Source organism: Nymphalis io, chromosome 17, assembly GCF_905147045.1.
Source record: "Nymphalis io chromosome 17, ilAglIoxx1.1, whole genome shotgun sequence".
In the NCBI taxonomy this organism is placed as follows: domain Eukaryota; kingdom Metazoa; phylum Arthropoda; class Insecta; order Lepidoptera; family Nymphalidae; genus Nymphalis; species Nymphalis io.
Window position 1 is genome coordinate 10,144,088 of NC_065904.1, and position 143,762 is coordinate 10,287,849.

The 143,762-nt window shown below is 34.4% G+C and overlaps 5 protein-coding genes and 1 pseudogene across 8 annotated transcripts; 3 read left to right on the top strand and 3 right to left on the bottom strand.

Moving 5' to 3' along the window:
• Positions 1 to 18,179: 18,179 nt before the first annotated feature.
• LOC126774662 (alpha-protein kinase 1-like) lies at positions 18,180 to 22,328 on the top strand. Its single transcript, XM_050496184.1, has 2 exons — positions 18,180 to 21,641; positions 21,872 to 22,328. Exons 1-2 carry the CDS (start codon positions 18,322 to 18,324, stop codon positions 22,200 to 22,202), a joined length of 3,651 nt encoding a protein of 1,216 aa, XP_050352141.1. The 5' UTR covers positions 18,180 to 18,321; the 3' UTR covers positions 22,203 to 22,328.
• A 182-nt stretch (positions 22,329 to 22,510) lies between these two features.
• LOC126774667 (oxysterol-binding protein-related protein 9) lies at positions 22,511 to 117,215 on the top strand. 3 transcript variants are annotated; one of them, XM_050496196.1, is made up of 16 exons: positions 22,511 to 22,738; positions 56,114 to 56,242; positions 58,387 to 58,566; positions 59,379 to 59,456; positions 60,760 to 60,810; positions 62,023 to 62,092; positions 63,255 to 63,347; positions 64,867 to 64,978; positions 110,055 to 110,140; positions 113,113 to 113,219; positions 113,356 to 113,441; positions 113,727 to 113,907; positions 114,227 to 114,486; positions 114,828 to 115,050; positions 115,543 to 115,770; positions 115,993 to 117,215. In XM_050496196.1, the coding sequence occupies exons 1-16, from the start codon at positions 22,637 to 22,639 to the stop codon at positions 116,101 to 116,103; spliced, it is 2,097 nt and encodes a 698-aa protein (XP_050352153.1). In that variant the 5' UTR covers positions 22,511 to 22,636; the 3' UTR covers positions 116,104 to 117,215. The 3 variants fall into 3 exon arrangements, with proteins under 3 accessions (XP_050352153.1, XP_050352152.1, XP_050352154.1); XM_050496195.1 differs by having other exon boundaries at positions 22,512 to 22,738; positions 110,055 to 110,158; XM_050496197.1 differs by lacking the exon at positions 63,255 to 63,347 and having other exon boundaries at positions 22,512 to 22,738; positions 110,055 to 110,158.
• LOC126774684 (elongation of very long chain fatty acids protein AAEL008004-like) lies at positions 23,055 to 54,130 on the bottom strand. The gene is made up of 5 exons (XM_050496220.1): positions 54,042 to 54,130; positions 48,913 to 49,103; positions 44,609 to 44,852; positions 23,636 to 23,778; positions 23,055 to 23,307 (listed from the first exon to the last, which is right to left on the bottom strand). Exons 1-5 carry the CDS (start codon positions 54,088 to 54,090, stop codon positions 23,098 to 23,100), a joined length of 837 nt encoding a protein of 278 aa, XP_050352177.1. The 5' UTR covers positions 54,091 to 54,130; the 3' UTR covers positions 23,055 to 23,097.
• A 4,575-nt stretch (positions 117,216 to 121,790) lies between the features above and the next one.
• On the bottom strand, positions 121,791 to 123,914 carry LOC126774747 (protein yellow-like; annotated as a pseudogene).
• A 347-nt stretch (positions 123,915 to 124,261) lies between these two features.
• Positions 124,262 to 133,997, top strand: LOC126774678 (RING finger and CHY zinc finger domain-containing protein 1). Of its 2 annotated transcripts, XR_007669834.1 has the most exons (8): positions 124,262 to 124,520; positions 125,031 to 125,192; positions 125,693 to 125,851; positions 126,875 to 127,057; positions 127,875 to 127,970; positions 129,170 to 129,255; positions 130,459 to 131,913; positions 132,126 to 133,997. XR_007669834.1 is itself a non-coding variant. In XM_050496213.1 (7 exons), the coding sequence occupies exons 1-7, from the start codon at positions 124,410 to 124,412 to the stop codon at positions 130,601 to 130,603; spliced, it is 942 nt and encodes a 313-aa protein (XP_050352170.1). In that variant the 5' UTR covers positions 124,262 to 124,409; the 3' UTR covers positions 130,604 to 133,997. The 2 variants fall into 2 exon arrangements, 1 of the variants encoding a protein (XP_050352170.1); XM_050496213.1 differs by having other exon boundaries at positions 130,459 to 133,997.
• A 2,336-nt stretch (positions 133,998 to 136,333) lies between these two features.
• On the bottom strand, positions 136,334 to 143,100 carry LOC126774687 (ceramide-1-phosphate transfer protein). Its single transcript, XM_050496222.1, has 4 exons — positions 142,925 to 143,100; positions 142,642 to 142,853; positions 142,371 to 142,546; positions 136,334 to 139,970 (listed from the first exon to the last, which is right to left on the bottom strand). Exons 1-4 carry the CDS (start codon positions 143,041 to 143,043, stop codon positions 139,842 to 139,844), a joined length of 636 nt encoding a protein of 211 aa, XP_050352179.1. The 5' UTR covers positions 143,044 to 143,100; the 3' UTR covers positions 136,334 to 139,841.
• Positions 143,101 to 143,762: the final 662 nt, after the last annotated feature.

Here is a 143,762-nt window from a genome sequence, read left to right on the forward strand (position 1 = left end):
CCGCTCTTTAGAAAGACATATTTTGATTTCGATTCATTACTAAATGCACCTCATTTTTCAGATTTCAGATTTCACAATCCAAAACAAAACAAATTAAATTAAAAAAATCTCTAATATATTATAAAATCGTCAATAACTCATTAGTTAGATCAATACCCGTGAATGTGATTCCAGCTGCGACCGTAAACATTGTATATGGAAAGGCGGTTAATAACATATAATATCATTTGACCGACTTCGTTCTACACGATCGCAATAAAAACTCGATTTCCATATGACGGTTATGCATATCACATTTTTATCGATTAAATATTAGATACAAGATAATTTGTTACTTATACTATGTTTATTCAAATTTAGAAGTGAAACATTAAAATCGCCGTTGTGACTAAAATTTAAAAAAGCAATTTTGTGCAACGTTCTTGTGAAACTATTCTAACGAAAATACGTTTCACTAACTTGTGTTTATCAGAACTTATATTTAACGGCTTTTTTATTATATAATTAATAATTTTTTTTACATATTCGATCAAGTTTCGAAAAACTAAAATAATTTTGTATTATAAAGTTGGAGTGTTGTCAGATAGATTCAAATATTATAGCTTACAGAAGTTATCTAAGTTTTCTTGTTTGGATATGAAGTCTGAAATTAGATTAATAATATCTACGAACTCTTTGTTCTATAATATTTACAACGGTTTTTATATAAAGGATATTCATGCGTTTTGTAATTAAAAATGCATTATCATAATAAATAATAACCATAAATAAACTTGTGATTAGAATAAAATAGTAGCTTCAAATTATTTTGTTTTTTTTTACGTGTTAATTTAAAACTCTTAATAAAAAAAAAAAACATATTTTTAATTTCTCTAATTATTATTTTTACTTGCACTATGGTTATAGATTATTCTGCCATGTAACAGTTTATTAAAAGACACGAAGGTTAAGTGGTGAGGTTTTATATCCATATTCCTTGGTTAAAAATAATAACATTTTAACATAGACATTAAGAAGTACAATATAGTAATTTCTCTAGCGAATGAAGTTATTTTAAAACGCGTCGCGTCCCGCCTCTTCATTACGATTCGAGCTTTCTACGACATTCCGGGCCAACGAGTCCGGTGTTCTTTTGGAGTGAGAGTGAAACGGCGGTTACGCACTCTGTCTACTCCGATATAGACACGAAATATATATTTTTAGACCATATTATACATATATTTCGCTTATAAGCTTTGGCGTTCAAGACTGAAGCATTTAATCAATGTATACAATAAATAACTGACAAGCTTTGTGCTTAATATAAAATAAAAACCCTTCATATAAATATAACAATAAAAAACCGACATATTTCATTATTTTAATGTTGCCGTGTCTATTTTTAAACATTGACCAATAATTTCCCACGTACTTATGAAATAAGGATATATTACGCTCATACTCGACATCCTTGAACGACGACCTAGAAATTGGTGCGAATTGAAAAAGTAAAAGTAATATTGCATTATTACTACAAATTTACGAGTGTAGAGCCTTTTAATGCCTCTGTAGAAATAATTTATTTTTTTATAACACTTAGGATTCATGCATGTATATTATTAACACATAAACGCGCGCTCGGACACACCTTCACTAGCACACACGTGCGTGCGCGTATTTGATGCGTGTGCGTGTGTGTGTGCGTGATCATTCACGCTCAATATCAAATTCACTAACCAAATTCCACCACTGGCTTGTAAAATTGGTAACACAGACCTATGGACAAAATAACTTACCATTTCTAATTGAATTTATAATCTTAATTGCAATCATTTTATTTTCATTCAGTGTTATAAATAATAAATATATAGATATATACTTGTTAGAATTCATTACATAGAATGCGCTGTTTTGATTTCAATGTGATTGCTTATAATGCGAATAAACCGGAATATTCACTAAAAAAAAGTTTTTAGTTATTTACATAATAAATCTTAATGACCATATGTGCTTCGTTTAATTAATTCGCGCAGGTATGTTTTTTTCTGCGTATTTTTTGCTTAACAATTTATTACACGTTACAGAAAAAAATAGATTAAAAAAAATGCCATAAGAGTAAAACTTCTTTTTTTTATAGAACAGATAGGTGGACGAGCATATGGGCCACCTGGTAAGTCACCAACGCCCATAGACATTGGCATTGTAGGAAATGTTAAACATCGCTTACATCGCCAATGCGCCACCAATCTTGTGAACTAATAAGTTATGTCGCTTGTGCCTGTAATTACACTGGCTCAGTCACCCTTCAAACCGTAACACAACAATACCAAGTACTGCTTTAGTATGGAAGGCATGCTTATCGCTTTGAGAATTTTTGATTGATTTGAAATTTTGAGACAAGTAAATAATAGCTAGTCACGTATGTTACAAATTACATATAATACATATTTACTAGAGATTATCCGAGAACACTCGATACAATAATAAATATCGGTATAATCATACATTTGTTATAAACGAAGATCGAACCTGCGACCGCGACGCGAGCAGTCACGTACAGCCAATGTCATGAGTATAATTTTCTCAGCATGAACAGTTTTAGCGTTTGTTCGTCATTAGAAAGCTTACGCGGACCCTTGCTCACGAAGAGCTTGGTTTGCAATACAACATCGTCACACCATGTTATAGAGACGTCATCATTGTATTCGAGGTACGAGCTGTTACTCACGACGTTGTCATATTTCAATTCTGTTTCCTTGTGTCATAACGATTTTAATATCGAATCTCTAAGGATTAATGGTAAGGACCATTGAAGAAACTTTTAGTTACCGCTATTGATTTATTTTGTAGTCAATGAAGAGCACACTGCCCAATTTTCTTACCCAAGTTAAACAAATACAATGTCTGGTTAAAGACGACTAAGACTATTAATTATAAGGTAGGTCACTTTAATATTCTCGCAAGCGTTCAAAGTTCTATCAAAGTTTTCCATACCAAAATAATCGGATTATTCTTTAAAATATCATTTTAAATTAGTAAAAATATTATTATATTACGAAAATGCGATATTTGTGTATATTATTGAATACTGACACCAAAACGTAAACTATTATTATAAATATAACATTCCTATATGTCAATAAAATGCATTCTTTCATTTCTTTTTTGTCAGACCTCAGAAAGGCAAATATTTTAAAAAAATATTCTGTTAATGTCGCATATTGATTTAAAAAACTGCACACAATAAAAGCTGATATTTATTTTCAAAAAAAAACAGCGAAATGCGTAATACTTCTATGAAAGAATTTTAACTTTACTATATAATAAAATAAAACCTTTTAATTGTTATAATAAAACATAACAATAAACAACGCTGCTAACACAATATATTCTCAAATAGAAACCCATATAAATCACTAATGGCTTTCCTCTCACTGTATACCTGTTTATGTTTAAACAAACAAGCTAATGTAACGCCGTACGTGACATAGTCGGAAGTCAATAGAATACATAGCAGCTAATTGTATGGATTGATAAACGAAACCATTGTTTGAGAGAAAGTGTCCTTACTATGAACTTGATCTTAGTGTGATAGCATATAACAAAAAACTGTTCTATAGGCGGATGTTACGTAGTATTGACTTACCGAATGACAAGGCTATTTTTTGTGAGAGAACTTTTAGTGATAAATTTCTCACGGTGTCAAGTGAGCCTGTGAAGCTACCACAGCTCAATTGAAAGTAAAAGACAGGATTTCAAAATTCATAGCAATTAACTTTATTACTTTTAAGGCTATTATAAAACCTTTTGAAAACAAATATAGAGTTCACAAAGGTAGACGCAAGAATAAGCTTTTACAACAGTGAAAAATAACAAAATAAAATTTAAGCTATTCCACTGTTGTTTCGTTAGGAATATTTGTTGTAGTTTTAGTACAATTTTGTATTTAATTTATACTTATATGCTTATTATTATTTTCCGTTTAAAAATTCCCAACAGTCCAGGTATAGAAACTTGACTGTGTTATAATCCTGTGAATTGGAAAGCACGTAAAGTTAGGTCGAAAATTCTACTAACAAATTGTGAGTTTATCGCAATCGAATCGAAGCATGATTGTTGCCGTTTTTCCGTTTTCCTATTCTTTAATTTTATTTTCGACTATTGCCATAAAAGTTAACAATTACGTTTGATTTTGACATAACGGTATATGTTAACATAATATCGGTTCGGTGCTAATTCAAATAAATATAGATGATTCAAAGTTGGATCGGAATTGAATCGGGAACGTATCCCGATTCCCATATGACGCAAAGCTGCCTACAATGCAGGCCGCATTTTTACGCTGTACGGCGATGGAAAACCTCTGTACCAAGTAGGACCCGGAGCGACTGTCAAATCCCCGTGATAAATTAGATTTGATTTCATACAATAATGCAGTCAATTAGTATGTTTTGTGGAAACAAGTATAATAATTGAATTTACATTAACAAACAACTGTTAGGTAATCTAAAATCAATAATGCGTAATTAAACCTTGAAAAGATATTAAGGATTATAAATTTCTTGATTACTGTTTAATTTTTATGACTACTTAAAATGAAACAGTCGAGGTCTCCCTTTCAAATTTGAATGACTGCGAGGTCATTAACTTGATTAAGTTTAAATATATGTTACAACATTTCAAAGTTTTTGCATACTTTTAAATTATATCTCTTATTATTTAATACATTGTATTTTTATAATTGTTTGTTTACTAAATATATTATGTATTCATTAGCAGCTATGTAAATGTATCACGTTATGTAAAGCTTATCTGGGAGATATCCTGGATGATCTCGATAATTCAGCCATTATTTTTATCACTTGTTTGTTTAAGTGACTCTTAAGCAATTAAAGTTATATTTAAATACGATTATTATATTGAAATATATTAATGTTTTTTGGTAATGATTTACACTATAGCTTATTTGCTTTTGTTTGTTTATTACGAGAGTTTATTATTTAGTAAGATACCATTAGTAACAATTTGTAAGTAGAACACTATCTCGTGTTGAATTAAAATAATAATAGTCACAAGTTTTCCGCAATTTAATCTTATTTCAAAGATAATTACTTAACGCTGTGTTGTCATTACAACTAATTTCACTATTATTAGACATAATTTCATCGTCGTATGATAATGTCTATTGTGAAAACATAAATTAAAATTTTACGTTTTATTATTTTTAAAATATATTTAAAATAATATTTCTTAAGATCTTATCTTTTTTTAAATTAAACTCTTTGGTACTCGTTAGTTCTCGCCAAACAACTGATAATATTAGAACTAAAGGGCAATTGCATGTTAAATCTCACGGATGGTAGCGCAATTTCGTACAGTCTCAATTTAAGTGACCACTTACCATCAATTGACCGTCTGTTTTACTATGTCTAAAACATATTACAGTAACATATTACGGTAACAGAAGTGTCGTTAAGTATATGTTACAATGATACGTTTACGGTAATGAATGTTATATATATATACGCGTTCGTCGTATTTGGCGTGACGGTCAGATAACGACCGCTACCATTATCGAGATCGTAGATGACATAAGACGGTACGTTGACACGAAACTGTCGACTTTCTTTACACACTCATTAGTATTTCGTTGTGACTATTTATATATATATATATATATATATATATATTAAAAGTCCTTGAAATTATTTAATCATCATTATCATTCAATTTTAAATTATGTTAGTATTTGTTATTTAGGTTCTATTTGTAATGGGAAATGTTGTCTGTTATATTTCTAAAGTTGGTGCTTTTCACTATTAGAAATTTTCACTATTAGAATTATGTGCCTTTGAGCAAATAATTAAATTAAATTGAATGTATTATCTGTAAAATCAGTCTAATTCGTTGTAATCATAACATGAAGATCATTTGATTAATTTAAATACAAGCGAATTGTTATTTTGTATAAAGTAAATGTCCCACTGCTGGGCTAAGGCAAACTTTTATTTTTAGAAGATTTCGAGCTTACACAACAACGCTGCCCTAAGATACACACATGCGACATATTTTTATATGATACATCCAGATGACCAATTTTAATAATCCTTTACGATTACAATACGCTCCCGGTTCAATCCCAATCTAATTTTGACTACATATAGATATTTATTATATATACATATAGGATATTATTTAGAAACCGAACCGATATGATGTTAACATATACTTTTGTGTCAAAACAAAACTTAATTGTTAATTTTTATACCAATAGTCGATAATTAAATTAAAGAATAGGAAAACGGATACACGGCAACGATTACGCGATTCGATTGCGATAAAGTGACAATTTATTAGTAGAACTGGTAGATTTTATGGTAAAAGATAAAGAATTTTCCTTAAAAATGTTCTTCCAAATTTTGTGATTGAATTTTAAACCAGCTTAAAATTAAGCTGGTTTAAAATTCAATCACAAAATTTGTCCTACACATACCAACAGGTGAACTTGTATAAATTATATAAATAATGGCTAACAGCCATCATCAACATAATAATAATACATGAAAGCAATCGTGTATGTATAAGGATATCATATATATAATGATAAAATGACAATAATCATTTCAAAAATATATATCTATCTTTATATATCATTTATATTGAAATTTATTTACCTAGTCCGAAACATTTGTATACTCCACTTGCGTTTCTCATTTAAATGTCAACGACTTTCGATGCACTCTTCTAATTGCGTACAATCACATACTAGATGTGCTTACAACTATACAATATTATATGAATTACATTCCTGACGCAAATATTATTAGAGCTTTTTATCTTACAAGTTTATCCGGAGCCGTACCGTAATGTACCGTCATATTGTATTCCAATAAAAAGTTACATTAAGCACCCACTCAGTGGTACATCTTACACAATTAAGATACGTTCTAATTCATAATTCTAGTCTCGCCGAGTTGTATAATAATAATCTTCCCTGTGAGAGGGAATGCATAACAGCTGACAACAATTGACAAAGTAATAGCGTGAAGGTGAATACTTTATGACTATCATGATAAATGGTAAAACGTTAATGGGACCCCGGAAGTACTTCTGTTTGAAAAAATATTAATAAGAATAAAGATTGGTAAACACAATAGGTTAATCATCTTCTAATTCAATTCACGCAATATATTTAATAACATAAATAAAATAAGATCAATAGTATTTTTACGTTCTATACTTTTAACTTCGATTTGAATGATTTTAAATGTTAAAATGTTAGTTTAACTTTACTTATCACTCAATACTGTTACAATAAAATAAATGTACATGCCTTTTCTTACCTTCACCTGTTAGTTTTGGTCAAATCTTACAATCAACCTAATTTTAAGCTGAAATTTTGCCTCGACTTTTGATAATGGTGATAAAACAATCTTGTATAGAAGTTTAGGTTTTTGAGTGATGATTTCCTCCTAACCGATATCGGCCACGGCTGCTCTCAAGGGAGACTGGCTAAATTTGCTGGACATATTATATTACTTTCGTGCACCTATATTGCGGATTTTATAAGAGTGAGGAAATAGAGAAGTTAGTGGATGGAACGGCAGTTCGATATGACCGAAAAGGGTTCAAGCGCAGGACCAAAGCCTTTACGTGCGCGTATACTCTCGATACTGAGAATAGCGATACTGATCTTCGACAAACTCATTAACATTTCTCGACCTAGGGTTAGAAACCAGGACCTCGGGATCTGCGAGATTCTAGTCAATAGACCAACAAGTTTTTGCGTAGGAACAATTTAAAAAGTATATTTTTAGTAATTTTAAAAGAAATAATATTAAGTATTTACTGATAACGCTAGTTGACCGTTTCGTATTTTATTTATACCAAGAATTAATCTTGCTATTGCAAATTCCACATAATGTAAAAAACGGACGTTGTTATTTTTTTTGGCATCGCAAAATATAATAAACGAAGATCTAAAGATTGCGTAAAGATGTCAGGTCTCGTTTATTGCGTAATCATTCATACGGAAATAGAAAATAATCTTTACATTTCCTATAAAATGACCCACATTTGTAATGAAGTTATGTTATGTTACGATTATTGTGACGACTGTCATGAATGCCATTTGTTTTCAATCATTTGATATATTACTTGTTCTAATATGGTTATTATACAATTAGAGAGTTCATATATAGCTTCTTTATTATATTGAAAATTGTAAATAATTACAAAATTGAACAAAAAAAGCAATTTCTTTCTGAACCGTTGGTAGTTTTTACTTTTACTATCGTTAAGTTATAAAGGGATCAGTTTTGAATTTCAGTCATTTAACAAGATTACTTATTAAAATATAATATTCAATCAATCAATCAACAGCCAATCGTAGTCCACTGCTGAACATAGACCTTTTCCAAGTTGCGCCAAAGCTCCCGGTCCTCCGCCTCCGCATCCAGTCGGTACCCGACACCTTCTTCTTCTTATTCTTCGGGTCATATTTCAATATTCACTACATTTATATATTTTTTATGAAATTGCAAAATATATAGTACAAGTATTTATGGTTTCCATTAAGTTAAAGCCTTTTAGACAATACCTCAAACCAAATTTAAGCTTTTAAATTACGGATACCGTTTTAATAAGCCATCAGATGAGACCTAGTTCCTTTATACGATAGTAGAAATTTTCAATACAATGCACTAGATCTTATTCCCGACTGTACTGGCCGTCGTCGCGTACCATTATTTTTATAGAAAATAATATATATATTTACTAAATAGGAATGCGTTGCTATATCAACCAATCCTTACATAGTCAAAGCGCCACCAACCATGCGAATGTATGTTGTACGATAACCTCACTCATTCCCCTCATGGTGTCTGGTGACGGCAGTTTTAAGGGCTGTGCCCTTATGACTGTGGTATCCTGTTTCGCCATCCGTTGCTACGGACGGGTCGTTGGGGCAGCAAAATCCCTGGGAAGTCTTGTATTTAAGCTGGCTCACTCACCTTATCTTGCTAGATCACACAGGTGTATTCAATCGCTTAAATTAACTTGCAATTTCATCAATGGAACGTCTTTAAAAATTTTTCATTCTCATCAGAACTACAAAGCAACAAGAAACACTATCTATTATTATCGTGAGAGAAAAAAAAAACAATAGATGTTACCTCACTTTTTCCACACAATTTTATTGCGAGTAAAATACGCCCTTATGACAATGATTATAAAGGGTATTAGGCTATGAAGCGGAAATCATCAAATCCAATAAAAATTTGTTCTGACGGTAAAACAAGTGGAAACAATGATAATAATTAGTTCTAGTAATTTGATATTTACATAAAAGTAATACGGGTTAATTTTACATGAATTGTTTTACAATTACATTTAACTGTGTGGGGAAAATTACATTTCTCATAGAGATGTTATGCAAATAAGAATGATTTAAGCTCTGTAAAAAGATATAAAAGATTCTTAAATAACGAGAGAAATCTAAGCGGATAGATAATACTCAAATTGTAATCATTGGAATAATTTGAATTTTAAACTTTAAGGGTAGATATAAGGTAAGAAGAATACCCAAGATCAAATATATCTACTTCATATACACTGTATATACATTTTTTTTCACGCAGTGGAAACCTTTACAAAGGTACCTAGCTCCCATGGGGGGAGAACTTTTTCCTTTCTTTGTCGCACTTCCAAAAAATGGAATTCCTTACCAGCTCACGTGTTCCCCTCCTCTTACAACCCGGGTTCCTTCAAACGAGGCGTGAAGAGGCATCTTACGGGCCGGCAAGGTGGGGGCTAGTGCAGAACATTCTTCCCGACTGTACTGGCCGTCGTTGTGCTTGGACTCTACTACCACTTTCCATCAGGTGGAGTAGAGTCATTTGCCCTACCGAAAATATAAAAAAAAAAACAAAAACTGGGTTATGTGGGATTCTTACCCACTAAAACCACTGCGATAGCCGTTCTCGGCACGGATCGGAGAGGCTGCGGAATCGTTTTGATGTAACGCATCCACGGCCTCTCCCGTGCTTTGCTCGTAGCTCGGCGGAGCTCTCCTCAGAGGGCAAAGGTATTCTCTAGTGCGTACGGAAGCGCAAGGCCATCCCGGCTGCCGTCGTCCTCAGGGCCGTCTGAAATAAGACACGCGAGGCCCCCACCTCACGCATCCTAAGGCTCAGGGTTACGCCCTATCTTTTAAGCCCCAGGCGTCGATGCTGTGGGAGGGCCGAGCCGACGCCGATGTCGTCTCCCGCTCCGTCGTCTCCTTCTGGACCATGACGGTCTCACAGAATGAGACTACGGCCCTCCACGCTGATTCCCTGCCGAGCATTGCCGACACGACTGCTCGCAGGGACAAGTCTTGTCCGACTTTGCGGACCAGGATCTCCCTCTCCGCATTCCACGCGTGGCACGCCTCCAGCGTATGCTGAGCGGTGACCCAGTCCGCACCGCATTGGTGGCACATCACCGACGATTCGCGTCCGTTCTTACACAGGTATTCTCCAAAACAACCGTGACCGGTCATTACCTGCGTAAGTCGGAAGGTGACTCGTCGCTTTCATCTCATCTTACTGAATATACATACTTCATCCTAACTAACTGCTGTTATTTGCGACTTTCAGCATCTGAATTATAAATGGTTATAATAATGATTTGCAGATTTACAATAATTGATATCTAATCATTTAAAAAAATTAGTAGATAAATAGTATTTACAAAAAAATCGAAAATTAAGAAAGAAATATTGAAACATGATTTAAGCTTATTATATAATAGGTACCTAATAAAAATATTTAACACTAGCGTCCGACCACAGCTTCACCTGCGTGCAAAATTTCATGATGATAGGTTGAGTAGACAAGACGTGAAAGCCTAACAAACCAACAAATACACTTTCGCATTTGTAGTATTAATAAAGATCGTGTATATAAAAATTTTTTAGAATGTTTTTGAATTTCAAAATTCTAAATGACATTTAAAAATTATTTGAAATATCTTAAAAGTCACGTTACACATACGTACTTGAATATATTTACTTAGTGGCCGTGTTTTAAAGTTCATACTTTTACTTTTACACACACCACTAGAAAGATGATAAAATTAGTGTTTTACAAAACACGCTAAGTATACTGATATTATAATAAAAATATGGCAGAATATATTTTTAAATCCCCATAATTTAGTATATCTTATAATTAACAAAGTAAGCTTATGAAGTCGATTTCAATCTACTTCTAATATCTATGGACTCGATTTGAAATTTACAAATAAAGCTTGATGACAATACTATAGTTTGTTGCAATAGTTAGTTTTATCTCGATCTGATGATGAAGCCGAGAAGAACTACCTTCTTGGCTTCGACTACTGCCAAGATTTCCACTAGGAAATCTTCAATAGCTAAGTACTTCAGTAGTTTGTTTTGACGAGTAAAGTATTACGACTCCATACTGACAGAAGGATTATAATATTTTAATATTATTTGTATTCTATTGAACGGAAAAGGCATTAATTTCATTAATTTTTCGTGTAAATGTATACAAGTAATTAAATATTGCGAAAATATAAATTCCAGTGTAAATATAACTTTATTAAGGTTTAATATTAATTATTTACAATGTTAAAAAAAGTAAAGTTTGTATAAATTTTTAAATTTTATCATTATTGTGAATAAAATGGTAACGTCTTGGTAATATAACAATGGTATCCATTAATAATATTTTAATTAAATTACATAAAACATGATGTCATTTTGATTAGAATAATATCTTTAATTTTACAAAATTAAGGTTATTGATTTACTTTTTTTAAGAAAAACTATAAGAAGAGAACTATATGAACATACATTGATAGAAGCCAATATTTAAAAAAAATCTATTATCTTGTATTAATTTGGTTTGGTATGAATGTTGATAAACATTTTATATTAACTTTGTATAACTTAAATAAAATCATTTGAATTTAGAATACCGGGTTACCACCTGCGTTGGAGCATCCGAAATACCTACACGCGTCAGAAAGCTTTACTTTTATTCTTGTTGGAATGTAGTTGGACAGGTTTCTTGCCTTTCCTTTTTTTGGTTTTAATAGTCAGAAAGAGAATTATTATGTTAAACTGTAAGTAGTATCTACCGGTTTCATTTCGAAAAAAATATTTTAGAAATAAACTCAAAGAAATATATTGTAGTGTAGTATATAAGCAGCTGACACATGGTATTGAGGAGCAGTAATAAATTTATCTTCAAACCTTAAACATCTACTTTATTTACCTAGTCCCGTCCTTACATGGCGACCCTGCCATTTAAGGTTTGGTTTCGGGTTCTAACGAAGTGCAGTATAACAATATAATGTCGCTCTGTGTAATATTGGACATTCGTGTATTTAATTGTTCGAACGTTAGTAGCGTCATAATACAAAATGGGCAAAGAACAAAGTAAAGAACAAATTGTGATTGCACAAAATGCCGCAGGAGGCGTGAATTCGGCCGACGTGGAGCTAATACACCAAAATCAGAAAGTGACAAATATAATTTTGGGTATTTTTTTTTTTTTTACTTTTAATTTTGGGGCCAAAGTTTGCCATATATAAATTATATAAACGCTGCCACATAAACTGGATGCGTCAGGAGATGGCCAGGAGCGCTTTCAGACGTTCGAGGCGTGGACCAGAGACTGGAGAAATAAATCAGGAACGTGTCGTTTAGCCTGGAGACGCATCAATAGATGCTTATAAAAAAAATAGGAGTGTAAAAGTGTGAAAAATATATAAAAGGAGAAGTGAAATAGTGTCATCAGCAAAGGTGTTATGGTATTATAGACAATAGATTTATTCATATTTTATCATTATTTTTAAGTGTATATTTTTAAGCCATTTTTTGTTATTTTTCGGTACTAAATATTATATTATGTTTCTTAAAGTTGTTAGAACAGAAATATTTAGAGGCAAAAAGTTTATATGACGAATATATAAAATATCGTGACGAGTTAAACTTTAATGCATCTAAAGGGTATATAAAAAAGGAATAGATAAATTACTTATTAGTTGCTTGCGAAGAAATTGAATCGTTTTATCAAAAAATTCAAACAACTTGTTTAGTTAGTGACCAAGATTTTAGCACCATGACTGACTTTGACATGAAAACTGCTACTTCTCTTCTACCTATTATGACAGGAGATGAAGAAGTTACTAAAAAATTAATAGATTGTATCGAATTCTATAGCCAAACCATTAGGAAAGAACATGAACAGTTACTTATTTCTTTTGTCCTTAAAACGCGTTTAACTAAAAATGCCAAATTACGTTTGTTATCTAACTATGAATCTTCCACAGAACTTATTGCCGACATGAAAAATAATCTGTTGACTAAGCAGTCAGCCACGGCACTACAAATAGAAATGTTAAAATCTAGACAAGGTTCGCAGAGTATTGAGGAATTTGGTAAGAAACTTGAGGATTTATTTGTTGAATTGACTATTTCCCAAGCTAACGGTGACGATAACGCGTTTAAAATATTGAGACCCGTAAACGAAAAATTAGCAATACAGCGATTCACCGAAGGTTTGAGGAACAGTCGATTAAGCACTATTTTAGCGGCCCGCAACTACTCAGAGCTGAAAGATGTTATAAGAGCAGCCAAAGACGAGGAACTGTCGCGTCAAGGCTCTTTTACATCAGCTGGAACGATTTTCACGACTCAACATCGAGGTAAGTACCAACCATCTTGTAGGGGGCATAGTAGAGGTCGAGTATTAAACAACGCACGCCAACATTACACGCCAAATAGTTCATTTAGGCCGATGCCGAATCAAACATCTAGTTTATACCACCGAGGAAACAATAGAGGATCCACAAGTAATTCTCGAGGACGCGGACATAATTTTGAACGTGCAGTATCGCGAGGTAGAAATAATAACGGTAGAAAACAGCATGGGTATCTTATGAATCAATCCCAAAACGATATACAGGTTACTACTTCGGAAAATAACCAAAACTTAGAGTTTTTTCGATCCTAACTTTATTCTAGCATGCAATACATATAATAATTTCGTAGAGTTTACAATATTAGGTACCAAATATAGAATGCTAGTTGACACGGGCGCCTCGATGTCAGTGATTAAATACGATGTAATAAGAGATAGGAATATTCCAATACATCCAAAACGCGTAGCCGTAAATGGTATTGGTGGCACCTCGTACACCGAGGGCTATGTTTACATACCGTTTACCTTATATGGAATAGAATTCAAACATAAGTTTTATGTCTTAAAGAATTTGCCTTGTATTCAAGATGGTTTAATCGGACAAGAATTTTTAACTAATTATAATTGTGTATTAAATTACGAAAATAATACATTTACTTTAAATAGCTTCGACAAACCAATTACGCTCTCCTTAGGTTTAGGAAAATTAGGTAAAAATACATTTATAAAGGTACCTCCGAGGTGTGAAAAGTTTTTTCAAGTTGATTCTTATTTGAATGAATCGTGTGTTATATTTCCCAGAGAATTGTGTGAAGGTGTATTTATCGCTGGAAGTATCTGTCAACCGAAAGAGGGAAAAATATTTATTCAAATTTTAAATACTCGCGAAACAGAAATTAATCTTAGTTATTTTAGGCCTGAAATTGATTTATTATCGAATTATAATATTTGTTCGTTTAACAAAGAAAATTTGGACGGAAAAAGAGTTCGGAAATTATTATCATTAATTAAATTGAATCATTTGAACAAAGAAGAAAGCATTAGTATACAAAGCATTTGTGCGAAATATGCTGACGTATTTTTCTTGCCAGGAGACAAGTTAGGTACGTGTAATCTTTACGAACAAAATATACAACTAAAAGCTAATACGAATCCGGTCTATACTAAACAATATAGATTACCGTTTTCTCAACGTGATGAAATAGAAAAACAAGTTCAAAAAATGTTGGCCAATGATATTATCGAACCCGCTAACAGCGAATGGTCTAGCCCAGTACTATTAGTACCTAAAAAATCAGAAGATAATAATAAAAGCTGGCGTTTAGTGATAGATTTTCGGAAATTAAATGATTGTATAATGCATGACAAATTTCCCCTTCCGAATATAAGTGATATATTAGACTCACTTTCAGGAGCTATTTATTTTTCTCAATTAGATTTAACACAAGCTTATTATCAAACGAAGCTAAATGCTGACAGTAGGAAATATACCGCATTCACAACACCGTCTGGCCAGTATCAAATGACCCGTATGCCTATGGGTTTGAAAACCAGTCCTGGTTCATTTTCACGCTTAATGACAGTAGCAATGTCGGGACTTAATTACGATAAATGTTTTGTATATTTGGATAATTTAATTTGTTTCGGAAGAAATTTAGATAGTCATAATAAAAATTTGTTAGATATTTTAACAAGGCTTAGAAAAGTTAATTTAAAATTAAATCCTGATAAGTGCGATTTTCTTCGAAAAGAAATTTTATACCTCGGACACGTGGTATCAGCGGACGGCATTAAACCAGATCCAGAAAAAATTAAGGCGTTAATTAATTATCCGGTTCCTAAAAACGTAGACGAGCTCAAACGATTTGTAGCCTTTGCGAACTATTATCGAAAGTTTATTCCGAATTTCGCCCAAATCTGTATTCCATTAAATGATTTATGTCGTAAAAATGTAATATTTAATTGGGATAAAAACTGTCAAAAATCATTTAGTACTTTAAAAGAAATGTTAATGAGCCCTCCAATATTACAATATCCTATTTTCGATTATAATAACACATTTATACTACAGACAGACGCCTCAGGGTATGCAATAGGTTCGATTTTATGTAATGCTGATCGTAGACCAATAGCTTACGCCAGTCGTAGTTTAAATAAAGCTGAACGTAGGTATCCAACGATTGAGAAAGAGCTTTTAGCGATTGTTTGGTCTGTTAAATATTTTAGACCGTATCTCTATGGACGAAAGTTCATTATAGAAACGGATCATAGACCCTTAATATTTTTATACAATATGACAGATCCTTCCAGTAGATTGTTAAAATTTCGGCTAATACTTGAAGAGTATGATTTTAAGGTTACTTATGTGAAAGGGTGTGATAATGTAGCTGCAGATGCATTGTCACGCATAGAAATTAGTAGTGAAGAATTAAAGGCGATGAATGATCATATTTTGTCAGTACTTACAAGGGCACAAAAGAAGAAGCTTGATGAAAAACCTTGTAATTCTACTTCGGTTTCTAATATTTCTACTGACGATTGGACTGATCACCCAAGAGTTGTAGAGATGTTAAAACTACCGAAGTATTACACGGAGTTGGTATTTGTGAATGAAGAAGAATGGAGAAAGTTTAAAAAATGCGTATCATTAGAGCGTGGTGATTATGCATACTCGTCGTCAAATCGTACAATTTTTGTGAAACTGTTTACCCAATCCCAGTGTACACGAGCTGTCTCTGTGAGGGAAATGGAATCATTTTGTATCGATTTAAAAATAAATACGTTATATGTAATAAAAGATGAGAATAATTTTCAAATAATTAAAGAGCTAGCTCAGGTTATTAATAAAATGCGTAAGTGGTCCGGACCCCGTTTATGCGTAATTAAAGGAGTTACAAAAATTATAGACGACGATACGAAAAGAGTTATATTAAACGATTATCATATCCTGCCCACTAGCGGACACGCAGGAATAAGACGTATGTTAAATAACATTCGTAAAAAATATTTTTGGCCAGGATTAGAGCATGATGTTAAGCTTTTTGTAAAAAAATGTAGTAAATGTCAACGTTATAAATATTTAAATACCATAAAAGAACCTATGACCATAACGGACTGTGGAAATTCAGCTTTTGATAAGATTTATTTAGATTTGGTAGGTCCATTGACAAGAGATAATAATTATAATTACATTTTAACGCTCCAATGCGACCTCACCAAATATGTCGAGGCATATCCGATAGCAGGTAAGGATGCGCGCACAGTAGCTACAACTCTAGTAAATAATTTTATACTTAGATATGGCATCCCTCGGCAGATCGTGACCGATAGAGGAACTGAATTTATAAATTCTACAATGGAAGAGGTTTGTAAAATTTTAAATATAAGTCAATTACAGTCTACAGCCTTCCACCATCAGACCTTAGGATCACTTGAAAATAGTCATAAACATTTAACATTTTATTTAAGAATGCAAGTTAACAGTCATAGTCAGGAATGGAGTTCATGGATTCCTTACTGGTGTTTTTCGTATAACACTTCTGTACACTCGAGTACAAAATTTACTCCATACGAATTAGTGTTTGGCAAACAATGTAACTTACCAAGTAATCTTAGGTCGACAATAGATCCAATTTACAATTTTGATGATTATGCAATAGAACTAAAATACCGGTTACAAAAGTCACAAAATGATGCTAAAACAAACCTCATAAATTGTAAAACTTTAAGAAAAATAAAATATGATAGAAGTATAAACCCAGTGGAGTATAAACAAGGAGACTTAGTATTGGTTAAAAATGAAAATATTAGCAAACTTGATCCATTATATTTAGGTCCATATACAGTTGTTAAAGATTTATCACCGAATGTTGTAATTTTAGTCAATGGTAAAGAAAAAACTGTTCATAAAAATAGGACAAGACTTTATGTTGAATGATCATTAAACATATTGTTTATTAAGACTTGTGATTATGACTGTACCTATTATGATATTTGATATTAAATTTCAGCACTGCATTATTATACCTTTGTTTACATATTTGTTTTATTTTGTTTAATTATTATTATATTCAATTTTATTTTACTTTTTCATATTGTATTTTGATTAAAAAAAATGTTAATGTATCCAACATTTTTTTTTTGTTTGGTAGGGCATGTAGTGTAGTATATAAGCAGCTGACACATGGTATTGAGGAGCAGTAATAAATTTATCTTCAAACCTTAAACATCTACTTTATTTACCTAGTCCCGTCCTTACAATATAGTTATAGTTTATTGTTACCGTCAAAACGTTTTCCATAAAGAAACGTTTGAATATATAAGTCCTACACAATTCAAAAGGCTTTTTACCTAATAAATATAATATAATAAATATGCAAAAAATATTAATAGAATATTTTCATTGTTCTAGGTCACAGCATTTGCTGTGCTCAGCATATCATGCGCCAAGAATTCGACAGCGAAAACGAAACCGAAACGACAATTAGAAAATATAAGAACGCCGCAGAATCTACAATATTCTTTAGTACTTCCACATTCAAGAGTTGCGCATTTTCGTTCCCTATCCAGTAGTCGCAGAATTTCTAATGTTCAACCCCGTGGAGGTAAATTGCCCCCATATGCTGTGCAAATGGAACCAGTTGTACAATACTCTCAAAAAGATCCGTTGTATGATCCCAGTCATGATCATACAGAAAACACGGGTGTTAATAGAAATGAGATATTTGCCCAACCGAAAATACTTAACGTTCATGATCAAGATCCTGAAAGTTCTTTTGGTCTTCCTTATGGTGCATTGCCCACTGCCCCACTATACAGCGAAGATGTTCACCCACACTACATTGATGGTCCAGAACCTATAATTGAAATTATTATTAAAGAATCCAACGAGTCGTTACCAGCACCACCTCCTGCTCCAATTCAAAAGAAGAAAAAGGAACCAGTTCAAGTATTTTATGTAAAATACAGCAAGGATCCCCATTCTAAGGATAAAGTTGTGTACGAAAAGCCTATACCAGCAATAACACCCCCATCTAATGATGAAGATAACCACCACGAAGAATACGTCACAGTTACTCCTGAACCTTTGTACATTCCCGCGCAAACAACTACATTAAGAGCTATTATAAAGCCAGAGTCGGAAATTTATCACAGTAACAGTAACGTCAAAATTACTTTTGGAAAAGAAAATCATCACTATGGTAATAGACACGAAGATAACTCACAACACGAAGATCGCGAAGAAACGGCACCGAGACCAGCAATCGCTTTGCCTAATCAACGTTTGAGCGAAGGTCCGTCAGAACGATCGGTTTCTCCTAGACCACAATTTAATGATCATGACACAAAACATCCTAGTTCACAAACCTATCAATTTGGACAACAGGCTCAAAATCGCATACAATTCCAACAACCATTTATTAACCATGAACCCCAGCTACCAAGACAAGGACCTTCAGTTGCTCCCTTCAGAGGTCAAATACCACGCCAAAATCCTTTTGGTTCGTCTCCATCACTTAGCCCTCGTCCTGCTTTTTCAAGCGTATCTCCAAGTCCTAACAATCATTTTGCAAATATTGCTCCTACTATCCCCGGACCAGTTGGCCCAGTTTTTCCAACGTTCTCAAGACCAAATAATCAACCTCCATTCCATGTTCGTCCAAGCAATGCACCTCCTTTTGGCACAAGACAACATTTTCCACCTAGAACTAGTTTCCATTCTGGCCCTCAACGACCATTCCATCAATCTCCCCAACCACAACCATACTTCGACGAAGCTAAATATTTACAAGAAAATTATCACACAATAACAACAGATCAAGTGGACCCTCCGAAACTTCAACTACTACCTAACAGACAGACTCAAAACTTCAACCAAAGCCCTAAGCCTAGTGCTAATCCATCTCAAGTTCATTTTTCTGATCATCAATCTCGACCTCAACAGCTAATTCCTTACAATCAGCAGCTACCACAACAAAGACCTGCTCACGTCTTTGATACAAACAAACCCTCGTTCTCGATAACGCCAAGCAGATCACCATTCTTTAATTTAAAACCATCTCCACCCCATATTGAAGAAAACCGGACTCCATTCCAGCGTCAACCAAATACTCATACTTCTCACCAACATGCCAGCTTCCATCTCGGCTCACAGTCATTAAATCAACAATCTCAAGAGAATAGTCATATCCAAAACTCATTTCCAGGAATAAACTCTCCATTGCCATCACCTTCACCCTCTCCATTAACCCCTGGCCACAATCAATTTTTACCACAACCCTCTTCCCCGCCTTTATATAACTTTCATTCACAATCTTCTCCAATTGCCAATCAGCCGAGTTTCCACCAACACACTTCTGTGACAGAACGACCTCAAAACCAACAAAACTTCCCAACGACACCAAATGCAGAACATCAACATAATATTAACCAGTTCGTACCGAACGGTGGGGAATTAGTGGCTGCTATACCAAAATATGAACAACACATAACGGTGAATGGAGCTAATTCTGATTCTGACTTCAAAGGATTAAATATTTTAAGTCAACCAACACCGACGCCTAATGATGCTGCTCATCAACAACAACAACAAGTAACACAAGATCAATCACAATATTTTGATGCAGAGCAACAACAAGTGAGATTGCAACTAGCGCAAAATGTAAGAAAACAACAAGAAGAAATTCAACGCTTGCAAAATCAATTACAATACGCTCAACAACAACATCAACAGCAACAACATCAACAAAAACAACAACACCAACAACAGCAGCAATTACAGCAACAGCAGCAACAACAGGAGCAACAACAACAGCACCAACAGCAGCACCAACAGCAACAACAACAGCAGCAGCAACATCAACAACAACAACAACAGCTACAGAAGCAACATCAACAACAGCAGCACCAACAACAATACCAACAACATCAACAACAACAACAGCAAAATACTCAATACGATCAAAACTACAGTCAATATCAACACCAAGTACAACAAAGTATATCAAATCCTCAATACGTTCAAGAAAGGACAAGACAACAGCCTGCGTATGTTTCAAGTACGGCATCTCCTGCTTACTACCAATCTACAACTAGAACTGTAGAAATAAAACCGACAACACAAAAATACGTTTCATCAACTGTAAATACTATTAGCAGTGCATCAGAAACAAACAAAGACGAAAATAAAAAGAGACCTGCAATTGAACTGCCCGATGAAGTTCCAGATGATTTACGACAACAATTATTGTCATCCGGTATTTTAGATAATGCTGACATTAGTGTTCTTGACTATGACAAAGTAGGTGAAACGCCTCTTGAATCGTTGCCACCGGATCAATTAGCAAACTTCTTTAGTGCTGGGGGTGGTCAACAAATAGCTTCTAGTGAGCATAGACCTATTGTTGTAAAGCAAAACGGTGACAGCATTGAGTCCAGAATAGATGAAAATGCAGATGATGATGACGATCAAGATATAGCTGCTTCAGAAAATATTCCAAGTTATGTAGCTCCAGCACCTACTCAAAAACAAGGCGTAGAAATGAAAGTTGTACATTTTGATCCAAAAACACCAGAAGGACAAAAAATAGCGAACGATTATGTAAAAGAAGATGCTACCCAAGTAGATCCAGTTGCTTTAAATGACAAGAAATATAATAGATATCTGCCCCTTAAAGTTAGCGGCAATCAGTTTCCATTACCCGATGTGTTAAAAGGACGAAAAATAACTTCAGTTGTTGTATTAGCTCCAGTACAAACAGATCCATTAACTGGTGAACATACAAGGGCAGAGCGCGCGACTAGTGACAGTTTAAGAGGAATCAAATTTGTTGCCGGTGATAGCTTACATGATTTATTAAGAAAACCAACAAAAGACAACTTTGAAAAATGGTTAAACATTGAGAAGAAAACTGCTTCAGATGAACAATCTGTTATCCTTCTTGTCACAGGGTGAGTAAATAACAATAAACATGTTTGACATTATAATTTTCTTTCTTTTTAAGATTTTTATAAATATGTCAAATAACATAACTCCATCATTTCACATAAATTGTAATTCTACAAAAATATCATTGCATATTATTATATTTGGTTAAAAAGATAAAGATATAGTAGTAGATAAGATATAATTCAAAACATATTATTGGTGTTGTATTTAATTATTTTTTTTTTTATTACAGAAATGAGGAACCTTCAGAAGAAAGGGAAATATTTATGTATGACGTTGCATCAGGCACTGTTAACAAGCTTAGCGGTGAACTATCTAACGCATTCGTCGAGGCAGCCGAAAATAACTCACTGAGCAAAGATTTTGAAAAGTTAGCTATTGAAGGAGAAGGCACTCCAGAAAATTTTAATAAGGAACCTAAAGATGCGGTTGCAGATGGTTCTGAACATGTGCCATTATTTGTAGATTTATCAGGAGTCAGTGTAGACAATGACAATAATCGAGTATTAATATCATCAGGATATAGTAAAACAAAACGCGGCCGATCTATCCGAAGACATTAATGTACAAACGCCAAATGGCAACAAATCTTGTAAATAGTATATAGTTTTAGTATTACTAAATTAAACAACGTACGTTGTGTACATTCAGTCGTTAATTATTATTGCGCAAGTGATGATCAGGTTGTAATATAAGAAGACTTATTAAAACTACTGCAGTTTTATTTCAATTTTTTACGTCTACATAATAAAGTCAATCTTTTTAATTATACAAAACCCTATTATATATATTTTTAAAAAATAAATAAATCAAATAACATATTATTAAACATTGAAGTATTTTTTATAATGGTAACATTGCATTGAATACTTGATTGGCAGCACTGACGTCTAATGTCAAACGTATGGATTATTTATGGTGGAGTGTATCTGCCGCAGTATAAAATTTTCTGTCTTTATTTTAATGTGTTTTTAAATTATTTACGAGTTTAATAATCATGATGGAAGGTTCATTGAGTAAGTGGACAAATGTGATGAAAGGTTGGCAGTACAGGTGGTTCGTGTTGGATGAGAATGCTGGCTTGCTCTCTTATTATACGGTAAGTGACGTTGATGTATCTTTAACAAAATCACAAGAGTTAAGTTACAAACTAAGTTAAACTTATAAATTATATATTTTAAACTGGAACCACCTATTTAATCAATTTACGGCTTTATATACTCATTAGAGAATCTCTACTATTTGTTTACTTAAAATATTAATGTTAGGAAAATAATAAAAATAACGGCACTGTTTATCTTTCAAATCATAATTTAATTACATGTAAATATACACTATAATAAATATAACAAGTTATTATTTATGTTCTAATATGCAGGCACATATTAGTGGTACACTTACAAAAGTTGGATACGTATAAAAAAAAAGTGTTATAACAATATTTTTTTCCTAATTTTCCTAGTTATGTTTTGGTGTTTTTTTGACTTTATTCACATTTAAATTTCCTTTTTTGTCAACAGAATGTCCATAATTTGCCTTGAAAAACTTATAAAACATATAATAAACAAATATTACATTAGGACAATACATCCATGCAAAGCTAAGAGACATGTTGCAATCTGGTAAAAACACTTGTGAACTATGCACCAATAGCAGTGTAAATTGAACCTGAAAATGAAAAAAATGTTAAAACTCTTGTTTTTGTTAAAATACAATTTATTTCATAGGTTTTAGGACATTTTACTGTTAAGACTGTCATTTGCCATAAACAAAAAAATAACCCATCTTTAAAAAATAACTTATAATTCATTTCAACTTATTTTCTGTGAAATGATTTTTTATATTCATTCTATTGTATACATATTTACCTAGTAGAGTTATATTATCTCTGTATGTTATTATATTAAATGTTTATTGATATTATTAATCAACTATAATATTTTATGACATATAATTTCCAATTAGATGAAAAGAGAATTCACAATATTACACCTACCATTTGCATGATAGTTATCCACTTTTTATACTTATTAAGTAAGCCTTTTATTGTAGGACTTCCTTCTGAAGATAATAGATAGTATGTGTACATAACTACATGTACTGAATTGTTTAACATTGGAGCGAAAGACACCATGCCACCTAAAATAAAAAAAAATATATATATATTTATATTTACAAATAATGTTGTGTTCGTGACATTTGATGAGAATTAATTTTGTTGTGTAGCTCCCTATTAATTGTGAATTTCGACTTTATATACATGTATTTTTGTAACAGCCTGTGAATGTTCCACTGCTGGGCTAAGACCTCCTCTCCCTTTTTGAACAGCATGCTGCTCCAATGCGGGTTGGTGGACACATGTGGCAGTATTTCAATGAAATTAGACACAGGCGGGTTTCCTCACGATGTTTTCCTTCACCGTAAAGCACGAGATGAATTATAATCACCAATTCAGCACATGAAAATTGGGTGCTTGCCCAGGTTTGAACCCACAATCATCGGTTAAGATTCACACGTTCTTACCACTGGGCCATCTCGGCTCATACATGTATATTTCTACATATTATAGAATAACATTCAATGTTATGTAGTTTAAATATTAATATGATCAATACTGATGAATAGTAAATATGTGTTTGTTATATTAAAGGTAATAATAATAATATCCTGGGACATTTTTCACACACGGCCATCTGATCCCAAATTAAGCTTGTACAAAGCTTGTGCTATGGAAACCAGGCAACTGATATACTACATATACTACTTTTCTTTTATAAATACATACTTACATAGATAATTACACCCAGACTAAGGACAAACAGACATGTTCATGCACACAAATGTCTGTCCTGGATGGGAATCGAACCCACAACCTTCGGCGTGAAAGGCAAGTATTTACCAACCACGCCAACCGGCTCATCATTATAAATTATAAATAAAATTTTATATTGTAATGTATTGGTTTACATTATCAAATATGAATATAGACATAGCAACAATAGTGTATTTAATATATAGCAAGATTCACTTTGTTCCTTAAAGTAGTAATAAATTACTGATAAAGGTCTAATTAAGTAATTAACTTCTCAAATTATAGAATAATAAAGAGTTAAATAATTGATGTTATATTTCTAGCACTGATGCAATTGAAAGTTCTATTAGAAAATATATGTACAAAAAATATATATTTAATAAATTATGCCATTATGGCTTTTTTTTGATGAATTCTTTCTTTCAAAAGAAGCCTCAGAGGAGGTGGACCTGGCGAAGCCCCGATAACGTGACAAGGAACGAGATAGACTTTATCATTTCGAATAAAAGGCACATATTTAGAGATGTTTCAGTGATCAACAGGTTTAATACCGGAAGTGATCACCGCTTGGTTCGAGGCACTCTAAATATCAACTTAAAAGCCGAAAGATCGAGAATGATGAGGTCTACTCTCCGACCTACCATGCTCCAAGCTGCTCAAGGCTCCGAAAAGTTCCAAATGGAACTTCAAAATCAATTCACCGCGTTGGAAACCATAAGCAGCATTGATGAGAGAACCGACACGCTGGTCAAAATACTGCAAAACACATCCCGCAAGTGTTTTCCGCCACAGAGAAGAGACAACGCACCAAAACTCTCTGCTGAGACACTCGAGCTCATGAGAAAACGACGAGAACTACCATCGTTTTTGTCAGATAAGGCCTTAAACCGAACAATAAAAACGCTGACGCGACGCGATCTCCGACGCTCCAATACCCGTGCCATCAAGGCTGCGATTGAGCAAAATCGGGGATCGAAAGTGTTCGCTCGCAAGTTTGGGAGGCCGCGTCTGACAAAACTTAAAACTGAAAATGGTGGGGTCGTTACCTCTAGGCCTGAGATTATCGGAGAAGTAGAGAGGTTTTATGGGCAGTTGTTCTCTTCAAGATCGGATAAACCCGTGGGAATCAGTATTGATGACCAGCGCGCCCCTCTTATGCGCCATTACTCCGAGGAGCTCCCGGTCGTTGACCAAGGAGAGATTAGGGCGGCTCTAGAACAGCTTAAAAACAACAAAGCTCCGGGAGATGACGGAATCACAACAGAGTTGCTTAAGGCAGGCGGGACTCCGGTCCTGAAAGAGCTAGTAAGCCTCTTTAATTCCGTCATCCAACATGGCAAGACCCCGGAAACGTGGAGCGGGAGTGAGGTGGTACTGTTTTTCAAGAAAGGTGATAAAACCCTCTTGAAAAACTACAGACCAATCTCCCTCCTGAGTCACGTGTATAAGCTGTTCTCAAGAGTCGTCACGAACCGTCTCGCCAGACGACTTGACGAGTTCCAGCCCCCAGAGCAAGCCGGCTTTCGATCAGGCTACAGCACCGTGGACCACATCCATACTGTTCGGCAGATTGTGCAGAAGACCGAAGAGTACAATCAGCCGCTGTGTATGGCATTTGTGGACTACGAGAAAGCCTTCGACTCCATCGAAACCTGGGCAGTGCTCGACTCATTGCAGAGATGTCATATCGATTGGAGATATATCGAGGTACTGAGATGTCTGTACAACGCCGCTACAATGACTGTCCACATCCAGGACTGTAAGACGAAGGCGATCCAACTGCGCAGAGGGGTGAGACAGGGGGATGTAATATCCCCGAAACTGTTCACCAACGCGTTGGAAGACGTTTTCAAAACGCTGGATTGGACTAGGTATGGAGTCAATGTAAACGGCGAGTACATCTCACACCTTCGATTTGCCGACGATATCGTCATCATAGCAGAGTCGCTGGAACAACTCACCGAAATGCTGCGTAGCCTAGGCGAGTCTTCCCGGTGTGTCGGTCTCGGTATGAACTTGGACAAGACCAAGGTCATGTTCAATAGGCATGTCGTGCCGGGACCGATATACGTCGAGGGGAAACCTCTCGAAGTTGTTAGTGAATATACCTACCTAGGACAGATAATACAAGTCGGTAGGAACAACTTCGAGAAGGAAGCCGATCGAAGAATTCGCTTGGGATGGGCAGCATTTGGCAACCTTCGTCAAGTCCTCAAGTCGTCTATACCGCAATGTTTGAAGACGAAAGTCTTCAACCAATGCGTCTTACCTGCCATGACATACGGTGCCGAAACGTGGACACTAACTGCGGGACTAGTCCACAAATTCAAAGTCGCTCAGCGTGCTATGGAGCGAGCTATGCTCGGAGTATCTTTGAAGGATAAGATCAGAAATGAGATTATCCGGAAAAGAACCGGAGTCACCGACATAGCTTGCAAAATTAGCAGGCTGAAGTGGCAGTGGGCTGGTCACGTATGTCGTAGGACCGATGGCCGTTGGAGCAGACGAGTCCTAGAGTGGAGACCGCGAATCGGCAAGCGCAGCGTAGGGCGCCCTCCAGCCAGGTGGACCGACGACCTTAAGAAGGTGGCGGGCACCAACTGGATGCGGAAGGCGGAGGACAGGGAGCTTTGGCGCACCTTGGGAGAGGCCTATGTTCAGCAGTGGACAACGATTGGCTGTTGATTGATTGCCATTATATATTATACTTAGTTGGATGTTTGATTATAATAGATAGGTTTATTTAATAAATTTATTTTTGATCTTTTTATTATTCTGTAATTTGAGAGGTTCATTTTAAAATCATTGTATTTTATTATATGTATAATATTTTTACACACCTTGAATGTGTGTGATTGTACAGCATATTATATTAATTTGATCTTCATTTCATATCTACTAGTATTTTAAATTATTTTTCTCAATAAATCTAAAATTTGAAGTCCCAATAGTTAAATGGTAATGATATGCAAATATTTCTAGTTCGATTCTGCCTCAATCTTATTACACTTTGTGTCGTATTCATGTCTAGCATAAGGTATATTTCTCAATGTCTTATAAAAAGGCAATGAATAAACATGCGTTTAAATACCTACTTTATATATTTTTTATTTAATAAAGATGATGCTTTCGATTTTACCAGGTGGTAAAACGTTGTCCAGGCCGTAAACGCTATCAGCATTACTTTATACTGCTATTCCGGTTTGAAAAGTCAGTGAGGTAGTTAAGGGTCATAGATATTAGCTTAGATCATGTAGTTGGCGACGCATTTGGAGAATTTTAAGAAATTTATATTTTAAACGGTGTCAGTAACTGGAGGAAATAGAGACCATATACCATCGAATTGTATTAAAAAAAAAACTTTGGTATCGTGTTTTTTTTTTATTGAAATAATATGTCATAATGAATTATTAATAAATATTCCTTATGATCGTTTTATTTTAATATATACTGCACAATCGAAATTTTCTGATGAACAATACATTTTTCTCCTACTGAACGAATTTAATGAAGTAAAATGTATATGGTTTTTTTTTTAAACTTTAGACCGCGTATAAGATTTTACCTTTTCTGTTCCAACACTCACTAATGCAAAAAAAATATTATATACACTCTTCGTACATATACCAATACAACGCCCAGTCATACAATGTCCCCAAACATGATATGACTGTGTCAATATTATTCTCAACACTTGTCGAATGATGGTCAACTCTATTTTCATGATGTTTAAGTTGAATATGTCTTTATCATAACAATCACTTTCACAGAAACAGCGGACAAATAGTAACATGATTTGTATTCATTGTGAATATTTTATACTAATTCCGTTTAACACCGAGCGATATTTGAATAATTGTTTCATATGTAATGTTCTGAATAAAATCTATTAGCAAAAATCCGACTAAACATGTGACGCATAAAAGTTTTTAACACGCGGACAATTGCACTAAGACGAAAATGTAAAAGGCCGATATGGTCCACTGGTCTAATCCGACAAAAACAAAAGTAACTAAGTTTTCATATGCTTTTATTTCATCTATTGACGATTTTGTAGACGAGCTTTAGTGTTACATTATGTTGTATTGCTTACATTATCACAGTCCAACGTCTGGTTTTTTTTTACACTATCCAATTGTATTAAATTATAACTAAACATTTATATGATATTCATCAACTTCAAAAGTCTCAAAAAAAAGGAGAGGATGTCTTAGGCCAGCGGTGGGTCATTCTCAGGCTGTTACTATATATCAACTAGCTGATATACACAGGTTCTTTTGTAGTTTTATAAATTTAGCTTGTTGTATAAATCGCGCAATGGTTAACAAACCTGAACTCACAAACGTTTGGAAATATTTTGCAAAATTATTTCGCAGTATCATTATTTATGAAACGTCAATAGCACAATGGTTTACAGGCCGCCTAGTTATGTAAAAGTCGCAGGTTCCTGACCCTTTGGCTATTGTCGTCCCACAATATAGTTATGCAGTTTGTACGCTTAATTTTGGAGATAAATATGAATTCTATTTAAAAAAATGTAATATTGTAGTGAAGATAATCTGAGGTTTTCAGTTTCACCTATTCAATGCCATTTCTTAATGATTCCAATATATTTATTTTTACATATATACATAACTATTCAAATTAACTACTTATATCCATATCAAAACTTCCAAAGTTCACACAACAACATCGCCGACTTTCAAATTGCCATTTTTCGAATTTCGAATCCATAATGCACATAATAGATTATTCAACATTTCGACCAATGATATCGCGATAATTCAATGTCAAAGTTCTTTATTTGTTTTTACTCATCTTTCTTCTTCTTCTCTCGTCAAATTTATTTTTACCGTAAATGTAGCACTTGTTATGCATATGTCTGCTTATAACCGTGACAGCCTGTGAATGTCCCACTGCTGGGCTAAAGGCCTCCTCTCCCCATTTGAGGAGGTTTGGAGCTTATTCCACCATGCTGATTCAATGCGGGTTGGTGGAATACACATGTGGCAGAATTTCAGTGAAATTAGACACATGCAGGTTTCCTCACGATGTTTTCCTTCACCGTAAAGCACGAGATGAATTATAATCACAAATTAAGCACATGAAAATTCAGTGGTGCTTGCCCGGGTTTGATCCCACGATCATCAGTTAAGATTCACGTGTTCTTCAACTGGGCCATCTCGGCTCATGTCTACTTATAAAGGCTACTTCTATTTTCAATTTAATTACGAACGCTTCGGTGGTTTTATCGCGAAGAGGTTAAAACAGATGAGAGGTTTATATTTAGTTTCGTGTTTTTAATATTAGTCCGATTGCTTTTAAGTATAGCAAACTGTTGAAAGTAGTCAATGGTGAGGTTCCTAACAAAAAAACATATAATTAATTCGTGTCGAGTCTACTTATTGTAAATTATAATAATAAATAGTTGTACTTAGAGTAAATTACACACTTTACTGCTGGTAGGGCTTTGTGCAAGCTCGTCTGGGTAGGTACCACTCACTCATCAGATATTCTACCGCAAAACAGCAGTACTTGATATTGTTGTGTTCCGGTTTGAAGGGTGAGTGAGCCAGTGTAATTAGAGGCACAAGGGACATAAAATCTTAGTTCCCAAGGTTGGTGGCGCATTGGCTATATAAGCGATGGTTGACATTTCTTACAATGCCAATGTCTAAGGGCGTTGGTGACCACTTACCATCAGGTGACCCATATGCTCGTCCGCCTTCCTACTCTAAAATATATATATATATATAGCCTTAGAGCCAGCCTTCGGTTAGACAGCGGACTGGGCGTGACGACGACGCGACGCTGTCATGTCGGAGGCGCATTGTGTTCTTTGTGTATTTATATTGGCATACACTAATAATATTATGATAGTATACTAATTACGCCCCGTCGCCTTCCCGTCCCGCCCACCGACTAACCAAACCATCAGAGTCCATCAGACGGCCTTTAGCTCTTCAAAGCGCATTTAACCACACAAACTCAATTTAAAAATTAAGTATAATTTACTAAATTTTATATATTATTTATTAATTATATAGTATTTATCAACCTTAAAATCTTAAACCTTCTCCTCAAAAAGGGAGAGGAGGCCTTAGCCCAGCAGTGGTACATTAACAGGCTGTTACTATTATAGTATTTATCAAAATTAAGTAAGAATTGTTTATTAATCTACATATAAATACTTATATTATGTACCTACTTTTAATTATCTTTTAATTTTTCGTACACTTTAGTACTAAGTAATATCTGTACAACTTTTATTGTAACGCTGTTAATTAAAAGTGAATAAATGACAACAATAAAATAAAAGCTCAGCCTTTAAATTAAATTATAAATTGGTTACAAAGTTAAAATTTTGTAAAATCTTATATTTTTAATTTAATTTTTAACCTTATATTTTTCTATGGTAAAAAGTAAATCTGAAAGGTACTTTTGTACGTCCATTTCTGCAATATACTGTTATTGTTACAATGTTTTCATTTTCAAAGTTATAATATAGTGTGTATAACAATATCATCATTGACATAGCTTTGAATAAATATTTATTCACGAAAACAGGTAACTTAATATATCAGCGACTGGATTTAAGATTTGATATCTTGTGCCTGTAATCACACTGGTTCGAAATTGTTCGAAACGGAACAAAACAGTACAAAGTACACACACAGATACAGGCCTTTATAAAGCCTACCAGCTGTTTATAATTGACCTAAATCTGCAATAAATCTAGTCTTAAATAATCTTTATAATGTAATACAGCTGCGCAAAACTTAAGCCTTATCAAAGAAAAGTGCAGGTGTTATTTCTCTCTCTTCATAAATGTGAAGTATTACCTTAATTACGGCTTGGATTATTTTTAGAACGCTATGAAAACTAAATGTCATCGTTAGCGTCGTAATGAAGAAACACAGATTATTTATGAATGAATGGTCTAATAAAAAATAATGAGTTTTACATTACTTTGATGATGAGATATAATGATTAATGTTGATACTAAGATATTTGCAGGATTGTCCGCAATAAATTATGTAATAATTGAAATTTTATTGGATCATAATAAAAACTCGCTTTGCTAGCCTGTAATTCAGTTTGTGGCGAAAATCCTTCAAAATTTACTATTTCAACGCTTTTTTGTATTATACACAAGATACTTCAATGGCCGTATTAACTTAAAATGGGGCAATTAATTTGAAATCACTGCCAGACAGACAAACACTTCATTTTTTCTTATTTGTATAGATTAAAAGCTCTATCGAATTGCCAATTAGTATATGTTATTTAAATAAGTAGGTATTAAGTTTCTACGCACGTTATTATTAAATATTTCTTAAAGATTTTTAGTAACATTTTATCGCCAGTTTGGTCTATTCACACTCATAACTTCGTACCTGCAAACTGACTTTGTAAAATTTAAAAATTCATATATACTGGTAGTAAATGGCTTCTGCGAGATTTGCGAGATCGGTGTATTTACCTTTGTTGCATGAACAATGTACATTATGTATATATATTTTATATATTTCTTTGTGCAAAGTTGTGAAACGATTTTACTAAAACTTAAATATTTTTACTCATTAAATTAGAAAAAAATATCCACCAAAAGATGGAAACCTATGTTAGCTACTTTTAACGACGACGCTGTCTAGATTCGATATTCGATAGATTATAGTGTAAGGGTAATCCTATTTTATATCTAAAATAATAACGATTGAAGTAAAAAACGGTCGAAAAGATGTTTATTATTTATATTTAACACACGCGTAAAAAGACCTGCGTAACGCATCTTCGACTTTAAACTTTTATATATATGCAATTTATTTTTCTATTTCCTGTAATCTTTTTAATTTCCGGTATAACTTTTTTATCTCTCTTTTCGCTTTCAAGACTAAACCACTGAATCAATTTTGATGAAATTTGGTATGAAGCCAGTTTGAAGCCCAAGGTAACACATAGACTACCTAACACCTGATACCTGACACCCCTCCTCATACACGCGGGCGAAACAGCGGTAGTAGTTCACGCTATTTTATGACAATGAAATATGTCATAAATGTATGTATTTTATAAAAGAAGGAAAACGTCACATATAATGAGTTGATTCAATTTCATCCAAATTTATTTTGTAAGAAAATAAAATTGTATGTACAAATTGTACACTGAGGTTGTGAATATTAAAATATTTTTTTTTAGGTTGGTGGTAGTTTAATAATAATGTCCTCCAGACCGTTTTCGGCCACGGCGGTCAATCTCAAGTGAGATTAGCCAATTCGCAGGAGATATTATAGTGCAAACACAGGTGCACTCTCTTCCCTCACTCTCATAATCTAATGGGTCGGCAATCCGACACGACCAGAAAGAATTCAGGCGCAGGACCAACGGCTTTACGTGCTTTCCGATGCAGGGGAGTGTACACACTTCCAGCTTCCAGACTCCGGGATGCTACTGAAAATTTTCTGACAGAAAAACCCAATAACTTTTTATTGGCCTGACCTTGCAATTGAACCCACTATCTCCGGGTCTGCATCACGCGACTAGACCAACGAGGCAGTCAGTAGTAGTTTAGTAGATGTAGTATCATGCCGGCAATTATTTTAAGCTATATTTCATCTTTTTATAATAAATAAAGCGTAATGATTTTTATACAACATGAAATGAGACAGCTCTGAAGATTAATATATAATGTTTTCACCGTTCATGCATGTACGTAAGTTTATTTATTCCACGATAACTTTCAAATATCTGAACAAATTTGGATGTGCGGAATCGTTAAAATCATAACCTAGTAATCGCAGGGATACTACTTTTATTTCGTGTATTGGCAAGATAGTGGCATTACTTAGTTTTGTTGGCATCGTCGTATTTAATTTCTACTAATTGACGCAATGCAAGCATAATTTTTTTAATTAATTAAATAAATCCATTACAATCAATTTACAAACGGCGAGACCGAGTAATAAGTAACGAATCCCATAACTCTCCACACTCCAAATTTAAACATAATTATACTTTCCTTGCACTTTCCTTGCATTTTGGACAAATCTCAACGTATAATCTATTGAAAAAGATAAGAATTATCAAAATCAGTTTGCAATCAGAGAAGTTATCGAGAAACATGCGCTTAAAATGGCCGAAACGATAATCACATTATTCTTACAACGACTCGATCAAAACTAATCGATATGATATTTAATTTTTTATTGTTTTTTTAAGTTTCACAATCCGCAGAAGAGAATGGTCTTTTCGTTCTATAATGTCAGTGGTGTTCATTACTCGAAAACTTATCGTGTTCCGAGTCGCTCGATTAACCTATAGTAAAACGATTATTATCGATTTATTAATACATTATATAGAAATGGCATGAACGCTGACGAAATGCAAACGATCACACCGAACGAGCCAACTTCAACGTTCACTTTTGATAGAAACATACAGTTTTACGACTGTTTTCTGAGAACTTAATTAATATTTGCAATATCCTATCCAGTAACGCGTAATGAAAGCAAAGACAAAGGCAAGTAAACGATTTGTGGGGTTCGTTGGTTATAAACACGATACGATATCGTTTTAAATGAACTCGTATGAATACGTTAACAGTCTGTGTGCTTTTTTCATAAGAATCGGTCGATCCAATCGCCCGTGCACTCAAAATACACGTATCAATAATAGTTGTATATAATTACCTGACTACGGGGAAATCCAAGGGAGGGAACAATATATAACATATTTACATAACACTACTGTATTATAGCCATTTCATACCACAACAGTTAAAGCCGGTACCGTCCACCAAGCCCGCCTGTAACCATTACTGGCGTCACATTCGAGTGACAACAGAACTTAATACCCGATCGGCTCCTTTCGGAATGTCATTCGTTTTTGTACAAAAAATGTTGATATGGCAACCAAAATAACGGATGAGATGATGTGGCCATGACAACGGAAGATAACATCTGGGATTTGGAAAAGTATTTAGATACAAATATACATTCGATTATTGATATATTGATGTTATCATTATTCCCTCCCCTTTTCATATAGTTCGTTATTCAGTAAATTCTGCGTTTGTTGTTTGTTGCAAAGACACAATAAATACTTTTTATAAATATATTTTTATTTTATGTACATTTCCCTGCGGCAATAAGTTCATATAACAGTTTTTCCCAGCGCATAAACCTGTAGCCGTGTATAATGTGAAACAGCATTAACCTAATGGATATTTTTTCCCGCTAACATTAATTTTAACCCAGTTAATACGACGAAGTATTGTGTGCGATGTAAAACAAAAGCGTAACGATAGCGTTCAAAACAAATAATGATATATTATAGTTTTCGAAATTGATTTTATTTTTAAATGGCTACATTTTGGTTTATGTTTTTCTGACTGATTTGACGGTCATTCTCAACATAGGCTAGCCAACTGCTAAAAAAATGGTAGGACTTTGTGCAAGCTCGTCTGGGTAGGTATCACCCACTCATCAGATAATCTACCGCAAAACAGCAGTACTTGTATGTTGTGGTCCGGTTTTAAGGGTGAATGAGCCAGTGTAATTAAAAGCACAAGAAACATAACATCTTAGTTCCTAAGGTTGGTGGCGCATTGGTGATGTAAACGATAGTTAACATTTCTTACAATGGGTCTATGGGCGTTGGTGACCACTTATTATCAGGTGGCCCATATGCTCGTCCGCCAACCTATATAAAAGAAAAAGATATTAAAGTGCATAAGAGATGCGCACCCTAAAACAGATTCTACAAGATAGTAAACCCTCGCATTCTTTCGACTAGCATCGCTAGGAAAATAATACATAGAGAAATCGTCAAATTTGACATTGCGTCATCGCACCGTTTTTATTTGTGTAATCTTTGATGAACTAGTCATAATATACTCATCCTGTAATTTTTCTACGTTGTTTTATAATACACGTCTTTATGTGCGTAAATGCGGTCTAAAAGTGAGGAAAATCCTAGAGCATACTAAAATAACAAATTTTATAGCCGATAAATTCGACATCCAGACGGGAACACGAAGACATTAAAAATTTTATGTTGGTATTTTAAATGGAAGCTATATATTACAACAATCAAATATTTTTTTCCTACCGAATAGGTGCTTATCTAAATATCTTTTGACTGTGAATGTTATACATTTAATGTTTTAGTATCTCATATTTTATACCGTGTGTTGTCTAGTGCTGTTGTTTTTTTTTATTATTCTATATTTTCATATCCAAAATGGTGACACTTACAGATTGTGAATGCGTATGTACGTTTGTATATTTGTAAATGTTTCTAAAATGACAAATAATTGAATTCCACCCTGGCAAAGCCGCAGGTGTTGCTAGTAGTTACTTTTTATATTTTATGATAGGTAGAATAGCAATGATCAATACGGCTGCAATATCATAAATTAAAGAAGATAATGTTTAAGATACTTTTTTTGTATAGATATGCCCCAAAATCAACCAAAAGGTTATCTGCTGGGTTTATGGGCGGATCTTGGGCACCCATATGCCCCTAACGCAAAATTTCATGATGATCGATTGAATAATTAAGAAATGAAAGCTTAACAAAGTATTAAAATAACCAAACGCACTTTCGCATTTAAAATGTAAGGTTTAGAACGTATGAAAAAAGTGTAATACAAGTGTAAACTTGACTGGTATGTGTGCTAACATTAATATTATAGTTTTAAGAATGAATGTACTGTTTGTTTCCCAAATAAATAAATAAAAAAAGATATTACATAAGGGTTCAAATTAAGTAGCATTTATTGATGTTATCAATGTAGGTAAATCTGTAGAGTACATAACATTATGCCTTCCAGTCCCATCACTGTCAAGTCCATGCCATACAATAACCTAGCTGTCAGTTAAATGTATGATCGTTATCGATTATACGAAGCTCATACATACATATAACGTGTCAGTATATTAGTACCTATGCTTTTGAAAAGTTATTACGTTTCCAGTCAACGTATACTCAGTGGCTTAATGTTTTAAGGATTTTTCCCCGGCATAGAAATAGGTAGCGTTGTTTTCGTGCGTCAATATTGTTAGGTTTTAATATTTTTTATTATTCCATGTATAGATGTGTATTACAAAAATGCGTGTTAGTCTGCGGAGCTACACATAATACTTGTGATATTTTTTGAATACCCTTACAATATTATTACCTCTTGCGCACGTCTGCTTATGAGTTCAACGGCAAGCGTAATACAACGCTTGATAGATGTTGCCATATTTGTAAATCTAATTTATTTATCTGACTTTTAACCTACAGCGTGTTTCAGCTCGTTATAGTTTGCACAATATTGTGAAATGTGAACGTCTCGGTACGTTCGTTAGTAACTGTATATGGAGAGCTTTTCTTCTTAAATAATAATAAATGATATATATGACAAGGTTATATTACCTGAGTTTACGTTAGTTTAAATGATTTATAGAAAATTATAAGCTAATGAACTTGTATTACACGTAAAAACGTATTTAATTGGTGGAAAGGCTTTGATCTGGGTAGGTACCATCCACTCATCACATATTCCACCGCTAAACAGCACTACTTAGTACCGTTGCGTTCCGATTTGAATGGTGAGCGAGCCCGCGTAGCTAGAGGTACACGATACATAATTCCTTTATAGATTTGGTGGTGCATTGGCAATTGTATGGTGAGCGAGCCCGCGTAGCTAGAGGTACACGATACATAATTCCTTTATAGATTTGGTGGTGCATTGGCAATTGTATGGTGAGCGAGCCCGCGTAGCTAGAGGTACACGATACATAATTCCTTTATAGATTTGGTGGTGCATTGGCAATTGTATGGTGAGCGAGCCCGCGTAGCTAGAGGTACACGATACATAATTCCTTTATAGATTTGGTGGTGCATTGGCAATTTAAGGAATGTTTGATATTTCTTACAGGGTCAGTCTCTATGGATGGTGGTGACCGCTTACCATCAAGTGGCACATTGCCAGTGCGCCTATTTTTTATAACTGACTGACTAACTCGTTGGTCTAGTGGCTTGATGTAAGGCCGCAGACCCGGAGGTCCTGGGTTCAATTCCCAAGTCGGGCCAATAAAAAGTTATTGGGTTTTTCTTTCAGAAAATTTTCAGTAGCAGCCCGGAGTCTGAAAGTTGGAAATGTGTACACTCCCGTGCCTCGGAAAACACGTGAAGCCGTTGGTCCTGCGCCTGAACTCTTTCCAGTTGTGTCGGATTGACGTCCCATCGGATTATGAGATTTAGGGAATAGAGAGTGCACCTGTGTTTGCGCACACACTTGTGCACTATAATCTCCTGCGTAGTTGGCTAATCTCTCTTGAGATTGGCCGTCGTGGCCGAAATAGATCTGGAAGACATTATGATTATTATTATTTATTATTAATAAATAAAAAAGTTAATGCTACGATCGTTTATTTCAGCTTATTGTATTGACTTTGACATATACATATGCGTATATACTTTGACACTAATTGCAACTTAGCATACGCTACATAAAATGCTGAAATACGTCAGAAACGTTTGAAATATTGCAATCAAATTTGGCCTTGAAAAATTTCTCTCGTTGCGCTCAAAGAAGTTTCAATTAAAAAATAATTCGTGTATTTAAAACTATTGAAATAAAAGGTTTTCAAAGTTAAAATATTATAAATTGCTGGCGTACTATTAAAATCATGATGGACAAATTTTAATGCATAGAGTGATACTTTTCAACTTTTCACTTTAATAATTAAAAGGTAATGAAAGGCCGACTACGAAATCAATATGGCGGCAACGGTGCGCCATTTTTAATCACGTATATGGAACTTCCGTAAAAACCAAATGATCCGATTTTGAAATAAAAATTTCTTTATTCAATAAAGAAGCATTACACGTATTGATAGTGTATTCTTGAAATCTTATAATTATTATGGTCAATATCGCATATCACTTTTACGAATTTCACGACGTTTTCTGTTGCGAATTTTCAGGTTGTTCTTACAGAATAGTCTTACTGTTCGCAACAGAAATTTCTCAGAACCTATAAGATCCGCAAAATTATTTTTGTCACATTTTACAAATATCGTTTCCTTCCTCCTGGGAAGGAAACATTTCATAGATATGAAATTACAAATTATCAAAATCAGTCAATTTTTTTTTATATAATGACAGTAATGATCTAAATATATAACACTACATATATACTCACATTTTCATCTCTAATAATAGGAATATTTTGTCCAGAGGGTGGATCTACCAGTTATCTGTCCGATAGCTGGTTGGAATCACTACGGGTACGCGACACCGGACTGCTCTAGCTACTAGTATCACATTCCTGTATCTTCCGTGATCACAGTATCCTCACCCCTCTCCTTGATACGCTGTTTCCCAAAATTATCCCAGCGTCACGCCAAAGAAGAAGGAAAACTAATATCAAACCCGGAGCGGTGCCTCCGTTTAGGCGTAAGCCAGTCACCTGCGGCCAAACCAGCACCACACGTATTGACTCGTCATTCCTGCGGATCCTGCTGGAGAGGAGGAGAGGGTGGCATGGGTACTGGGCAAGCCCGTGTTGCCATAAAGTCGCCTGGCCCAGGCGTAGCAGCATCCACGGAGAGGACACTTCGCTCACCTGTCTTACAGGTGGAAAACAACACGGAGAGTGGCAGTCACCGGTTATAAGTCAGCACGAATAGGCGTAAGTGCGGACGCCAGGGGCCACTCTTGACAGTAGGAGGATCCATCGTAAATCCATTGATCAGTTACCGCCTGCTTTAAGTCGGGCAGCCCGCGATCAATAAGGTACTGATCCGCCTCAGCGTTAACTTGTTCCGCCTGGGTGAACGGATCACAAGCCTTACAGCTAGACGTTGACGCTGTGACATTAATCACCTGCTCAAAGAAACAAAAATCTCAAAACCCACACCAACGCTGCTTACATGCGCTTTGCGACATGGAATGTCCGAACGATGAGGACAGGCTTTCCGAACACCTACGGAAGCTCCGATTGCGCCCAAGAACTGCGCAAAACTTACAGTATCAACGTGAAGCTTAAAAGGCTCAATATCGATATTGTAGCCTTACAAGAGACCAGAACTGAAGACGAAGGGTCTTTGCGTGAAGCTAACTAAACTTTTTACTGGAAGGGCAAGAGTTCCTTGGAAACACGAGAGCATAGTTCGAAACCATCTCATCAACGCCATAGAGACACCTGTAGGCGTTTCCGAGCGGATTATGGTCTTGCGTCTAAACACAAAAAGCGGCTTTGTCACGCTAATTTCCGCTTACGCACCGACGCTTAGTTCAAAACCTGAGACCAAGGATCAATTCTACGGCCAGCTCGATGACACAGTGCGCAGGGTGAATCCAACTGACAGACTGCATATTTTGGGTGACTTTAATGCCCGCGTCGGTCAGGGCACATCAGCCTGGCCTGAATGCCTCGGTGCACACGGCATAGGCAAGCTTAACGACAACGGACAAGACTGTTGGAGTTTTGCTCAAGTCATCAGCTGTGTGTTACCAACACCTTTTTTAAAGGCAAAATGATGCGGAAAGTCTCGTGGATGCACCCTCGATCTAAACACTGACACCAATTAGACCTTGATCTTACAAGAAGGAGGGATCTACGGGAAACGCTCCACACGCGGGCGTTTCACAGTGCCGATTGCGACACCGATCACAGCCTCGTTGCTACTAAAGTCCGACTTGTCCCTAGGAGAGTCCATTCTTCCAAGCCACTCGGTCGAAAAAAGATAAATCTTTTCAAGACTCGTGACATGGAAGTAGTGAAGTCATTTGGGGAACTCGTCCGCGAAGAAGTTGCAACTTGGGACAGTACGGCATCAGCGCGAGTCGAATGGGAAAAAGGCAAGTCTCTTCTCACTGACACTGCAGGCAAGGTTTTTGGCTATCAAAAGGCAAAATCTTACGACTAGTTTCAAGAAAACGAGGAGCACTTACTTCCCTTGATTGACTCAAAACGCCAAGCCGCTTTAAATTTTCGCCTTAACCCTTGCAATGCGACGCGTAAAGATCTCACAAAGGCAAAAGCCTCACTCCAGCGTAGGACGCGCTTCTTTGCAAATGCGTATTGGACAGAGCTTTGCCAAAGCATCCAAGCGTGCGCAAACGCGGGGGATATTGGCGGGGTGTACGCGGGCATCAAAAGAGCTCTTGGACCTACTCCAAAAAAGACGGCACCTCTCAAGGAAACCGACGGTTCTGTTATAACAGACAGCACCCGTCAGATGGCAAGATGGGTAGAATACTACAAGGGGCTCTACTCGTGCCCAGTGGATATTCAGCCAGAAGCAGTGGAGCTTGTCCCGAATCTGGCAACTTGGCACGAGCTAGACGTTGCACCCACAGTAGAGGAACTTTATCTGGCCGTCAAGAAGCTCAAATGTGGAAAGAGCCCCGGAAAAGACGATGTTGCCACCGAAGTCGTCAAGCTTGAGTGCCTCTTGCCCATCCTTCATAACCACCTGGCTAAGTGCTGGGAAGAAAACAACGTCCCTCAGGATATGCGAGATGCTAACATCGTCACTCTTTATAAAGGCAACGGCGATCGTGGCGACTGCAACTGTTACCGCGGAATATCTCTTCTTAGCATCGTCGGTAAAGCCTTTGCCAGGTCCATTTTAGGCAAACTACAAAAGCTCGCCGACCGCGTATACCCTGAGGCACAATGTGTCCAATTTTAGGTCCCAACGGTCAACTGTCGACATGATATTTTCACTCAGACAGCTACAAGAAAAGTGTAGGGAGCAACATACCCACCTAGTCATTGCATTTGTAGACCTAAACAAGGCTTTTGACTCCGTGAGCAGAGAGGTTCTTGTCAGAATTGGATGCCCCCCAAAACTCCTAAGGATAGTGCAATCGTTCCACGAAGATATGGAAGTCACCGTCCTGCACAATGGCAACACATCCACGCCATTCGACGTACGCCGTGGTGTTCGTCAAGGTTGTGCACTGGCCCCCACCTTGTTCGGAATATTCTTCTCGGTGCTTCTGAAGGTTGCTTTTGGAGATGAACAGCAAGGCGTCCACTTACACACGCGAACCGATGGTAGGCTGTACAACATCTCAATGCTCAAGTCCAAACGCCACAGGGAGGACCTATTTGTAGACAGTCTCCTCTTCGCTGACGACGCTACCTTCGTTTCTCATGACCAAGCTCAACTCCAGAGTCTAATGGACAAATTTGCCAGAGCGTGCGACCTCTTTTCAATGTCCATAAACTGCAAGAAGACCGTTATTTTAGCGCAAGGATGTTTAGAACAACCAGTCATCTTGCTTAATGGCGCACCTTTACAGGTGGTTAACAAATTTTGCTACCTTGGGTCGCATTTGTCGAGCAATCTCTCGCTTGATGAAGAGATCGACTTCCACATCGGCAAAGCAGCCTCTACGTTCGGGAGGCTCTGTACAAGGGCTTGGGATAATAGACACCTTACGGTAAAAACGAAAATGCTTGTTTACCAATCATGTGTCCTAAGCACACTCTTGTATGGAGCAGAAACGTGGACAACGTACGCAAAACAAGAACGCCGACTAAACACATTTCACTTGCGCTGTCTTCGGAACATTCTGAGCTCAAGGCGGGATCGCGTGACAAACGAGTCCGTTCTAGGCGAGGCACAGCTGCCTAGCATCATGGCCATTCTCAAAAAAAAAAACGGTTACGGTGGCTGGGACACGTGCATCGAATGGAGCAGACTCGTCTTCCAAGGCAAATACTACTGGAGAGAGGTTGTGGATGCAAAGAGGTCTGTTGGGCGGCCTATGCTCCGTTACAAAGATTGCGCTAAGCGTGATGTGGTTGCGTTTAACATCCCTAGCAATCGATGGGAGGAACTGGCAGAGGACCGTGCCAAGTGGCGACGCCTTATTCACGAAGGTCAATCAAAGCATGGCAATGACTGGTTTAAATTACTAAAAGAAAAACGCACTAGGCGCCATGAGCGGGCTTCAAACCCCCGCCCTTCTGGGGGCGCATACACTTGTCGGAAGTGCGGCCGAAGGATCCTCTCTCGCATTGGTCTTTTCAGTCATGAACGCAAGTGCTTTCGCGATGCCGCTTAAATCATCTGTCAGAGATGCAAAGGCGTATATATAATAGGAATAGTTAAATATAATACATAAAAGATTTTTAACGCAATAACGAGAATCTTAATCGATGATTCTGTATTCAAACCCACCAAGGCAGGCAGGCACCACTGAATTTTTCACGTGCTTAATTTGTGTTTATAATTCATCTTGTATTCGGAGATGAAGGAAAATATCGGCTGGCTCACTCACCCTTCAAACCAACAATACCAAGTACTGCTGTTGTGCGGTCGAATATCTGATGAGTGTTTGGTACCTACCCAGACGAGCTTGCACAAACCCTACCACCCAACCTTCCCCTCATGAAGTAGGAAAGTAATTGTCCCACTGCTGGGGGCAGTTACTTTCTTTTTCTTTATTTTTACCTAGTAAAATAATTATCAACTTTTTCATCTTAATAAAAAAACATAAATCTTATTAGTTAGAATTTAGAATGTTATAATTATGTAGAGAAATATGATTAGTGATTATATACTGGGAATTCGAGATAGCGTGTGAAGTAAGTAACTTTATGTTTCGCAGACTAAATTGTTCCAACGAAACAGTAGCGGCGCCGCACGCTAGTTCTAAATAAACAACGCGTTTTTAGACAATGCCTTAGTCTTTTACAAACATGACCTAACTCCGTGTTGACAAAAACGATGAAAATGGTTTTTGTTCTAAACAAAAAGCTAAACTATTATATTAGTAAACGAATATGATTCATTAGTTGTTTCAAATAACAAATCTGTGCTTTCTGTAAATATAAACATCTGTAATAGAACAGTTTTTTTTTTATATTCGGAAAGGCGATTAGGCCATGTGATGGTTATTGGCTACCACCGCCCATAGGCATTAAAGATGTAAGAAATATTAACCTATCCTTACATCGCGAATGCGCCACCAACCTTGCGAGCTAAGATATTATGTCTCATGTAATTATAGTTACACTAGTTCACTAACCATTCCAACCGGAGCGCAAATATTAAGTATATCTGTTTAGCCATGATTATGTGATGAGTGGGTGGTAACTACATAGACGACTTTACACTAAGCCGTACTATCTAGTGAACATATTTTGTCTAGATAATTTGCCATATATATAATAATGTCCTCCAGACCGATTTCGGCCACGGCGGCTAATCTCAAGAGAGATAAGCCAACTACGCAGGAGATATTATAGTGCACAAGTGTGTGCGCAAACACAGGTGCACTCTCTATTCCCTAACTCTCATAATCCGATTTGATCCGAGAATTATCTGACAGTAAAACCCAATAACTTTTTTTGGCCCGACCTGAGAATTGAACCCAAGATCTCCGGGTCTGCGGCGCTACATCAAGCACTAGACCAACGAGGCAGTCATATGTATATTTGCTACATATACGGAATAATCATAAATATTTGTCACTAGTGTGCGCACCCGTATGAGGTAGGAGTGTCAAGTATATTTTTGTGTGTATGTGAAACGTGTATGCAAAATTAACAAACAAATAAACAAAGTCACTTCCATTTATAATACTAGTAAGGATGTACTCAGTAGTTGTTCAACTATTTTAGACTGAACATTAAAATTCGCCATTTATTAAGCAACCAAAATGACCATTAACAGCATTCAAAGTATTTTGAACGGAGTAACGACACGGACTATTTCTACGCGAGAAGCCTTTGGGCATAGTTCGCGAAAATCAATAACGACCAGAACTGTCACGCTTATAACCCAAACACAATTATCTTGAATGAGCACGATAAAATTAATAATACGAAATAACTAGGAACTATTCATTTATAAGAATAAATTTTGTTTGAATTTTTTACGTAGAAGATATTTATGAATAACGCATTCGAGCTTTAAACGAAACACTTCATTTATTTACAAAAACAATCATATCATTAAAAAAAGACGTGAATATGATTAATAGATTAACTTTTTAAAACCGTTCCAAAGATTTTTAATAACTCATACTCGAGTCTAGACCGATATAATCATAATCTTACCGTCATTATTACATGCATCATAACATCTTAACTTAAACATACATACGTAGATAAACGATTATTTTAAGTATAAAATAACATACCACCAATATATTTGACACCAATCCAAATGAGGATCAGTGTGCTGACGTGATGATAAATGTGCAGGAAGGAAGCCTGGTTTTCTTTCTTTCGTAAAAGAAAGAACGCGGTTTCGACCAACTCCAACAATTTCAGTATCATCGTCCACCAAAAGAATCGTAGCATTCGAAGCGCTTCTGGATTCATTGAATAATCTGGTAGCACACATCCAAAGTGGTATGTGGTAGTCCAGCCGGATGTCATAATCTGTAAAAAAATGTAACACATTTGCAGTATAACATATAAGGATAGACTTGTTCTATACTAAATCTAATAGCTTTCTATTGTATTTGTAATTTAGTAGTATTAGGGATGGCAAGTAGACATTGGAATTGTAAGAAATATTAACCATCCCTTATATCAGATGGGTTAGGAACTAAGTTGTATGGGATATACATGTACAGTAACAGCCTGTTAATGTCCCACTGCTGGGCTAAGGCCTCCTCTCCCTTTTTGAGGAGAAGGTTTAGAGCTTATTCCACCACGCTGCTCTAATGCGGGTTGGTAGAATACACATGTGACATAATTTCAATGAAATTAGACACATGCAGGTTTCCTCACGATGTTTTCCTTCACCGTCAAGCACGAGATGAATTATAATCACAAATATACATGTGCCTGTAGTTAACTTGACTCAAACAACCTTTAAACCAGAATGCAACAATACCAAGTATTGCAGTTTTGTGGTAGAATATATGTTAGTGGTTGGTACCTAGCCAGACGTGCTTGTTCAAAGTCTTACCACCAAGTGTATATACTGGTCAATATACTACAGTACTTTATCTTAGTATTTTTTAATTAATTACTATAACGTATTAATGTACCGGGAATAAAGTCAATTCTTGTATGTAGCGAACTGTAAGTATATACATTACAGTTAACTACATACAAGTTGGATTGTCAATAAAAATAAAAATATACTATTCAATATGTTCTGTGGAGCACTTCATTTTATAGATATAAATTAAAGCTACCACCGATTCGGGATGTACATAGATTTTATTGAGAAGAATCGGCGAGAATTTCAGTAGATACCTATTATTTAATATATTACTACATAGACACAAAAAAGGCGAGATGGCCTAGTGGTTAGAACCCGGGCAAGCAACACTGAATTTTCATGTGCTGAATTTGTGTTTATAATTCATCTCGTGCTTGATCGTGAGGAAACCTGCATGTGTCTAATTTCATTGAAATTATGCCACATAAATATATTCTACCAACGCGCAAGTACAGTACTGTACTGTACTGTATATAGACACTCAAGTCAATTATAAAATTTAAGATTGATGTAAGTTTATGAGTTACAAAATTTATAACATAATTATATTTGTTATAAATTTGACCATATTTAACATCAATTTTAAACAAGCTAACTGCACTTGTATATTTAAAGCAACTATGTTAAATCTAATGTAAATTTTAACCAAAAATTGTGAGCTCTAACCGAGGCAAACACCACTGAATTTTCATGAGCTTAATTGTTTTTATAATTCATCTCTGACGATTATGGTAGACATCGTGAAGAATGAATAGATGAAGGAATTTCATAAGACACATGTGACCTGCCTGTGTGATAAAATTCTTCAATATATTTATCCACAAATTCGCCTTGGAGTGGCGTGGTTAGATAAGGTTCGAACCTTCTCAAGCAGTCTCCTCTTCATCTAACAAATCTTCTCAGATGTTTTAGTTCAACAGTTCAACAGGACATTTACGGCTGACTCTTTTTAGTCTAAGCGGCGACTGCATAAAATATCATTAAAAGATGGCTATCATAACAGTCATAAAATATAAGTACAAAAATACACTCCATTAACTTTTGGTTATTGGATAAATAATATAACATTGGTCTGGCAGTCTGTAACTCGACCAATTTATTTTAAATATTTTTTTGTAAATATCATCTATATATCGTGTTGATCAGTAGAATATAAAAATTAAAGTCTGGTATTTGTCGACACAATTGTTTGCCAGATCACCCTCAAAATTTTTATTGCAATGATAAACGTCAAAATTTTTGTTTTTATCCCTCTTTTGAATAAAATTGGTTATGGCACGTTAATACTTGAGCTAAATTAAAAAAAAATATTAAAAATATTGTCAAGGTACAGACTGCCAGACCAATGGTTTATTATCTATTTAATATCCAAAATGTAATAGAGTATATTTTTGTACTTAAATGTATGACCACTATTCTATGCGGTCGATTAGATTGTTACTTTTTTTCTCATTAAGTTCAAACTTAAGTATTATTTTCAAAGGATAATTTTAAGTTAATTATTTCTTACAATTAATGTTCTTTATATAGACTAGAGTTCTTAAAATAAATTTATTGAGCAATTTCCCATATCTTATTGGCTCCGATGTAAGGGTTTGTACACAAAAATGCGATGCGACGCGATGCGAATTCGCAACGCAGAAAATTATGACACGAATTGCTGCGATGCGATTTCGTGCGGCAAGGCGTCTCCCAGGGTGACCATTTCGACGACCGTTAACCGTACTAAACGTATTTTGAATTGAAAACTAGGTCGTGACATGGATCGTAAAAAGAAGTGTGCACTTTTATTATTGCTTAGGAGACACAGGAAAAAGAAACAAAGAAGATTTTGGGTTCATCCATTTATTACTATTATGAATCCCGATGGAAACTATTTTCTTCAAAAATATAAAGCTTTGAAAACCGACGAAAAAATTTTTTGGAGTATTTTAGAATGAGCATATCTTCATTCGAAGAGCTTTTAAGTTTATTTTCATCATATCTTCAGAAACAATCGTACAAGGGGAGAATTCCTGTTATGCCTCTGGAAATGATTGGCCTCACTATCCGGTAAGTAAAGTAAAACAATAATTGTTTACATTAGTAGTTTTTATTGGGAAAAGAGTTTTTAAAATATTACAATCCATAAAATTTACGAAAAATCAAAGTCTTCTTCAGTTGAAAGTGTGCTTAATATGCTTGAGTTAGAAAAATCATTACTGGGTAAGTCTTGCCCACACACTGTCCTTGAGCGAACTAAAATGGCGTCAACAAGTGTGACGCAACATCGCATGCGCGATGCGAATAAATTCGCAAGTTCTTGCGATGCGTAGAGGGAGCTCGCAGATTTTTGCGATGCGACGTCGCATCGCAGTTTTGTGTACAAGCCCTAAGGCCTGTCTATCGATTTTCCCGAGGCCTTTCATCTTTCACAAACCACTGAGTATGAAATATAATTTTGATTATAAAGATAGCTCGGAAACGAAATTCTTAATATATAAAGGTCAAGGTGGAAGTGCACATCTACTTTACGTTTGTAATTTTCCATCAAACAGATACTGACATAACTTTGTTACCAAGGTTGGTGGCGCATTGGCGATGTAAGAAATGGTTAATATTGTAATATTTCTTACAAAACCTATGTATATGGAAGGTGACGACCGCTTACCATCAGGCGACACACTCACAAAGTTTAATAGGAAATTTAAGAACTAAAAAAAAATACCAGCTTCGACACCATAAGTCATGAGTTTTAATCACCGATATTATAATTTGAAGTAGCAATTAATAAGGTAACATAAAGGCTTTAGATCGGGCAAAGTGGAGGCATAGATGCAGGAAAGCGGACCCTGGCGTTACTAGGCCGGGAAAACGCTAGGCAGAAGAAAAAAAAGAAAGGCTATATATTCAATACAAAACGTATCTTTATGATAATAATATATTAAGATTTTATAGAAGCATGTGCACATTATGTTCTATTTCCTAAGAATAGCACCTCTATGGGGATCTATTCTACTGATAGAAATTTATTACCAATATCTGCGACCTCATGTAACTATCATTCACTTTTTTTTTTATACATAATATGTAAGCGGACGAGCATATAGGCCATCTGGTGGTAAGTGGTCACCAATGCCTATAGACATTGGCATTGTAAGAAATGTTAAACATCGCCAATGCGCTAACTAAGTTATGTTATGTCCCTTGTGGCTGTAATTACACTGGCTCACTCACCCTTCAAACCGAAAATCAACAATACCAAGTGCTGCTGTTTTGCGGTAGAATATCTGATGACTGGGTGGTACCTACCCAGACCAGCTTGCACAAAGCTCTACTACCAGTAAATAAATTGTCGTCTATGTCATGTTTTCATATTATGTGATTTTTAAATTCATATTTGAATTTCGAAACCTGGAAAAATATGTGACTATCGCATTAAGGCAGATGAATCAATTCTCTTGTATAAATATTTGGCTAAATATATTCTTAGTCTTGGTAACTCACCCCCCAAGTGACGACAGCGTTGGATATGATTTGCAACACATTGTACCACTTGATGACATTTCTAAGTTGATACGGCTTCCTGTTTTCCATGAACTTCGGTAGAACAAACTTAATGAGGAACAGATAGCTGGAGATGATGATAACGAGCGGTTTTGGTGACGACAAAAGCAGCCAGTCCTTTACGCGAGGATCTAAATCAATAAAAATAATTTAACATCTAAAATAAAGTTGCGATGTAGTACACTAGTATACCATATATAGATATCTATGCTTAGATATTATATCAGCATACCTAGCGCGACATACCCAGTTTAAGGAATTGTGACTATTAAACGTCATAATTCAATGATACCTATGCCTTTAAGGGTCGAGGTGGCCGAATGTAAGTTTTGAAATTGAAAAAGAACCGCCGATTATTTATGCGCTTAATTTGTACGTTAAAATAAATGATCTCGTGATCGATGACAAAGAAAATTGTGAGAGGACCTGCATTTGTTGGTTGACATTCTGTCACGCATAATTCTAGCATCCTGCGTCAGTGAGACATTTATATACTGTTATTTGACTTTGTTATATACTTAGCTTTCATACCCAAACACGGCAATACAAGGTTTTGCTATTTTGATTGAAAACGGTAAGCGGTATTAGTAACCATGTAGCATCAAAAACGTTTTATTTATGTAAGAAATATATTCGTCTTCAGGAATTCCTTCACAATAAAGCTACTAACAATAAAGATGTGAATTAAAATTAAAATAAACGTATAACTTCCTTCAATAGGCGAACTCGTAATTGATTAGTTGTTCTCGGTATAACATAAAGGTCTAAAAATATTCGACGTTTTTTAATCGTACAACTCCGTTCACGTGAACTATTCCATCGTTCTTAGTGCTGTTGGGCGAGTTCCAAAACTAATTTTTTTTCATGTAAAAAGTGTCACTGTATAACGTTATTCGGCATAAATATTTCGTGAAAATATAAAATATGTTTTTCGCTTTTGAAATTAAAAGCTTCTGTTTTAATGGATATGGAAATTAAACTGAAATTAGTTTCAAGCATCTTACTAAAATGTTTATGGTTTCAACGTAAAGTTTCCGGCTTTGCAAAATCAATACATCCTTTCAAGGTGTTATTTTCTTTAATAAGATTTTGTCGATATTTTTAACTTAGCTGCTTAATAAATTTCAATCTCATGTTAAAAAACATTGATAAATAAGGCTTATTATTCGATTAAAAATATATACGTCATAAAATATATACGTCATAAAAAGCGTGACGTTAGTATTAGTTGATTTTTATACGGAATAAATAATACATTTTATTGTATTTAATTTACATACAATTTTTTTTACCAATTAAATTACATATGTAATTTAATTGGTAAAAAAGAGTAAATACCGAGCTTTTTGTCGGTTCTTCTAAATAGAACCTACATTCCGAACCGTACGTGTAAATATGTAATTAAATTATGTGCAGTGTATATTCTAAAGTTGTTTCATTTTTTTTTTTAATTTTCCAATATTTATTATTAATGTAAACACAATTTAAAACTATAAAAAACAATCATAAAGATATGTTATTGATCTGGTTTGAACTCGAAATACAAACTTGAATAAAATATTGGATATCCTTTTGGGGTAGTCGAGTAGAAAATTAAAAAATCAATTAAATACACATTTTACTTAGATTTAGGTCTCTACGCATGCCCGTCTTGATAGGAACCACCCACTAATTAATATTATTAAGCCAAATAGCAATACTCAGTATTGTTGTGTTTCGATTGGAAGGGGAAATGAGCCATAAGGGAGCATTTTAACTCCCAAGTTTGGTGGCGCATTGGTGTTGTAAAGGACGATTAGTATTTTACGGTTTCAATGACTACGGATAATGATCCACCTGGTAGTCTATTTTGCCACTGCTAACTCATCAGTATCAAGATATAATTGATACTAAGGATATGTTTTATTCAATTCAAGTAAGGTAAGAACCAGGAAATCGCCACCGCCATTTCACTCTATCGTCTGTCCTAGTCGCTAACTTAATAGGAATCAGTGTTCTATCAAGGTAACAATCTTCAATGGACTAACTATGTACAACCCAACCTACCACGACTCGATTGCATTGACTTGTTCGATGTTTATCAATTGCTATCGTTTTATCGGATCACGATCGAAATGTTATGGATTTCACAACGTGACCAAATATAATACGATCTTCTAATGTTCACGATGTGTTGATGGCGTTCTATTTCTAATGACTTCCTATTTGGTCTAGTGGCTATATTTAAGGCCGCAGATCGCGATGGCTTGGGTTCAAACGTCGAAAAAAAATTGCTATTTTCAGCAACAGTAGCAACCCTGAGCGTGGAAGTTGGAAGTGTATGTATTTCCGTGCCTCAGAAAGGATTTAAAGCCGTTGATCCGGCGCCAGAAATATTACCGGTTGTATCGGATTGCCATCCCATCAGATAATAAAAGTGCACCTGTGTTTGCCCACTCATTTGAGCGCTATAATATGTCCTGCGCAGTTGACCAGTCTCTCTTGAGAATGGCTGCCGTGGCTGAAATCAGGATGACATCATCATACGCCATAAAACACCGCAAAGCTAAAATATCAAAATTACTGTATATTTTTAAATTCAATCGAACAGAATCGCATACACAGACGTGACGAATTCTGTATTAGAGTCATGTTACTCAACTTACTATTATTTAATTGTTGCTTTTTACGATTAAGAACCATAATATAATTGTATTTAAAACTTAAGATATTTACCGTTTATGGTTATCGTAATTATTGAGCTACATATTACGAAATTATTCATCGGTATTACGAAACTATTGCTTTGTTACGCAAAACATTTAACTTTTATCGTCAAGACAATAAGTATGAATTTTTTTTTGTTTCGAATCCACCGATCTGCGGCATAATTGCTAGCCACTAGACAGACGAAGCAGACATGTGATTAATGTATTGATGAACTGATAGCCAAGAATAGAATGTACCGCGAAGGCAAAAGTAGGTTCGTTTTACATTTTCGTGTTTGTAACGCAAACGTGGTTTCCGTGCCAATGAGATTAAGTGGGAAAGGTCTAATTAGGTAATGCTCCGTTTTGTTTCAATCAGCTCCTGGAATACCGAATATCGCCATTCTACTTCGTTTTCCTGTATATGTTGGTATCGATCTTTTGATCCAATTCTTGAGACTGCTTAAATGTAGGATGTACTGCTTTTTCTTAATATTTAATTGTTAGGGAAAGACTGTCTTTTCTCATATTGGTAAGGTTTTAGTTAGATTAGCTTATTCGGCAGAGGTACGTATGTTTTCATATTATTGCAGTATGATTTGATTTACAAAGATAGTTCGACAGTAATTTTGTCTTGCATCATAAATTGATTGAATGATTGCTCTTAATAATAAAATATTTGTAAAATACCTATCACAATTATTCGCATACTTAGTTATTTTTTCAACGATTTAATTACAATAATATTCTTAATTGTACACTACAAATACATTAATTTTACAATGTAAATATTTTATACTCGAAAATTCTACGCATTGTAGGACATAATATTAACATATTATATAATCTTATGGATTTCTATTTCTATGTGAAGTTTCATTTCGTTTTTACGCAGATATAAAATATTTAAGTATATTAGTAAAAAACAGTGTATTAAAAAAACAGTATATACAGAGGTTTCACTGTGACGAAATTATTATAAGCATTTTTTTTAAACTACCAAATTATTTAATGATAGTTATTAAATAAAGAGTCTCGTTAATACGTATAATAACTTTCACTCACCATTATCATTAACTCCATTACGCAGTGTTTTATCTCATGTCTGACACGTTAATTGATGCGAGTGAGGAATGAACTTGACAGGTGCTTAGAAATAATAATGGACTATCCATAAAATGAATTACATACATAAGTATTTTCGATTATGTTTTTCGTCCTTGTCACGCTTAACAATGATCATATACTAACTTAACTAATATAGGAATGATTCAGTCAGAACAAGATTAACCAATCGTGTCCACTAATACAATATGAAGAGAACATTTTAAGATTCTGTCAAGACAACCATAATCATGTTAGGGTTTTGTGCAAGCTTTTACAACAACTATAGCTACAAGCCTTCTACCAGTGTACCGATGTATATGAGTGTATACATATATACATTGCTTCTGTAAAAAATAAATTATTATTATCATTTCATCATAGAGACATAGCTGATTACTATCAGATGGCACATTCTCCCGTCAGCCATTTTGCAATTTACAATTTTTTTTATTAAATAATGTCGTATGGGTAAATTTATATGTGGACGCATTTATCATATTATAAGTTGTAATATAACACGACACGTTACTTTTGCACAATTAATTTAAAACAAACATTTTTACAAGAATGCTATGCACTTTATATACTAGGTTCTCCCGAAATTTAACTGTAATTTGAATTCAGGATGTTGGTGAATTATTAATTATTAACAAATATAAAAAAAAATATGAAATTACAATTAATTATTTTTTTATATTACGCTTTAAAATAATACTTTTCAGATAAAGACGCTCGGATTTAAGCCTGGATTCCAACGCAGGGCTGATCAGGAGCAATTATTATAAATACTAAACAAATTGTAAATCTGATTTATTTTACGTTTACTTCTCGCTAAAGGCTGCTTACGAAACCTAAACCTACGTTTAGGTTGAAATAATGACAATTCAAAAACGCTTTATTGTAAAAGTTTACTTGAATAAAATACATTTGATTTGATAGGCCACCTTATGCCTATGCCTTTGCCTACCAAGAAAGAAAAAATTGAGATATAATATTTTTTTCGCAAAAATAATATAAAAAATTACTCAAAAAACCTGTGCTACCTTTTCGAATACAGTTACAAAGTTAGAGATTTGATATTCTGTTTTAAAAAAAAAAAAGGTTTTATTTTATATTATATGTTATTTTTTTAATCCATTCTGACGACATTTTAGTTTGATTTTGCATGATTTTGTAAACATTATATACAAGCAGCAAAAAGTAAAAGGTAATTTTAATTTGACATTTACGTAAAATGTCAAGTTGGTTAAATGGCTTAATACTATATTCCATCACCTGATCTCTCATAGAACACCAGGTTGTAAAAACTCGCAATGGTCTCCATTATGTCACTGAACTGAACACGGTTAGAACACTAATGAAAATGAAAATATGTCGAATATTCAATACATGCCATTTAAATATATTATGATACAGTATGATTTTAAGTATATTATGTATGTACACCAACCGGCAACTATAATCCTAATAATATTATATAAATTTGAAAGCTTTGTAACTCAATCACGCAAAATCGTCTAAACGGATTTTGATGAAATTTTGAATATAGAATTAATACATAGGTTACCTTGCACTTAGAGGGGTGGGGACCCAAACGCGTGCAGAAGCTAATCGTAATTTATAAAAGACAATTGCTGAACAATAATTCGTTCCTTCCTAAATATAATTAGTATTTATTTGACAGATGAATGGTCTAAAAATATCTGTTGATAAGTGATAAGTGCTGTGATAGATATTCGCATTATAAGATAAAGTATTGCTTGTATTACGAATGGATTTCATAAAATCTAAGTAAATAAATTTTCGTCAGTCATGTCATTTGGTTATAATTTTTTAAAACAATTTGATTTTCGTTTTTTATTCGAGCTCATCACTTCTTTATATATCGTGATAAATAATGTAATTAGAAAAGAAATTATAACTGTAAAATGTGAATTTGCCATAACGAACGATCAATCAATCAAGTTCGATCTTGTTAATTACGTACAATAGGTTTACGTTATTGATCAGGAGATAGTGACAGAAATATCCAAATAATTCATTACAAGTATGGCTTAGGTAGGGTTCGAAATGCGTAACTAATGAAACGAAAATAATTGGCACGGCGTCGCCGCTTTATCGCGGAACGAATTATCGAACTTGCACGATAAACGGTTACACAAAGATTCATATTTTCTTGTAATCGTTGAAATGCCGTCTTGAAAGGCAAATACAACTTTACCAGTTACAAGTTACCTTAATGTGTTAAATATGAAATTATATTTGTCTCAAGTTTATTTTAAGGAACCAAATTAAAATTGTAGAATTAGTTTGAAACGAAACACCCTTTTGCTTTTATAGAATTCATTCGTTTCATTTGCAATTATAAATGTCAACAAAGAGGTCAAGAACCGTCTAGCTCGGGTCAGACCGCTTATGTAAAGACATACATAATATCTAGAAAATATTAAATACACGTTCTCCCCCAAATCAATACTTAACAATTGAGAAATGTATAATATGTGTACTTTATTAATTCATGCGATAGAGATAACACACACACACACACACATTGATGTCGTATCAGTTATACTATTGTACATTCACTATGTGTTAGGGCTTTGTGAAAACCCGTCTGGGTAGGTACCACACACTCATCAGATATTCTACCGCTAAATAGCAATATTGATATTATTGAGTTCCGGTTTGAAGGGATAGTCAGCAAGTGTAAGGCATAACGGTAGTAACATCTTTGTTCCCAAGGTCGGTGCATTGGGTGACTTTGACGTTAAAAATTTGACTCCCTTCGTCCCTAAATAAGGTTCACTTAAACAAACATGTAATGAACGAGAATAAATAAGAATCAATATTTGTTGGCAATATGCATTTATAATGGTAACTGAAAAACAATGGACAATGTTAAATGACGTCAACAAAATAAATTAATAAACAAATGCTTAAAAGTATTAACAACAAATGCTTAAAAATACAAATTGTAATTTGTAGCACTTACATAACACGAAAAACCAAGGACAGTTACAATAAGTTTAACAATTCATTATTTTTTAAAGTGACTATTGTACTATTTGATGAAATATAAAATATACTTTAGCTTTTGCGCTAAAGTCGTTTTTATAGAGATATTTTTTTTTTAAATATGAAAAATCACATCAAATATTTTTGTACCCATTGAGAATTAATTAAAGATACAATACAATAGATTTGCAAACACAACACAAAAAAAACTACAAATAAAAAACGAGTATACCATTGTTCGATTTATTTTTGAAAGTAGTTGTAGAGAATGTAGTTTACTAATTGATGAAAACCAATATATTTTTTTTCATATGGCTTTTATTTATTTCCAGTCGAAAGAGAAAATGACACGTGGTGTGAGGCGCGGCTGCGTGAGACTCCGGGCCGCGGTCATTGGTATTGATGATGAAGATGACTCGACCTTTACTATCACAGTGGATCACAAGACCTTCCATTTTCAGGTAAAATATTACATTAACCAGAATAATACAAACACCCAGGTATTTTTATTAGTTGTTATAACCCTGTAACCATGGATTCGTTCTTTAAGAGCGAGCATTGTCCAGTGGCAAGTTGTTAGAGCTTTGTGCAAGCTCTTCTGGGTAGGTACCACCCAGTCATCAGGTATTCTACCGCAAAACAGCAGTATTTGGTATTGTTGTGTTCCGGTTTGAAGGGTGAGTGAGCCAGTGTAATTACAGGCACAAGGGACATAACATCTTATTTCCCAAGGTTGGTGGCGCATTGGTGATGTAAGCGATGGTTAACATTTCTTACAATGCCAATGTCTATGAGCGTTGGTGACCACTAACCATCAGGTGGCCCATATGCTCGTCCGCCTTCCTATTCTATAAAAAAACAGATGTATGTAAAACGTGCATCTTAAAAGAAGATTATAGGTTCAAATTCAGTCATGATTTACATTGTTTTCAGATCGTATTTTAGTGTAAAGTAAGAAGTCGTCAGTAAATCTACATGTGTTGGTTAAATTTTCATACGTAGTGTATGTGCATTGGAGCATGGTGGAATAAACTCCAATACATATCCTTAAGAGGAGCATCTAGATTTAAATTTAAAGGTTGTAGTTTTTACTATAATTACATCCAGGCACTTTAAAATAACGGAAATACAAACAAGACACACTAAAGTCATGGACACGTATCGGTTGAGATACTACATATAATAAAAATAAAAGTTTTTAACTGACTTCCAAATAGACGGTTTTTAGTAAATATTTACACACTGGGGTTTCTGCCTCCTTCAACCGCATACAGTTGTTTTCAATTTAATTAGTTCTTTAATATGCCTATATAAAAACGTAACCGATGAGTCGGATACTTTTCGCTCGATAATTTTGAATCGAAACTTAGTCAATACGTCAATACTTAGAAGTGTTGATCATCAGTAGAACCCGACTGAGTAGTGTGACTCACACGAATTTTAGCCAAAAATTTTATTTATTATTGATCTAAATTATGTCGACAATTTAATGGTAAATATTATTTATATTTTGCTTAAGTTTATAAAGAACACGTTCACAATGATTGATTTGAATCGTTCAACGAAGTAACTAAAATCGATTCAATTAAAATTTTCCTTCTTTCAACTTGTTTTGTTGGTTACATATGTGGCAAACTTCAGTGAAGTTAGACTCATATTTGCTCACGATGTTTTCCTAGACCACCGAGTATGAGATGAATTAGAAACAGCTCATGAAAATTCAGTAGTGCTTGCCTGAATTCGAACCTGGGCCTTCTCGGCTCTTCTTACTTAATAATAATGATCACTGTTAAAATCTACTATATTAACTAAATCCAATCCATAAAAAGTTAAGCCAAAGAAGTAACTAAGATTATAGTAATGAAATGCTTACGCCGATAGGATCTCTTAACATTCAGATAAAATTGGGCAATTTCGTCTGGTTTAGTCAACAAAATCGGAATGCGCTGGGCTTGCGGAACGAGCTATAACCACATATCATCATGACCTCGGCACACTTGTTTAGGATGAATCACTCTGAAATCCTGCCTTTCTCTCGCATTTCCGTTTCAATGAATGCAAACAAAAACGTTTCGAATTCTCGACTAGAATACTAATATATACGATGTTATCGGCTGCAATCCATTGAATGAGTTTTAAATGCCCCGAGCCCGTAAAAGCACTTATATTTCAAAGATGGCGTAATAAATTAATACGTTCATTGGATTGTTCAATTAATTTAGTGTAAATGTATTTCATCACAATTATATATTATTGTAATATATATTTTATTATTATTTTAAATCGTGTCTCATACTGTTTGTATACTATGTATGTATATGTTTATATTGTTATCTACTTATTCATAAATGTTTGTTTTTTTTCGTATATCCTGATGAATCGTTACAATATCAAATTCAAAATTAATTCAATGTGTAGTAGCATAATGAAGACGTAATAACAAAAATGCAGCAGTATTTTTATATGAATTATACTTTCTAACAATTCCACAACTATGCTCTCTCTTCTAAAGATATATTGGTAGTAGTTTTGAGCAGACGAAACTCAACCAAACAGATGACTTTAAAAAAAATAGCACTTCATCATCGTAGGCTTTAATCCACAGGCTCGTGACGGTTCAGAGCGTGAAAGTTGGGTGCGTGCGTTAGAGGACACAATCGCACGTCACGGGCGACGGGAGCGCTGGTCGCGCAGCGTTCCTGCGCCTGCGCATCGACACGGTGATCTCGAACGACGAATCGCCGAAGCGGATGCGTATTTGCAGATCATGATAGAATTAGTGTCTGTAAGTTTTAATTTTCTAGATAATTGAATTGAAACTTCATTGAAATCGACGAGAGTAACGTTTCTAAATATACCGTTGTATATATATTTTAATAAAATGTTTCCATTTTGTATTTTACTATGTGTTAATAAAGTATGTCCTTCTTTAGGGGTCAAGCTTGTTTCAAACCAAATTTCATCGAAATCAATTCGTGGTTCAGCCATGAAAGCGTCACAAACAGGCAGACTTATGCATTTATAATATTAGTATCGAAAATAATAATAATGTCCTCCAGACCGATTTCGGCCACGGCGGCCAATCTCAAACGAGATTAGTCAACTGCGCAGGACATGTATAATATGTGCACAAGTGTGTGCGTAAACACAGGGGCACTATCTATTCCCTTAACTCTCATAATCTCATTGGACGGCAATCCGACACGACCGGAAAGAGTACAGGTGCAGGACCAACGACTTTACGTGCTTCTCGGCGCAGGGGATTATACGCACTTCCAACTTCCATACTCGGGGCTGCTACTGAGAATATTCGACAGAAAATCCCAATAAGTTTTATTGGCTCGACTTGGGTATTTGAACCTAGGACCCAAGAGGTTCAAAGTCAGCCTTATCAGCCTTAGTTATATCTAGCCACTAGACCAACGAGGCAGTATCGATAATATTATTTGGCGAATTAATAATAGCACTATTTTTTTTAAAATATAAATTAATTTAAACGATCGCTATACAAATTATTAACTTTTTTTTTTTTTATTATAATCGACCCGTTTACGTGATTATTTATTTTATTCTATAAATTATTAATTATTTTTGCAGAAAATGAACACGAGAGTGTCAGAGTTACCAGATCCACAGGAGAAGAATAAAGGACAAGTCATATTAGACCATTCTAACGTAAGACATAACAGCAATTGATATTGGACATAAACCGACATTTAAACGAGAATAAGTCGTCCGATAGTAGCGAAGCTTTCTACGTACTATGTACACTAACTAAACGTATATATCTTAATATATATCATATTACTTTATTGGCTTACTCGGCATATTTTTTCCGACATGTTCAACAATCATCGTCATATTTACCTTCCTCATGTATAACTCCGTCCATTGGTAAAAACCGTATGAAAATCCGTTTAATAGTTTTTGAGTTTATCGCGATCAAACAGACATACGAGGCAGACTGACTGTGTTGTATAATATGTAGTGCTAACCAAATTTATCAAATCTATATATATATATATATATATATATTATTTAAGTTATATTTTAATTATTATAAATATATCAACGTTGCGAATGACTGCGATGTATATAATTTTATCTCTTGTACTGTCTCACTTACTCATACGGGTAACAATATGTCTATGGGTTTTGTTGACACTTACCATCTAGTGGCCCTTGCCAGTCTGCCTACCTAAGCGGTCATTAAGAACCCTATGAATTTGTGAATTTATGGCATTTTTAAAAATGCTTTCTATACAACAAATGACTAAAAAAATTTTAACTTCTGATATACGATCACTCCTCAAATATCGTAGACGTTGACACCTGTATAATATTTATTCCAATCATACACAATACTAAAAACAATTTGAAACTACATTGTATTTTTTTAACTTTTACTATTTCACACAATATATTGAGATTTTAACCGCGATCATATATTTTTAATTATTTTTGGCGGAGCTCCCAGTCGGTAATAACTATGTAATTCTGTGTTAAAATCGAAACATATAATCGAAATTAATACAACTACATGGTCAAATAATTTAAAAAAAAAAAACAAAAGAAGACAAAAGAAACAGAAAAAAAAGATAACGTCAAACTCAGCTCAACTCAACCTAAAACTCACTGAGAATAAAAAACTTATCTAGGGGATTGGTTATAACGGTGGGGGGATTGACCATAACCACCTAAACCATCCCTTACTATAATATAGTTTTGGCATTGTTACCTAAAACCCTCCTTGGATACTCTGAACTCGAAAAAACTAAACATTACTCATATTTATATGAGTTTTTTTCACAATTCTTGAGAATCGAATTAAACAACCAATTTCAAATTCTATTTTTTTCTTTACCATACACTAACATGCATTATTTTCGACATTAACAATTTTCAACCTTATGATTATCAAGTTAACGAGCAATTTTCTTTTGTGACACTCTTAAGTTATTATCTTTTTCCTTTGCAGGCAATGTTGGATAATATAAAACATTCCATAGTGCTTCTTCAAATAGCTAAGGTATTTATTTTGTTTAACTAATATTTTATACAGATCTTCCAAATACTTTCGAAATAACATGGAAATCGAAACAAGAATACATCGAATTATCGAACAATATAACACAAATACTTTATATACAAGTTTTACTTTATAAAATGAAATTTTTAACTCTGGTTATAAGGTTTTTTAAAAGGCATCTGGTATATTATTTTATCCCATAAATTAATTCCTATAAAAAATTTATCCAAGAAATAGGGCGTACTTATCAAGAGCATTCGCATGCAATATTATGTGCAATGTAAGTAATAAAGATGGTGTGAATACTTATCATACTTTCCGATCAGGGTACCTATCCAGCTCGAAGGACCAATGATGAATGAAACAAGAACTATATATATTATAAAATCAACTTTAAAAAAAACAATAAATGACATTGATATAATAAGCATAAATAATTATTACGAAAAATATAGCCAGCGCGATATAGAAAACCAAAAAAAAATGAGCGCCATCTATTGGCATTTATTAGTTATATACATATGATACTCTTGAATATACGTGTTTAACATTGATTCACTCGGTATGCACTGTACTCACTACTGCATTGTTCGAAATTGTAACATTATAACATACTATAATGTTTTCTTTATGTGTCTAGTTATATAATACTTGTTTCCGATACGTTACATAATATGCAAATGCTCTTGGATTGTATATATTAATACGACGATTATAACACTATATACAAGTAATGTTTATAAGATTGTATTTCGTTATTAAAATAATCCGTCTAAATTGCTGTAAATAATAAATTATTACTTACAAATCTGGATAATTATGAATATAATAATAAAGTGTTTAAAGAAAAGCAAGACCATAAGAATGTTAAAATATACATAAATATCGAATATGCATATCGAAAAAAATACTTTAAATGAATTTATGATAATATACATTTACTGGTGGTAGAGCTTTGTGCAAGCTCACAACAACACAACATCACAACGACACGAGGGACATAACATCTTAGTTCCCCAGGGTTGGTTGCGCATTGGTGATGTAAGCGATGGTTAACATTTCTTACAACGCCAATGTCTATGGGCGTTGGTGACCACTTACCATCAGGTGGCCCATATGCTCGTCCGCCTTCCTATTCTATAAAAAAATAATAATAATATTAAAAATTCCGTAGTTATAGCGTTAATTTAATATGAGACATTTTACTTTCAGAACACGGTGAATCCCGTTAATGGTGTGTACCAGGGACCGACAAATCCATCGCAACAACATATCAAAGAAGGTGAGGTTACATCTTTATTAAACTACCTCCGGATTCAATTATAATCTAATGCTTAGTCAAATATTACACATATGATACATTTTTAACGTTCGTCCGGTCTGGTTAGTAGTGTTTATACTAACAAGACTTAATCAATAAAAGTGAAATGAATGTAGACAAAAAATCTCCTGTAGTTAATTTCGGAAGATGAGTGTGTCAGTTTGTGCGATGCCATGTGCCACATGTATAATATTAAATTTAATACGAATTACTATGAAATATTATTAAAAAGTATCCGTCATTTCTTATATTAAACAATAATAATCTACATTTTTTAATCTGGCAACAAGAACATTGACAGATACTCTTTATGGCGGTAAAAATGGATTCGCTTTTAATTTCTCTTACAGTGATTGCGTGGTAAAATATACAATAAGAAAATTTTGTGATTGCGAATAATATTAGGAATCATTCATTCATTTCATTGAAATCTCGTTTTATTTCTGAGTTGAGATCAAGTTTTTTCACACGGCTCAATCAAAACGCTCTGAAAAATTAAAATAAGAAGGAATACTGTTATATGTTATATACTTATTTTAATTTAATACACTCCGACAACAATTGAATGTTGGAACATAAATGTATGTCTTGAGAGAGAGAGTTCGGTCCTTCTGGCTGGCTTAGGCCAGTCAAGGTACGGGCCTCGGGGTTGCCCCCTTTACCCGGGCTATTCCTCCTGTGTACTGTGACCGTCGCGTCATTTCATTCTGGCCCAAAGGGCCAGGGTCTCTGTGACCCAGTGGCTATTGAATATGTCTTCTATCTTGTCTTGAAGGTTTAATATGATCCAGTTTATTCTAACTCGCCGCTAGATGGCTCTGCAACACATCAACTTCTACCGTCGTCAGAGTCGAACACTGGCCCATGTCGGACCGTCTCTATATCTATCGTTTTTAAACTTTAAGTTGAATTTAATATTATAAAAATACTAAAAGTACTTGTACGAGCCTACTCAAATAAACTATATATACTCACTTTGATCATATTTAAATGTATAATGTGTCGCTCAACCATTTTAATTCTAGTATATATATAAACAAATATACATGTAATATTGTACTTAGTACTTAGTCGGATTAAACGTAGGCACGTAGTGTTACCAGGCAACCTTTCTTGTCCCCAGATCTGTCCCCTCGCGTGGAGCTGGGCTCAGAGTGTCGCGAGCTGTCGTCCCCCACACACGGCATCCAACCTCTCGATCACATCGATTCGCCCAGTTAGTACAGATTATATATAATGTACTATTTTTAAGTTTTGTTTATTTATTTATTTTTTCGGTTTCACGCAAACACTACTAATTGACCTATTAATTGATTTAACTGATTAAACTGATTGACATCGATTTTTCATATTATTTTATTATTTTCAGGGTGCATATATTCTATATTTTATGTTGTATGTATATGTATATATTTTATATAGAATAGGAAGGCGGACGAGCATATGGACCACCTGATGGTAAGTGGTCACCAACGCCCATAGACATTAGCAATGTAAGAAATGTTAACCATCGCTTACATTACCAAGCGCCACCAAACTTGGGAACTAAGATGTTATGTCCCTTGTGCTTGTAATTACGCTGGCTCACTCACCCTTCAAATCGGAACACAACAATACCAAGTACTGCTGTATATATATATATATATATATATATATATATATATATATATAGCTAAAGTAGTCGGCGAAAAAGTGTCGGTTCAGCCATTGAAGCATCATACATCTATATTATGTAAATAACACACAGTAAGCATTTTACGTTTTAAAAAAGGAAAAAATTACAATAATTTTAGCTACGTTTCATTCTCACATAGTATCAATTCGTATCAAAATCAATAACATATTTGTTTCAAGCGTTTTTGTATATAAAAATTGTCCCTTGCACTGGCAAATCGAACCGACCTTATCGATGAGCCGGTTGTTCAGTATTATTAAACTGCTTGTAAAATAAATTCATGCGTGAAAACGTCATTATTTAAAAGAAATAGCCTCGGAAAAAAAATATTTGACCCGTACGATTCCTTCGGGATGAACAGCTAGTTGTTTTAGTATGCATTATTTTTTTTATTTTTGTGTTTAAAAATGGTTCTGTAACTCTTTTGGTGTACAATAAAGCATATTGTATTCTATTCTAATGTTTGCATTCGATTATTATTATTATTACAAAAGATAACTATGTCAATTTCTTTTTTAAATCAAATTTAAAATAGTCCTTCTCGATTCCCACGCGACGCAAAGCTGCCCATAATGCAGGCCGCATTTCCACGCTGCATTCAATTGAATTAAAACTTCGTACTGTTGTCGTATCGTATCGTTGTCATATAAGTAACGTGCGAGTGATATCGAATAATAAATCAGTAACAGCCTGTTAATGTCCCACTGCTGGGCTAAGGCCTCCTCTCTCTTTTTGAAGAGAAGGTTTTGGAGCTTATTCCACCACGTTGCTCCAATGCGGGTTGGTGGAATACACATGTGGCAGATTTTCAATGAAATTAGACACATGCAGGTTTCGTCACGATGTTTTCCTTCACCGTTAAGCACGAGATGAATTATAAACACAAATTAAGCACATGAAAATTCAGTGGTGCTTGCCCGGGTTTGAACCCACGATCATCGGTTAAGATTCACGCGTTCTTACCATCTCGGCTTCAATATCAATAATGTTAATAGTTATAAATAAAGTTTTTATTATTATTATTTTAGTATTTGATTTAATACATTCGTTTGTTCAACAGGACAAGCGATGTCGTTGCTGGTACCGGACACATCGTACTCCTCGTCCGAGGGTGAGGACGACTTCTACGACGCTGACGACGAGCCGGCCGACACCGTCGTACCGGGGCCGAGGTGAGTTAGCCTTATGGATATACCAATTACAATTTTAATTAAAGTGTAATTACAGGTACAAGGGACATAACATCTTAGTTCCCAAGGTTGGTGGCGCATTGGTGATGTAAGCGATGGTTAACATTTCTTACAATACCAATGTCTGTGGGCATTGGTGACCACTTACCATCAGGTGGCCCATATGCTCGTCCGCCTTACTACTGTATAAAAAAAAATGTACTGCGGTGCAATTCTGTTAAAACTCATTTCGAATCTCATTTGTGAAATGTTTTTGTTATAATTATTATAGTCTATGTCGCGTAACGCATTGACGTTTTACGATCGTGTTCGAGTGATCGATGACTTTTGATTTTGTACGTTCTGAATAGTTTTTCATGTGTAAACATCTTAGTAGGGGCTAAATGAGACTTCGAGCGTCAAATGACTGAGCGTAAGATTTTAAACGTCAGATGAGCGTAAGATTTGTTATTGTAAGTGCGTAAATGTGTGCGTGAGATCGGTACTTGGTCACAAGTCAAATCTCGTGAGTACCTTAGCACCCACAGAATTTTAATATTTATGGGCCCTCGTCTCGGAGTTGATGGAGGATTATGTCGGAGGAGGATTGTGTATGATTTACCCAAGATAAAAACAAGGATTATGTCGGAGTCATATCAATCAAAATCGCCACTCCGCAAGTGGTTACGTTAGGTTACGGGTACGCTTTCGCATTCATCCGCGACCCAGATACGTACAGAATAGCTCTACAAGCTTACAAACTTTTACTGTTTATGTGTAAAAAAAAATCGTTTTTAAAAAAATAAATAAGGGATTCACTTTATTTTTTATTTTAGGAACGCATATGATCAAATGGGCAACGTAATAAAAAACGGTCACCGTCGTACATATACATTGGTAACAAGTAGTAACAAACACTAAAAGGTTCCCTCGTGACACTCTATGTTAGGCTAAAGTCAGAAAAACGACAAAAAAAATACTTACCCATCTAGTATATTATACCCAAAGATGTCGCATAATACTTACGCATATGCGCCCACTGGCACCAAGATTTTAATGTGCCTAGTAATTAAACAAGCTAGTATCGGAACACAGCAATGGAAATTACTGTTTTGCGGTAGGATAATTAGTGTGTGGATTGTACAAAGTAAAATGGGCCTAAACAATGCCTACCACTTGTACAATGTATGTGGTATACACACAATTTAAGCGCTTAAAAATAAAAGTTTGCCCGGGTTTGAAGCTGTTATTTTCGGTTAAGATTCAAATAATCAACCCACTACGCAATATTGGCTCTTAATCATTAATGTTATTCTATATGCTTCATCATCATCATCATCAATTACTGAATTGAATTAATGTACCGTGTACAAGGACACGGTAAAATGCTTTTTCCATTTAACGTTAAATATAAACGCTATTTTGGTCTTTATTCTGTTTATTTTATGGATGAAGTTGGCGTACACTACTTTATTTAATATCATGAAGCATCTATGACAAGTGTTGAGCAAATATTTTGTAATTGGCCTCGTTTTGTGTCTGATTTAAAGCGTATAATGTCAGGTACGTATATTATCATTAGGTGGCTGTTTCCCTCGACATAATAATAATAATGTCCTCCAGACCGATTTCGGCCACGGCGGCCAATCTCAAAAGAGATTAGCCAACTACGCAGGAGATATTATAGTGCACATGTGTGTGCGCAGACACAGGTGCACTCTCTATTCCCTCACTCTCATAATCCGATGGGAAGGTAATCCGACACGACCGGAAAGAGTTCAGGCGCAGGACCAACGGCTGTACGTGCTTTCCGAGGCACGGGAGTGTACACACTTCCAACTTCCAGACTCTGGGCTACTAGTGAGCATTTTCTGACAGAAAAACCCAATTTAATTTATTGGCCCGATCTGGGAATTGAACCCAGGACCTCCGGGTCTGTGGCCTTACATCAAGCCATTAGACCAACGAGGCAGTCAATTATTTTCTCTTTATTTTAGATATTAATCCACTAATTTATATGTCTATATTATTAGTCAGGTCCCACGCTATCGCTATAATCAAAATGTCCCACTGCTGGGCTAAAGGCCTCCCCTCCTCATTTTGAGGAGAAGGTTTGGAACTTATTCCAAAACGCTGCTCCAATGTGGGTTGGTGGAATACACATGTGGCATAATTTCAATGAAATTAGACACATGCAGGTTTCCTCACGATGTTTTCCTTCACCGTAAAGCACGAGATGAATTATAACCACAAATTAAGCACATGAAAATTCAGTGCTTGCCCGGGTTTGAACCCACTATCATCGGTTAAGATTCACGCGTTCTCACCACTAGGCCATCTCGGCTCATATATATAATAAATAAAATATAATAAAAAGAAAGTTTAAATTCGCATGAATACTTCCAGTAATTAAATACTTGCAATCGCGGGTTGGTAACGTCCCATCTATGACAGAATGCTCAAATGTGTCAGAATTTTATTTAGCACGTGCAGGTTACGGTTTACGGTTTAAGTTATTATTTCTAAAAAAATACAATACAATTAATAAAGAAAAACTAAAGATTTGAGAAAACAATATTAACATACTTAAATGTTATATGTATATGCAACACACGGGTGGTACACAAAAAGAAGGAACAATAATTTAAACTCGTCATTTAAAATAATGTATATATAACAAAATCAAGATGCAACATTACGTATCATTTGTGTTACAGCAATTAGATAGCAATTAAATTTATCGTCTTTAGCTAATTTACAAATTAGAATATGTAAAAAGAGGTTATATATTTTGTAATTATGTGCAAAAAGCATCAGCTAACCTCACGGTGTTATTCTCCTCCGATTGCGATATAATAATAACTTACACACCATATGGCCAGATTTTAAGCCATTGACTAAGATCTCTGCTTCCTTGTGATATACGGAATCGAAATGTAATTATTGTTGACTCTACTGGCCTTGATAATGTCATCAGACGGAAGGGCGAGTACTAAGACTTAATATCTCAGAATACGTGTCCCCAGTGAGAGTGACCTCCCGCTTAGAACGTCGTCGACGTATCGTAATAAATAAGGGACCTCGACCCCGTCAGCGAAGCTGTGTGTTTGACATGTGTTTCCTAATAATTTATTGTGATTGTCGCATAGGTCGCGCTTGGGACACCTAAGGGTCGAATATTGAGGACAGATAGAGTAGAGGAAACGAATTTCTTTTTGAAATGCAGAGACGCACTAAGATATGATTGTGTGTAATCTTCTATTTAATAGAGCTCTTCGTCTCAACTCTTATCTTTTACTTCAAGAAAATTAATTACTGTTTAACACAAACATTAAATATGTTCATTTGAACACGCACAAATAGATTTTTTTACATCTTAGTTGCCGAGGTCGGTGGCGCATTAGTGATGTAAGGAATGGCTATTATTTATTGCGGCATCAGTATCTATGGGCGATAGTGCCCACTTATCATCAGTGGCCCATTCCCCGTGTTCCTTACAATAGTAAGGAGACATGAAAAATAATCTGAACGGTTTGTGTATAAATAAACATTTAAACAATCAATTGCAGTAAAAATTTAAGTACTTAAATAAACAACTATAAAAATATGTATTAATAGTACAGGAGGTTTGATATGTTTTATGAAAACAATAATACGCGTTTGCTTTTTATATGCAAAGTCATAATAGTACTTGTCTATGTTACTATGTATTTTTTTTGGTTTATCTTTCTATGATTGACCTATTTAATATGTTAATATTTGTTTTTTTTTCGCTTAGTTTGTTATGTTAATTAAGATAACCCTTTATTTATGTTACTGATTTTGTTTTGCACATATAGTGGTAAACCTTTGAGTACGACGCCCAGTTATTTAGGTCCTATTGTTAAGTATTACTTTTTCGTCGTCGTCGCATTGTAATATTATAAAACATTATACGATCGGGTCAATAACCCTTGTTCTATTTTCATGACATGCGAAGACATATATTTTTACACTTTTTCTCCATAAGCCTTAGCTTAGCTACTCTTTGATGTTTCCGCATTCATGGCGTATATAGGTAAATTGCGTGACCTGGGTCGGGTCAACGACCCGCGCGCTGTTATCGAATGAAGTTTTACGATAGGGCATCGTGACCTTTCCGTTTGAGGGTTATGGCTGTGATATATGGGGGTTTTCCTGATTTCAATGCCACATTAGAACCCTGTAATTTATATAAATTAAATTTTTAACCGAAGTGTACAGGTTCTCACTCGAGCAAGCACCGATTTTTCGTGTATTTAATTTGTGTTTAAAATTAATTTCGTAATCCCGAAAAACAGTATGTGTGTCCAGCAAATGGAGCAGCGTAGTAGAGAAATTACAAACTTTGTTTTAAGAAGACAGAACGCTTTAACCCAACTTAAAATAACGGGCACGGCGGCCAATCTTAAGAGAGATTAGCCATCTGCGCACATATTTTAATACACAAGTGTGTGCATAAACACAGGTGAACTGTGATAATCTGATGGGAAGCCAATCTGTCACGACCGAAAAGAATTAACCGAACTATGCAACATTTATATCTCTTCTTAGTTGAAAATAGAAAATGAATTTTTTTATTTAATAAATAGCAACTTCAACAAGATTTTTCCTTTATTAATCGATGCTAACACTAATATATTTTGAGGTGTTGCTCGGTTTTTACATAAATTTAGTTTTAAACTTTACATTACTACTATCCTTTAGCTTATTAACATTCGAAGTAAAACCTACCACCACACCGGTTCGAAATTGAATCACTCGGACCTTAAATGAACCAGCGAAAAAAGCTGAGCGAGGATTTTGGACAACTTCGTTTAACGACTTAAATGTTTAAACATATTTAAAACTTGGGAGGCGATACTTAAGTCTGAACAAAGTAAGGGTAACATAATAATTAATAAACTGCCTTAACCAAAAACCACACATGCAAACATAAAGAGAGATAGAAAACAAGTGTAAATACAGGCACAAGCGATATAACATCTTAGTTGTCAAGGTTGGTGGCGCATTGGCGATGTAAGGATGGTTAATATTTCTTACAGTCCCAATGTATTTGACGGTGTCCACTTACCATCAGGTGACCCATTTTTGTTTTTCTTTTTCAAAGATGTCTAGCAATTTGAAGGAGTTACTAATGGTCCTATTTATCTCTCAAATTAAGCGAAAATCTCGTGCTAGGACGACAATAGCACGAAGGGTGAGGATCGAATTTACGACTCTTACATCAGTTTATATTGTAGCTTAATTATAAAATAAGCTATTATAATAAATAAAAAAAAACATTTAATGTTATATTTCAAATAATTAACATTACAGCTTCTATCTATATCTAAGCCGCAGAGCTGGTACTAGTTACTGGTGGTAGGGCTTTGTGCATGCTCGCCTGGGTAGGTACCACCCACTCATCAGATATTCTACCGCAAAACAGCAATACTTGATATTGTTGTGTTCCGGTTTGAAGGGTGAGTGAGCCAGTGTAATTACAGGCACAAGGGACATAAAATCTTAGTTCCCAAGGTTGGTGGCGCATTGGCTATAAGCGATGGTTTGACATTTCTTACAATGCCAATGTCTAAGGGCGTTTGGTGACCACTTACCATCAGGTGGCCCATATGCTCGTCCACCTTCCTATTCTAAAAAAAAAAAATATTATTATTATACACTATTTGAACTAAACGTCATCCGTTCCGAAAGCAGGCTAACGTTCAGATCGATGCCGAACCTATTTCTGCATCGCATCTCCGAAATATAACGATGACCTCGTTCAAAGGCAATTTATACATAGATAAAAGATTGATCGGTTTTTTCAATCAAATCTCACGGAAATATAAACAAAGTATTATTGACCTCATTTTTCTATGTAATTTAATATTCGCTTGTATTTATTAATGTTTACATATATAACTAGTTTTTATCCGCGAATTCGTCCACACGGATCTTTTTTATGCGTTGAATATTTCCTGCATAAAACGTGAACTAACTGTTAGATGTTCTATTAAAATTGATTCATCTTTTTTGAATCGTTCCTTCTCTTTCACAAGAGCGGAATTCTTTGTCGAGCATTTACGAGAGAATAATTTAAAAAAGGTTTTTTTTCGTTCAGCTTATATACAATTTGAGTTTAAGAATTGGTAGTTGTTTCATAACCATAAACATATAAATACATGTTTTTAGACTAAAATAAATATATAGATAAAAAATATATTTATACAATCGTCTGATGTATGTATTAAATGAAATTAATGCAAACTATATTAAAACGCATTTCCGAACGGAAAGCAATAACCTATTAATTGTAATTACATTATTTAATCAATTATATTTTACGTACACGTAACATTCTATTTATTCACATAATTTATATACCAGCTATCGAAATGTTTTGCGAACATACGAAAGCACTTTACTTGAAATAGATATATTTTTGTAGTTTACAATTAACTGACGGTTATATTGTACTCGATTCGTTTGGTGTTTTATAACCCTTATATCGTCGGGGGTCGTTTTCGCCCTAATTAAAATAAAGCTATATATTATTACTATTACAGACTTCTATTGTATACTTTTATACTTATCTGTATTTTGACGATCAATAATTTTTTTTTTCATTTTAGTAAATTAGAATTTTCTTATTAATTGTATGAAAAATCGTTTTATTAAATCTCATCAATTATTAGTATTTTTTCTCACGATACAATGAAATGACGCTTACATGAAACTCAAAAAATAGTCAAATTTATTCAAAATTATTTTTCGCAACTCACGTATAAATGAAAAATTTATAAAGCTATAGGTTTTAAAAAAAAAATACTTAATTTTTAACAGAGGGTATGTATCTTCTACAGTTCCGGATGTCCATATACTCTCCCAGTTAAAAAGCACACCGCATCACTGCACCGTCTAATTAATAGTGTTAGACGTGACCTTTATAAATACAAAAACATAAAAATCGATACAACCTCAGGAATGGGGTTAATTACTATGAAAATGCTCACAATACTTTTCACGGGCGCGACTCCGATAACGGTGGATTGTTACTACGTGTTTAAAAACTTGGCTTTCCTGGAATTGTAGCCAAAATTACGCTTGCGTTTGAATTTGGAATGTTTTTTTTTTAAGAATTACGATATAGCTGCGTTATTTTTATAAAGTTATAATCAGTAAATTGTATATATACGTACCTTACTTATAATTATAGCCTACTGAAATAAGTATTGAATATTATGATTTTTATAATATTTAATACATTTTGAAATCACGGAAAATCCTTAGTTGTACAGTTTTTTGTTTTGCAGAGAGTAAATGGGTCTTGGTTTTAGTTACAGACGATAAGTAATCGCAACGGCACGAAGGTATTTATAATTAATTTTTATACCGTCAACGATGCTGCTAACGAGGAGAACTTATATTTAAGTTATGTATATTTTTTTAAATTTATTTATAAAGATTCATTTATAAGTACTCTAGAAACTTCCAGAAAATAACGAAATTAGTATTGAAAACCGGATTTAAATCCATCGTGGTTTTTTAGGATAATTGAGCGAACACATACGACACAATACATACACGACACGACTGTGTGTTGTTTAATACTTGTAAAATATAATTAGGTTATTAATCCACTCTGAAAATATTTATTTTCACACGAAAATGAAATTAGTACATCTCTGTTTGGTATAAATATTATCATTTATATATGTGCATGTTTATGTTGACCCGAATACATAATTTTGTTACAAATTATAAATATATTTAACAGCATAAAATCGCGTGCTTGTAATACTAAAATTTAAAAAAAAATACTTAAGGTATTAAGTTTTTAAGGTTAGCAACACTGTCGATAAATGTACTATATGAAATCAACGTTACTACTTTTTTGTTACCTGAGAAAATTACGGTTGTAAGAAAAGGTACGGTCAACATAAATATTAATGTTGTTTATATTCACCGAGCCAAGGACGAGAAATTAGATTTAGATGTAATCTTAAATTAGTGGTGTTTATTATACAGACCTTGATATCGGCATACTACCTCCATAAAACAGAAGGCCAGTGTTACCTGTATGTATAATTAAATATATTACCTGAATAAAAAAGATTGCCGTCTCCAAATTTTTCATTTTTACATAATTTTTACAGATCGTTATATTTTTAGATCCCCAGCATTCGATTCCTTACTCTTTATAAATATTAATGCCGATGTTCGTATGTGTATGTTTATTTCACCTCACGTATAATGAGAACAAATGAAATATTTTTTTTTTATATTTAAATAGAAAATAGGCAGTCACGATATAAGTGAAAACTTTAAACCACAAAACTGACTACAATTATACAATCAACAATGACATACAATAACACATTGAAAATATTTACAATTGAGTCTTCTCGATGTGGACATTACATGCTTATATGAGGGCTTAAAAGCAAAAAAAAAATTACATTAGCACACACACACACATTACAGTAATTACAGCGTAACATTAGAACAAACATAAGAAAACTTATAAAAACTCATTCGCACATTTGAAATATATCACCTATAAAATAAAAATAAATAACTAAAAAGCAAAACAGAATTAAACTAAACTAAAAATTAACTAAATAATATAAAAATAGAACTAAAAATTAACCCATTTGTGTAGACATTTTCTTTTTAATGGCCCTGATATTATCGTTAAAGATATAAGTAATAATTCTATCCCTTTTTATTATATAGCTTTTTATTCATCAAAATACACAGTATGTCGCTAACTCGGTACAAAATATTAATACAGCTTAAATTTAAATAAATAATAGTTAAAATACACTTATATTATTTGTATGTACTGTTATTATTTATAATAGCCGAGATGGCCCAGTGGTAAGAACGCGTGAATCTTAACCGATGATCGTGGGTTCAAGCCCGGGCAAGCACCACTGACTTTTCATGTGCTTAATTTGTAATTATAATTCATCTCGTGCTTTACGGTGAAGGAAAACATCGTGAGGAAACCTGCATGTGCCTAATTTCATTGAAATTCTGCCACATGTGTATTCCACCAACCCGCACTGGAGCAGCGTGGTGGAATAAGCTCCAAACCTTCTCCTCAAAAAAAAAAAAAAAAAAGGGAGAGGAGGCCTTAGCCCAGCAGTGGGACATTTACAGGCTGTTACTGTACTGTACTGTTATTATTTACATAAATTGTAAAAAATATTATCCACAATACTTAAATTATTTGTACTTTCAACGATTTCATTATATTAACATTAGAATGTCGGTGACGCGAAAACTATTCTCTACGATAAACTAGCGCAACGCGCCTGAAGAAGTTTTCTTTCAAAAACCCACCGAATTTCTTTCGCCAATTTATCTCAGGTGAATGTATTAATTTTCCAAACTGGTAGTAGTTTCTAATTTTATAATCAATAAGTAAGTGTAATGCTTCTATGTTGAATAAAGAATTTATATTTGATTTGATGTAACCTTTTTTTAATTTTGTTTTTATCGTTGGAAAAACGCGTTACCCGTTTCTCCAACGGTGGGGGTGTATGTGGGGCTCCCCGGTATACCCACTCGGAATACCCATCCCATCGGAAATCCCACTAAAAACCAGCCTTACCCCTTTAGTACCCTTTCCGTCTTAACGAAGAACGTCACAGGATCGCTTTCGCATGCTAACGTGACGCCCGGACGAAATATGATTTGATGTGACCTATATTAAGTTTATGTCTTTACTAAAACGAACATACATGACGACTCTTGTATCAAATAATTAATTTGTAATGTAGGAAGACCAAATCGCACCCAAAGTATCTATTTGTATTATTCGTCTTACGCTTTCCCTAAAATCAGTTATTCAGGGATGACGCACTTTTAAAATATATGTAAACTACATGAAAAAAGTTTGGCTGTATTGAAAGGCTGACAATACAGGAATGACATTGCTCGTTGATCGTTGACTTTTGCTCGTTTCACCATAGGTGTGGTCGAGGCATCTCGGTGCTTGATTATTGCTTTTGCTACGTCACCATCTGATTGAAATTCAATGGATTTTTACTCTTCCATACGACATTTTTATGTTTAATACACATTACAAATAAATTAAATTTTCTAGCCAACCGTTTAATTGTAACAATACTAATTATATATACAGCTGATCTAATCGTATTGTAAGTACTAAGCTTTTTATAATACGATTACCTACCTACGTTATTTTTTATACTATCTTTGAATGGTCAGACAGAAAAGTGTACGAAATAAAATTGTTATTTTTAACATTTTAATATCTGTTTCATATTTCGAAATAATAACATACACGCGTCGTTGCAAAACTTTCGGTGGAAAATTTTGTTTTTTCCGGGATCTACAAATCCTCGTAAAAACTTTTCAGATATTGTTAAAGTTGGTAGCTTTCACTTCAAACGTGTGCGGACTGGGGAATTACGTTTATCTCGTATATATAATATAATTTAAATTAATAAAAGCGGTGTAATGGAATATTATTTTAAATAACAAAATGGCGTAAAGACGGTCTGTGAGAAAAAAATAACATAACGTTTCATGCATAGCTACCTTAACATAAAACGCCTTTATAATATAATATTATATACTAATCAGATTAAAGGCTATGAAGACTATAAAATAAAAATGTTGAATTTGAATTTAAAAATGATTTTGTATATAGTATAAATAATAATAGAATCCTGGAACATTATTCACACATGGCCACCTTATCCCAAATTAAGCAGAGCTTGTACTACGGAAACCAGACAACTGATATACTACATATACTACTTTTCTTTTGTAAATATATATTTCTATAGATAATTACACCCAGACTCAGGACAAACAGCCATGTTCATGCACACAAATGTTGGGTGAGAATCGAACCCACAACCTTCGGCGTGAAAGGTAAGTATCTACCAACCACGCCAACCTATATAAAATTTATATGTTCAATATTAGAAAATGGCCTCTATTAAACCCTTTAATAATTCGTATAGTGTACATCCAGTACTAGAAATATTCACAAATATTCTTTCCTGCTCAATTTACTCATTGAAATATTTAGTAGTGTTTATCTAAAGTCGTTTTTTTTTATTGAACATATATAGGTACGCCCGCCTGTAGACATTGTTACATCTGTAAGAAATATTAACCATCGCCAGCAGCACCAACCTTGGAAAATAATATTTTTTGTCCCTTGTGCCTATTTTTATAGTATAAGTAGGCGGACGAGCATATAGGCCACCTGATGATAAGTGGTCTCCAACGCCCATAGACATTGTAAGAAATGTTAACTAACGCTTACATCGCCAATATGCCTCTAACCTTGGGAACTAAGATGTTATGTCCCAGTTATGTGCCTGTAATTACACTGGCTCACTAACCCTTCAAACCGGAACACAACAATACTTATTAATACTGTTTGACAGTAGAATATGCGATGAGTTGATGGCATCAAGAAAATCATCGCGGCTATTAACTAAGTTCCGCGTATTCTATCCACTGAGCCATAACGGTTCTTAACACGTATGTATTTACATTCGTATGTAGAGCATTGCGTAATTAGACATATGCGTGTATTTTTCTAATTAAGAGATACATTACCGCTTCGTCGTTTTGGTCCAATCGTTCTCAATACATCGTTTTTGTTAAAACACAATTTCCACTAACTTATTAATGTAATCATTTATTAAACGCAAAGTGCAATTGCATATCTTCAACCATCGTCCGTACTAAGAAAAGATAAGATCGACTTTCGTAAATGCATTGAGTATAATCTCAAAAATACATCGTAGAAACAATAATAAAAGCCCATAGATCTAGTGTCTAACTTATAAGGCAGAGTCCGAGGTGCTTCCAATAAAAATATTAATAATATATTAAAATTTTCTTCAATACCCCTCTTAGAATTACGAATCGTAAGCAAAACGAATCGTTTCTTAAATATAGTAACTGGAACTTGTCCGGATGTTATCATGTTAATGTAAGATTATATATAAAGTGTTTTGTGTTTTATGATTGAAACAAACAAAGAAAGTGCATAACAATCAAACTGTATACATTATTTAATACGCACAATAGATTGATAATAATTTTAAAATAGACGTCATAAAATCACGAGCATATGCTCGTCCGCCTACCTATACTATAAAAAAAATCAATACGTATTATACTAAAATTAAACCCAAAAATGCAAGCACGCGAAAGTATACAAAGAAAGATGTAAATATAAAAAAGTAATTAAATAACAGATTTATTACATCGCTATTTTTTATGAAACGTGTCAAATGAAAGTGCGCTTTACCATTTTGCATAAAGACATTCCGGCTCCGCGTGATTTATACTAATACTGTGTTTGTGTTACACTTATGTTTGTGTTAACTTCCGATTATGGTGTTTAACGTGCTTTCGTTTATTTTATTTTAATCTTTGTCTTAACTCTTAATTACATTGAATTAAGTGTATCGAAAACGTTACATAGCTTCACGCTACAACCCTTTAACAACCTTTGCGACACATTTCACATAGGTGATTACTATACTACACGCTAAAAACCAGCAATATTTTTGTAAGTTGGACGTAGCTTGCGTAGTTTATGCAAGCTACTTAACGTCCTAACTAACTGGCCTGGCTAAGTAGGCTTCCAATGCCTTAAGGCCCTTGAGGGTAGGGCAAGAAAGTACCGAAAACTTACGCTATAATCCTAAAGAGTGGATAGCTATAAATGTCAGCCAATTTGGCAAACTTTTGGTAAATATTCATACATATGTATGAAACAATATGTACATTCTAAATTTAAAGCTGGTGAAATCGCCAGCGACAGCTTATTATATATTTATGGTATTGCGAATAATAGCGAGTTTTTAAAAGAAAGTTAATGAGGTCCAGCTATGGGACACACACCTCATACTAATAATTATATAGGGCCGATAATAATTATATATCTGTATTTATATACTCATATGATGTAACATTTATGAATTATTTATATCATGAAATTGTATTTGTGAATGTGTAGACTGGTGGCGCGAAGGAAGGCAGCAACACACTGTTAGATTGCCACTGCTTTCTTGCTGTCACTAGTCCAGAGTCTAGAGTATACAAGACCGGTGCAAATAGTGCCGATTATAGAAAAATGATTTCCAGTTGGGTCTGAACCAGTGGGAACTTCGAAGATGCTTGAAATTGTACACTGAAATGAAATATTAAAAAAAATAATCGTAAACTAAACAACGTGTACATACATATATCATTGTATGATTGATATCATTAAACTCGTCATGACGTCATAGCTTTTACATGTATACTTGAGTCGACGTCCATGGTACGTAGCTATCTATGAAAATGATAATATATATAAACGTTATCACCGGAAACGATCGTAATATATGTAAAAATTTAACGTCCAGGCTAATGAAATGTCCAGAAGAACGTAATATAGCGATAAATCACTGGAACAATTAGTCAGGTTAGTCGAAAGATTAATGTATCCGATCGTGTATACGTAAATATATGGTTTATTTATAAACAACGTTGGTGTCCAATGTTTACCCGACGTCCCGGTAGCGCAGCGCGTCGATGCGCCGACTCGGTGCTCTATTGCGCAAAGATTATCAAAACAGATGTGACATTTGTGCTATATTCATTAATATTCGCATTTTTCCATACCTCATTTAACTTTAGTACGCTTGTTACTAAACGCATATATTCGTAATTAAGATTAGTTTTTTTTTTTATTATTGTTATTGTCAAAGTTTTTCTTTATCGCCGAACAACCTTCACAGCTTGGCATACGTCATGTACGTTTTATTATAATAATCAGGAATGCTTTATGATTATTATGATAGTTTTTTTGATTTACAAATTTTATAATAATATATAAACTACTTTTAAGCCTACCACACCCTCTGTACTGACATCATCCTTGCCCGATCTCGTAGATCGCTTCAGTGCGCGACGACACGCGCCGCGAGTCGTACCTCTCGTGTCGCAGAGCGCTCGCGATCGATCCTGGCCATTACATGTCACCATCACATCCATAGAAACGATATCACGTACGTTACTCGCGATAGTTCAATTGTTTTTCATATAAATTCCTAAACGAAAGCATGACCTAACGTCTTACATTGTTTACGTTTTCGCCGCAACACGAACTCACGTATATTTGTTTAAACTATTAATGCGTTCCTTTTGCGATGGGATGAATTAGTTTTCTAACAGCATATTAAACAAATGTATAAAATATTTCATATGCAATAAATATATTTATGATTAAGTCGTGAGTGTGATACGCAAAATCATGATTTTTTTTTATTATTTATTAAATAATAGTTTTGTTTAAGTTGAACAATAAGTGACAAATAAGGAAAATTGCGCTGAACTTCAAGCTACGGTGACTATGCTTTGTTTGTGAAATCTGTTCGTTGTAAATTGTGTTTAATTGAGTTCATTGGTGGAACGATGCTCGATTTCAAACAAAAAATTGATTAAAAAAGTGAACTTTAAAAACATAATGTTACCATTTAATTTCATTTATACCAGACATTTGCTCTAAATCATATGTTAAAATACAAGTCAAATAAAAAAAAACAACGTAAAATTAAAACTTGTAAAATACGTAGCTTTTGATATTATTGATTAAAAGTCGATAGTTTATTCAATGCTATTCGATACAGGATCATATTGTTGATGGAGAACTTGGTATTTTTATTCGATTCTGATACAGATATTTAAAAATATAATAAGATTCGAATTCTTTATTATATATTCCACAATGTTAAGAAGATAAATAACATCGACAAATCCTTATAGACGTGTGGAATGGACAAACGAAAAGCCGACTTTATAAAGTATCATAAGTTAAATCAACACACAGTATATATACACACACACACAAACACACATATAAATATATAGTAGCGTTTTTTAGTGATTATATACTTCCGTCCCGACTTCGCATGAATCGCATTTATTTAAGAACGCAGAACAGCTCTCCAAATCTTTCACTTTCATCACCACCGTGGTTGATAGACTTCCTTTAGACCTTGCCTTTCACGTCGAAGGTTGTTGATTCGATTCCCACCTAGGACAGACATTTGTGTGCATGCATATGTCTATTTGTCCTGAGTCTGGATGTAATTATCCATGTGGAATAAGCTCCAAACCTTCTCCTCAAAAAGAGGAGAGGAGGCCTTTAGCCCAGCAGTGGGACATTCACAGGCTGTTACGGTTGCGGTATGCATATTAACCGTCTGTATAATCATTTATCGAGTAATACGTATTATTTAAAAAAATATATTTTTTAACTTTGACGAGCCGGTTGGCGTGGTTGGTAGATACTTGCCTATTCACGCCGAAGGTTGTGGGTTCGATTCCCACCCAGGACAGACATTTGTGTGCATGACCATGTCTGTTTGTCCTAAGTCTGGGTGTAAATTTTCTATATAAGTATGTATTTACAAAAGAAAAGTAGTATATGTAGTATATCAGTTGTCTGGTTACCATAGCACAAGCTTTGTACAAGCTTAATTTGGGATCAGATGGCCGTGTGTGAAAAATGTCCCAGGATATTAACTGTTTTAAGCGCAAATTTAAGATTATTTGCGAGATTTCATTATAGACGAGAATTATACCCAAGCTAACGAATATTGTATAGACACTTTTCGTGGTGATTCGATGTTTGTCAATGCTTCTAAAAATATATAAATATTATATATGCTCGTCTGAAAGTACAAAATAAAAAACTAACAAACGGTTTTTCATGACGAAATGATTCAACGAATTATACACCTTAACCTACCTATATATTATTACCTTGTTTAGTATTATGTATTTATCTGTAACTAGATAATTATCTTCTATTAACCAACTTACTCGCACACTAGGGTTGGCTGGAAGAAATTTCTTATAGAGATAGGCTTTCCTTTGTAATACTTTTTTTTTCAATAGGAGAACATGTTCGGTAAATAAATAATAAAATAACTCGTTCACTCTTAATCAAATAGCAAGTCGAAATATTAGTGTTTGGCAGATACCGATAGCTGGGAGGCTTCTTAAAGGGTCACTGTTTGCCTCGTTGCCCAATTAGCAGCTAGCTTAGCTAGCTTACAAAGCCGCCAATCCCCCAGGTCAAACTCAGATGCAGCTTATAAAGGTTTTTTGTCAAGATATTCTTAGTATCAATCCAGAGTCCAGAACAATGGTTCCTAACCTGATAGTAATTACCCTTGCGGAGTCAGAACGTTTCCGGCTAGCGTAATAAAGCGGTAGTAGATAGCAGTGATTAGACCAATAAGATTTTAATAATTAGTGATGGGGTTTGTGCAAGCCGCCTATAAGTGTTCGTACCACCCAATTATCACATAATCTACCATCAAACAGCAATCCTTAGTACTGTTGTATTCCGGTTGTAAGAGTGAGTGAGCCAGTGGAAATACAGGCACAAGGGACATGATGTTTCTAAGATTGGTGATGCATTGGCTGTGTAAGGAACCTATGATACAAAAAGAGTCAGAGCCGCGCCTCTACTTACTATTTTTGTCATTTTTTTGGGTTTAATAAAGTCAATTTATATTTATATATACTGTATTCTGTGTAAAATCAATGTAAGATTAGGAATCTCATAGGTCTAGAAGCTGGTAGTTTTTCCGTGCCTCGTATACCACGTAAAATCACTAAACTCTTTCTGTTGCGTATGTACGAGGGTACGTTAGTGTTTGCGAACACACTTGTGCACTATAAAATGTCCCTTGCATTTTGGCCGTGGTCAAAATCGGCCGAGTGAACACTATTGTTCATCCAATCGACACGTTCGAAATGTGATTATTATCACCACAACAAGATAAATAAATATGACCATTAACGTTTTTTGAATCAGGTCAACTTGTCGCGCTGGGAACGAACTAATAAATTTTCTTAATTTTCCTCGGCGAAGCCCCGAGAGTTAGTCTATAGTCTGTCGGATTTCTTACATAGATATTCAGAAATAGATATGATTTTAATCTTGTTAGCTTGTGAATGATATTCGTTAATAAATCTAGTTGTTCTCGTAATAATAAATTAATTAAAAACCATTTGTCCTTAAAAGTATGAATTTTAGTTGTCAGAAAGTTCCATCTTATTTTATAAACAAAGATTTGCAGAAACTGTAATTCTAGAAGGCGATAATTGCGGATGTCAGCTTTTAACATATAACAAATTTCATTATATGATTTTATAACACTTCACGGTTTCAACCGTGAAATATTCTGAAAACATTTTAACGAATACGAAGTCAATGGTTTGTTCTAATCAAACAGACCATATCAATGTTATCAATAATATATAATAATATGTATAGTAATGATATGCATTTTACCTTTTATTTTTTTTATCAGAAAAAAATATATAAAAAATTAGAAAACAGAACTGTGTGTCTAAAAGTCATTCTTATAGCTTAAAGAGAGTATATATATATAAAGCATCTTAACATAAGAGTGCTTCGAAATATACAAAATCTTCTTCGTCGTGACACTCTTGTCAGAGCGGTCGTGGTCGCCATGAAGTATTATGAATTGTTCGGCGCAGATGTTATTCGCCTTACGAGCCTTCGCCATATGTCCGTGTTAGTGGTGAGCCAACAGTTGTTTTTATTTGGTCGGTCCATCACATGAGCGTGCTTCCACGTGGTTACAGACACATATTATACATATATATATATTTGTATGTATAGGTGGTAGAGCTTTGTGCAAGCTCGTCTGGGTAGGTACCACCCACTCATTTCTACTTCTCTTCACTCATTCTCGTACTTGGTATTATTGTGTTCCGGCTTGAAGGGTGAGTGAGCCAGTGTAATTACAGGCACAAAGGACATAACAACATCTTAGTTCACAAGGTTGGTGGCGTTTCTTACAATGCCAATGTCTATGGGCGTTGGTGATCATTTACCATCAGGTGGCCCATATGCTCATCCGCCTTTTTTATAGGAAATGCTAAAAAAAACGTTCGTTATTGGGGATAATAACAAAAAATTTGCTGTCAACTTTTTTTGGAAATGAGAATAGACTTACTAGTGCGGATAGAGTGCGTTTGTTTCAAAGTATCGCTGCATTAATAGTTAATATATTGTTGTTGACAATCTAATGACGTCATATACTCTGAACTGTTTATATAAGCAACCTTTATACCAATTTAATCGTCTCTCCTTTAGCTTTAAAAAAGCGCTTTGGTTGTCTTTAGGTCGCTATTATTGCCATTTTTATTTTATAGTCCCTTCACAAGGCTCATCTTAAAACTCGTTCGGTTATACTTACCCGGATTGGAACCTGTGAACTTCGTGTAAGACTCACGGGACTATTTTTGTTTATAATGTACACTAAAACATTTTTATAACATTTAACGTTGGCTTAAATCGTGAATCATTAAATTTTAATTGCTTAATGCTGATAAGATTACACGACGTACTAGTAGGCACATATATCATACGCATATATAACTAATCAGATATGTAAAAAATTACTAAAAAAATAAAAAAAGAGACCAACCAATATCGATTTATTTATTTTATATCATATGTAGGTGGGCGGCCACCTGACGGTAAGTGGTCACCTAGATATTGAGGCAGTAAGGAATACAAATCATCCCTTACACCGCCAACGCGCTACCAACCTTGAGAACTAAGATGTTATGTCCCTTGTGCCTGTAGTTACACTTATCCTTCAACCGGAATCCAACAATAATAAGTATTGTTGTTTGACGGTTATATATGTGACAAGTGGATGGTACCCACCAAGACGGGCTTGCACAAAGCTCTGCAATTTATAATATCAGTATTTTTTTTTAAATCTATTTTTTTTTCAAAAATATACTTTATTTTAGTACTCTCTTGTAAAAAGCCTCGTCCTACGAATGTAAGCCAACTAAAAAACTAGCGATACTAACTTGCTATGACCTCACGAGATCCTTCCCTCGGCAAGCTTCCGTTGCCTCGAGTGATGCTCAGGATACTGAGAGCACCCTCGGCTTTTAGCATACATACAACCGACAAATTGGGGAGCTCATTTCCATTTCGAATTCAGTTAACAAAATAATAAAAGAAACATTATTTGTGTATAAAATAATTATTTATTTATTTTATACCAAAATTCACCGGCGTGTAGCCAACAGGCTCATGTCCAATACATAATCACATAGTCTAGATCCGATAGGCTGCGCTGTGACGTGGGCAACCGCGGGGCACGTCAGTTGTATTATAATTGTATACTTGATATATATTTAGAATACGAAAGTTATATAATTTCTCAGTAATTTTTCCTTCGTTGGTATCGGGTCAACGGACGCAATCCGATATCAAAATGTTTATGACCAATCGGTTTTATTTTTAGGTTGAGGATTTCTTCGAAGGGATATGACGAACTCAACTAACGACGATCTAATAACGAAAGGGTCGTGTTCGTTGTGTCAATTAAAATTAAAATGGCTTAGTAAAGTTATGTCGTTATTTTTTTTTTGCGTTGTAATGAAATCCCGCACTCTTAGAATTGCCAAGTCATCCATTTAAAAGACATATTATATGACTGTACTGAAAGGGGCGGTCCGTTTAGACTAAGCCTCGTAGTACATTTAGATGATAAAAAACATGAAGTGAAGTATTCGTTTTATTCATGTATTTATCATTTGTGTATGTAATTAAATTAAGTTTCTTCTCAGTAAAATCTAAGTATGTGTTAAATCTTATGTAATACACTACTTAAACTATGTACATTTATATTTTTGCCAAAAAAACCTTTGCTGCATCTTTGGCTAGTGGCTAAATTTCCATTCCTCAGATTTGATCGTGGGTCCAACCCCCCGGGGCTATAAAACGTTATTGGGATTTTTATGGAATACAAAGCCTTAAATTACTACGTAATACAAAGCTCGTGCCCGTGAATTTTTATCGGTTGTGTCAGATTTGCCGTACAGGTGGATTATAAGAGTGAGGGAATAGAGAGTGCACCTGTGTTTGCGCGCACACTTATGCGTTTGCAATCCATTATGAGTGGGTGGTACCTACCCACACAGCCTTGCACATAGCCCTACAAACAAATAAATGATAAACATATTATATTGTTTTACTATATGAAATAATGTAAATACATACATCCAGTTCAAAAACGTTATCCAACGAATTTAATACAAAATAAAGCATACAAGCAAAAATAATTTTAAAAATATTATAAGTGCAAACGGCGGCGATACGGTTTCATTCTGTATATAAATATATGTATAAGGAAAATACTTATATATAAAAGGCACGTTTTTCATAATTTTATCTACGTTGTTTTAAATGGAAGCAATTTAACTTATTATCGCAGAACAATGTACATGAAAAAGTCGTAATAAAGATGTAAATAATTGTTTTTAAATATACAATCACGTTTCTATTTTTAATTTATCAATAATAATTTTAAAAATAACACTTTAGACTAAATAGTCACAAATACAGTTGGGATCAAACAAAATACATAAAAATATTATGTGATTGATAATTAGCGCTCATTTATTATATTTATACAATCGTTTATTCTGACTGATTTTATCAACGCACTACCAAAACCACTAAGTCTAGAAAGCTGAAATTTCTAACGTAGGTTTTTTTTATATTAATCTAAGCATCGACTAAAAAATTTTCTTCAGGTGGTTGAATGAGGAGTTAACTTTATTTATATTTTGAATGGCAGCTACTTATATATATATAAACTCTACGAGAGTAACGATATTTCATAAAGCAAATAATTGCTCGCTTATGTAAGTTTATGTTGGTTACTTTGATCAAATATAACCTAAATAATGGCCCAATTATGTATACAGTAAAAGGTAAATTGCAGCGTGTTTATGTCTCACTGCTGGACTAAAGTCTTCTTCCTAAGGAGAAAATTTAGATGTGGATTTTATTACATATAATATACAAAGTTATCGATGTTTTTCACCCAAATTGCCGAGTACAATATATAAAAACAAATTAGAAGCACATGAAAATTCAGTAATGCCTTTTTTGAACTGAGAATCTGCTAAGATTCACGTGTGGGCCGCCGCTTGGCCATCTCGGCTTGGAATAATAAAATATTTTGCTTGGTGGTAGGGCCTCGTGCCAGACCGCTGGCTAAGTAAAACCTTCTACTCACATTTTCTTCCGCCAAACAGCAATAACTATTGTTGAGTTACGTTTTGAAGGGTCGAATGGGCCAGAGTAAGGCTCATAGGAGATAATATCCGAGTTCCCAAGGTTGTTGGCGCATTGCCCATGTAGGGAGTGATTAATATTTCTTACATTGCCAATGTCTATGGGCGCTGGTGACGACTTAACATCATATGGCCCAATTGCCCGTCCGCTTTATTACATTATAAAAAATATATATGAATATCATTCATAATCCATGTAAAATATTTCTCATCTGATTGTCCTAATTACGTCAGAACATGCCGTCATAGTGAATGGGGAATGAATCCCCCTAAATCCTTTATCCGTCGCTGTTGGGTTTCGAGTATTTCCCCAAAGATTACATCCACGTGCAAGTAGTTTTAATAATTTGAACATGAATGAACCTTTGAACTTTGGAAGTTATTCATGAAGCTGGATCGATGTTACGCGGACATAAAACAACGTGATATTTAAAATGTACTCGAAATTTTACATCTAAAGCGTAAAACGAAACTCCGAAACGCTTTTAGTATACAATATAAACAAAATTAATTATATTCTTAACTGAATACTTAATTTAAGATTTTTGTTCGTTATTATGTGAAAATTATACAAATGTTAAAAATATCGTAAACGAAAATGAGCTCAGATATTCGACTATAAATATAATTAATGTTTCGCAAATGTTTATGTTTGCTGAATATTATAACTGGCTATCCTGTTCCAGAGCAATCGCTATGATAAATATCCCTACGATATGTGTAATCGTTAAATCGTAAGGTAAGAAACAAGTAAAATAACGTTCGCATTTATAACGAGTATAGTAAGACTAGCCCACTGTACGGGACATATTATAATGCACAAGTGTGTGCACCAACACATGTGTACTCTCTATTTCCTTACTCTTATACGATGACATTACAGGCACAAGTGACATAAAATCTTAGTTCCCAAGGTTGGTAGCGCATTAGCTATGTAAGCGATGGTTGACATTTCTTACAATGCCAATGTCTAAGGGTGTTGGTGACCATTCACCATCAGGTGGCCAATATGCTCGTCCGCCTTCCTATTCTATAAAAAAAATACAATCATGATTAGGAAGACCAGAGTCCGAGCTGCTACTGAGAATCTCAATTACTTATTAATAATTCGATCCGGGAATTGAACCCGTTATATTATGTTCGTCTGATCTACAATATTTTAAATTTAGAACATGATTCAATATGTACATGAGATGGATGTTTTTATATAATTTGTACACAATCGTCTTGTGTTTCTAGAAACTGTTAAATGGTAACAAAATAAACGGTGAGTTTAACATATAAAACTATAAATATAACTATATATGTAAATAATATTTGAGTGTTTTATACAAGAGAAAGTAGTCTGAATATACGATTAGGTCTAGTGTTCAAGATGACGACGAAGCCTTCGGCGCTCGCACGCTCTTCCGCGTGACGTTACTGCTCCGCCTCGGATCATAGCATAATGTGACAAATACTGATTATATTTTCTATATAATCATATATATGTATATTAACTAGATGATGATTCTATAAGCGAAATATGTAAAGCGGAATTATTTTTTCAAATCGTTCTGATGATCCTGAGATGATGAGATTAGTGCTTTCGAGCAAACAAATAAATCAGCTTTATATAATGACATCGATTACTCGAATTCGCTCCGTTAATCGTTTCGTTTTATTTTGTTCCACATTTCGGCAGAGTTGCTTGCGCCGTGGTCATTAAATCTAGGAGTCAATTCTACTAACAAATTGTCACTTTGTCGCAATCGTATCGAAACGTAATCGTTACCGTTTATCCGTTTTACTATTCTCAACTTAATTATCCACTATCAACATACAATTAAACAATTAAGTTTTTGTTTTGATATTACGGTATATGGTAACATCATATCAGTTTGGTATCAAGTCGAATAGATAGATAAATAATTGTCGAATTTGCTTTGGAATTGAATCGGGACGAATCATTACCGATATATTACTAGGTGGTAGGACTTTGTGTAAGCCCGTCTGGGTAGGTACCACCCACTCATCAGATATTCTACCGACAAACTTTAATACTTAGTATTATTGTTGCGTTCCAGTTTGAAGGGTGAGCGATCCAGTGTAACTACAGGCACAAGAGACATAACATCTTCGTTTCCAAGATTGGATGGATTACATCGCCAATTTCTTGTGGCAGTGGTGACCACTTAACATCAAGTGGGCCATCTGCCCGTCCGCCTAACTTTAAAATAAAAACAAATAGTAGAATTGAACCTTTGTTGGCCAAAATAAAAAACGTATGACCGCTTTTAAAAACTAAGCAATGTTTAAAATTGTATGTATACAACGTAATGCTTTAACAAAAAAATTATTGTATACAATTCTTCGATCACTCGCACAGTAACTGCAATATGGTGCAGTTACTGTGCGAATATTTTGAAGAGTTCTCAAATATAGGCAAACCTTGACTTACATGTTGGAGGATGTAAATAATATCGAACACTTCCGTTGGATGCGCTTTATGAGCTTCTCCGAGTTCGACGCTAGATATTACTTTTTATATAGAATAGAAAAGGTGAAGGTGAATTATGTAAGGCTATTTTAAAATCAGTAAGGAGAAAAATATACATTTTTATAAGATTTACGAATGTTATTATATAACGATTATATTCAAGTTTTTAATAGTTCTTTTTAAAATAAACATCGATTTTTGTAAAAATTATATACATTTAATTAATTTTAAGTGTGTGTTGAATGATCAGAAAACATAAATAAAACAAAAACTGTTATTTGGTCGCTACGTCTTGATTTTGCATGTGTGCTAAATAAAATATAAAATTAAATATATTTAGTATTAATATATTAGATATTAGATAGAAGATATCAGATAGAAACTACTTCAAAATATTTAATGATGTTTGTCGATAAAATTTTATTTATATTATAAATAAAATAAATGCGATTCGATTTTTACTGGAGTGTCTAATTTGCAAAGATTAGACAATCAAATATATTTCAAAAGGATTATAGAAAACATTGTGTTGTCTAAATGTTCGAATAAAATTAATTAACAGTATTATTCTCAAACAATGAACATTCCATTGATTGATTTGATTGCGTCTGGTAATCGGCAGATCCCAAGCTTCCTGTCCCTGAACAATACCAGGTCTTAAGGAATTACTAATATTCTATTTACTCCTCCAGTTAAACGTACATCTTGATCTAGGAGGAGGAATGTTAATAGTCCAAGGGTTAGTAGAGATCAAAACGACTTTTACATCGTTAGGCGGCCCGTAAGCCATTGCACCGTTCACGCTTAATTGTAGGGTGTTATTAAAGAACATGACATTATAGTTCAAAAGGTTGGTGGTGGTGTTTATGGGTGGTGGTTAGCTCTTACCATCAGGAGACCCATTTGCTAGTCTGCCAACCTACTATCAATTCAATAAAATAGCAATAAAAAAATCCCGTGTATCGATCTTCACGAAAAGCAGTTGATATTTTATTTCTAGACTTTAAGCAGTCATGTCTTGAATTTAGTCCGGACGCCGTTATTATTAATGCTATGCATGTTTCTCGTTTTTTTTTTAATAACTAAAACAGTACCATCCTCGCTAGTTGAATCAAATTCTCGTGACTTAAGTTACTAAAATGAAAGTAGCATCGCTAAACTTATTTATTATATAATTGGAAGATATTTTAGTTTGTAATTACTTTAGTGTGTTTCGTCTATCGTCGTTTGAGACGGACCGAAGCTTGTCAGAAAAGTTGCCAGTATTTATTAGAGCGTACACCAGATTACTACGTACACTTAATGGTATAAAATCATGGCCTTTAAAAAGGAATTGCTAAATATTTCAATAGGGAATTTATTGCTTAGTTTGTTTATATTTACTATGAAATATTGACAGAACTGATATATAAATGTATAGTTATAGTGTTTATGTAAAGGATCATTATTGAAGGTTTAATTAATTCCTAACAGCTATGTCATGTTTTTTGATTATTAATGTAGGTTAAAATCGTCGCCATTGTTAAAGTATTAATTTTAATTAGATTAAAACGTATGATTGTGTTGTTTCGATATAAGTGAATACTGCTCATCACGAGATCTCCTAAATTATCCTCTCGATTAACTAGAAAATTTGTAATAAAAAATCGATTTTACGCAAATCCCATCCAAAATACATTTTTCTTCTCATCTAACGAGCGAAGCCGGGACGATTAGCTAGTATTAGGTATAAATAAGACAGTTCGTCAATAGTTACTATATAGTGTGTGATCGATATGATTCGTATAGTCCGATGAGACGGCAATCCAACCAGGACCAGGACCAGCGGTGTTACACGCTTGCCGAGCCACGAATAACACCACCAACTTCCTACCTCCGGTCTGCTATTAAGAATTTCTTTACAGATATGACACTATGCCTGATTATTGTTCCTGCCATTTTTTTTTTTCCTTTTTAATATAGGTTGCCTGGAAGAGATCATTGTAAGTGATAAGGCCTTAGCATACTTTATGATCTACCTGTTCTTTTATTTACTATTTGTAAATTGTTTGCAGTAAAAACGTTATATATAAATAAATAATAATTTGTATTAATCCAACTCTTATAACTTTTACTCTTATAAGTTGTACTTCAACTCTTATAATTTGTTCGTTTCTCATTATTTGGTATTAGACCAATCAAATAAATGTAATAGATATAAAAGTCATAATAAATATTGTTTGTTTCGATAGACCGGTTGGCGTGGTTGGTAAACGCTTGCCATTCACGGCAAAGCTTATGGGTTCGTTTCCCACCCATGACAGACATTTATGTGCATGAACATGTCCGTTTGACCTGAGTCTGGGTGTGATTATCTATATAAGTATGTATTTACAAAAGAAAAGTAGTATATCAGTTGTCTGGTTTCCATAGTACAATCTCTGCTTAGTTTGGGATCAGATGGCCGTGTGTGAATAATGTCCCAGAATATTATTATTATTATATTGGATGCATTCGATTAGTCACTCATTATTCAACCGCCAAAAAAACAATGCTATTATTGAGTCAGTGTAATTATTATTTTCGTACGTAATTAATTAAATTGAATGACAAAGTATATTAGAAATATTAGGTATTTATTTTATTTATATATTTAAAAAAAACTGGCAAAGCCCGTTTTTAAAGATTTACTAATATTCCTATTTAACACATTAATTAAGCGTACAGCTTATGTTAGAAATGACAATAGAATCGAACCTGCGACTTTTACATCGGTAGGCGCCCATAAACCATTGCTGTAGGTATAGTTGGTACCTATTATTAAATATAAGTATTTAATATCAAAAATATTATAAAAGTGTGACAAAAACGTGAAGTTTGCATTTAGAGTGTAGGAATTTACATTGAACACATGCATTGATAATAATAATTGGTATTAGAGAATAACTCAAACATGACATTTACAGTACCTGTAATTGCTTGGCTAAGGCCTCCTCTCCCTTTTAGAGGAGAAGGTTTGGAGCTTATTCCACCACGCTGCTCCAATACGGGTAGGTGGAATACACATGTGGCAGAATTTCAATGAAATTAGACACATGCAGGCTTCCTCACGATGTTTTCCTTCACCGTCAAGCACGAGATGAAATATATTCTCAATTTAAGCACATGAAAATTCAGTGGTGCTTGCCCGGGTTTGAACCCACGAACATCGGTTAAGATTCTGGGCCATCTCGGCTTGTAATATATTATTAATCTAATTATTAAAATTGATAAATAAATATCACCACCTATTTTATTTGTCCTCTGTTTTCCATTCGATTTTCTTTTTTCAGTTGGTAGATATCAATAAAAAAAAATTCGAGACGACAATTTTTTTTAATTTTTCATCAAATTTTCAATAATTTAGTCGAATTTCGACCACTAGCGAAATAAAATAAATAAATCTGTTAAGTTCATTGATTTTTACTTCTTGGTTTCTAGAGGTAATTCGAAACTTGTAACCAATTTGGTTTTTGTTGAAAAATATTAATTATACCTTTCAAAGTAATAGTTTGAAGATTATTTCGATTCACTTTATCAATGTTTAACCTAATTCACCGTATTATACCATCCATCGTAAGAAAAAATTTAATATGAAATATTGAAATATTTGTAAGAAAAAAGTTAATATGAATCGTCACAATGATGAATATTAAAAAAGTTTTATGTTACCTACATTCCATTTACTTACGCTACATCTTCTTACACGCTTCATAAAATATTCATGTACCTTTTTATTAAATGAAAGCAGGTGTATTTTGTATATGTATGTATTTATTATGTCAATATTTATTCAATTATTTCTTTGTCTTTCTTTGTCGCACTTCCAAAAAATGGAATTCCTTACCAGCTCACGTGTTCCCCTCCTCTTACAACCCGGGTTCCTTCAAACGAGGCGTGAAGAGGCATCTTGCGGGCCGGCAAGGCGAAGGCGGCTAGTGCAGAACGTTTTTCCCGTCTGTACTGGCCGTCGTCGCGTTTGGACTCTACTACCACTTACCATCAGGTGGAGTAGAGTCATTTGCCCTCCCGGCGAATATAAAAAAAAAAAATCGGTAAAGTGTATTCGGCTTAACAACGTATCATCAGTAACAGCCTGTGAATGTCCCACTGCTGGGCTAAGGCCTCAACTCCCTTTTTGAGAAGAAGGTTTGGAGCTTATTCCACCACGCTTCTCCAATGCGGGTTGGTGAAATACTAATCTACTAATCAGTGGTGCTTGCCCGGGTTTGAACCCACGATCATCGGTTAAGATTCACGCGTTCCTACCACTACATCTCCATCCATCCAATGTATGCGTAGTATTAATAAACATCTTGAGTTTTGAATAAATCTATTTAAATGTTTTAAGGCGTGACGTCATAAGACCGGTGGACACAAGATAAATAGAACATATTTAGAAATATGTATTTCAGTAAAAAGCAGTTGTAGTCGAAGTATATATATATTCAAAATGTTACAGACATACAGGACGAAGAACGAAACATTTTCATATACTCGTACATAAAGTATATAACTTTAGTTAATGCACAAATATAATGATTGGGTTGTAGAGATGAGCACGTGATACGAAACATGTGCTGTATACACAAATACTTGGACAACTCCTCTTTAATAGATTTAACAATCAGCTACGGTAATTTAAAAAAATAATTAGCTACGTTGACATTTCATTTTACATATGAAACTTGATGTCCATGGTAGAAGACGATGGGTCACATTAGACATATAAGTATAAATAAATAAAATAAATCTTTATTCCGTAACTTAGTGTAGTTACATAAAGTAGTGGTTGGAGCTTCCATGTAAGCAAATGATTCGCTTGTGCGAAGAAGTACCACTCTTCCATTACAGGGTTTAAATTAAAGACAAAGGTTAACATTAGTAACATATTATTAAATAAGTTTGCGTGCGTATTATTGTGTGTCTGCGTTCGTGCGTGCGCGTGTGTGTTTGAACATATGTTTAAAATTCCAAAACCAAATAACACGAAGCTTCTCCACTAATTAAATATTAAATAATATCATCATTGGCATAAAGGTATTTAAATGATGTCAACGTTAATTTGAGTTTTATATGAAAATGAGTATTTTTAAATTAATATATTAATAATTTATTATTGAAATAGAAAAAAACATACAATTTATCGATAGGTGATATTGGTAATCAATTTAAAAGCTCTGAATAAGGTATACTATTATTAAAATTTCAATAAAGTAAAACACAATTTTAATACAAAGTATTAAATATATTACTCATATATTCTTTTTCACCTTTTGAATACACTAAGAAGTTTGGAGTTTTAAGTTTTTCTCGCATACTACACATTGAAAATAAACATTCAATTTATTTTTCAAACATTTTTTCATTTCAGTCTCATCAAGGACTGATAGCTACTTTTATAAAATTTGTATACTTTGTAGAGAACTCCAATAAGTAATATTGTGCAAACGGTTAAAAGCACAACGCCCATTGTTGAAATTCAGTTCTTAGATTTATGTCGAATTCCGTTCACAATTTCGATTGATAAAAATGTGTCCTTGTTCCACCTTTGAAATGGCCATTTTTCTCACTTTATTTTATAAATATATATCTAAAATACTTGTTATTGTTATTACGGTTTTTTAAATTTTTTGTATCTATCTTGCAATGCTGTCATATGACAGGGTCGGCATGTAGAGATGTTCAAATGAAACGCGTATTGTGTAGACCAATGCTTTAATAAAACTCGCCTTTAATAGGTTAAACACTCATTATATAAGCTGGTTCACTTCGTACACATAGCCCGCATACATGGGTTATTTACATAAAAATGAGAATATTATTGTTACACTTAATGTTTTAATATTTTATTACAAGGAAATAAATATGAATAATTATTTTTTCAAGCTTATGTTTTCTGCCAAATCGTGTTTGTATATATAAAGTTATAATGACTACAGTGTACGTTTGTATTAATTGAAAATAAATCGAACAGATTTCCTCAGTGACGTCATATTTGTTTGTCATTGTTGTACTGAAGTGGTCTTAGGTGTAAAAAATACACCATACATTCATTGATTTTAAAACATATTTGCGACATTCAACATGGTGTTCGTGACATAGAGGACGTTTTATTATAAATCCAGTGATCAAGTAGTGAACCATAAACAATAGTTTGAAACGTTGTGATGTTTTTGGTGCTAAGTTAGAAGTGAAAATGATCCGAGCATTGACGTCTAGACGGTGGTCATTACGACGGGACAGTGAAAGGTGAGATGAATTTATGATTAATGGCTGAAATCATTGAACTTTGTTTTTTTTTTTTTAAATCCTGCTTTTTGATCTGTGACAATTGTTGATTCGCGTGTAGAATTTGTTTACATGCGTTCATTTACATTAGAATATTTCGCGCTGAACTAAAATACAATACAACATAAATAGACAACATAAAAAAATGCTTACATCTATTTTTACTCTTTTGTACTAAAGAGTATCTACGACAGTTTCATTTCCCTCTTAAAAAAAAAAAACTAAAAATGTATGACAAATTTCGATGTTGACTTTTTTTTTATATGTCCGGGATTTCAAATGACTCTACTCCACCTGATGGTAAGTGGTAGTAGAGTCCAAACGCGACGACGGCCAGTACAGTCGGGAAGAATGTTCTGTACTAGCCGTCACCGCCTTGCCGGCCCGCAAGATGCCGCTTCACGCCTCGTTTGTAGGAACCCGGGTTGTAAGAGGAGGGGAACACGTGAGCTGGTAAGGAATTCCATTTTTTGGTAGTGCGACAAAGAAAGGAGTTGCCAAATTTCTTTGTGCGCGATGGAATTGATGTCACAGTTAGGCGGTGACATCGAGAACCAGCTCGCGTGGACTTAAGAAGGAAGGGGGAAGCAGGAATTAGAGAGAATAATTCCTCAGAGCACTCGCCGTGATACAGTCGATAGAAAGCGCTCAGTGCTGCTATCTCGCGACGCAATTGTAAAGGTTCAAGGGTGTTTGTGACCTTTACGTCGCCAATAATGCGTACTGCACGTCGCTGCAACCGGTCCAAGGCCTCCAGTAGGTACTTAGCGGAGCCATCCCAAAGGTGCGAGCAATATTCAACGCAAGACCGTACCTGTGTTTTGTATAACAGGCACAGTTGTTGTGGCGTGAAAAAATGCCGCACCTTGTTCAGAACTCCGAGTTTTCGTGAAGCTGTTTTTACAATAGCCTCGATGTAATCCCTTGGACTAAGGTCGCAGCGAACGTCCATCCCCAGCATGGCAATTTGCTTTGTATCATCAGCGGTATGCCACAGAGGGAGGGATGAGGGTAAAATGGTGACTTTTTCGCTGTCAGAGCGCATATCTGTGTTTTCTTGGCATTAAACTCAACAAGATTATCAGAACCCCATTTGGCAATGAGCTCTAACGTCCTATCAAGTTCAATGACAAGATTCTCCCGCCTGTCCTCAGTTTCCGCCCGCCCAGCCACTGCGCGTCCGTGGTATCCACCATGCACTGTACTATCATCAGCATAGCAATGTATGTTCCCAAGGGAGAGCATATCATTGATATGCAAAAGAAAGAGTGTGGGAGATAGCACAGATCCCTGGGGGACCCCAGCATTCACTACATAGAATTGTGAAGCGCAACCATCTACTAAAACACGAAGGCTACGCTTGTGTAGGAAGCTGGCAATCCAGGTGCATAGCTGAGCAGGCAGACCATATGCCGGTAGCTTGGAGAGAAGACTACTGTGCCAGACCCTGTCGAAAGCCTTGGAGATATCGAGGCTGACAGCCAACGATTCTCCATGCTTGTCGATAGCTTCACCCCAGAGGTGTGTTACGTACGCTAGAAGATCACCTGTGAACCGTTTTGGTCGAAACCCGTACTGACGATCATTAATTAGACAGTGATCTTCTAGGTAATGGATCAGTTGGTTGTTTAGAATCCGTTCCATCACCTTACAAAGTACTGAGGTGATAGCTATTGGTCGATAATTTGCCGGGTCAGAACGATCCCCTTTTTTGGGAACCGCTTGCACATTAGCTCTTCTCCAAGCCTCCGGCACACATCCCGAAGAGAGAGAAAGTTGGAACAGGCGCGTTAACACAGGAGACAGCTCCGCCGCGCACTTCTTCAGCACAATGGCTGGTATTCCATCAGGACCGCTAGCTTTCCGTATATCAAGTGATTGCAGCTCCGCACGCACATCACGTTGCCTGATTTTGATGTCAGGCATCGTGTGGCCACATGAAGGTATTGTTGGTGGCTGCGCACTACAATCATCGATCACAGAGTTGTCGGCAAAGAGTTTAGCCAGGAGGTCGGCTTTCTCCTGCGGACTGTGAGCTAGCGATCCGTCTGGATTTGAGCTGAGCGGAGCTGAGCGGTGGCAGCGAAGGTTGGCAGAAATTGTTTTGCACAGACTTGGTCAGACGCCAGAAGCTACGGGAGCCCCTAGGATGCGAAATAAGGTCATGACCAATCTGTACAATGCGCTGTGCATCCGCTCTCGTGTATGCCTTCCTACAGGTCTTGGAATTTTTATTGTAGTTTGCTTTCAGTGAGTCAATGCTAGATGCCCCGCTAATGCAGCCGTTGATCCACGCGTGATATGCCGCCTGCTTAGATGATACAGCGTCAGCACATTCACGAGTGAACCAACGGTTACGCGTACCCCTATTGATGAGATCTGAGCTAGGAATGTAGTATTCCATTCCTAACATGATTTCGTCAGCAACAGCAGCGGACGCATAGTAATCGCGCATACCGTCCCAATCTGCCGACTTATAGTGCCAAACGCGACGTTTGCATACCGCTGATGGCGGCAGCTTGGCCTGTGGCACTTTGGTAGATATAAGGCCGTGATCCGAAGAACCAAGTGGAGCTTGAACCACAACCTGATATTCCACCGGGTGAGAAGTCAGCAGAAGATCCAGTAGAGAAGGCGCTTGCCCATCAATGTCTGGGATCCTGGTGGGCTGATCAACCAGTTGGGTCAAGTCATGTGTGAGAGCAAAAGCAGTTCTTCCAGCATGGTCAATTTTGAGGGATTTCAACCATGATTCATGGTGAGCATTAAAATCCCCCAAAAACACCAATTCCGCGTTAGGAAACTGCTCTCGCGCAGCATCTGCCACCCGACTAAGATGGTCAAATAATCATCTTGTCTCCAAGTCACCATTGTGGGATCTGTAGAGGCACACGTAGACTCGACTCTGACGAACCAGGTCCACACGTACCACCAACATGGAGAAGGAGGGGTCCTCCAAGCAGCGCAATCGGTGACAACAAACATCCGCCCTGACGAACAAGCATACTCCGGCTTTCGCTTTAAAAGATTCTTCTAGCATGTAGCCGGGATAGTTAAGGTAGCTGGTGTCGGCAGGGCGGAGTATTTGCGTCTCCGTGAGAAACAGCATTGCTGGCCGTGCTGTCTCGAGATGGTGGTGGACAGCGTTGACGTTAGCGTGGAGTCCTCGGATGTTAGAGAACTCGACCTCAAACAGCGTGAGTATGGTGGGGGTGTGCACCGCTGAACGACCGTTATTTCTTACTTGCGCTACCATTTAGAAAAATAAGGAAAAGAGACGTGAAGCGAGCGACGTATTGCCACGATAGGGATGGGCAAAGTATGGAGGCGTGTTTTCCCAAATGGTTGCCAAAAGGGAAAATAAACTGATCCGTCGGACGGAAGGGCCCCCGAACCCCCCCGGAAGTGGCCGCCGGGACCCCACCTTCCGGCCACCAACCGGCACGACAGTCCACCCCGAGATTATGCGTGGCCTGGTGGGGCAGCCTCGCGAGCTGGTTAGGCACGCTCGGGCCCCTGTACTATGCCACGGGCGGCCAGCGGAACAGCCGTTTCTTCAGGTCTCCCTGTCCGGCAGGTCAATACTATAATAGTGTCCACTGGACCAACACCCATCGCGGCAATACTCGCTCGGGCACTGGCTGTACGCTGGCTGACCTCGAAACCGCGGCTGCAAGCCACTTCACGAGTTTTTCACCATGCGTACGGTGGTAACAAGCCAGGCGGATGTTAGCATCCTACCACCAGATGAGCAGATGGTCGCTCAGATATCCCTTAATCGCCTCTTACGACACCCATGGGAAAGAGAATGGCAGTGAAATGTATTCTTTCTCCGTCACTGCACGGATATATTACATATTTATATCATATAGAGCACTCCTTTTAACTTGTACAACCTACGGCTCGTACGTATCGATAAATATAACGGAGTTTTGCAATTCGATTTTGACACATTTCCGGTCTTCTGAATGATTTCAAATTTCGCACACGTATTGAGAACCGACTACAATGTTTTTTTTTTATCTAGTAACTCAACAAAACTTAAGAGCAACATTTTATATGTGATATTTGAGTAAATAGCGCACAAAGGCTGTCGTGCGTAAAGAGTTGTACGCGCTAAAAATTGCTGTAAAATATTGAATATTGAATGATAAAATATTTTTAAAATCTCTTTCTCATTATTTGAGGAGAAGGTTTGGAGCTTATTCCACCACGCTGCTCTAATGCGGGTTGGTGGAATACACATGTGGCAAAATTTAGTGAAATTAGACACATGCAGGTTTCCTCACGATGTTTTCCTTCACCGTCAAGCACGAGATGAATTATAAACACAAATTAAGCACATGAAAATTCAGTGGTGCTTGCCCGGGTTTGAACCCACGATCGTGGGTTAAGATTCACGCGTTCTTATCACTGGGCCATCTCGGCATTTTATATTTAAAATATTGCCACCTTTTACGAACTAAAAACAATACGAACTCTAGTATAACTTTTGTTTTATCATAATAAAACATAGAGTATTTTTTCTTACTTTTTCATCTTCACGGTAACGAATAATAATAGGCACGATTTTTATATATGTCATTTTTGAAGATTATTTTTTATATATTTGTATATAAAAGCAATAGATGTATTTTTAATTACATTCATTGCTTAGAAATGGCGATGTTTTATACGTAATTCATGCAATGTTTTAATGTATATATATGGAAATTTCAAATGATACAAATTTGCACTATTATAAAGATAAATACGAAAACTATAAATGTAAATTTTCGATGGTCACGTTTTAATGCGGGTTGGTCGAGCACGACTAGATTTCCTCACTCATATCAGCGGTTCCTTCTGACCACGAGAACAATTATAGACACAAATTAATCACATCTAAGTTCGATGGTACTTGCCCGGATTTGAACTTTGAATAGGTTAAGATTCACGTTTTCAACCACAGGACCATCACAGCCCAATCTAAGAGTTTGAATCATAAATTAAAAATACAGAGATTAAAATATTAAAATTCACATGATCTTATAAAGTGCACTCAGAACCTTACACATTATAATAAAGTAAGCACTATGCAAGTTTCAAGTGCTTTAATATTCTATAATAATTTAAAATGAATTGTTACATTCGCTTATGTTTTTAAATATGGTTTTACTTAGAAACTTTGTTTAGGGCGTGTTTAGTTGAACACTGTTCTTGTTCTTTCTTTCCGTCATCATTGATTAATATCAAATGGCCATATATATGTGTATAAAAAAATAAGTAAGGGCGTTTGTTATAGCTTATGACGTTTCTTTTTAAAATACATTCGTAATAAAAAAAATGTTGTACCTATTTTTCTTGCTTGTTATTTTCATGATACGATTTTATTCACGTGGGCGTGGTATGTCCAATCTTAAATATTACATAACGCGAAATTCTCATAGGTGTATGACGTGGGCAGACTTTTACAGTTCATACTGTATAATAGTTGTTCTCAAAAACTTCGTTCATTTCGTATTAGTTTTAATACCTTTGTTACGATGAGCAATATAACTAATTAGGAAGTTATGTATCTAAGTAATTAGTAAATGTATGACCGTAAATAATAGCCTCGCGTGTCTCGTCTATTCTCGCTCCAGAACAGTAATTGACAAGCTCTATCATCAGGCTTTGTTAACTTTTTCCAAGTTTGTGACTGTCGCTTTGATCTTTAAGGCCGCTGATCCGGAAGTCGTCTGTTCAAATCCCAGGTTGAACCAATAAAATGTTTACGCTTCCTAACGAACGAACGCACGTAATGCGCCCGAACTCTAACTGTCGCGTCGGATTGCCGTCCCATCGGATTATGAGAGTAAGGGAATGTAGAGATATATAATATAATAATTATATATATATAATATGTCCCGGGGACATTGACATGGGACAAGAGAGCTTCTGTGTTTGACTGTAATCTACCAGGAGAACATTATCAATAGTTACTGATGTGTTTATTATGATTCACTTGGCAAGTTTTTTTCAAATGAAATCTCTAGCTTTGTTTATAATTAACTTTAAGGGCGTAATTATTTATCTTTCACTAATGCTATTTTTATCGTTTTTATTGTTATAGTGCAATTTATAGCCACTACAATGTATGTGTCACAATTATTATTAAATACATAACATATGCACCGTTTAATTGTATATAATGAATTATACATAATAACGTTGTACGTTGTTATATATTTATTTAATTGAAATACATAGTTTAAAATTTACGTGTCTAACACCAGACCGCCGCGCCCCGCCCCTCATATGCGTACTAAGCTGCGGCCGGTAAGTAGTTTATAATGATTAAAGGTGTAAGGTCCTATCCAACCTTACTTATGAAATTGCCGATTTGAATATTGCTTAGTGTTAATATAAATGGAATTCTAAATTCAAATTAATTTAATAATACATTATTTATGTAGACAATTCCAATAATGAAAGAGGAAAACTTTAAAAAATATATATTATCCTGTCCAATTTTCAGTTATTGTTCGAGCATAAACAAAACGCAACCAAATCACATCGAATACTACGATTGGTTCATGAGTTTTTTTAGTGTCATCCGTACATATAAATCGTATTGTCTTGCACATAATGATCCCTTTTTTGATAAAGCGCATATCATATGGTTCGATTTTTATGTCATACCGAGCGTCAACAGACGTTTAGCTGTAAAACCGTAACGAATAGCACAGAGAGAACAAAAAGATTTACTTGCACCTTTACATCATAAATGTATTGCGAAGTAAAACTATATTTTCCATTAAAAGGACACTTGACCTTTGTAAATAAAAGATTCACCTTAGACCTTTAGTAAAGAGATTCGCCGTTTCATTACTTTAATTCAGAAATCTTATTTCGTTTTATGTTTTAAATAATTTACTATTTTATGATATGAAAGAGCCCAGAGTGACATCCTTGTTATTTTCGTAAGTATCTTCTCTTGAATTTTAAATTAGAAATTCCTTTACGGGCGAAATTAATTAAGATGCACGTAACGGATATTAACTTTATATATAAAGAAGTCTATATATAAATAAGTGAATTTTTGAACCTTTGTTAGTTTACTTGTTACTATCTCCTTGGTCTTGGCTGGCGTATAAGGCTGCTGAACCCCAGGTGCTGGTTCAAATCTCGGATCGGTTCCGATATTATATTCTGATATATTTGTATATTATGAATGAAGGTGTACAATTAATTAATATCATATTACTTTTGACAAGCCGGTTGGCGTGGTTGGTGGATGCTTGCCTTTCACGCCGAAAGTTGTGGGGTCGATTCCCACCCAGGACAGATATTTGTGTGCATGAACATGTCTGTTTGTCCTGAGTTTGGGTTTAATTATCTATATAAGTATGTATTTACAAAAAAAAATAGTATATGTAGTATATCTGTTGTCTGGTTTCCATAGTACAAGCTCTGTACAAGCTTAATTTGGGATCAGATGGCCGTGTATGAAAAATGTAGGATGTTATTTCAGACGTATATGTACATAATATTATGTACCAATTTTTATAAGCATTTGAATGAGTGGCTTCTTTGTCGGATGCGCTATTTGACAACGTTACATATGTATTACATAAAAAATAATCGCGATAAAAGTTCAAATAATATTTTTTATGTTGTAGGTTAGCGGATGGACCTGATGTTAATTGGTCACCAATGCCCATAGACATTGGCGATGTAAGAAATATTAATCATTCTACTATTATCATTCTACTTATGTCCCTTGTACCCGTAGTTACACTGGCTCACATACCTAGTTGTTTAGTGGTAGAATATCTGATGATCCCTACAAACAAATTCATCACAATAAACACAAATTAACCTAAATCTTTTTATAATATACTAACATTTAAAAAAAATATATAACATCTTAATTACATGTTAAAATAGGAAAAACTGAACTTTGGTTATTATATTAACGAACATCTGACGCAGCCATAACTGTAACTATATCCAATTAATTAGCAATTTTGGCTCGATACGGCTAACCGTATTGAATACACATTGTTAATTTTCACGAGCCGAATTATAAACACAAGCCAGTGGTGCTTGTTTTGGGCTTAAACTTAGGTTAAGATTCGCGTGTTCGAACAACTGGGCCATCCGGTTGATACTTCTTAAATGGAAATTATCTTAATCTAGTTTGTCAAATCGCTCGTAAGGGATATATAATGTATCTATGTGTGCATGTCAAATGGCAATTTCATAGTAAATTAGATTAAAATAATACGTCAAAAGATTAAGACCAGCTGAACCTTTCTAAGAAAGAGATAGAAAGAAGTATGTCATTGTAATGACTGATGTAGTATACTAACTAAACAGTACGCTAATAAAATTTATTAAAATATTTATTTAAACGAATTTCTCTTGAAACAAAAACCATGTTCGCGTCACCTTTACGGCTTCAAGCTATTATGTATCGTAGGGGCCAAGGGCATTGGCCTTTAAGATAAAACTAATTTCATCTTGTTTAAATTTAACAAAAGTTGTATGTTATATTTAGTGTTTGTAATGTAACATTTATTACTTTTTTTATTGCAAATCTTGAAAATGGCAAAAGGATTGTTCCTTACACCCTAGATTGAGTAAAATTATTATATCCAATTTTAAAATCAAAATAGTCCATTGTCAGATATTTACAAATAAGCAAAAGAATTAATAACTAGACAAAAATAAAAAATTGACACACTTAGTGGTAGGGCTCTGTGCAAGCTCGTCTGGGTAGGTATGACCCATCTCATCACACATCAAATATTATACCGCCAAACAATACTGAGTATTCTTACACGACACTACAAGCAAGCAACAAGAGACAAAACCAACAAAGACCCCTAGGTGAATGGGCGTATAAGCGATGTAAGGAATTTCTTACTGTATCAATATCTATGAGTGATAGTGATCAACACTTACCATCAGGTGGCCCATTGGCCATTTCGCTTACCATTTTATATTTAAAAAAAAAAACATATTTAAGTAATTAAAACCCTAATTAAGTACAAAGAAGTCAAAAATGTCAAGCAAGTCAGAAGCCAATGTCAAAACTGTAATACAGACGCAGAGCTTTCAAGTGCTTACAAATATAAGTAGTTAAGAATTTCGTAAAATTCAAGCGCTTAAATTTTCTTCCCAATTTTCGAGTATAGCGTTAAATGAAAATACCGTGGGAATTTACACGAGTCGCAGAAAGAACCACATTTTAAATCTGAATAATTTTTTTCTAGGTGGAAATGGTTTTAGAAACTATAATGAGGACATGTGTAACAATGATTATACATTACTCATTTATTTACAACATAACTCTAACGAATCATCCTGCTCGTAAACAAATAATATAATAAACACCGAGATTTATTTCTCAAGTTTGGGTGCAAAATGCAATAGTACAAAGCCCACATGTATATATGTGTTCTATTAAGAAGATTTGCAAAATAATCCAACACTGATCCAGGGCGAGTAGTGAAATTATACTCCATTCGTAATTTTCAAGCATACAGGTTTTCTCTCACATTGTTTTCCTTCACTTATTTAAGCACGTGAAAGCTCAGTGCTTGATTCGAAATATGAACTTGGGTACTTGGTTACGATCAACTAGTTTCCGCGAACGCCTTCGCGCGTATGAGGGAGTGGGTTTATGTCTTTTTCTCTACTCCTGACAACATGTATGCAAAATTTCATTATGAGGGATTGAATAGTTACAACGTGAAAGTGTAACAAATAAACTCACTATCGCTTTTACAGTATTAGTAAATATGCGTTCAACTTATATAAAATTTATACGATGAATAAAATGAACAAATATGTATTATTTTAATGAAAATAATAGAGGAAAACGAAATAAGAGAAATTGGTATAAAGTCTAATAAATGATTAATTAATTGAATCCATACAATACTTATCGACGACCTTAATAAAAACTTTTCTTCAATATTGTTCTCATCATTTTCTTAATTGAAGCTTTAAAAGTATTCGCTATGTCGATATTTGAAATAAATGTTACCTAAAATGTTTTTACTTGAATCATGTTACTAAATATTTATTATTTAAATCCATCAGCCATTAAACTATTATGTAATCTGCGCCATGGCGGTCCAGATCTTACAGCTCAATGCTGAAGAAGGCGGCCAACCTTTAGTGCTGACGATACGACAAAACTTGTATATATATCGTAACATGAATAATATATAGAAACTTGACCGTTAGATCTAATGGCTAGAAATCCTGCAGATCCCAAGGTCTTGGGATCAATCCATAGGTCGCGCAAATTAAATTAAAAAATAGGTTTTTCTGTCGATTAATCATAGTAGCAGTCCAGACTCTGGCTGGAAGTTGGAAGTGAGTGCACTCCTCGGAAAGTACGTAATAAAATTACGTCAAATTCTAATAAATTTCTATATGATTTCATTTGTAATAATGCCAGGATAATGACACATCATGTACATTATATAAATCTGAATCTAGTGTTTTTTTTGTATAATTGATTTCATAACAGTGATTTGGTAAATTCAAATTTGGAAGAATGCTGCTTAGCGTATAATTTACGTAAAAATATTCCAACGGACTTACTAATAGAATCGTTACGTAGCTGGTGAATAGTTACATAACGATTTCTTTCTTTCTTTCACCAGTAATTTGACATTCGATAGAAGAAGACAAAATATTAACTATATGTACAATCGCTATACCCTTATTAATAATAATGAGATACTTCATTACTGCAATTAATATAAATTTCACATACGAGCTATTTTTTTTTATTTAATACTTCATATTGATTAATTCATGAATTATTTTTGCTTTATCGTATCGAATATAGTCAACGCCATTCCATTAAAAGAATTAATGTAGCGGGTAGTTGTACTTAAAACATAGTTATTATAGTTGCAAGTTCTTAAGGCTGAAGATCTCGATGTCTTGGGCTAAACCCAAGACATCCAATAAAAAGTTATTGGGTTTTTCTATCAAGGAAATATTATTTTCTACCCTAAGCTTAGAAACTGGCAGTCTTAACACTCACGTGCCTCAGAAAGCACATAAAATCGTTGATCATGAACTATTTCCGGTCGTGTCGGATTGCCGGCTTAAAAGAGGGAATTGAGACTAACTAGCCAATTAACCACTGACGTTCTAAATTTGAAAATGTTCCCAGCATTATTATCATGTATCTCGGAAACTGTCACTTTAATATAATTATAAAAACGCTTAAAATCTTTTTTATTTCATTAACCTTTGACATTGTTCCAGCTCACCTAAATCGATTTCCCGCCTCAAAAACTATATACATAAATATTTTTATTTTTATTTTGAAGCTTAAATCTTTATATTAAAGAAAACATTTCAATAGAGAAAAGTTTCCAATATATCTAATGCATGCATAACAATAATGTCCAAATATTTTTGCATATATAAATTGTTTTTTTCAAGAATTACATTTTGTTTACTTAAAACACTTTATTATATACATAAATACATATATATCATTTTTTTTCCTGGGACATTATTTACACACGGTCATCTGATCCCAAACTAAGCAGAGCTCGTACTATGTGCCAACAACTGTGCCTGCTGTACAAAACACAGGTACGGTCTTGCGTGGAATATTGCTCGCACCTTTGGGAAAGCTCCGCTAAGTACCTACTGGAGGCCTTGGATCGGTTGCAGCGACGTGCCGTACGCATTATTGGCGACGTAAAGGTCACAAACACCCTTGAACCTTTACAATTGCGTCGTGAAATAGCAGCACTGAGCGCTTTCTATCGACTGTATCACGGCGAGTGCTCTGAGGAATTATTCTCTCTAATTCCTGCTTCTCCCTTCCTTCTTAAGTCCACGCGAGCTGATTCTCGATGTCACCGCCTAACTGTGACATCAATTCCATCGCGAACAAAGAAATTTGGCAACTATTTTCTTCGTCGCACTTCCAAGAAATGGAATTCCTTACCAGCTCACGTGTTCCCCTCCTCTTACAACCCGGGTTCTTTCAAACGAGGCGTGAAGAGGCATCTTGCGGGCCGGCAAGGCGAAGGCGGCTAGTGCAGAACGTTTTTCCCGTCTGTACTGGCCGTCGTCGCGTTTGGACTCTACTACCACTTACCATCAGGTGGAGTAGAGTCATTTGCCCTCCCGGCGAATATAAAAAAAAAAAAAACTATGGAAACCAGACAACTGATTTTTTTTTTTTTTATAGAATAGGAAGGTGGACGAGCATATGGGCCACCTGATGGTAAGTGGTCACCAAACGCCCTTAGACATTGGCATTGTAAGAAATGTCAACCATCGCTTATAGCCAATGCGCCACCAACCTTGGGAACTAAGATTTTATGTCCCTTGTGCCTGTAATTACACTGGCTCACTCACCCTTCAAACCGGAACACAACAATATCAAGTATTGCTGTTTTGCGGTAGAATATCTGATGAGTGGGTGGTACCTACCCAGACGAGCTTGCACAAAGCCCTACCACCAGTAGTATACATACTACATATACTACTTTTCTTTTGTAAATACATACTTATATAGATAATTACTATATAAATATATAATAAATACCTATTGATAGTCTACATTGTGCATTCCAAAGTTATTTTGAACGGCAATGGGTCCTGTAACATATACGTACATAGTCAGCGAGTCATGAAATAAAAATGAAAAACAAGAATCGCTCAGTAACAATGAAGTCGTTCAACCTCCGGTTAATATAAGGTGACGTAACAGCGCCTTATTATATTTAAAAGGAATATAAAACCAGGAATATAATATAAGGTAAAAAGGCTACATATATAAAATACTAATAACTCAGTTTTTGTACTTGTGTACACTCTAAAAACAAAAATATTTTGTATTGTTGTGTTCCGCTCTAAATTTCTATATATATTCCAATTACAATTAGTAACAAAAAATATAATGCATAATATATGAAAACTTACAGTTATTCTGTGTAATGCCTTTAAGACTCCTAAGTGATCGGCTTTGTTCGTTTTTCTCATAATCTATTTAATTCTAACCCCACGCTATTCCGCCTTTGAGATATAATAACTTTATAGCTTTCATTTTAATTTTATCGTTTTGTATTTCGCTTTTAATATTCTGTAAATTTATAAACGATATTCATATTTCAAATGTAGTTGTTTTTTTTTTTTATTAACAATATTTTTCAAATGGCAATAATATCTGTGAATTATCGAAATTTTAAAAAAATATTTTTCTATTAAGAGTGTGATTACCATCGTTCATGGCCAGTTTTAAATTATCACTGCACCTTCTTCAATTACCCCTTTTTAAAACAAGCCCATTGCACAAACAGTAATCCTTTTAAAGAAACTATTAGTTGACTAATCCTTATCAATCGATATCGTTTACAGCCCTGACTTTGGCCGTGAGATCGTAATGTATAGATACAGCTGGAGGTCACACGTGTTCATTTCCCATGAATTATTGTGACATTGGCGCCGTTCTAAACCTCTAGTGAATATATTTTCTTTCGCTTCTCTTAATAATAAAGTTCTTAGAAGAAATACAACACGATTGTATGAAATAAGTATATCTACCGATCTGATGATTTGATCTGATGTCTTTGATCTGCATTTCAGAAACTAGAATTTTAAATTAATCAACTTGGGTAATTTTAAATTTTTAGTAACCACTTACTATCAGCTGAAATATTCTCCCTTCCAATAAAAAAATCCTATTAATTAAATAACCAATGAGACTACATAGCTTTAAAATCTCGAACACTTGTAATTAACGACAGTGACGTGAGCGCTCTAATTACTTTAAATTAACATACATTCAGAAATCTTGCCGCTCGCCTATTAATGTACATCATACGAACCGACCTATTTAGTCTAATACTATCCAATGACTAAGGGGTTAGTTTACAGGGTTTCGGTAATCGGGAAAAAAATCCAAAATTCATTTTTTTTTTTAGAATAGCTAGGTGGACAAGCAAATAGGCGACCTGATTGTAAGTGGTCACCAACGCCCATAGACATTGGCATTATAAGAAATGTTAACCATCGCTTACATCGTCAATGCGCCACCAACCTTGGAAACTAAGATGTTATGTCCCATGTGCCTGTACACAATTACACTGGCTCACTCACCCTTCAAACCGGAACACAACAATACCAAATACTACTGTTTGGCGGTAAAAAATCCGATGAGAGGGTGGTTCCTACCCAGACGATCTTGCACAAAGGCCTATAACCAGTGATATAAACGTTTTATATAGACCCTTATTCTTATGTACACAAAAGAGCTTCAGCTTCACAGCCTTAGCCGCTAAGACAAAGGTTTTCAACATTACACGAGTGAGATTCGAAGTGAGTTCATACAGAATAGAACTACTGTTGTTAAATATAATCTATAAGGTTATTTAATATCTTGCATTAATATTTCAATATGTATTATGTAATTATTTAGTCAAAGTCAAAATATACTTTATATAATTAGGCTCTTAAGACCTTTTCAGTCGTCACTACAATTTTAATTTTTAATATAAAGGCCCCACCGGTTCGGAATTTAGATTCTACTTCTCGGGCAAAGACTGAAAGATAATGTTTAATGTCTTTTGTCAATTATTATTCGCATTTAAAAAATAGAGTTTCATCTCAGTTGAAGCAAAATAATAAGTTTCTCGTTTTTCGACTCAGGCCTTTATTAGTATGTATGATGTAGCGCCATCCTCGACTAAACAAACTTGGAGACTTCTATTTTCCAAGGATAAAATATTGTATATGGAATGACTAATATTACTTTATTTCATTGAGGAAATAGAAGAAATGTGAAACAGTCGAAACGAAGAAAGTATAGTAAAACGAATTTTTCAAGTGTAGCAGGAATAAATATTGATGATGATTAAATTAAACCATTTATAATATTTTACATTGTTTATGATTACGTTTCCATTTTGTTTTGCTGCTGTTATATCATTATGATAATATATTTAACGTAAGTAGGTTCTATATGTAGTTTCTTTTTTGTTTAAAAAATAAATAAGAATTTATCGTGTTAGCATGCTTTTGAAACCGTTGATGTACGTCCTAATGAATCTTATATTGTTACAGTGCGAGTCGCACTTGTGGGGCGGAGGGCGCGTCCGAGCAGGAAGCGACGCCGCCCGCCGCCGTCGACCTGCCGCGGACGAGGGACGGTGAGATTGACTATGACGGTGAGATTCATTACCACTCATTCATTACCTTATTTACGTGGAATAACACACTCGAGTGTCGCATGGACCACTTGATAGTAAGTAGTCACCGTGGCATCTGTCATTTGAATTAATAGAAAGCCCTCATATCGATGTCATCCTGTCAACTTTAGATAATAGTTTTCATATAAAACTCTCCAGTGGAATCGGTTTGTATGGATGACGTATTTTTACTAATTCACCAGAATTGTATTACCTATACAAATACGTGAACACGTTAAAACAAGTGTAATAAAATAGAAATAAAATCAATATTTATATAATCTATGAAATTTTATACTTATATAAATAAAATATACTTTATACTTATATATATAAGCCGAGATGGCCTAGTGGTTAGAACGCGTGAATCTTAACCGATGATCGTGGGTTCAAACCCGGGCAAGCACCACTGAATTTTCATGTGCTTAATTTGTGTTTATAATTCATCTCGTGCTTGACGGTGAAGGAAAACATCGTGAGGAAACCTGCATGTGTCTAATTTCATTGAAATGTTATGTTGACATTACATTGACATGTTTATAAATAATTATAATTACGCCCGGCTACTAAATATAATTGATAATACAGTGTTATGTAATTAAAGAAGTGTTCCCAAACTGCGTGGTTTGCTCAAGGGAAGCGACATGCTAGTCTTTATGAAGGGAAGCGGAAGCGGCTTTGGACAATCGTTTTTTTTCTGATTATTTTATTATGCACAATCATTATATATAAATCTATTTAAAAAATAGTACAAAAAAATATAAAGTAGACCAATTCGTTCCATTTGAAAGGTATGAAGATTCAACACCTTACCGAAATACTCTTCAAAGTCCACTTAAGAGATAAGGAGAGCAGAGTTGAAATAGAGAAGAAATTACACCACGTGGCTTACGAACGCTTTCTAAGTATTGCGCGCTGTATCGGAATGACAATCTGTTCCATGGAATGTGACTCACGCGCAGTTCATAAAACAGTGTCACGTGACAGGAATAAAGCGATTCCTGTAATCAGACGATATCTCTTCAGCGAACCGTTACGTCACGTTTTTATTTAACGATTCTGTTTAAATGATAAGTAAATTAAACTTTATTTTTTTTTGTATAGTCAGTGTGAATGTATTTCAAAATTAAAATATCGTATAATTAAAAAATAATTCTGATATTAAACAAGACTTAAAACAATATCTATATACATATATATATATATATATGTTTTAAGCATATATATAATAGTATCAATTTAGCATATGTACATTTACGTTTCAATTAATTCCATTTAATTTATGGTTTATTCTGAAACAGATTGGCGATTATTATTTTTTTGCCAAAATGTAATTAAACAATATTCAAGGCACCTCTTTCATGTCACATAGAATTATTTACCGAAATTCAGCAAATTTATCTATATTAGAGTGATTGTTATTTCATTGTTCAATTACACGTAACATGTTAGAACACCTATCCCCTTAATAGATTTTGGAACTGTAATCCCATCATCACCACCATCGATTACACAACCAATACTACATTATTAAACTAGATTAAACTAGACTAGACTAAATTGTTTCCGTGAAGTATAGCGGTCATAATATACATATTATATGCCGAGATGGCCCTGTGGTAAGAACGCGTGAATCTTAACCGATGATCGTGGGTTCAAACCCGGGCAAGCACCACTGAATTTTCATGTGCTTAATTTGTGATTATAATTCATCTCGTGCTTTACGGTGAAGGAAAACATCGTGAGGAAACCTGCATGTGTCTAATTTCACTAAAATTCTGCCACATGTGAATTCTACCAACCCGCATTGGAGCAGCGTGGTGGAATAAGCTCCAAAAAAACCTTCTCCTCAAAAAGAGGAGAGGAGGCCTTTAGCCCAGCAGTGGGACATTCACAGGCTGTTACGGTTACGGTGATAGCGGTCATGTTCTTCCCGACTATATACGCGAATGTTACACCGTTTTTTTATATAAAAAAAAATATTACAAAAAGGAAACTCAAATATAGAGAATGTATAGCGTAATAAACAATAGTTTTAAAGTTCAAACCATAGGTTTGACAAACACACACAACTAGAATAAGGCTTAAAAAAATATTTAAAACAATTTTTTGATTGAATGACATTTTCATCGGCCAGTTAAAAGTTATCACTCCGCCGCCCGGAGTTTATATACTAACTAATATTTTAAATTCAAAAGTGATGTCGTTTGTTACGCTTTCCCAACCTAACAACTAAACCGATCGTTCTCAGAGGTACAGATACTTATCACCGAACCACCTAAACTAAAATATTTTTAGTTTTTATTTCATTTATGTTCTTAATATATATACTCTTCTAAAAGAAAGATTCAAATTTATTGTCATCGATTGTATTATATTTTGATTTTGTTTTTTTTTGCAATAAAAATTGCGTCAAAACTAAAATCAGCTATAGTTTTGCTTTTGGCTTTATTTACTAAATGTATTGATCATTCTGATGACTTCAGTGATGTTATTCTTTAAGAATAAACTAGAAAGCCATCACTGATGACAATCGTTGAATGACAGAAAGTGATATGCGTCTATAATATCTAAAAAATATGAAGAATACAAGCACCAAAATAGCGTAACACCGGAAGTCGGTTTCAAAGACACCCCAAGGGAAACACGAAGTGTGTTCTTAGAGAATAGCACTGCAGCTTACTTAACCCAATTTTGAACTTACCGCGTCGATTGAATCCTTTCCGTTAAACTCCATCCAAGTACACTTAGCTTGAAACAGGAATTATCACAGGATTAAAAGAGTTTTAGGAAAAATGTATCAAAGGGCAGACCTTGTGAATAATTACCTATTTTTGTATTTCAAATATAACGATAAAAAAATAATTAATTTGAATAATTATTCGTACTGTTTTGTTAAAAATAATTTATCTTGAGAACTTTATCTTTTCTAGCTCTATATGAGGATGACTCAGACAGTGACCTTGGATCAATGGAGAACCATGGATCCGTCGTCACACATTTGCTGTCACAAGTCAAAATCGGCATGGACCTTACTAAGGTGAGGAATAAGTCAAAGCTAAAATGCAATACACAATTTATTCTTAAGAATATACCCTCAGATTCCAGATGCATCCCCAGTAGATCTCTTTTCATACAATTTTCCTTATTAACTTATAACTCTTCATATATCGCAGGTCGTGCTTCCAACGTTTATCCTGGAAAGGCGATCACTACTCGAAATGTATGCGGATTCGTTCGCCCATCCCGATCAGTTTGTTAAGTAAGTTCAACCATTTACATTTTTTTTTCTCGAAATAAAGCACACAAGTACCTAATGATTTTCTTGTCGGTTCTTTTCATATTAAAATTTTGATCGTCAGCGAGACGTCAATTTTGTTGAGGAGAGTTTGACGTCAACTTCCGTAACGTAGTGCACGTCTCCCGGGCGAACCTCTATAATTATTGTCTAAATCCTAAAATTAGTAAACATACCAATTATATATTACCACATTCATAGTCTACGGTTTAGTACCAATGGAATAAAACGTGTTTTTAAATCTTTCAGAATAGTAGATATGCCAACACCCCGAGACAGAATGGTCCAAGTTGTTCGATGGTACCTCAGCTCGTACCACGCTGGTCGCAAGTCACAGGTGGCAAAGAAACCCTACAACCCTATTTTAGGAGAAATATTCCGCTGTCACTGGGACCTCGACGGGGAATCCGTAGAAAACAACCCTTCAAAGGTAATCTGGTATAACCCCTAATGTTTTGATCATGCATGCAAAAAATAAATAACTTGGGGTGACCAGTTGTTTGTAAAGAGAATATTTACTTTGTGTACATATATATATGGTAGTAGTAATAATATTGCAATTATTGCTCAGTGAATTCAGTTCTCTCAGTGATATTTGATATTAGAGTAACAATAAGAAATTAACGAAAAATGTATTTTTCCTATTTCAGCATGACAATAAATACACAAAATTTTTGCCTAACTTCTAGTCTAAAATCTCTCAAAGGCTTTTTAAGTATGTATTTATATAATTAAATTTATTTTTTCAGCAAGAAGTAGGCGATGGTCCTGTTCCCTGGTGTTCGCCGGATCAGCTTTCCTTCGTGGCTGAACAAGTATCTCATCATCCCCCCATATCAGCTTTCTACGCGGAGCATGTGAATAAACGCATACAGTTCGACGCGTGGGTGTGGACTAAGAGCAAGTTCCTGGGACTCTCCATTGGTGTCCACAACATCGGCCGGGGATTGGTCACGTTGCTCGACCTCGAGGAAGAATATACACTCACTTTCCCCAATGGTTACGGCAGGTTAGTATCATGTTGAACAGTAGACTCGAGACACGAAAATATTTGATGCAAAAATGTATGCCCTACTGACTTTTCCTTGAATGCACGAAGATTACTTATTTTTCATACGGCAAATGTCTACATAACTTATAACCTGTATAAATTGTGCGTCAAAAATTGTCCAGAAACTAAGACATAAATTTCGTGAATCAAAGTAGTAAATGTATACAGTATGAAATTTTCGAAAAATCTTTATTTTTGGCTCTTCGACCTGACTGCCTTAAAAAACCAACTCTTTATTTTATTCCAACGTTATCATATGTTTGAAAACATATTTGACGACACAGAATGTTATATTTCAGATCAATATTAACAGTTCCGTGGATAGAACTCGGCGGATCGGTAGTAATAGAATGTCAGCAAACAGGCCACAAGGCAAACATAGAATTCCTCACGAAACCGTTCTACGGCGGTAAGAAACATCGCGTGACGTGCGAAATTTTCGCCGGCAGCGAGAAGAAGCCCTACTACACCGCACAGGGAGAGTGGAACACGAGAATGGAGGGGAGGTGGACTGAAAGCGGGGTAAGATGAAGCTGCTTGTATGTGTATGACGATGATGATGTTCTCCTGAACGATTTCGACCACGGCGGCCAATCTCAAGAGAGATTCGCTGCGCAGGGCATAATATACTGCACAAGTGTGTGTGCAAACACAGGTGCACTCTCTATTCCCTCACTCTTATTATCCGATGGAAATTAGAATTTTGCCTTTTGTGACACAATTCATTTAAGTATAAAAGGAGACCCATTTTATTTAAATTTATTAGTGGCTTAGTGAAAAGTAAAGTAAGTGAAAAATACACTATGAGAGTTATCGGATAGGTGAGTATATTTGAAATTAATAATGCACTTATGTGTACATGATGAAAATACATGCACAAATTACATAACATCTTAAATACCATAAATATAGTATAAGTCACTTTATTACTAATGTGCTAATGTACTAGACATTAGTGTCAGTAACTATGAGCCGGAGAGGCCCGTGTAAACACGTCGACCGCTCGTCCCACAGCGCAGCGAGGTGCTGTTCGACGTGACGAACATGAAGGCGCGGCGCAAGCGCGTGGCGCCCGTGTCGCGCCAGGCGGGCGGCGAGTCGCGCCGCGTGTGGCGCCACGTGACCGCCGCGCTGCGCGCCGCCGACACGGACTGCGCCACGGCCGCCAAGCGCCGCCTCGAGCAGGCGCAGCGCGACGCCGCCAAGCGCCGCGCAGACGCCGGCGAGAAGTGGCTCACGCAGGTGGGGAGCGGTTGAAGTGTATACGTTAATACCGCACCCTCATATACATACACACGCCCCAAAGGCCTTCCCTTCAGTTCTTACAGATATATCTCCTTATAATATTATCCTGGACCACCGAGCACATGGCTCGCAAAAACTTATTAGTGCCAGCTGCTTTTATTATGTGAGTTTGTCAATTGTGAAGGTTATGTCTGTTCAAATGATAATATCGTTTTTCAGTTATTCAGCCCGAAAGGCGAGGAGGGTTGGGAATACAACGAGCCCCTGAGCAAGCGGACGGAAAGATCGAAGTCGCCAGAACGCAAAGCGCCGGAGAACGAAGCCAGATAATGGACTCTATTCTCCGCCCAATTATAGACTCTATTAAATACTATTAAGGTAGAAATTTCTGCGTCACAGTTTACGGGATTTAGCAAAACTAGATAAATAAAAATTTTCGTTACGCACCAACGTTTATCGCTTAGTGAAAATGTGAATCGAAATGAAGTGAAGTGTGGAATTGTGAACAATTTAGAAAGTGGTAAAATAACACGTTGTTGCTGTTAAATTTATTAAATTTATAAAACGACACATTTACTACGATGACTTATGTAAGTTAACTGGCAACACAGAGACAAGTTATTTTTGCCTAAAAGTAATTGAAAAATAAATCTTCTATCAATAAGGTTACGGTATATAATATTAATACGATGTCGTGAAAAGTTTACATTTTATTATTAAAATCAAGTGTTTCGCATTTTTTCACTAATGGCCTATAACAACTAATTTGAGCAATAATTGTAAATATTTATATCTAATAATGATCTTTTTGCTTTGTAACTAAGTAATGTTATCGATTGGGACGAATGAAATCGTTTTTGCGTGCTTATTTACAATTCGAGTTTTTATTCTTTAAAATTTATTTTATATTACTTGTATATATTTATATACTATACTTTTTTTTAAATATGAATTTACTAAACATGCTCTTCGTTCCGAAATTAAATAATTAAATTGATGCGTATGAAAACATACGTGACGGTTTTTTTAAATAGTTATTATATAGTTTTAATGACTAAACACGCAAATGATTACGTGGAAAAGAAAAGAAAGAACGAACGATGGAAAGAAAATATTATGGTTTACTGTATATATCTCACAGATTATAATAATATATTTTAATTAAAATTAAAATAATAATAATAAAGGCATTAATTTTCAATGTTGCCTTGTTAAATTGTTTGTTCGATAAAATATTCCTTTAAAATTTAAATTTTCAAATAAAACGTTTTATTCGAGACGCGTTCCCATAGAAAAGACTGACATTGTGAACGAATTGAGTTTAAAAAGACGTGACGACATTTAAAAGAATATAATTATATCCGATCACATAGACTTATTTAATTTAATTAAATAGCTATAGATACCATGTTGTATATTTAAATAAAATTTAAATTATTTAACGTGTTTTTAATTAATAAAACTGTTTTATATTTTAATTTCTAAATAAAAGGTATGTCTCAATATGAAATTCGGCTCAAAAGCTGTGTGTAAACCATATTAAATGTTCAAAGAGACAGGTAAGAAAATTAATTATTATTGTTAATTTTTTTTTTCTTTGCCCATCTCGCTATCATAAGTGAAGTATATAGTAGGTTATTTTTACAAAGAAAATCAAGACAAATTTTTGCTATCATTATTTAATATAAATCCACTCGAATGAGAAATAATCACACAAATAATTGCGTTAGAAAATAAATAATAAAGAGTTTAAAGACAAAGGTCTTCAACCAATGCGTCTTAGCTGCCATGACATACGGTGCCGAAACGTGGACACTAACTGCGGGACTATTCCACAAATTCAAAGTCGCTCAGCATGCTATGGAGCGAGCTATGCTCGGAGTATCTTTGAAGGATAAGATCAAAAATGAGATTATCCGGAAAAGAACGAAGAGTAGCTTGCAAAATTAGCAGGCTGAAGTGGCAGTAGGCTGGTCACGTATGTCGTAGGATCAATGGCCGTTGGAGCAGACGAGTCCTAGAGTGGAGACCGCGGATCGGCAAACGCAGCGTAGGGCGCCCTCCAGCCAGGTGGACCGATGACCTTAAGAAGATGGCGGGCACAAACTGGATGCGGAAGGCGGAGGACAGGGAGCTTTGGCGCACCTTGGGAGAGGCCTATGTTTAGGAGTGGACAATGATTGGCTGTTGATATAGATTAGATTCTTTATCAACCTAAAGTAAAATTAAATATAATTACAAACTGTTATAGTACAATCATAAAATAAGTTGGTCCAGCTCATCGTGGCTATTAAACTTGTAAAGAAAAGTTAATTAATTTTTTAGATTTTTTTGTTTCTATAGAAAGTATCTGCATATTATTAAAAAAAAAAAAAAATAGCAACTCACGCCGTTCCTTTTTTTTAACGCTGGAAAAACGCGTTACGCGTTTCCCCCACTGTTCCCGTGGGGCTCGCCGGTGTCCAAGGCGCTGAGTGCGCCCCGAACATCGGAATACCCACTAAAAAACCAGCGGTACCCTTTCCGTCTTAACGTGGAGCGCCACGGGATCGCTTTCGCATGCTACCGTGACGCTCAAACTCACGCCGTTCCTGCTCTACTATTAAATATGAAGAAAGAAATAATTTAATAACCGTCGAATTTCAACGTAACGGGTCAATATCACTTATGACTGATTATTTTTACGATTGAGGGAAAGATTTTATTTACAACTCTAACAAAAAATAAACATTACGACTGCTTCCAAACTTTGAAGTATATGTGTTTATTTTAAAACTGCGAGTAACTATTAAAATTTTGTCTGGAAGAGATCTCTATTTTTTTTTTTCAATTAACAGGCCAGCGTTTGACCGCTGACTTGCCTGATGTTAAGCATCGACACGGTCTAGGATGTAGCACGCTTGCCTTTAAGAAATCTGTTCACTCTGGATTTGAAGACACCAACATTGTATCTATCAGGAAATACGGACTCGGGCAAAGCATTCCACAGTTTCGCAGTGCGAATGATGAATGTAGATTCAAAGCGCTTCGTACGTAGGCGGGGAATTTCCACTGTGTACCTATGGCGCTTTGGTCGCGTTTGCCTGGCCGTTCGATAGTAAAGGGGGAGGGGAGAAAGCGGCTATTTGGGCTTTGGACTCAATAAAAGAGCCAAAATTTAGAGTCGACGTGAGAGTAACGCCAAGGTCAAGATGGTCTGTTATAGGTACAGACACATTTCGGAAAGAGGGAGGTAGCTGGAATTCCCTCTTTTTGGCGGAAAACAAACACGCCTGCATCTTGGATGCATTGAACATGACCAAATTGGCATCGCTCCAATCGGACACTGCCTTAAGGGTCACGCTCAGACGCTCAACTATGGCCTCTCTCTGAGCCTGGATTTGGGCCACACTAGCTCGCGCGTTGGTCTTGTAGCTCTCGACAACTGTGCAATCATCTGTGTACCCATGGATACCGGGCATCAGCAGATCATTAATGTGACCACTGACCCCTGGGGAACACCGGCATTTATAGCCATTAGATCCGACGAGTGGCCATCAACCACTACTCGTAACGATCGATTCCTCAGGAAGTCTGAAATCCACGCACACAGGCTAGCAGGCAAGCCATATGCAGGAAGCTTGCTGATAAGGCGATCATGCCAAACCCTATCAAAAGCCTTCGAGATATCCAAAGAAATAGCAAGTGCCTACCCGTGTTTCTCGATGGCCTCACTCCAGATGTGTGTAACGTACACCAGAAGATACCAGTGGACCGGTTTCGGCGAAACCCGCACTGTCGGTCATTGAGAAAGTCATTGACTTCCAAGTACGTCAGAAGCCTAGTATTAAGGATACGTTCCATTGTCGCTATGTAGCGATAAGGTCGCCAAAATTGTATGCTACTTTTATTTAGGCTATATCCATGATTTGTATTTTTTTTTCTCTTTGTGGTGTACAATAAAGTATAAAGAGAAGTAAAATTTAATTTGTACAAGAACTGGACAGAAATATAATAAAAAGAAAATCAAGGCTATAGACTTAAGTTACTAAAAATCTATATCTCACTGTGACTAAGACGGGGAAAAGACATGTTTGCAATCTGCCTAAAATTGTATCAATAATATAGTTCAAGTTTAGTTATTGATTCAATGAAATAATATTCAGTAAATCTATATAATGTAATTAGATTAATAAAAGAATTTTGAATATATACAATACTCATCAAGGTGTTGTTCTCAATGAACAGCTTGTAATTACTATTATTACGTTATAATAACCTGAGTATAAAATAAAACGACTTACGATTGCGACTACGACCATATTGTCCATATTGTCTAACTGTCGCTTGAGACCGGGGCCCTCGGTCTCCAACCACCTGTAATACATTACAGCAAGCTGTTACTCGCTAGATCATTCGATTGAACTTAAAAGAAAAATATTTTTTATTGCCATATTAAAAAAAAATTCAATCTGTCGATCGTGTTTTAGTAAACATATAAACTAATATAAGTTAAAAGAAAAGTAACAGTCCGTTAACATACCAGCTTCTATGCTAAGATGAGGAGGCCTTCTCCTTTTGAGGAGAGGGCTTAGGACTCATTGCGGCAGCCAGACATATAATCGTTCCATTATTATTAATAGTTTAGGTCACGATATAAAAATAACATGTTCGATGGTAGGGATGTCAATAAAAATAAAAAGGTTGCGAGTATTATTTTAGAAATAATAAATACACCAGTAGAAGTAATAAATTTTATTATGTGTTAATTTTAATATATTTAATATAATCACTTATGAAATATTTTAAATTTAATTATAACAAAATATCATTGTTAATTCGATGACAATCGTTCAGTTCTCCGTTTTTTATATATGCGCGGGAAAAACTATTTTTTTTAACTTTTTTTTACCAAACAATACCAAAGTCGTTCTGAAACCGATTATATTTTTATTAAATCAAATACAATATAGAAATATGTAATTATGAAATATATTAAATGAAGTACATAAATAAGTATTTCTAACAGAAATAAATATTTATCTCAAATACATGTAACGTACTTGGACTTCGTTAAATATGTCCGCTGGCGTAAGTGGCGACGCGCTCGTCACTCAACAACCTCGTTGACTTATTGAATTGTTTAGTACTCGATGTGGGTTGTAAATACAAGTCTCGGTAACTTTGAACAATTAATATTTGATATTGATTTCATTTTAATTACAAATGTCAATAAAACATTTAATATATCATAAGTTGTAAGTACACTAATGGCCTTTGTTTTATACACGGCCATCTGATCTCAAACTAAGCAGATCTTGTACTATGGAAATCAGACAACTGATATATGACATAAACAACTATTCTTTTGTAAATACATACTTATATAGATAATTACACCGTGAATCGGGACAAACAGACATGGTCATGCACACAAATGTCTGTCCTGGGTGGGAATAGAACCCACAACCTTCGGCGTGAAAGGCAAGTATCTACCAACCACGCCAACCGGCTCGTCAAACGTTTAAGTAATGATTAGTTAAATAATATCGTGTCTTCTTCTATCGAATGTCAAATCAATAATGACAGAAAGAGATCAGTGTTTAACTACACATCCGCTCAGCAATGTTTATAAGTAAGGCCGTAAATATTTACCAACATATTATTTATTTATTATACGTTGATTTAATAAACGACCCGATTGAAATATTTTCACTCTTTATTGAATATTCTGTTATTTTTGAAGACAATGAGACAATTCTTCTAATTTATATTAGTTAGAATAAGTTCCCAATTCTATTCCGATCGAATTTCGAAGCAACTGAATCGTTACGTTAGTAGCAATCGAAAATGGTTAAACGGCAACGATTACGTTTCGTTTCGATTGCAATCAAGTGACAATTTATTAGTAGAATTTCTTTATTTATTTATTTTTTAAATATTTTATATCGAGTTTTCAGTTCAGCTCGTTAAAAATACACGGTTACATGAATACAACATATTTTTTATACTTTTGACTACCTAGAAGATGATCTTACCTAGAAGCTCCAATAGAATTTAACCCCGCCCACGTTATACACGCCAGAGTGAGAATCGAAGTGGAAGTAATGATTTTCCACTCGCCACGCCTCGTTTCTCCTCAAACTGTACACTATCAACGCGTTCGAACCAATATCAGGAATATAGGCGCAGGTATTACCGTAACCCTTATCAATTATGTCGACCGCCTGGGTGTAATTATTAATAAGCTTAATATACATTATAAGCTCTTAATATTATTTCTACAAAAAAATATTTCATTAAATTCTAATAAATATCGTATTTATTACATGTTTAAATGAAAACACAATGAACAGAATAAATCCCCTTATCAATATATACATCAACGTATATATAATAAATGACTATTATTTTCATATTGACAGGTTAAATCAATTTCACTGATGGCTTTGTGCAAGCTCGTATAGGTAGGTACCACCCCCTCATCAGATATTCTACCTCAAAACAGGAGTACTTGGTATTGTTGTGTTCCAATTCGAAGGGTGAGTGAGCCAGTGTTATAGAGGCATAAGGAACAAAACATCTTAGTTCCTAAGGGTGGTGGCGCATATGCTAGTCCGCCTACCTATTCTATAGAATAACCTACAGGCATACATATATAAGACAACATACTTCTACAAAAATATTTTAACAGTACAGTAATTTGATTTAGAAATTTTTTTATTTGTATGAATGTACGCGTGTACTATAGCTACGCCTACGATGCCATTTAACTAACAACACTAATTAAAACCGAGGAATCCTTCAAAACTTCGTCCTCTAACACATGGCGTTTTATCAATGTGTTATTATTTAGATCGAACACCACTACAGCTGGTACGGTTCTTTGTTTCAAATCCTCTAAATAAGAAAACAGTAAACAATGGCTACGCAATCTGACTCTTATTAATATTCATTATAAATACAAGAGTGTATGTTGAACGGGAGACACTAATGTCTAATGAGTTCTCACATGGCCTTTGTCTGTTTGATTATCATGACGAAACCCCTAAATCGATCACAATGTACTTTTTTTAGTAAGAGCCTTGGACTTGGATCACTTGATCACACAGGGACATTATGAATTACGGGTTTTCAAAAGATTACTCCGACGTCCAGTACTTAACTATGAAAACATGATGGCTTAATTTATGTCAAGTAATTGACGGTCAGCAGATAAATACATCGCATCGCATACTCGACTGAAAAGACCAATAACTATTTATTGATTTGAACCTAGAACCGTGGACTGCGCTTAACAAGCTAGACACTAAACAATATTTGTCTTCAGTGTAAGTGATCCGATTTGTGTTGCAACAATGAAATAAATTCTAACTTGTCATATTAGTGATGCCATTATCAACAACCCATAATCGATCGCACTTATCAACGTGAACCCGAAATGTAAAAACGACAATACTATTGGACTTGATGCAGCAACTTTTATCTGATATAAACGCTTCGCTTCAACTCGGGTAAGGGTTCAGTGGCTGGGTTTTACTAGCATTTACGTAAATGTAGTTCAGGGATGACGGTACTCCTGAAATTATGCAAATAAAGAAATATATTGTTTGGTTTTGTAATTAATTAATAGAAAATAATAATGACTAATGCAATAATAAAATAATGACGGTGACTTAAACTCAAGTGTATCATTGTTTTTTTTTTTATAATTGAAACTCCTTTGAACACGTTCAGAACAAAATTAGGAATTACAAGTAGGAATTTGTTTGCAACTATTGTTTGTAACAGTCAAATAAAACATTCCTGGCGTAAAATGGTTTTTCAAGTTCATAAACGTGCGCAAGTACACGACCTTTTAATAAAGTAATATCAAAGTCATTATGTAAATTTCGGTATACATACCTCTTGAATTTTATATAATATAACTTGACTGAAAATTCCGAACCTTTTTTCCATCGAGGTACCGTGATAAACAATTTAGTTTTCCATCTAGAAATTCCTGTAGGCATATTATTCTAAGGGATATAAGCGCCTGCAGCTTCTCGTGCATGCCCCTCCCATGCATAGTCTAAGGTATTCCATTGAAATCTTGGAGGTAACAAACACTGTGTATTTTGAAAAACTGATAAAAAAATTGAGAATATAACTGCAGCTTTCATTATTTGTTATTGTGTACTGAAAATTTAATTGAGCTTAAGATATATGAAAATATGTGTTTTTATTGATTTTAAATTACGCGCAAAAAAGTAAGTGTCAAAAATCAAAAGTACTGTGTACCAATATTACAATTTAGTTTATTTTTGAAATTTGTTGCAAAAACAAATATATATAGACTAATATTAAAAAATATTTTAAAATTTTATATTAAGCGATATATTGAATAAAAATCGTAAATAATACGTTGAGATATTTAATATACTTTGATTTATTCTTTTTGTTTTTTATACATACGAAATGTTCATAGCAGAAAAGGAACATTCATTGAAATGTCAAATGACAAGTATCTAGTTGTCACGTTCAGCCTATTGTTGTTCATTATCGTCCAATAAAAAAATATATTAATTGATAGAGTACATTCATCGTATCCCTTCTTAACCTTGAAACAGCTATCAATTCGTAACTCTTTAGATATATTAAATGTAAAATACATAAAAATGTCAAAAGTGAATTCAGAAACACCTAATGGTGAATCTGCAGTGGTGACCGAAGAAATCGCTGAAAAGCGCATTGGTTGCGCTCATTATAAGCGAAGGGCCAAATTTGTGGTAAGTATTATAAAAAATCTATTTTAAGCGATATTAATAGAACCTGTAGTACGCTACCGGGTTAAAAACACTTGCATCTATATTTATAGCCTTCGACGCAAAAACTCGGATTCGACTATGATTCGCAAATTTAGCAAAACAAAAGCATGTCAATGAACTTGGACTCGCATGCATAGTTTTACTTAATATTTACAATATATCCTTGATCTAAACTTAAGGAATATGTTATTATTGGATCAGAACAAGGATTTAAAAAATCTGACAATACAAGAAATTTATATAAAGTGAACTAAGCTATAACTGCACTCATATAATAAAAACTCTTAGTTCCAACAAAGCAAACAAAGAGTATATTAAAAATATAAAAATTAAATCTATTAATTAATTCATTTATTATAAGTTTCTAGTATTTTTTATAGTATAAAATTGTCATATCATTCTAACCTAGGTATGTTTTTTAAGTTGAGTCACAATGACACAATAAGTGTTTTATAATCTTTTATTTATCAGACACCATGCTGCAACAAGCTTTATATGTGCCGATACTGCCACGATGAGAACGAAGAGCACTACTTCAACAGAAAGTCTGTGACAGAGCTGATATGTACAGAATGTGATACTCGGCAGAAGGTCCAAGCGGAATGCGTGAACTGTGGAGTGAGATTTGGCAATGTATGTATTATTTATGATCATAGAAATAGAAGCCACCCACACATTTGCATAATAGATTTACTCCACAAGTGTTTCGTTAATACTACCTTTTTTATTGGTTTCAAGAATGTGAAATTCAAGCTTATTATATTTATAGTTTAGTTTGTTAATAGGTGATACTGAATAGCAGCTATTTATTTAATAATTTTTCATACTAAAACCCTCCTATTTGGTATAATTTTTATCAATATTACAAAACAGCAGTACTTGGTATTGTTGTGTTTTACTTTGAAGGGTGAGTGGAGCCAGTGTAATTACAGGACAAGAGACATAACATCTTAGTTCCCAAGGTTGATGGTGCATTGGTGATGTAAGCGATGGTTAACATTTCTTACAATCCCAATGTCTAAGGGCGTTGTTGACAACTTACCATCAGGTGGCCCATATGCTCGTCCGCCTTCCTCTTCTATAAAAAAAAATATATATATTTCTACTCAAATGTTGATTAATTATGGTTTCAGTATACGTGTCTGATTTGCAACTTATTTGACGATGAAGATAAGAAACAGTACCACTGTGATGGCTGTGGCATATGTCGAGTGGGGGGTCGGGATAAATTCTTCCACTGTGAACGGTGTAACATGTGTTTACCAGTACAGTTGAAATGTGTTGGTCACAGGGTAAGTGATATGAAGATAACAATTATTCTAAATATATTTTAATACTACTGCACACATATAGACTTATTGACATTGGCGCAATTATAGTGGCCTTCAAAACTCATACCAAAAAAAAAAAAATTGAATAGAGAAAATGTGATCTAATGTGTAAACTTTTTAGTGTCGGACTATTCAAATAAGCAATGTTGATATTAAAATAAGCTCAATCAGTTATTAGGCAAACTTGTTTTTCAATACTGCAATTTTTCCAATGCTAAGACCTGCCCTTATTACCATTAATCCAACCCTGGTACAAAAAACAAAATATGCTAATAATTATTTATCATAAAACAAATTACGATAATTTTAATCTCATTAAGAGTCACGTATTTAGTAAGATTACACAATGTGATAAAAAATATCAATCTTAGTAAGTACGACTTGAGAATTTTTAATGAAAAAAATAATTAAAAATTTTCATCCCTCTCATTATGTTTAATTTTAAAAATACTAAAGTTATTAGCAGTTCATTTAGTAGTTTTTAATAGTATTTTTCTACTGCAGGATTTCTTTTATTGTCTACACTTAGAATGTCTGTTGTATTCCATAAATAATATATCTTGTACCAACCAACTTTATAAGTAAAAAGTATTTTTAACTATATTTAAGTAATGTTATAAACACTTTTGAAGGACATTTTGATTATATATTAAATGTAATGTAAAGCTACCACTGGCTCGGATTGTAAATGTTTGTATTATTAAAATAAACTTCCTATTAGCGACAGAGTTAGATATGTACACTAAAATGGTGACAAAAAGCAAGGTACAAACATGATATACAAATTATATTTCTTTAGATTTTTTTTTTATAAAAATATGATTAACTGTTCCATATTTAATTATCTATTCCGTTTGTTGTTTCGTGTTTCCCATTTAAAATATTTTTTCCTTAAAAGTTCTAATTAACTGTAACAAAAGGGGGGAGAAAAAGGAGGTCCACGACCAATCGGGAGTTATCTGTAAATATGTCAATACATTTCAGTGTGTAGAGAACGTGTCCCGGTCGAACTGTCCCGTGTGCTTGGAGGACATCCACACGTCGCGCATCCCGTGCCACATCCCGGACTGCGGACACCTGCTGCACCGCCCGTGCTTCGAGCAGATGCTCAAGTCGGGCCACTACGCCTGCCCCACGTGCCAGACCAGCATGATTGATATGACCAATGTGAGCATCTTTTGTGTGTTCACCGTCACCTTGGACAATTGTTACTAGTTATTGCAAAACCGATAGAAACATATAGAATGTCCCAGTAACGTCCACTTACAGTAACAGCCTGTTAATGTCCCACTGCTGGGCTAACACCTCCTCTCCCTTTTTGAGGAGTAGGTTTGGAGCTTATTCCACATTGCTGCTCCAATGCGGGTTGGTAGAATACACATGTGGTATTATTTCAATGAAATTAGACACATGCAGGTTTCCTCACGATGTTTTCCTTCACCGTCAAGCACGAGATGAATTATGAACTCAGATTAAGCACATGAAAATTCAGTGGCGCTTGCCCGGGTTAGAACCCACGATCATCGGTTAAGATTTACGCGTTCGATATACTTTAAAAAAACGTCCAATTAAGTCCTCTTAATCGACTTTCAAATTCAAGAACTAACTTGCACAAAAAAATTATATAAGTATGTACATATATAAGTATGTGAACACAAGCGCACTCTCCTCTAAGTCAATATGAAGGTGGGTTCGTGTCTCGGGTCCGGTTTTAAATTCGAAGTTAGAAGGTTGTCAGTATCCTGTGTCTCAAACATCGTGTAAAATCTTTAACTCTTATGCCTGATCTCTCTCCGAGAAAGTGCTTTCTTGCTCGTTATTTTAAAGATTGAGTAATCAGCACAGTACACATTGTATTGTATAATAATATGTCCTGTGCTACATAGACGGAATCTCCGTAGAGTAGGAGAACATCATCACACTTTATATGCACTTCTTACAGTATAAGTGTCATCATAGCTCATTAACGACTCTTCATTTGCAGCTCTGGAACTACCTGGACTCCGAGGTGGCAGCGACTCCCATGCCGCCCGAGTACGCCGACTACAAGACGACCATTCTCTGCAAAGATTGTCACAAGGTATTTATTTTTTCTATTGCGTCGCCTTGCTATATCCACTCGTCGCCCAGGGGAGAACGGACAGGTGAGAGGACGAGGGCACAAATGCTCTCCGATCGGTGTCTAATCCACCGAAGATACGGGCCCTGATGTGGCACTATTCATATTTGTGCCCTCATCGACATAAAATGATGCAAGAGGAAAAAAGTTTATTGCTTATCACATAATGGTATCATCATATACCGGGTATTGAAATATATATGTTACCGGCAAACCCCGATTTCTATTTCAACCATTATTTTTACAGTTCTAAGTATATATATATAAACTATTAATAAACTGATTCGGCCTAGAACATGTTTATCCTAAAATCGGGCTTAACCGGTCAGATATATGTACATGGGGCTGATGTCAGACGACAGCACCTTGTGGTACTTCTACATGGATAAAAGAGCTCGACTCGAGGTTAAATTGCACCAGACCTTTTGCTCTATATTTTGCATTGACTCGCCCCTTCTGCAAGTGCTCTGACTGCATTACGCTCATTATATTATCATAAAAAGATACAAAACGAACAGCCCGGATGTTAAGTACTTGTTCAAGCATGACCTTAAGAAGTATTACCTACTAAGCTAATTGTACCTCTAGTTCTCATGTTCGTCTTCACTTTTTTTTTAAATAGACATGGGGATGGGCAAATAGATCTGCTGGTTAGTGCTCACCACCGCCCATAGACATTGGCGATATTAAACATTCCTTATATCGCCAATGCGTCACCAACCTTGGGAACTAAAATGTTACATCCCTTGTACCGGTTGTTACATTGGCTCACGTACCCTTAGAACCGGAATATAACAATACTATAATAAGTATTACCATTTAGCGGTCGAATATCTGCTAAGTGGGTGGTACCTACTCAGACGGGCTTAAAGCCCTACCAACAAGCCACACATGGCTGACCAAGAATAATTGTCTTATATTACGTGTTTAAACGTACTTTTAATCATTAATTGAATTTATGGACAAAGGTAATTTTGACCGGGAGAGTTCTTTTTTTTCTCGCTGGCAAAACGGATTTATCCATTTTCCTCACATGAGGGTGTGTGGGACTCCGGCACTGAGTGCGCTAGAATACCCAACAACCGGCCAGCCAAACAACCAGCGGTACCCTCTCCGTCTGTGGGAGTGTGTCACATTAAGATATATACATTTTCTTTTAGTTATCAACTGTAAAGTTTCACGTGGTCGGACTGAAGTGTCAACACTGTGGCGGATACAACACGTGTCAAACGAATGGATTCCACAAGTAATTATATATTTTTTGTTGCATTTGTTAACAATAACCTTAAAAGTTAATCCTTAATATATTTTTTTGTAAATTTAACAAAAATCGTGATATATTGGTTTTCAGCACTTAAATTTGTTATCACCTTGAAACTGCTAAACGAATCTTATATAATAATATTAAGTACTAAAAACTTAATCGAAACGCGTTGCATAGTCTGATATACGTTTATGTATTGATTTAGTAGTTTTTTCAGTTAGAAATTCCAAAAAAAACGCTCCTCATGTATATATGACGATTCACTAAATATAGGAACCGGGCAATTAGTAAACCGAAGTACTCGAAAGTATTAGTAAAATTTCACGACTACGTGAGCATATTTTGTCAGAAAGTTCCTAACTCCCTAATTTTTGTCGTCTTATGACATATACATATGTATTATTTATATGTCTATACAATTTATAATATAACTCTTTATATAATATAACTCTTTATATAATATAACTCTTTATATATATAAAAGCCGAGTTGGCCCTGTGGTAAGAACGCGTGAATCTTAACCGATGATCGTGGGTTCAAACCCGGGCAAGCACCACTGAATTTTCATGTGCTTAATTTGTGATTATAATTCATCTCGTGCTTTACGGTGAAGGAAAACATCGTGAGGAAACCTGCATGTGTCTAATTTCACTGAAATTCTGCCACATGTGAATTCTACCAACCCGCATTGGAGCAGCGTGATGGAATAAGCTCCAAACCTTCTCCTCAAAAAGAGGAGAGGAGGCCTTTAGCCCAGCAGTGGGACATTCACAGGCTGTTACGGTATATTATGTAGCACATTATATGTGTATGTATGTATATTTTTATTTATTTATATCGATTTGTATATTTATTTTTCTGTGCATATATTTGTATTGTTGTTGATACAATTTACTGATTACCGCCTTCACGGATTTCTGTTAAGTAAAGGTTGACTGGTAGAGAATGCCTTCAGGTATTAAGTCCGCCTTATTCCAACTGCATACTTTATTGGTTGATAGAGTTTTTAAATAAATAAATAAATATATGTTTGTGCAATTATGGTGGCACTGACCCAATCCACTGACTAAACCATTTGACAAGTTCTCCGCCTCTAGCAAATCTTTTCCATCCAAATATACTGCGTGGACTGCCAAATAAATTCATTGTAAGCGAATCGTAATGACGTAATACAAACATTTCCAGAGATAGCGGCAGTTCTGAGCAATGCGATTCATCGTCGTCTCCGTCTAGTTCGACCAGTCGAAGTTCAACATTCGAGCCGAGAGAAGAACCGATAAACGACGACCTCCCGCAAGCCAATCCGCTCGACGAACCGCCGCAGGCCTGACCGGAACCGGATCAAACCGGACCGAACCGGACCAATCGCGATACACGAGAGCACGTCTGACGTGTCATGCGGACTTATTTTGTACTTTAATTGGACGTCTCTTTTATTTATATCGTATTAACTATTTCTAAATGTTTAGGATTTTTTAATTTATTTATCTGTCGATAATTTTAAACTATATCAGTACAAGAACACGATAAATAAATGTACATAGCGTTAATTCAATTATAATTCATAATATTAATACTGTTGTAAACGTGTTTCTAAACTGTGTATTAGGCATGCGTCCGATATATTAAAACGAATTCAAAGTCCGATTTCAAACACAAATCGATTCGTATCGATTTCACAAACTAAAAATCCGATTTCAAAAATCGAACCAGCCGAACCAAACGCCAGCGATCTATAGATCGATACCACTAAAACATTTCGAATCGACAAATAAAATCACTGGATATCACCAAACGAATTGTGTATGGTATCCAAACGCAGACTGATTGTGACGTACTATGAAATTCGCTTTCTCTTTCTAACCAATTGTAATAGAGCGGAAAAAAAGGATAACGCGAATTTTGCGATTCGGATTTCGATTTGTTGGTTCAGCTACGCAAATCTATTACACAATCATCGACCTTACTTTCAAGTATTTAAAGACTATATTTGCCTGAGCGCAAGCGATTTGGTGAGGCTAGGCGTTACCGAAATCGGATTTTGAAATCGATTTATAAATTTGCAATCGGATAAATATCAGTTGTCTACTGTATATAATATGAGCATCAAACTACATATATTGAATACATTCTTTACAAAGTAAAATTAAAAAACGGTTGGCGATGAAGGTGAATCGATAAATTGTTTCTAGCGAACGCTAAAACAGACACTACCTTTGTAGGCTGTGAAATGAAAGAATAAAATATGAACTTTTATAAAACGGGCACACATTTGACTAGACAGATTTATAAATGCTACCCATAGTATGAACTAAATCGTCCAAATAATGTTGAGACGCTCAATTTTTTTTATCTCTATATATAATAATTATCATTAATGATAAATTTTCTAAATCCGTCAACTTAGCAATAATATTACATTTAAGATATAAACTTTGTGATGTCATTAATATAGATTGGGTTTGTAACGAATATTTTTAGTTACTGCCTGCCTCGTCCGTCTTTCTAGCTAAAGGCTTAAAGCTAGGTCCCGAGTTGTAATATCGAGGCGAACTAATAAAAGTTATTGGGTTTACTACCAAATAACTCTCGAGCTATGACTCAGCCTATGTTATGTATATATTATATATGCAATATATAGTATATAGCAATATATAGTATATATTATATATATTATAAGCGCAGCGTAGGGCGCCCTCCAGCCAGGTGGACCGACGACCTTAAGAAGGTGGCGGGCACCAACTGGATGCGGAAGGCGGAGGACAGGGAGCTTTGGCGCACCTTGGGAGAGGCCTATGTTCAGCAGTGGACAACGATTGGCTGTTGATTGATTGATATATATGCAATGGCAGGAGAAGTAATAAACAAACCTTGGATATTTTGGATATTCTATGCGATTTTCTAATCGCTTACCAAATCTGTTATGTACTACAAACAGTTTTTGATTGTAACTACGTATATATTTTAATTTCACTCCTAAAGTTCCGACAACAACTTCGCCGACATAGAATACGTTTTTTTTTCACGCATCGATTTAGAACATTATTTGTACTCTGTCATCAGAATCGACCATAGACTTTAAAATCTTTTGAATATATTGTCAATTATTCTTTACAAGCCTAATTTGTATATTAAACCATAATCGCTAATGTCTAATTAATATTAATAATAGTAATTAAGAACGAAAATTTTATTAGGCTTGTATAAATTTAAGAGGCTTTGTAGAAGATTTTGTTTATAACACTCAATTTAAAAAAAAACCTTAACTCACTATGTGTCAGCAAATATGAACCTTATGTCGTATTAATAACAATAATTTTGAATACAATATTGTATGACATAATATCCAGTAGTCATTGTATACATTATTAACATATTATTTATAGGGAAAATTTATAAACTAAGCACTATTGATTAAAGTATAATTACAATCGTACATATGAAAAGTTATGACCTTTATTTTATCATAAATGTTAAAATTAATTATGTTTTTTGACTAGAAATAATAATACGTTGTTCTATGGCTTTTTTCAATTTTATATCTTCCTGTGAATGTACTGCATTGCTATTCCACAATGCTGCTCGTGCGGTTTGATGGTTAACGGTGCTCTTAATTAATTTAATTAATAATAAAAATAATAAAGTTAATGTCTACTTATGTAAAGTTTTTAAATATATTTAGCCTAGTGGTTAGAACGCGTGAATCTTAACAGACGATGGGTTCAAACCCGGGCAAGCACCACTGAATTTTCATTTGCTTAATTTGTGATTATAATTCATCTCGTGCTTGACGGTGAATGAAAACATCGTGAGGAAACCTGCATGTGTCTATTTTCATTGAAATTATGTCATGTGTATTCTACCAACCCGCATTGGAGCAACGTGGTGGGATAAGCTCTAAACCTTCTCCTCAAAAAGGGGGAGGAGGTCTTAGCCCAGCAGTGGGACATTCACAAGCTGTTACTGTTAGCATAACATATACATGTCTTACTGCCACTGCAAACGCCATTATGGTTTTATATTTATTACAATAGTGTATTATATGTTATTATTTCTTATGATCATGAGTGTTTTATTATAAGTTTTCTGCGTTCATTTCAATTGAGATCTTAAATAATATAGTGACAATACAATCCCACAGCTGGGACAAAACTCTTTTGGTGACTTGATAGGCTTGGAATGTATTACACCATGCCATGTATTAATTTATAAATATCATTATTAGTTCTAAAATAATAACAGTGACATTACTAGCTTGATCTTAAATTCATATTCTGAACCTGAAAAATAGACTTGTAAGATCTCGATTCCAAATCTGCTATAAAAGCCTATTTATATAAGGAATAATAATTGGAAATATGTTGGTAATATATATTAATATATAAAGCCTATTCCAATCGAAGGATAAATTAGCCTTAATAACACGAATCCATAAATAATACCATAGATTATTCAAGATCTCGACCATTGTTGGATCAAGCTATATATGTTTTGCGATATCGTATTTTTATTTACAGATTCCTTCGAATATATGTAGATTTTTTTCACAATTTTTAAAATGTCTGTGAAGCTATTTTAATATATTCACTTATAATTTTTTTTGTCAAAATCAGTCTTTTGTTATGAATTTAGTTAATATTCTAAAGTACAGTATTTTAATGTTCTTAGTGCGTAAATGCTGCTATAAATATGTAAAAATAATTTAATATTAATTTAAGTTAAGAATGAACTATGTATATAATTTTTTTTTTTTGTTGATTTTGGGGACTTGAATATCCCATTTTTGTTTTTAATTTCCTATACTAAATAAAAGCAAGTACAACTATAATGGTTTTTTATTAATTACAAGCAGAGACCAACTTTTTTAACCTTGATTATGAGAGGGATGTGATTTTACATAATGCTTACTTATTATGCTTTTTCTCTTTAGGAAGCTGTCTTTTTTTATATTTTAGAAAAATAGAAGTGGTAATTTTCCTGTCACCCATAGACATTGGCACTTTTTAAGGTATAAACCAGTCCTTATACCATCAGTAAGGGCGAAGCCCCATTAATCCGTTGCGTTGCGTTGCATCGCGTTGTCGTAACGGAACAACGCATTGTATGCCACATCTGCGTTGCGTTGACGCTGCGCCCTCGCAACGCAAGAGGGTACGCACGCCTTCGCAGTTGCGTCTCAGTTCTGCCCATGGATAGATACAAACGTGTTCTTTTGTTGCTTTTATTACGCCACCGCCGAAATAAACGTAGAAATCATAGAAGATTCTGGATATCTCCTTTGATATCATTAAGAAATAGTGATGGTCAGTTTTATACGAATACTAACTGTTACTGTCCGTCGTCGCAGCGGAGCTCCGACAACGCAGCGCATCACCTTCCCTCCCGCTTCGTCTCTTGTCCGTCGGTCCGTTAAAACGTCGCGCGCGACGACGCAATGGTCTAATGGGGCATGTTATAAAAAATATATGGAAAATAACGCAGCGACGACGCAACAAAATGCAACGCAGCGCAACGCATTAATGGGGCCTCGCTCTATAGTGTCACAATTCATGGGATTTAATAATGCCTTGGCCTTGCAGGGTCTGCAGCCTTATATCTAGCCAATAGACCAGCGGTATTCAACCTGCTATTTACAATTTGTATTGTATTAAAGAATTGCTTGTGACCACGGACACTGCAAAGTGTTCGAAATTTCAGAAAATGATAAAAATATACGTGAAACATTGGTTCATATTTAATTCAATTTGTAACAATTCCAAATCTAATAAATTTTTGTTTGCGGCCGCGACACGTCGACTAACACGTTTTTGTGGCCCCTATACAAAATAGGTTGAATATGCACTAGACCAACGAGGCAGTCAACTGACGTATAACGCATGGGTGAGTGGTAATTGGTACCCAGCCCACCGAGCAGACTACACAAAGCAATATCAATATCACCAGGATGGATTTGACCTATACAGATTTTTCTATTGGCATATTCAAATGTTATCGACATTTCACGTTCAATTTTCAAAACATTTGAGGTGACATAAGATAAAGAAGTTATATTTATTTTAGAAAAACAAATCGAGTATCTCCAAAAGGCACAATGACAATGTTCATTTGAAATAAAAAATGTTAAAATAACGCGGTTATAAGCCCCCCTTTTATAGTACCCCCTTGCAACTAGTTATTACAAGCTTAATTGTAAAATATTTTTTTGAAAATTCTCTTTTTTTTTGGCGGTTTTTTTCATTGACAGGTTGTTTTAATATGATTTCCTTCATGTACTCGTATTATCTACATTCAATAATATAAAGATATAGGTAAATAGAAGGTAATGAAATAAAATAATTAAACTAGCAACACATATTTATTTTCAATGAATGCAAAAAAAATATACAATAAATTGAACTAAACATCTCCTCCCAATTATTAGGAATGGTTTGGGAATGTTTCATCTTAAGCTACAATGTTGGAAAAATAGGAATTATTATATCTACAATTTTTTATTTTGAAAAATTCTCGATTATTATGCACAATATATTTTCACTTAATAAATATACTGTACACATTTCATATCTTACTATAATATAAACCAGCTAGCATTATCTATGGCTATAATAATAAATACAATATACATATATATAATTAGGCTCAGTCCAGTTGGATTTGATAAGACGGTCAGGATTTAGCCTGTAAGGGTTCTATAATTAAATATAATGAAGCTAATCATCGAAAATTTCATCGTTTACAACTTTTAATTTACGTTTTCACACGACGTGCCACCAATATTAAGGTAAAATGCGTTATTTTAAATTCATTTATTTTTTTCTTTACATTTCATTCAATAATAACAATGGCACATCACGCTATTATTTAAATAGCGATATAAAATTTAATATACAACAAAGTTTTTTTATTACACCCGTTCAAAATTACTCAGATGAATAACATCAATTCTATTTTTAATTTCATTTTGCGGCTAATATAGAATAAAAAAAATTTATCGCCATTTTGAAATTGAATTACTATTATCTGTATCTATGTATATAACCTAACCGTCTTTGTTTATACGTTAGTAGTGGCAAGCCATTGAACAATTTACTTTCTAAAAAAACGATGTACAGTCGTTTATAAAAATACTTATACAAATACAAGTGTGAAAAAATGTTATTAACTTTGAAGCTGTTTGTATAAAACAACTGAGCAAGTGTTACGCTTGAGCTCAATTATTATCAATTGTTTTCCCATACATTTTATATAACGTCCAAGTTTAGCGAAAAGTCGTTCAGTAGAAAAAGAAAATGAGATAAAAGTGTTTAGTTTCCAAATGTACGGTTTCATCAAAAAGTAAATACGTAATAGTTTTATATAATAATTATACTAAAATAAAATATAATATAAAACTAAATTTAATAAATGAAACGATTTTTACCTTCCAAGTTCGTTAATGAATTTTCTACCATTATACAGCCGTTTTGATCGAAATTATCTTTATTTAGATAAAATATAATTAAGTATGTACTTTGATTTTGTATGATATTGAAGTAATGAAAAATTGTCTGAATTATTTTAACTTCGGTTTAAAAGCTTATTGAACATTAGAAAACTGTGGTAGAAATAAAATTGGCGAGTATTTAAAAGTAGCCATTTCGGGGATTGGTGACTTTTCGCTTTACGGGGACGATATATTCACACAAATGTTATTTACCTATTATATATAAAGTCTTATAAATAAATATATGTTTTACATATACACCATTCGTATAATGCGTTCTATTCCTTCTACGAGATCACTCAAACACTTAAACAATAGTTAAAATTTAATTTATACAAAAGCACATAGCTCTGCCAGTAATTTCCTTATGATAAGATAAGTTTTAAGTTCATCTATTTACTACTTATAATAAATAAATGTAACTTTGCCAAGCGATTAAAAAATTTTAAAATATGATATAGGTATTTTTCTAATATATATATTTTTAATTATTTAATATTAAAAAAAAAAACAAATAAAATTATTCAAGAAAAAAAATCGTTAGTGTAGTTTTTTGATTGAATATAAAACTGGATAAAGGCCGACATGCGTTGCATTGCCTCATTTATTTTTTTGCACAAAGCTATTCAATACGACCCATCCTTATAGTACTATGCCTAAGACCTTCACGCGAGGGCCAATAACAACTGTATAAAGTTATAACTCAATCGTATGAATTTTTTTTTTATAGAATAGGAAGGCGGACGAGCATATGGGCCCCCTGATGGTAAGTGGTCACCAACGCCCATAGACATTGGCATTGTAAGAAACGTTAACCATCGCTTACATCACCAATGAGCCACCAACCGGAACACAACAATACCAAGTACTGCTGTTTTGCGGTAGAATATCTGATGAGTGGGTGGTACCTACCCAGACGAGCTAGCACAAAGCTCTACCACCATTAATTATTATTTATTAAACTTATATAAAAAGATAATATCGAACACCTTATATCGATTCTCAACTAATATATCCTTAGATATAACACACATGCCATTCATTAAATAACATAATTATTTCTCAAAAACATCTAAAAAGGATGCATAAAAGCGTATCTACAAAAAAAAAGTAAAAAAAATTTTTCATTAAAGAGTTTAGTGAGTTAGTTAGATAGCATTTGAATTCAATATAAAATTCATTTTATAAATGCGCCAGTGTTTCTTGTTTACGTTAAATTAAGTTTCATTGACTATATTTTTAAAAAACCCGTTTCAAAAATTATATTATTAATAAATGACATATCTGTCAATTATTATTCAATGATATTAATTATAATTTGATAAGTGCTTACACTGTTATCTTTAACATGCCTCTTTGATCTTTTTATTAAAAGATAATATCACTTTTGAAAACAATAAAAAGAAATTTGTAAAATATTTTTTAAAGTTTTTGATAATAATCAAACATTTTAGCGATTGTTAATCTGAGTAAACAGTTATTGAAAATACTGCATCGGCGATAAATACTTATTTAAAGGTAGTAAGTACTGTTCAACTAAGGGCGAGTTCCCACTGTGTCGTACGTCGTGGCTTGTATATTTAAAAGGAATTGTTCAGATACGGCATGGGACGTTTTACAACTGTCAGTTATGACTTTTTTAGTATGTGACGACAAACTGCCATAGCGATGAAACAATCGTCCAGCAACAAATTAAAATAAGAGAACAACATCACGACTCAAAGCTATAAGTCTTAAATGGCAGCTGCGACATCTGTCGTAATCACGATAAATTTAATGCAATCGTGTCCCGATGTTTATCGAGAAAGATTAAGCCAAGACCTTATATGTTATCATAATTTCTTATTTGCCCATTGTCGGCAAACAAAGAATACTGAGTACAAAATAATATATAAAACCGACTACACACTAGCGACCGATTATGTTATTGGAAGCAAAAAACAAGTGAATAATTGAAACAATAATATTGTCGTCACGACACGTCAGTCAGAACCGAAACAGAAACTACACAAATCAATCATTTAACGTTTGACAAAAATGACAAGTGAGATCAGACAACAGATTGTCGAAATAGGAACAGTTCCAGACGTCCATCGTCCAAAGATGAAAAAAAAAACATCACTACACAGGTGGAAACGGAACTTTGGTGGAAAACAGATAAAGTCTTTATAAAAGTGAGCTATACTACTCGAATTGAACAATTAATCTTAAAAAAAGATACAATAATTATAATATAAGACTCAATTTAACTTGGATTGTTTCTATAATTAGTAAAATATTGTATTGTATATAATACTAATCATCCGTTTTAATGATGAGAAAATTTTAATTAAAAAAATAGTTCGAGTGATAGATGGCGCTGTTCAGACTTTTATGTTCTCTGAATGATATACATATTTAAGGAACAGATTGTTTAAAAAAATATTTTGCGATTTAAAAGCTGTGCAAAATACAATACTATTATTTTAAAAAAAATGTATCATAGTTTCAATAGATAAAACAAACAAAACATAGATAGTACATGAAATCTTTGGTCGAAATATCATTAAATTTCTAACTTTTTACCATTTTAAAAAAATATTAATTTTTTCAATTTCATTTATATGGATGTCAATCAGTGAATCAAATTTTGCCGGCTTATTTAAATCAGTTTGAGTTGTTTTAGAACTGAGCACCTTGACATTAATACACTATAACCCTGATTTAAATAAACCATACATTCTTATTATAATGAATTTAAACGTGCAAATAGTACACAAATTAAAATCAATAAAATCAATTAATCAATTGGTTGGACAATAAAGTTGATACCGTTGATCTTGATACCGTTTTTAATAGTTAACTAAATAAAAAAATGTTTATATATTATGAACAGATTTATGCGAGTTGAGCTATGATATTTTATACTTTTGGCAGTAATATTGTCCTTACTATGGCAACATTTTTAAAAAATTTTAAGCCTGGGAACACTGTTCTTTGATATTTTACATAGTAAAAATAATTTTATATTCTTGTAAAACATTTGGATGCTTTCAAGGAACACCATGTGCTCCACCAGTGTGACCGAATATCGAGAACAACTGTTCTAGGGCAAACCGTGAAAATCGAAGTCTGTGTAGAGTTGCTCAACGCGTTTGTAAACTTCGTCACACGATTGTAATGTTTGAGGCAGAATTGTCATCGCCTCTTTTAATTTGTCTTCCGACCCGAAAATCTGGAAAGAATAATAATAACAATATTAGAATTTTAAATACCGTTACCGTTTACGACAATTGTCAAATTAAATGGACAAAGCTTAATCAATTCCTAAAAAAATTCGATTCGATATCGGTTCTTTTAAATGGATAGTCGATTACAGTTTTGTGCTCATTAATATTCTCATCGTATTTTGAGAGTGAGAGAATGCACAAGTGTTTGCGCAAAATAAAAAAGTTAATTATTCAAATATTTTAACCGATTATTCATATAAGCATAAATTTAAAATTTCACAATATATCAATCCTCCTTTTAAAAGATTCGAATTTAAATTAATGATTAATAATGTAATCATATAAAATTATATTTATACTTGGATTATTATTAATATATGAAAGTTTTTAGAAATTATTATCTGATATATAACATATATGAATAATATAAGACCACTTTGATGTTCGCGAGATTTTCAAAAGCCGCACCGAAAACCGGCTTTGAAGTGGGCTTATCTTAACAAACGCCGAATCGATGTAATCGTATATTTTTCTAGCGTCTCAAGTTTATTTCTATGTTAAAGGTAGTAATTCATTGTGCCTATAGTTACACTGGCTCACACCCCTCCATATTAAGAGCCGTATTAATGTTAGTTGTCTAACATTCCTCACCACGTACATTGCTTAGCTAATTCTACCTGTATGGTATGACAAAAAAATTCCCACTGGAGCTTGGAATCTAAAATGATTCTTAAAAAACACTGTGTCATCATTAGTGCCGAGATATCTAATGTCTAAAATTAGATTAATATGACGAAGCTATTTGATAACGAACTTGTTATTTTCAATGCTATTCAATCATAAATGCTAGTCTACCGCGAATCGTATATAATTACTACGCTCGAACAAATTAATATAACCTTGTACTCGCAGATGCAACTTTTACTGTCGGAATAATATCGAAATCGTTACATCCATACTCATTAATCGTCATACCCTCGACATCGATATACCGCTAGCTTTATCTCAACTCTAAATATTCTTTTTTATATAATATTAATGTCCTCTAGACCGATTTCCGCCACTGCGGTCAATCTCAAGAGAGATTAGCCAACTGCGCAGGACATATTGCACAAGTGTGTCATAAAACCCGACAACTAAGCGTCCTTTTTTAACAAAGGGGGCAGACAACCGTCTAACTTGAGCCGATTTATTTATTATACATGGGTATATCATTTTCATAGATTAAGACATATTATGTCTAACTTATCTCTGAAACAAGTATTAACTTTATATCATATAAGCTTAAGGCAGTTTAAGTATAATTAATGGACTCAAGGTTAATACTTTTAATTACAAACGAAATATAATCCACTCAGAACTATACATCTGAATAAACATACTGATTTAAAAGGAGACATATGAACTGCAATCTGAATCAACATTAACAGCAGGCTATAATTTGAACAGATTTAAAAAGAGAAACAAATATGTCAAAGTTTTTTTTTAAATTGGTTAAGGAGTAAAATCATTAGGATGCCAAAATTTAATGGAGAAAAATTATTATTATTTCTAGTATGAGCATAATGAAAAAAATGTAAAATTTTTAAAGTTCTATTATAAATGTTTATATTTTTAATGATAATAAGAGTTGTAAATTATTATTATCAATATAAAATGATAAGGACTATTGAAGACATAAATGACGTAGATGAAGCACTTAATTTTATTGATTATATCAGTTATTAGTTTCTGATATATTTTCTTGTATTAGAAATTTAAAAATTCTAATTTATTTTTAAAAAACACTTTGATATTATGCATTTTGTAATAAGATTAATTAAGTATATAATACAATTTATATTAAGATTATTAGGTAAGATTAGACTAGTTTAAATAAATACATGTCATGATGCATGTAAAAAGCAAATAAAATCAAAATTCAAGTTTTCAGCTAATCGCCTTGCCACATTGTCTTTTCAGTATGTATGTACTAAAAAATCTGTTTACTGTAAAATCTGTTTATATTTTGATTGTATAAAAATCTTTTTGATTTTGTAATTCAAATATTGTTCTTCTTAGGTAATTAAACCTATCAGAACTGAATTGAAATTTAAAGCTAGTTAGGAACAAGGTATTACACACATTGATTACTTTTAAGGTCCTTTAGAGGTGTTATTATTGTTTACTTTTTGTAGGTTACCTGGTCTAACACTCGCACAATAAATACATATCACTTATACAAATTAAAAAAGACATAGCAAAGACTTCTTTTGAGACTGCTTTTGAAGTTGACTGTTAGACCAGAGGAATAATAATATAAATATATAAAAATTACAAATAAGAATGTCTTTGTATAAACATAATATTTTTGAACAGTATACTAACAGAATTGGTTACAGTATATTATTTTATAATTTTCTTACCTTATTTAATAAATCTGTTCTAGAAGGCAGTGCATGCATTGCCAGTGTGGCTGCTTTTCTAATATACCAGGGATGGAATTCTGCAAGTGTCTCGTTGTAGGAGCCCTGACAAGTAGTGCATGTGTTCACACACTCTTCTGCATCACTCAGACGTTTAAGGAAGAGTCGTATAAAATCTAAAAATATAAAAAAAACAGATGATACTTAACATCGACGAATAAACTTACATATATTATATTAGTCATAACATTTCTATGTTATATTTACAAACCTAAACCTCTATGCAAACGCAGCATTGTTCGTGAGCCGGATGTGAAACCATTCTTTTCGTGTAAGTTCGTTTCCTTTTCGTACTTCATCATTTTTTTAAAAGATTCATAGTATAAAGAATCCTCTCCAGTTTTGTGCTTTTCCATAATTTTAATTTTACTCCTAACATCGCTGCTTACAAACGAAAAGACCGTTCCAATGAGATTCAAAAACCTAAACAAATATAATCTTATCATAAAAGAATACTTCCTAAGGATTCAACAAATATAATATTTTAATCTTACTTTACAAGTTCGTTATAACCCTCTATATATGCTTCTATTATCACATCATCATCGTCCTTTAAGCTTTTTTGAAAACTGTCGTACACATATTGTAAATCTAAGGTATTTTCATGAGACATTTCTCTCAAACTTAATTTAAAAAATCACGTAAGTAATAAAAACACTTCACCTTAGCACTGACTGACTAGAACAATATATGATCATCAGTCAAACGTCAAATCAATTTTTTGTTGGCTTAAAATTGTGCCAAGTCGCCAATAGAGCACAGATTATTTCGACTGTTTGACGTAGAAATTATATTTAAAAATTATTTTAAATTCTTTGGGTTTTAAAAGATGCAAAAAAGAAGGATCATTGCACTTGCAGTTGAGACTGGAGAAACAATAACATGTTAATGACAAACATGTAATAATAGGAATTTATTTAATCATCTCAAATATAAATCATCGCACAACAAAATAGAGTTAAAAAAATATATAAATATTACTAATACAACACATGACAAATTCATAGGTGCGAAAAAATTGTGTTGCGGTTTGTTTATTGATAATTTGTTATTGACAAAATATGCTAAATGACAAAGAGTATAGAATTACTTAGGTATAATAAGTAAAGTTTGTCAACGCTTCCGGAAGATGTTTGATCTCAATTCCTTCCGGAAGCGATGAAGACAAGGGCATAGCCAAAGAATTATATTTCCGTAGTCTTGTACTTTTACTTGGTGGTAGAGCTTTATGCAAGCCCATCTAGTTAAGTATTACCCACTCATCACATATTCTAGTACTTAGTATTGTTGTGTTCTGGTTTGAACTACAGGCACAAGGGAGATAACATCAAA

Excerpts from the sequence above, each read along its gene's own strand:
- LOC126774662 (XM_050496184.1), top strand. The coding sequence starts at position 18,322 with ATGGAACCAGTTGTACAATACTCTCAAAAAGATCCGTTGTATGATCCC. Across the intron at positions 21,642-21,871 it reads GTTATCCTTCTTGTCACAGG|AAATGAGGAACCTTCAGAAG; the intron begins GTGAGTAAATAA and ends TTTTTATTACAG.
- LOC126774667 (XM_050496195.1), top strand. The coding sequence starts at position 22,637 with ATGATGGAAGGTTCATTGAGTAAGTGGACAAATGTGATGAAAGGTTGG. Across the intron at positions 64,979-110,054 it reads ACCGTCGTACCGGGGCCGAG|TGCGAGTCGCACTTGTGGGG; the intron begins GTGAGTTAGCCT and ends ATATTGTTACAG. Across the intron at positions 115,051-115,542 it reads GGAGGTGGACTGAAAGCGGG|CGCAGCGAGGTGCTGTTCGA; the intron begins GTAAGATGAAGC and ends CTCGTCCCACAG.
- LOC126774684 (XM_050496220.1), bottom strand. The coding sequence starts at position 54,090 with ATGGAGACCATTGCGAGTTTTTACAACCTGGTGTTCTATGAGAGATCA. Across the intron at positions 49,104-54,041 it reads GGTGTTCTATGAGAGATCAG|ATCCTCGCGTAAAGGACTGG; the intron begins GTGATGGAATAT and ends TTATTGATTTAG. Across the intron at positions 23,308-23,635 it reads GGATAACTATCATGCAAATG|GTTCAATTTACACTGCTATT; the intron begins GTAGGTGTAATA and ends TTTCATTTTCAG.
- LOC126774678 (XM_050496213.1), top strand. The coding sequence starts at position 124,410 with ATGTCAAAAGTGAATTCAGAAACACCTAATGGTGAATCTGCAGTGGTG. Across the intron at positions 125,193-125,692 it reads GTGGAGTGAGATTTGGCAAT|TATACGTGTCTGATTTGCAA; the intron begins GTATGTATTATT and ends TTATGGTTTCAG. Across the intron at positions 125,852-126,874 it reads TGAAATGTGTTGGTCACAGG|TGTGTAGAGAACGTGTCCCG; the intron begins GTAAGTGATATG and ends AATACATTTCAG.
- LOC126774687 (XM_050496222.1), bottom strand. The coding sequence starts at position 143,043 with ATGTCTCATGAAAATACCTTAGATTTACAATATGTGTACGACAGTTTT. Across the intron at positions 142,547-142,641 it reads GCGTTTGCATAGAGGTTTAG|ATTTTATACGACTCTTCCTT; the intron begins GTTTGTAAATAT and ends TTATATTTTTAG. Across the intron at positions 139,971-142,370 it reads GAACAGATTTATTAAATAAG|ATTTTCGGGTCGGAAGACAA; the intron begins GTAAGAAAATTA and ends TATTCTTTCCAG.